At 44.7% G+C, this 130,586-nt stretch overlaps 5 protein-coding genes across 8 annotated transcripts; 3 read left to right on the top strand and 2 right to left on the bottom strand.

Annotated features, from left to right (window-relative positions):
- Nucleotides 1-21,910: 21,910 nt before the first annotated feature.
- TENT5C (terminal nucleotidyltransferase 5C) lies at nt 21,911-30,351 on the bottom strand. Its single transcript, XM_059466164.1, has 2 exons — nt 30,338-30,351; nt 21,911-27,824 (listed from the first exon to the last, which is right to left on the bottom strand). The coding sequence occupies exon 2, from the start codon at nt 27,796-27,798 to the stop codon at nt 26,623-26,625; it is 1,176 nt and encodes a 391-aa protein (XP_059322147.1). The 5' UTR covers nt 27,799-27,824; nt 30,338-30,351; the 3' UTR covers nt 21,911-26,622.
- An 8,170-nt stretch (nt 30,352-38,521) lies between these two features.
- DUSP12 (dual specificity phosphatase 12) lies at nt 38,522-41,932 on the top strand. Its single transcript, XM_059493425.1, has 6 exons — nt 38,522-38,790; nt 38,870-38,983; nt 39,065-39,183; nt 40,098-40,194; nt 40,582-40,768; nt 41,237-41,932. The coding sequence occupies exons 1-6, from the start codon at nt 38,522-38,524 to the stop codon at nt 41,396-41,398; spliced, it is 948 nt and encodes a 315-aa protein (XP_059349408.1). The 3' UTR covers nt 41,399-41,932.
- Nucleotides 41,933-42,074: 142 nt separating this feature from the next.
- ATP6V1A (ATPase H+ transporting V1 subunit A) lies at nt 42,075-73,649 on the bottom strand. Of its 2 annotated transcripts, none has more exons than XM_059493424.1 (15): nt 73,562-73,649; nt 61,175-61,269; nt 59,383-59,511; nt 57,720-57,934; nt 56,895-57,032; nt 56,248-56,399; nt 55,272-55,434; nt 53,984-54,092; nt 52,416-52,538; nt 52,213-52,327; nt 50,484-50,547; nt 49,563-49,766; nt 47,536-47,630; nt 46,223-46,394; nt 42,075-44,333 (listed from the first exon to the last, which is right to left on the bottom strand). In XM_059493424.1, exons 2-15 carry the CDS (start codon nt 61,254-61,256, stop codon nt 44,241-44,243), a joined length of 1,854 nt encoding a protein of 617 aa, XP_059349407.1. In that variant the 5' UTR covers nt 61,257-61,269; nt 73,562-73,649; the 3' UTR covers nt 42,075-44,240. The 2 variants fall into 2 exon arrangements, with proteins under 2 accessions (XP_059349407.1, XP_059349406.1); XM_059493423.1 differs by lacking the exon at nt 73,562-73,649 and adding an exon at nt 64,611-64,744.
- Nucleotides 73,650-73,963: 314 nt separating this feature from the next.
- On the top strand, nt 73,964-94,801 carry NAA50 (N-alpha-acetyltransferase 50, NatE catalytic subunit). Of its 3 annotated transcripts, none has more exons than XM_059493332.1 (5): nt 73,964-74,162; nt 86,564-86,700; nt 87,154-87,273; nt 88,235-88,301; nt 90,816-94,801. In XM_059493332.1, exons 1-5 carry the CDS (start codon nt 74,155-74,157, stop codon nt 90,994-90,996), a joined length of 513 nt encoding a protein of 170 aa, XP_059349315.1. In that variant the 5' UTR covers nt 73,964-74,154; the 3' UTR covers nt 90,997-94,801. The 3 variants fall into 3 exon arrangements, with proteins under 3 accessions (XP_059349315.1, XP_059349316.1, XP_059349314.1); XM_059493333.1 differs by having other exon boundaries at nt 73,990-74,162; nt 86,567-86,700; XM_059493331.1 differs by lacking the exon at nt 73,964-74,162 and having other exon boundaries at nt 86,529-86,700.
- A 3,631-nt stretch (nt 94,802-98,432) lies between these two features.
- USF3 (upstream transcription factor family member 3) lies at nt 98,433-126,970 on the top strand. Its single transcript, XM_059466625.1, has 6 exons — nt 98,433-98,527; nt 113,245-113,309; nt 115,273-115,301; nt 117,585-117,667; nt 118,702-118,798; nt 119,881-126,970. The coding sequence occupies exons 1-6, from the start codon at nt 98,483-98,485 to the stop codon at nt 126,342-126,344; spliced, it is 6,783 nt and encodes a 2,260-aa protein (XP_059322608.1). The 5' UTR covers nt 98,433-98,482; the 3' UTR covers nt 126,345-126,970.
- The last annotated feature ends 3,616 nt before the right edge of the window (nt 126,971-130,586 follow it).

Below are 130,586 nucleotides of genomic sequence, written 5' to 3'. Positions count from 1 at the left end.
GTCATTTTCAGAAATTATTTGGCTCGGTGAAGTGTGAATGTGCCTCCAGAGCACTTGCAGAGCAGAAAGGAGATTTTGGCACTGTGCATCTTATTGTGTATATTTTTCCCTTGAAAGACTTTGCTTTAAATCTTATTTTTTTTTTGCCCAAGTCTTGCAAATCTCAGTGGCAAGACAGACCTGCATTGTGCTGAAAAGATCCTGCGTTTTCCAGTGAGTCTGGAGCTGACAATTTACCAGTTTTATGTTTTTAATGGAGACATTTGAAAAAGTAATGTGACAGTGAAGAAACCCGAATCATTGAAATGCTCAGGATATTCACTGCTATTAAAATGTTTCATTGCTTAATTCTGAGATGCAAAAAACTGCATTAAACCAGCTGAGCTGCATTTGTTCTAGGCAGTGATAAACATTGGTCTGCCCTAGTTAAGGGTGGACACAATGTTTTCCTCTGGAAGGTGGCCAGGGAGGCAGTCTGTTCATTTTATCATCCCTACCCACTGCAGAATTCAAAGTTCTGATGAGGGGTTTATTGTCTTGCTTAAAGCCATCTTACACCATCTGCAGGCTCAGAAAGGGGACTCTCTTCAGAGAAGTGTATTGGTGTAATTGTGAGGGTCATTATTCACCTCAGTGTGGCCCAGGGTGTTACAGTGGTAGAGTGGCAGCACTGCTGTCAGTAAAACTGAGCTGTGGTGCTCAGGCCCTCCTTGGCCACCCTGTTCTGACAGATCTGTGTTCTCTCAGTGGCACTGCCATCAGATGTCCTAAGCCTGACCATGCACAGGTGACTCAGTGTCTGGGCTTACCTGTTCTCATTTGCCCAGGCTGAGTTTGTGGCACTTGCCAAGGCAGTGACAGATGAATTACCTGGTAGCTGCTGCTCTTGTTGAGTGTCGTGCTGGTTTCTCAGCTGGATGCTGTTGGGGAGTGGCAAGAACTCATGGGTGAAGTCAGAATGTCTACAGGCCTTTGAGCCAGGATGAATTTAGAGAGTCACAGAATGGTTTGGGTTGGAAGGGACCTAGTCATCAAGGTCATCTAGTTCCATCTCCCCTGCCAGGGGCAAGGACACATTTCACTAGACCAGGTTGTTCAAAGCCCCATCCAACCTGGCCTTGAACACTTCCAGGGATGGGGCATCCACAGATTCTCTGCACAACCTGTTCTTGTGCCTTGTTTGCCATGTACACTTCAGCCTGAACTGTTCTTTTTTCCTGTGCTCTCCTGCTCACAAAACCTGAGGATGAAAAGAGACCTGCTGAGTTTCCTGGACATCTCTTCCCCAGTGGTTGCCTGAACCCATTTTTCCTACTGCAGCTGCCTCTGTTGCCTCAGCTTTGCAGTGAAGGAGGCCTTGTCCTCACTCCTGTGGCTGCAGGGCTGCACGGGATTAGCATCCTGCTGCTGAGAGCAGACACTCCATGTGAAATCAATTTAGATGGTTCTGCTATTCAGCAAGCTGATACCAGCCCTTCTCCCCTGTCAAAGTGAAAAACAAGAGCAAAAGGAGTTATCCCCTTTCCTTGGCCTCTCTGGGATGAATCTCCTGTTACATTTGTGACCAAGCAACCAGCTAGTCCTGGTCTGAAACTTGTTTGCACCTCTAAGGGTAATACAGGAATTCCTGACTATGTTGATTCTGGCTAAATAGGAACTGATCCCAGTGGCTTCTGTTAGCAAGTGCAGTCTTGGGAGAGTAAGGGAATCGTTTCAGCTGTATTTGGGGAAGAGGGAAAGAAGAAAAGTACCTGGAACAATTCAATTTGTGATCCTCCAGTGCCAGGCAGGACTCACACCAATGCATAGCCAGTTCGCCTACAGCAAATGGCCTCCTGGATTATCTTCAGCCTCCCTAGGGAAGTAATAATCCCCAAATTAGAGGGATGAACAACTGAGTACAGAGACTGGCAGTGTGCAGTGTCCAGTCTCTGTGCTAGGCCAGGGTGGGGATGGGGGTGAGCTAAAGCAGCCCTGAGCCATACTGGACATACTGGAGCAGGTAGAGGCAAGCAAACCTGCTGCAAGGTGCTGTGCCCTTCCAAAGTGAAATGAGAGGAAGATGTTTCATGCCTCAGTATGAGATACAGAGCCTTCTTTGCTCATGTGCTTAAAATTAAAGCAGTGAGGTGTGGTGGTGAGGTGGTGGGGAGGGTGTTCCTCTCTGGTTCCAGAGCTGATACAGCTCCCTCCTCCAGGAGAAGGGGGAGAGTGCTGTGTAAAGGTTAAGGACTGCAGGGATTAAAATGCTGCAGCCCTGAACCCTCTGCAGTATGGCCTCTGCCTCTGTGAGTACCAGGTGGATTTCTGATAAGCAGTCTATTGCTTGGTTCTACAGTCCCCCTGAAATATTTTAAATGGCAAAACCATTCTAAATGTGTATAACTGAAAAAATGCCAAGATTCCTAATGCAATTTAGACATAGCTGTGGAGGAGGTGGCTTTGCTTGGAAGGACATTATGTACAGAAACGAGGGGAAGGGGATTGTATCAGATGATCCACAGCAGCCTGTCTGCCAGCACAGCATCTGTTTTTAATCGGTCCATCAGATCCTGTTTGAAGCCTTTCTCAGCTGTGCTTCCCTTGAAAACCAGATTCCTCATCCAGATGTGGCAGGACTGCTTTCCATTACAGTGTGGTTAGCACAAGAGCAGCAAAACTCCGAATGTTACTGCGTGCTCAACACTTTCACCAAGCTGTTATGAAAGGTCCTTGCTCCAGGGAAGATGTAGGTACCAGTGCCTCTACTCCTTCATTCCTCCCATCTACCACAGTTTATTCCTCTCCTATTTTTGAGGGAGGTAGCAAGGAAGGTTGTTAAATTCCCACCCTTGTGCTGTGGCAGGTGTCACAAACAGAGCAGTGTCCTCTAATACCAATGCTTCCAAGAGGAACTGGTTTTGGGAGCAGGATGTGGCTTTGTATCCAGGTAACCAGTAATGCAGGAGTACCCTGAGCCTGCAGGTCCTGCAGAAATGCTCAGGATAGGCTGTTCCTGGACTAGAACCAGTTCTGCGCTGTGTCAGTCACTGTGGTCCTGACACATCTCTGCCTGGTACCCCCAGCTCATTTGCTGCCTGCACATGTGAGTTTCAGATCCATCCACTAAGGAAGCTGTGGGCAAGTGTGGTGGGCTTAATCTCAGTCCAGTGGGAAGTTCCTGTAACTCACTGAGAACTGACATGAGTGATAAACAGAGGGAAGGCTCAGCCTGGTGATTTGTTCTTGTTGCATGTTGTTATTTTTCAGAAAACAAAAGCAATTTTTAAGTAGTTGATAAGAAAAATTATTCAATTGTTAACGCTTTAATGAAGCTCTGGAGTAGTGTACTCAACACCTCTGCTGGGATCAACTGTGTGGCCTGTCACAGAGCAATAAGGGTCCTGTGTTGTCCATCTTTTTCCAAAAATCTCCCTTGTGCCTGGTACTTTTAGGAAACAGGATTCTGGCTATGACTGAGGAATGCTTTGTGTGAGAGGGTCTTCATGATTGCCACAAACCTGAGCTGCAGTCCTGGCCTGGCACATGGACACTGGGTGCTCAGTGCCACTGGGCTGTAACCTGGCCTTCTGCTTGAAGAGAGGGCTGCAGAGCAAGTTTCAAATGTGGCTGTAGAGCTGCTTTATCAACAGGAGCATTCACAACTGAGTCTTGTTTGTAGGTTTGGTGTCTAGCATGACACTTAACAAACTGACATCTACCATAAAGCAGTGATGCACAGGAGCAGACAGAAACACTGGTACATGTGCCCTACCCTGGGGGTAGGTGTTTGTCCCACAGAACAGGCCCAGTGTCTTCAATCAGTTCATTGTGCTTGCTTCAGTGAAGGAGATGTTTGCAAACCCTGATTCTCATTCTCACCAGAACATTTGTGCAGCAAGGAGCTTGCTGTGGTTTAAAGGTTCAGAGGTTTAATAGCAGCATCTGGCTGCCATCACAGCTTGGACACACTTAGCCATTGCTAATGGTTTGGCTGGAAAAGCTGTTTTTACATCATCTGAACAGGTTTATTTATTTGCAACAAGATGTTACCCTGTCTGCCCAGAAAGGACATTTCATTGTGTATTGAAGACTAACACTAATGAACATCTCCACAAGAACAGGGAAGGTGGAAAATGGCCCCTTGACTGAATTAATAGGGGCAGTAAGGGAAGGCCTGGCTGGGGTTCATTATCTCTGCTGGTTCTCTGGCCCATTGATCCATTGGCACCCTCTTCATGGGATGCAAAGTGTGCAGTTTGGGGCAGGTGAGCCCACAGCACCTGGAACCTGTTCTCTGCAGTAGCAGCCAGCAGCAATAACGAATGAAGCATAATGTAACTGCCCTCAGAGGAGTGTACCTCCTATGTGGATTCAGGAGCTCCTAAAAGCTTTTGGGCCACCTCCTCAGCAAGCTGCAAGGTCCCAGAGGTGAGCTAGTAATGGGAGATCCCAAAAGAGAGTCAATAACCCAGCCTGAACACAGACAAGTGGAGAAAGAAAGAGCAGATCCTGAGGTCACTGAACCTGCCGCTGTCAGCAGGTAAAGCCTCATCAATCCAGCCCATCCAACCCTTGGAGTCTGCCAGAGAGGGGAAAACTGAGAGAAAACTGCTGGGAATAGCTAAAACTCTCCCTGACAGTGCTCTGCATTGCAGGCCAGGAGCAATCCCACTCTTCTGGTCCCCGTGGACTTCAGAGGGCTCTTCCAAAGGTGCTGAACAGTACATTTCAGCAACATGAGCCTCTCTGATTTGTTATGAAAACACATGCAGGAGCTTGCACACAATGTCAGTAGGAAATCTGAACTTGGTAAGAGGATACTGAGCATTCACCAGCTAATGGTCAACATCATGGTCTGAATGATGACACTGAACAAGAATTTTTCTAAGGCCAGAGCCATCAATGAGAGAGCACTAAGCAGAAGAGCTGCTCTTTATGAGACCAGACAAGAGCATCTGAAAAATGCAAACATATTTTATGGTAATGCTAGGATACCTTCTTTTGGCAGATCCCAGTGAAGTAGTTACATTGGAGGGACACGCTCCATGTCCTGTTGTGGTGCCTTTTTTTGCCCTTGAGCATCTCTTTGAACTGGACTCTGTTACAGCCATACACCAAAACATTTTTGAGGAGCTGATCCAAGAATTTAGAAAATAATAATAAGAATAAAATGTTAAACCCCAAGAGCTGACAACCATGAAGAAGGAGATGCAGAAATGTTCTGCAGCCTGGCTGGTGCAGTAACAGCCATCAGTGGCTGCTGCTGATGTGCCAGCTCAGGACAGCAGGGCCCAGGGGTGTGGGATGAGTGCTTTGTCCACCAGAGCATACTGAGGCCCAAAGAAAGTGCTGGAGCAGGTGGAGTTCCTGCAGATGGAGTGGCCATAAATAAAGATGCCCTTTTAGACATTTTTAGAGCCACTGATGCAGTTAGGCAAATTCTCTTCTGCTGCATCACATCTAAATGTCTCACTCTGTGCATTGTGATCATTACTGCTACCATGAGCCAGCAAAACTGGTTACACAGTCATTACAGAAGCCACAGCACAGAAATAATTCACAATCAGCAATGAACTTTCAAAGTGAGTTACTAAAAGTAGACGTTGGGGCTGCCCCCCTGCAAAACCCATTGCTCCCTCCTGCCCCATCTTCCTTGGCCCTTTTCCAAGGGGCTCAAAATGCAACACCTTTTCAGCACCTGCTTTGGAAAGGCCTGTCACTGTTGGCTGATGGATGTAAGTTATTTTATTGATTCAGAGCAGCAGCAAGTCGTACAACCAGAAATTGTCCTTACATCTGTGGGAAACACACTGCAGCCAGCAGCAAGGTTCTCTGATGCAGGGCTGCTTCCTTAGGCTGGCCTAGCAATGCTCCTCAGGCAGCCTGAGGGATTCACCACAACCCTGGAGCAGCCAGCAAGGATGACAGGGGCAGCGAGCAGTTCCTGTGTGAACAGCTCACTGCAGTTTTAAACCTTCAATGTTGAACCAAACACGCTGACTCCAGACACTTCTTGAGGGGCTTTCAGCTGAGGCTTTTGGGATGAGGAAGAGCAAAGCTGTTTAGGAGCCCCCTGGATGCTCCAGTTGCTCTTTGATGCACCACAGCACCTGTGACAGGAGCGATGCCTGCACCTTGGCCCTGCTGGGGAGGTCAGTGCATGGCCCTGCTGCTCTGCACAGCTGGGAGCTCACGCTGCTCCCAGCCCTCATCTCCAGCTGCCAGCATCCCCTGCAGCCTGAACAGCACAGAGTTTGCTGTGTCTGAAAAATCCCAAGAGCAGAGCAGCTGCAGCCACTCCAGGACAGCAGTGAAGGGACGTGCTCATGAATCCAGAGAGAATTCTTCTTTTCTCCTGGCACCAGAGCAAGCCCTAACGAGAAGCAGCCGTCACGAGCTTTTGAAGAATGAACTCACCAGGAGACTCCTCTGCTCTGATCGGCCTCCAACCCTCTCATCTGCTCAGGAGGAATAACAAACTGGGACATCCAAGCTATTTTCATATGCACAGTGGAGTAGCCTCACACGGGGAGGACCGGCAGGGAGGACAGGGCAGGGTTGGAGCTGCTCTCCCAGGGATCAGGCAATGCAACAGGGAGCCAGCACAGCCCACAGAAGTCTCTCAGTCCCTTTGGCAAGATGCAGGAGAGGGTCAGGGCAATGAGGTGCTCTGCTTCTCAAGACCAAAAAAGCTGCTGTTCTTTAACCTGGGCTCAGTTCTGGTTCATGCAGGCTGATTGCCCCAGGACAGACACACAGCCTGGCCAGGCACATCACAGGTCCTGGGCATCTCGTGATGGTCCAGAAAATGAGACAGAAATAAGAGGGTTGTCTTTAAACAAAGAATAAACTTTGAGGATATTGTTTGATGGTCCAAACTGTGTTATTAATGGGTATTTCCTTTTCTTTTTTTTTTTAATTTAAATATTTCACCTTTTTAAACCTAACTTTTTTTTCTTTTAGCATTTACTTTCCTGCTGGCAGACAATTTTTTAAGAGGTTACACCCATTTAACTTCCATACATCCTACTCTTATTACTTTCCAAACCACATAAGGAGTAATTAACTTTTTATCCAGGAAAACAAAATTCTAAATAAAATTACAGGGGCAGCCCAGCTGCACACAATTGCAATTTCCTCTTTTTTCCAAGACCAAGAGCAGCAATGCAGCTGTCTCCCTTTTTCCCATAAAGTTTTAACAACTAAATCTCCATTCACGTTTTGCAAAAGCTCCTCAGCTGGACAAAGCCAGTGATCCAACTGGCACAAGGTTTTCCAAAGAAAATTTCAGTCCTTCCCAAGAGACAATCCATGCCAGCTAAGCTGAATTGTCCTACCCAGGTAGAAAAAGGGCTCTTCCTGTGCAGAGAGTCAGCCCTTTGCAATATTGCTAGCACAGACAGAGTCAAGGGGTGACAATCTCTTGTGATTTCCAAAAGGTCACAGGCAATTTGTGGTTCTGCTGAGTTTCAGGTGTTGTGGATCTTTTGTTTTTTGGTAATGTAAAACCCCCACAGTAGATGAAAAGGGACTGGGGTTTGGGATTTTTTCTTAAATAGAGATTTTAAAAATATATATTTGTTGTTTAATCCTGAATTGAGTTCTCCTTGCACAATCTGCTTACCCCAAGGTCTCCTGTCTCACTCCTGTTTCCCTCAGGAAGATGACCAGGTAAAGATAAGCAGAGATGGAAACCTTGTCCATTGCTGGCTGAAGCTGTGACCACTCTCTGAATTTTCACATAAAGTACTTCTTGTGACCACTTGCCAGACATCTGGAGACAAACAGCTGCTAAAAGGAACCAACATAAAACATAGATGTTTTGAATTGTTTGTTTGACTAAAATATTTTTGAGCCTCTTGGTTGTTCTTGGTTGTTCTTGGTTTTTTCCCCTTGCTTGAATTGTGCCAAAAGTCTTCCAGGAAAATGAGAACAATCAAGATTTAATTTCCTAAATAAAATAAAATTTCAAAAAAAAAGAACCTCAACTCTGCCAAAGTTGCAGGTATTTGTGTCTGCTTTTGAAGAAACAAACAGCCAAACCATCCCCCAAACACAGAAACTGTCCATCCTCGTCCTCTCGCAGAATGGGCTAGAACTTCAACCCTCTTTTCTGGTTTAATGCCACTTTTCCAAGAGAAAAAATGTTTTCAAGTTGGAGACAGAATTAAATGGGTCAATTTATGCCAGCAATTTGTGCTGAGACTTCCAAAAGCTTGCCCACCAACTTACAGCACTGTAGAACCATAAACCCCTACCTGGCAAATCTCCAAAGGCAAAAATAAAGGATAAGCAAAGACACATTTAGAAAATTCATAAACCCACTGACTGCAGCCTGGAACACCTGCTGCAGAGCAAATGCCATCATCTCACAAACTCAACAGAATGGTCAACTGAGTCAGCCAAAAAGTGACTAAAAAAAACCCCAAAAATTGATTTGAACTTTTGGAGGCTTTTAACAAAGTATTTTCTAAGGCTATCTGCAGACACAAGGTATGGCTATAGGCTTGTAGGTTGGTTTTTTTTCTTTCTATCCATTATGCCTCGTGGTATTTAGCTTAAAGGTTATTAAAAGAGCTATTAGAACCTTCCTTGCTAGTGCCAGGCCATATGGACTTGTTGGTTCCTGTGCTGTAAGGAGGAGTAAAGACTGGAGAGTTGTGCCTGCTGTGGTAAAAGGGGAGAAGTTCTGCCATGGAAACCAGGCAAAGGGGTAGAAATTGACAGGAATATTTGATCAGGTTTCCAGGACAGTGACTGAGATTAGTGAGCCTAAAAGATGAGGTTGATTTGGGTTGATTTGGCAATGAGTGTGGCAGGAGAGACACTTCTGTGAAAGCACCACACACAGTTTCTCTCGGACACCACAGAGTGTCCTGTGCTTTCACAACTGCACTAACCCCTTCCTGCCTGGGAACAGCAAACAGCAGCTCAGCAAACCCCATCCTTCATTATCTTTAACTGATGGCCCCAAATGTGAGGGTGAGCAGGAGCTGCCCCAGCAGGCCCTGCCACAGGAGCGATGCCCACAGTTCCAGCAGGGCCAGGCCCCATCCCGAGAAGGGCAGGCACAGCTTGGGATGCCAGCCCAGGACAGGGGTTAGAGCCATCCCTGCCTCCTTGGGACACAGCCTCTGCAGCACCCCAAAACATGATGTGCTTCTGGAGCTGCAGCAGAACCTTAGGGATTTTTCCCTTTTCTGGGATAAATGCCCAAGTCCCACAAGCCTGGGGATGCACGTGGGGACAGCGAGCACTGCAAGCAGCTGGGACCTCCCAGCCAGGGCCTCTCCAGAAGGGCTGGGGCAAGGATCCCATCCTGGCATGCAGCCTCACCTCACTGCTTCGTCAAGGCCTTTTCAGGATCTTTTCCTCCAGGACAAGATGTCAACAAGCTGGCACAGAGCTGATGTTTAGTCTGACCTCACTGTGGTGTCTCCAGCGTGCTGCTGCCTCGCAGGGATCGCTGGCTCTCAGGAATTTTGCACTGCAGATCTCTCAGAGAACAACTGAGCTGCTCCTCAGCACCAGGGCTGGCTCCCCTGCACAGCTGAGAGGCGGCTCCTGGGGTCCCAAGTGCTGGTCCAGCCAGGAACACCGGGGTACTGGCACCCAAGATGCGAAAGAGCATCCAAGAGGCTCAGCCAGCACTGTGAACTCCATCAGATGCACCATGTCTGACATCCACAGCTGCCAAACTCCATGAGAAGCTCTGACTTCCCTTCAAAGAGTCCTTTCCTCTTGCAAAACACAGGTGTTGGCCAAGGAACAAGTTATTCATTCCATCCCTTGTGCTCTGGCACTCAGACATGGGAGTACAAACCCTCCTGGCATGACAGGGACATTTTGGTAGGATCACCCATTGGGCTATTCCACATTCCCAAAGGATCAAGCCCCTCTGGGGACCACAGATTTTCAGATCAGTTACTGAGATGCTCTGTGAACAGCTCAGAACCTTCTTAAGCAGGTTCACCTACAAATTGCTCCTCCAGGGTGGATGGGCACATCCCAACCCTGACAGCCAGCAGCCCCAGGCTGCCCAGGATGGGATGGGGATGAGCACAAGCAGCTCGTGCTGTGGGTGGCACTGGGCACTCACAGGCCTGGGAAACAGCACAGGAGGGCTGTGCATGGAGCAGGTGAGCCACAGACCCCATTGCAGGACACCTCTCCAGTGGCAGGTGCTCAGCTGGTGCTGGGATCCTGATCCATCACTGGGCTGGGCCAGGGAAACAGCAGCACACACAGGATTTTGCTGGTGTGTGGCATTTGGCTTGCAAGTCACCTCCCAGCTTCCCCAGGATCTGGGGGTTTGAAGGCACCATACAACAGCTCTGCTCAGAGACCCTCACCCAGCCCAGCCAGGCTGCCTGGTGTGTCTGTGTCAAACCCTGCAGGTCACCACCCTTACAGAGATGGATGGAGCTGGAGCAGAGCCCTCTGCCATGGGCTCCATGCTGGCCATGGCCTCCACCTACCTACCTCTACCTGCTGGTGCTCAGGCCAGAGCACAAAAGCAGGGCAGGAGAGTTTCTGTGGGGTGTAGGAGTGCTGGAAAGCAAGGGGAAAAATTCCTTTCCTCAGGTACAGAGAGGAAGCTTCAGTTGCCATGCTGTCTACTGGCAAGAGGGGAGAAGAGGAGGAAGATGGGGATCAAAGCATCTTGCAGAAAGGGGGTATCCCAGGGCCCACTCACGCACACACCCAGGAAAAACCTGCTTTAGGTGCTTGGCTGGAAGTCCAAGTGCGTGGGCAGGAGGATGCAGCAGGCTTCTCTCTCCTTTTGTTATCACTATCAGCACCTGGGACACTGTGAAATCTTTCATGCTGCACCTGGCCCTCCAACCTCATCCCATTTTAGCTGCTGTTCTCTCACAAAGCTGCTGTTTTGAGTCAGAAAAGGCTGTTGAGAGAGCAGCTGTTTGCAGCCACAAGCCCTGCTGTGCCTCCCCCAGGTGAAAGCCGCCAGCCCGGCCGATGGATGCAGGGAGAGGGATGTGCTGCATGGGATGCTGACAGCCCCCAGGTGTCCTGGCTTTGCTGTGACCGGGAGGCTCCTGTTCCCAAACGTTTTTCCCTTGTGGCTCCAACTCCTCAGGAAGCCTGGCCTCTCCTCCAGGGCAACGGGATGGCCACAGTGGCCACGGGACCTGCCACCCACTCTGCTGTTGTGACAGCAGGAGACCAAACACGTGCAATCTCTTCAACAGAAAGGGTCTTCTCCTGGGACTGCTGATGTTCTGGTGGTCCCTACCTGAGGCACAAGCCAGTTTCTGCCTAGATCCAGCCCTAGGAAAGCTCCAACCCTGGCCCTGGGTTTTCCCTTTCCATTTTCTCAGGCCACATCTGACACACAGATAACTCTGCCCAAGCCATGCCCAAGCCTACAGAGAGCTGCAGGTGGCTCAGAGCCATGTCTGGGACAGCCCAGGAGCGTGAGCCATCTCTCCCAGCCCATCTCTTTGTTGCTCAGAAAGGCAACAATTTATCAGTGGGAAACACAAGCTCATGTTAACTCAGAAAGCCAAACCCCACCTGGAGGGGATTCATTTCTCCATTTTTCCATAGTGCAGGTTTTCTCCTCAGGGAGAGGAGAAGCACACGCTGCTGGGCAGTGGCAACCTTCCCCATAACATCTTCCAGAGACTGAGAGAGACTGAAGCCACCCTGGCCCATGTCATGCCTCACCAGCCCAGTCTTTCCCCCACGTGTAAGCTGTGCCCAGAGCTGTCAGAGAGGCCAAGAGGGCTACAGCCCCGAGCTCTTGGTTCCTGAGCCAGCTACAAGGCTGCTCCAATCTGCCAGCTGGGATCAGGCTTGGCTGCTTTTGAGGCAGCAGCAGAGGCAGCAATGGAGATGGGGAGGAGGTGGGGAACCTGCCAGAGGTGAGGGACCCGCATGGCTCTGGACATGTCAGCACACAGGGCACAATAAGGCTCCTGCCCTGCACAGCAACAAGGCTGCCTGTGACAGGCTGGTTTGCTGTCTCAAGTCTAAATTTGGCCCTGGGGCCAGCACCAGCCTCACTGCTGAGAAGCCAAGGTAAGGGGAAGTGAAAGCCACAGGCACCTGCTCTGCCTCTCTGTTTCACTTGTGTCACTCCCAGGAGACCTTGAGTTGCTATATTTGAGCACTGATTACGTCCTAGCTCTGCTCTTATCCTTGTTTGTGGAGTTCGACTGAGTTCACACACTCTTGTGTACACAACGTGCCACCCTCCGGCTGCCAAGGAGCGCTCACAGCTGCTGGGGCTCCCCCTCCACCACAGGGACTCGGGCTCCTGGGAGGATGGAAATACTTCCTGGGAGGATGGAAATGCTGTCCCCAGGCATTCTGCACCCCCAGCAGCCCAGAGCACACAGGAGACCAGAGAGGAGCTGCTGAAAGCCCAGGCTGGCTGGAGGCCTGGAACTTGAGCCCCCATGGCAAGAGTGCCCAGAGATGGAGGGTACTGGCCCTTGTCCTCTGGGAAAGCCAGGAGAGCTGCCATGGACACGGGGGTCTGCCTTTAAAGAGGGAGAGGATGGGGATGAAAGCAGCACAGCTGCAGAGCAGCCCTGGCAGAGGGATGGGAAAGGAAGGCTAGCAGGGAGCAAGTGGAGAGGGGAGCAAGCAGGGGATGTGAGGGTTGGGGTCTGTGGGAGAGGAGAGAGAATAAAGGATGGTTCCTAAGCTCCAGGCCATCCTGGGTGGGTGGGGTTGCCCACCATCAGCAGCACCTTTTTATTCCTGAGGGTGAGGATAATGATTCTTCCACTCTAGGAGAGCTGCCAGCCTGGGTCACATTGTTCCACAGCATGACCCCTCTTCCCTTCAATCCCATCCCAGCTTTTCCTCTCCATCTCTTTCTACTGTGGAAGGGACTTTCATTCTCCTGGGAGACAAAAACCACTCCAAACAACTCAGGCTTTCAAGCCAACCCCCAAAACTCTTCACCCTTCTTCTCCCCAGAAGAAGGCAGAGGGGCTGCACTGGAAGGAGGCAGCTGAGCCCTCTGTGACTGGGGGCACCAGCACAGCACATACCCCAGCCAGAGCTTTCACAGGCACACCAAGAAAAGTCATCAGTGTATTCCAGCTCCTTTCTTCCACTGGCAGAAGAAAGTTCCACTTCTTTCTTTCCCTGGTCAGGCTGATCCAGTCATGACCTCCCTGTCCTTAGTTACACACTCTCCTCCTGATATTTTGTTTCACACACTGGCATCACACTCCTCCATGCAAACATCTACAGAGGAACCCACACAGCATGGCCTACCCATTTATTTTCTGCCACATGTCAAGGGCCTCAGAAGATCCAAGTGAAAATACTGCCCAAACTGTGCTGCAAGATTCATGATGTGGCCTCAGGCCCCAGAGCAAACAGTCTGAAACAAGGTGAGGAGCTCACACTGTAACACAGAAGGAGAAGGGGGAATTTGCAGTTCAAAACCAACTCCAGGTAAGCTCTGCCTTTTGAGGGGTCTCAGCTGGCTGGAAACATGTCCCTCATGGGTTTTGATCAGCATCCACTGAGTGTAAGGTGAGAGCTGAGGTGGGAAAGCTCTTCTCACATTTGTTCTATTATAGTCCTAGACCTGAGTTATCCCTTCTGTGCAGCTGCCTGCTAAAGAGGATTTGCCTGGAGACTGCTTGTTGGTGTTTTTTTGAGGAAGAAGCAAAAAAAGCCTTGTGAGCCCAGGCTGCAAGAAAAACTGCTTCATGGGAAATGTAGAGGTGACCCTGAATGGACACAGAACAGCAAGATCAAAAAAAAAAAAGGGACTTTCCTGTGTGATGATTTCCATTTTCTTCTCTTTCCTTCTCTTTTCAGGTCTCTGTGAAATAAAACTAGGGTTAAAATACTTTCTCCTCTCATTCTAAAAGGCAGATTAATTGGTCCTTATGAGACTCTCAGAGTGAAAGGATTAAATAAAATGGTATTAACCATTTGTGGCTATGGAACTGCTACACATTTGCCACAGCTGTGAGCATCACAGAATATCCGGAGTTGTTGGGAATCCACCAGGATCATTGATAGCTGGATGCACAGTGTTTGGACAGGTGACAGGTACAAGAAGAGCCGTGAGAAGGCTGGGCATGAGGCTTCATCTGGAGCTGAAGAGAGAGACTGGTGGGAATATCTCCTGGGAAACAGGCTCTCCCTCTAGAGCCTTCCATTCCGCATCCCTCCCCATCTCCCTGCTGCTTAACCACGCAGCGCCTCCGCCTCATTTTTTGGAAATTCCTCCACCAAATGAGAGAGCTCTTGAAAGCGTTAGTGAGCCCTCTGGATTAAAGGATGTGTGCGGCGCCCAAACGTCCCACGCCCACACCCGAGCGTGCCTCCCAGCCGGGCGGCTCCGGGCGCTGTCCGCGGTGCTGAGCGCTCCGCGGGGCTGCGGGGACGCGCCGGCTGCTCGGGGAAAGCTGGCCGGCAGGGAGAAAACCCAAACAGCCAACAAGAAGGGGGGGGGGGGGGGGGGGGGAGGGAAAAACCCACCAAAAAAACCACTAAAAACCAAAACAAACCACAAAGAAAAAAAAAAAAAAAAAAACCCAAAAAAAACCCGTCCTCAACCAAAAATAAACCACCTAAAAATCTGAACTGGACTTAAACATTGGAAAATGGGTTAAATGGGTTTGATGCATGTCTGTCTTTTTCCACCTCCTGCCAGCTCAGGGGTGTCAACACCTTCCAATCTCATTGAGCTCATTGTAGTGGCTTTTAGCTGAAGCTGCCATGTCTCTTGCATACACAGCTCTTTGTCTAACTAATATAGCCCTTCTAAGGAACTTTTCCTGTTTGAAAATGTATTTCTTATCCACAAATTTTTTTCCTATCCATCTTCCGCAGAATTTCCTCCTTTTGAGATATAAGGCTTTTAGAGACACATCACAATATACCAAACCACTGGCAGGAATATTCTGTTTCATGTCCTAAAGGTTCTCATTTGGATACTCCAAAACCAGTTTCCAGACCCCTGCATGCCCCCTGGCTGAACCAGTCTCAGGTGTGTGGTCACCAGCACAGACTCTGTACTAACTGGTTTTCTAATTCTGGCTCCTAAATGGTTTGGAGTCATTTCCATTTGGAAATGAGGGAGAATCCTTGAAGTTCGTGGGGCTGACAGTGACTTTAGCCAACCAAAGATAACTGGAGAAAAATGGTTGAGAGCATGGACTGGATGTGCTTTAAAGATGTGGTTTGTTCTGTGATAAAGCTCTGGCCTCTGAGCCAGACTCTTCCCTGAGCCTCTGCTCCTGTGTGGCAGCAGCACTTCCTGCCACATTCAGGCACGGAGAAAAACAAAAGCCAGGACATGTGGGTCACAGCTTCATGTGAGAGGGCAAGGCAGGAGACTCCAAGACTCCTTATCCCTGCAGGAGATGTCTTCACCCTGACCCCTGCAGACTCTGGCTGAAAAAGTCACTGACACCCAGCCTGACACAGAGCAGAGAGGGCTCCAGCAGCCTGCAAGGGCACACCCATGCTGTTATCACAGAGCCACCAGAAAGGGTGACATATCTCCCCCGGGCTTTAAAGAAAATTCCTGGTATTTTTGTCATATTTCTAGCAGTTTGGGATAAGAAGCAATGCTGTAAAGGTTAAGCAGAGGCTGAGCTGAGGTCCCAGATAACCCCAAGCCAAAGCGCCAAGGAGCAGAAAAGCCCCAGACAGGTTTTGCAGCCAGGCACTGACACCAGGGGCTGCCTCAACTCCCAGTAACCCTGGGCACAGGACACAGCACTCTCTGAAATGCATAAGCAGCTTATTTTGGGTGGCTGTATGTCAGGAACCCTCAGCCAAAATAAACCCCTTGGCCTGCTTCAATGCATCTTTTTAAAGAAAAGAATTTATATAAATACTCTTTTGTGAAAGAAAAATATTGTTGTGAGTCTGTGCAATATTTCACCAGATTTTTTTTCTTTTTTTTAAATTACTTTCCCTTTGGAGCACAGGAAGTAAAACATTAGCCTGAACAACAGTCATGCCTACATTTTGCTGTTCTTATCACCTGTGACAGGAATCTCCAGGTGATACCTGGGACTCAGGTTACAACCAGCACCTACCTGAAGAAAAATGAAACTGGCAACTATTTAATGCAAGTGATATTTTATCTCTTTAAAGATATAATAAGTGTATAACAAAAAAAATAAAATAAGTAATAAAGGTCCTCTATACATTAAAACCCACTCTTTAAATATTTGTTTACAACATTTATAGAGCAGTTACACCTTGTTTACTCAGTGCTTGTGTTCTCTGCTCGCTCAATACTGCAAGAATAAAGATTTGGTTAAAGTCTAGGTAAACTGCCAGCACTGTGGCATGTCTGGATTCTCAAGAATCCATTGCTACGGAAATAAAAAGGAAATTAAACCACTGGAAAAATTAAAAAAGTATGTTAGGTTTCTATGGAGCCTGATCAAATTTGGAGGCAAGGTTTAACTTGCCACCTAACTCACACCACTTGGAGGTCAGGTTTAATTGATACTTGCTTCACATCAAAATGCAGTGACTGTGGCAGGCACTGAAGGGCCCTGTGCTGCTGCTCAGTGCTCAGCAAGTGCTCAGCAGCACCCCAGGCCCTCTCTAAAATGACCCATGCACAGAAATGCTCTCCTCCAGAGGCAGAGTGGGCACCACTGCCTTTCAGACAGCTCTGGCCACATGAACCTTAAACACCTTCCTGCAATTTCTCAGCCCTCTGATACAATTCTGAAAAGTAGTGTCAGTTCAATGGATGTACAATTCAGCCACTTAGGCTGTCACACTGTTCAAGTAGTGCCAGGAGCCAGTGCTAGGACACTGCAGCCTGTTTGTCATGTATTACACTGCAATATGCCCAGAAATGAACCTCCTCCTCCTCTGAGATGGATGGTCCCTCTCACACAGGAACATGGCTTGCAATCTATCAAGCATGCCTGCAACAGCCCGAAGAACACTCATCATCAAAAAAACATCAACAAAACCAAAAACAAACAAACAAAACCCCAAAACCAAAACATGTTTAAACTGTTTTTTTCCTGCAGTTTTTCTCTTATCCAAGTCTAGACCACAGCAGTGCAGTGTAACAGTACTTTTCCATGAGGTCTGGGATCTGGACCTTCTGGCTGCAGTGGACAAAACTCTCTGATGATGACCTGGTATTGTAGTAGTGCAAATCAGTCAAATGATCCCTGAGGTGAGCTAGAGACCCTTTCAGTATTCATCTACTCCTTATCAGCAGTAAGTAAAACGAGCAATCAGGCAGCAAGCACCTTCAAAGTAAAAGCTGCTGTTTTGGAATCAAAAGTCATAACTTCACAAGCAGTTTTTCAGTAAGACACTTTTGACAATATCACATTGCTAGTAAATGAACTCTTATTCATGAAAGAAATTTCCTTTTTTTAAAATTTTTAACCAGCTGTTCTCACCAAGTACTTCAATTAAAACAAAAATTCAAGTCGTGGTCAACTGAAACTCATAACTGTAGTTGCAATTCTACCCATACAGAAATCTTTTATTTAGTTTAACCAGTCGACAAAAATCTGTCTGAGCGTTCTGAAGGCCACAGTTCACACCATAAGTGCTGAGGAGAGCCACGTGTAGCACTTGATAACAGTAGAGCACATTGGCCACAATTCATATTGCAATTGACTGTTGCAAAAGTTACACATTCTACTTGTAGAGCGTCCTAAGCATGGGCATAACACAGCCCCAGGCAAGTTCTGCTGGCATGCTGCTGCACTTTGAAGTCAGACCTGCTTGTAAGAAGGTGAAACATCTCTGTCAGTTTCCTGGGTCATCTGTGTGGGTTTTTAAAAACCTGAAGCCTTCTATTTGATTTCTGAAATGCCCCAATACCATCCAGCCTCCCTTTCCCTTCCTACTCCTTCAACAGGCAGGGCTTCCAAAATATCCCCTCCTGGCCCTGCTGGCAGGCCCCTCTGTTACCAAAATGTGCTTTTTCCTCTCCTCAGGGCCCATGGGCTGGGAAATGGTAACAAACAGGAATCCTCCTTCTACCAGAGAAGTGCTGCAAGGAGGGAGGCTAACCACCAATTTGAAGCATGCACATCTTTAGCTGGAATATTACTCCACATTCAAATTTTCCTCTGCTCCAAAACAGATGCTGGGGGTATTTTTCCCGTGAGCAGCATTTCTCTGGAGTAACTCCATGAATTTGATGCCGGAGGCTGAGCTCCATCTGCACACTCTGCTCCCACTGATCAAGCAGGGCTGGGGAAACACATTCCAGGAGAGCTGGGCAGCAGGACAGCTGTAGCACGGGAGCCCATGGCACTCAGGTCTGCCAGGCTGCCAGCAAATCCCTCCCAGCACTGCACACACTCCCACTGCTGTCACAGGGAGCTTGGACTGTGCCCATGGCAGGCTCTCATCCCCAAAATAACTCCCTTTGTCCCAAACTCAGGAAAAGCTGCCTAGGAGGACAAAGTGGAAGGGAACTCATGTGCATCTAGAGATTTAAATCAGTCCTGGCTGATTTAAGTTTAAATTAGCCAGGGCTGTGCAGCATTTGGGGAGCCCCACAGGAGCAGCAAGACAGGCAGCTGACTGTGATGAGTTACAGGTGTGATGGCAAGAGCAGAAACATGGAGCTCTCCACTTCAGTTGTGCCAAACCAAAGATCCTTTAACCACTCATCTATTCCTTATAAACAGCAAATAAAATCAGTAATTAGGCAGTAAGCCCCAAGGACATTTTTAACAGCAGAGTTTTAAATGTGGAGGTGCAGAGGAAAGGACTGGGGAGTTGCTGTTAAGCACTGACAGAATATAAGGTTTCTTTGCTGTCTCTGCTCTGTATTTGCAGAGCAAATAAAAACTCCCAAAATAACCTGGGTCCAGTACCTCTGTGGACTTTGTGCTGACACTGGTTTTAAGCCACCTGCAGGTTTCAAAGTGCCCACAGCCACGTCACATATCCTTCAGTGTGCAAGAACAATGCAAAACTGAGAGAACTATGCAACACTGAAGACAGCATGGTAGAAAAACAATGAAGATGAGTTACTCTGTCCATCCACCTTGTGAGTATTTGCCCACAGAATTCAGACAAAGTGCTTTTCTAATACCCTCAAGTGCAAAATACCACATCTGGAAACCAGGAGCACAGATGTTGAGAGCAGATAGTAGAGGCTGCCTCAGAAAGCAGCAGATGGAATTTGAAATCACTGTGGATAACCAACTCTGCACAAGCACTTGGCATGCCATGGTAGCAGTGGCAGGCAGAGTTGGTGGACACAAACATCAAGAACTTGCTGCTCAAAATCTGAGCACCATTTTTTGGGAGCATGTAGAGCACTAGGCTAACAGCTGGTGCTGGGTCACAAGAAACAGGAACAAGGAAGTTACAGAAGAAAATGTTTCCAGATTCTGAATCAAATGTATACAACATAAAAATGCCCACTTTCTGCAGTTCATCCAAGAACTGAAGAGGTTAGTGGATAGCAGGAAACTGGGACTTCTCAGTCTTTTTGCTAAGGATGCAGCAATCCACAGGCTGAAGATGCAGTCAAAGCCCAGTGTGAAAATGCAATTGAAATTCTCGGTAATGACCACAGTCAAATATTAGAACAGGTTCTCCCAGTACAGAATGCATTGCCACTATCTTTAGGGTAAGCTCAGGGCACTAATTTCCAGGGAGGAACATTCAGATATAGCTTCCAGAGTAAGTTTCTCAGATAAGCACCAGGGAGGGGGTGGGGAAGGGAACTGTTGCAGGTGGACAGTCAGCTCTGAAGCAAGAAGGGCACCCACAAAGGGAGCAGTCTGTGGGACTGTAATTCACATTCCACATATCTGGCACTCTCAGATTTGCCTTGCTGCATGGGGGCAGTGACTAAATTAGAATTCTCACACCTTAACCCTTCTCTTGCAAGGGAGGACAATTTTCCCTTTGCTTGAGGTGCAGTCAAGCCTTGGGAGTCTCCTGAAGTATGCAGGAGTTTCTACAGAGGTTTTTCAGTGACAAAAGGTTATTGGCACAGACTAGACCAGCCACTCCTCTGTGTTGGCCAGGCATCTCTCAGAGTTTGCACTACTCCATTCCCCAAGCATTGGTGATATGGATTGTCCTCTAATCTACTCACAAGTGACAGAAACAGCCCAGCATTTTGCAGCACAGCCTAGGGAACTCATTCCTGCTGGTTAATTAAACCACTTAGCCAAGGGTCAATGGGATAACACTAACAAATGTATAGGATTCCTTTATCCTATACACAAACTACCAGCATAGACTCTAGCAGCTGCTTTGCACACAGTTTTTGTCAAGACTCACTTTTTTCCAGCATGATAACTCAACCCTTTCCTCGGAGGAAAATCATGAAGGTTTGGCAGGCTGAATAGTCCCTTGGCTGGGCAGTCCTGCCTATAGGATGTGGAACTCATTGAGATGAAGCAGAACAGAGCACAGCACTACTACTGCAGCAAAACACAACTGCCATGTTTTATACCCATATTCAAGTGGTATGTGCTGAATAAATAAAAGTTATTTTATTGCTGAAAATACCAGCTGCAGGTATTGAATGTATTGATGAACTAAATATATTAATGTGTAATAAGTAATATTAAAGAAGCAGGAATGCACAGATTTATTTCTCTCTCTTTCACAGGATCTACTCTGTCTCTGTAAGGGCACTTTGAGCACTCTGATTTCAAAAATATTAAGTGTTCCATCACAGAAGGAAGGAGAGAATAAGTACACCTGGCAGAATAATGACAATAATATAAATTACCGTGTATCTAATGCCTCACAGCCCATGACAAGACTGAGCTCATCTTGCACAGCACAGAGATGGTAGAGTTCTAGCAGATACCCCAGAACAGGATATTTATTTTCACTAACAGTACAACTGCAATAGAGCAAAATCATCTTTCTTTAGTGCCTCTGAATGTCTACCATTATATAGGCTCTATATGGAACACACAGTATCTGGCAGCACTTGCCTAGGCACAGCTATTTTGTTGTTACACTATCTGACCCTGCAAAGCTGAGCTTGGTTTTCCAGAAACATAAGGGTGGTGCCCAAAATAACTCCAAAGCTTTTGTGGTGTGACAAGCAGGAGTTCAGGTAAGAGAGTTTTAGGTGACAGCAGATGGTTTGTGTTGCCCAGCTGCTTTATTAGTTTTTATTTAAGTTCATAGGGAAGCAATTAGATCTGGAAAAGGGACTACACGAGGTTCATGATTGCTTCCATGGGATCACACTGCCTCTAAATTCCACAGACCTTTCCACTGCACGTGTTACAAGGTCCTGGAGGCTGGAATTTCTCCAGCAATACTTAACTGAGGCTGGAGTTTGTCTGAGCTCTGGAGGGGATTAGAAGCAAGCACACTTTTTAAGAGCATTTATTCTTTATTCTAGAGAAAGAGCAGCAGGACTGCCACACATTTCTAGCTTGTACTTAGCTTTGATCTGCTTAACTCCCACTGACCATTGTTAATAGCGCCATCAGTGTTTAGGACAGCATGAAAGCAAAGGCTTTCAATCTGTAAATAACCTGGAAAACAATTGCTGACTTTGTTTCTCACCCCCCTGGGTCATGAGCTGAAGTTTGCAGTAGCAGAGTGCTGCTCCATAAAGTGGAGTGTGTCACAGAACAGACTGGCAGGCTCCAGCTCAGACCAGACCCTGCCTAACAGGTCTGGGGCTGTGTCTCACCATGTCTTAAAGTTGAGACCAGATGATGGTCAGACAGGGAAAAATGGTTCTCTAGAAGCTGTCTCTGTAATGAAAGTGAAAGATTAATCATGTCTCACTTGACTGACTAATCTTCAATAAGTTGAGGCAGATATAAAACATGTACCTCAAATAACATCTAAAGCAAGCATTACTGTGTACCCCACACTGTTACTCACCTCACAAGTGCACCTGCACACCCACTGGTCAATGAACTCTACAGATACTTTGTCAGCATTTTTTAGATGCAAAAATAGCTTGAGGCAAGAGTGGTTTAGCATATGTTTATTTGCACAAGAATTTCAGCATCATTAAGGTCCAAACCCCAATTTCCAAGGATGACAAGTGAACACCACAGTGCAGAACAGTAGACAAAGTTACTGTGACCAATCTCACATTTGGGCTCATCACAAATCCAAATATTTCTAGTACCCTGTTTTGCCAGCTAAAAGAGGGAGGGGGAGAAAGAAAAAAAAAACCAAAAAACACAACTCACTTCTTCCAAAGAGATGAGAGACAGGTTTTCCAAGAGCTGACTTCTTTTAAAAGCAAAAAATAATAAGAAACATAGGAAAAAGGAGAAGTGAAGTTTTATTCAGAGAGACAAGCCCAATCCAGACATGTAAGTGAGAAAAACCAGAGTGCTCCAACCTTTCCCTCCAAAGTTTCTACTACAGACCAGCATCCCACTCTATATCTGGCTTCACCGAAAATAAAGAACATATATGAAATACATTTAACTGTACTCAAGGAACAATTGAGCAAGACTTAGCTGTGAGGGCTGGAAGTTTTATTATTCATTTGGCTCTCCCAATGCCCAAATTAGACCAAGCTGCTGGTGGCTGTGGTCAATTACTGCTCATTCCTGTGCCTAACAACTACAGAATCCTGACTGAGCTGAGTGAGAGGAACGGGAAACAAGTATCATCAATTAACTGACAGTTTAGGATTAAGGCAATTTGTCCAGGTTCTCTTCTAAGAGGTCTTTTCCCAACTACTCATATAGTGACAAGGGGAGGTCACTACTAACATCAGTGGTTATTCTAGGAATTGGGAACCACAAAGCCTAGGCACATACTAAGTGCTTAACCCCAGAACTCGAGTCCAAAATATGGACCTTTAAGTTTCAATAAAAAGCTTTAGGTATTTGGACTAGATTTAAATACTACCTACTGCTTTGTAGAGGAGATGGTTAAGTGAAAGCATGAAGATATTTTGAAAAATGGCTGTTCAGAAGCAAGCAGTAGTCTTAAACTCCCAACTTCATGATTGATTGACTGAGCTGAGGACAAACACAGCAATAATTAAATCTTTAGCAGAGTAAGCACAAACTATGCTTTAGCTTACAACTTGTCACAGTGACCATGGATCGGCACAGGGATTTTTTTACCAAAGTGACTAAAACAAAGTCTTCTACCAGGTCTCTTTAGTAGCATCTCTATCAAATAAAAAAAAGTCTATCTTACAGTGAGGAAGATAAACAATAAACTGCAAGTCAAAGGGAACTTGGCAATAAATGTTGTCAACAGGTGCTTAACCCCAGACTGGCTTTGTCCAGCAGTGCTTACAAGCTACACAAAGAGAACAGCTATTTTACACCACAGCCTAGTTAGTAGAAGCCTGATCCTGAGGAATGATGCACTGAGTGTCACTGCAGCTTTGTTTTAATGCCACTCTCAGAGGGAATGTATCAGGTAACAGTCTGAGGCACAGCAGGCTCTCTCTAAGCTCCACATGACACACAAGAGGTTAGAAGAGATTTATAGAGCAGAGGCATCACTAGTGCCGAGGGGTGACTGAACCAAGCAGGCATCCTAGACTTGGCCCAGGATCATCACTTTTACCTTTTAGTGCTCATTCTCAAATTACCCCTTGCAAGAGGGCTCCCCATAAACCTGACCTCAAACCAGCCAACCCACAGCAAACTGAGCCACTGCCATTGACCATCAAGCTGCCAGCACCACCAGAACAGAAAGGGGAGCACCTGCAGCACAGTGATGAGAAGCTATCCAGTACACCAGCTTTTCCTGCCAGGCCTGGATTACTTGGAAGGCAACGGGATGAGCAGTGCCCCGGCAACCCCTGGCACTCCAGAGTCAATGCAGCAGGCAGTGTGCAGCTTCAGGATACAATTTAACCACTTAAGGGTTTAGTATCTAAGAGCCAGGTTACAAAGCATCAGTATTTCCCACATGCCAGAGCATCCTAACAACCAGACAGGGAACACAAGAGTCCTGCAAAGCTCAAGCCCAGGCACTCACTCAGCTGTTCTGAGAGCAGCATTTCAATGTGGAGCTTCCTCAGAGGCCTCAGCATCAAGTTACATCAGCAAAAGCACAATAGTTATGGCATGAAACTTAACTTCTCCATAGCTCTACCTCACTAGGAATCCAACTCAGGCTTTTTTCATTCTCTAGCATTTCCTTTTCCAGGAGATGCACCTGGCCTGATGTCCAGCAGGCATTAAAGACTAATAAAACAAGCCTATGTTTCCAGCTTGTGAGGACTCCTCCCAAGCATCTCACCATTTCTTCCACATGAGCCAATGGACAAAACCAGTTCCTACAGATCTGCCATGACATCACAGAGAAGGCAGACACCTGAGTCTGAGCCCCTCTAGGCGCCTGTTCACTTCTGCAATGGCTATAGCATAGGCTGGCTTCAAAAACATCTATGCAAGAGAGGACAGCAATTACAAACCCTCAAGTCTTCTTTATAGTGACACTCTATACTTGGCCAAGTATTGCTTTCCATGCAGGAGTTATTCTTGCCTAGGATTGCATTCCAGCAGTAAGCTTGCACTAAGTTTAACACACATGACAACACTGGCATCATGTTAGTTTTTAAAAAGTCAAAGTCTTGGATGACAGATGTCTTGTCTGTAAACCACACCAGGTCCAAGCCACAGTTAATGAAAAAGGCTGGGTTTGCTTTCAAGTTTAGCTACTTTGGCTGACTAATCAGGAAGCCTTCAATGAAAAAAACATACACTATAATCCACCAAATTATTTGTATTTTTGCTACCAGAGTTGCTATCAAAACTGTTCAGGAAATTAAGCTAAAGTCTGCTTAGCTACATACAGTCCACTTGGTAGATTGCATCCCTCCCTGCCTTCCTAAGCTAAATTAAGTGTGAACAGAGAAGTAACCTCACTGCTCTGCTGAGACAGTCCTTATGAAGTAGTTATGAAAAATGGAAAGAACGTCTTGGTCTGATGAGGAGCAGGCCATTTTTACCACCATTTAAGTACAGCACTGCTGCTGTTTTCCCACTTGAATGGCAACTAAACATTGGTGCTCCATCTGCTTTCTGCTCTACCTTCTAAGCCTTAATCATTTGTTGGATCAGGCACTTTGGTCTTACAAGCTTGCAGAAACAGTAATAAATAGTTACAGAAGTAATAAAAAAGATTCAGTGAACAAGCATTCTTGCACATTGCACCAGCACATAATAAATAGCTCTAAGATTTGCCTTTCTAGTCTACATCTCTGGTTAAACAAAAGAAACTCAAGATCATTGCTATATACATTTTACTATTGTAACTCAGTGAAAATCATCCTGTTAATAACACCACTACATAAATAACTGAGGAGTTTTTAACCTTCCTTATAAAGCCCAGGAGTTTCAAAGCAGCAAATTCAGCACGCATCCTTAAGGAAGATCAGCCCTCTGTACCTCCAAGGGAGTGCACACTCTTCCAGAGACTATTCTGAACTCAGGCCCAGACTTTCAACACATAGAACTTCTGTGGAGAGCTCTGCTCAGGGTTTGTACACCTCCTCAAGTGAGGGTTAAGAGCAGTAAAAAGGAAGAATTTTACCCTAACTACTCGACATGCTGTCTCGTGCAGTGACCAGGTGATAGTGATAACTCAGTGGTGACAGAAAGGCAAACCTCCAGGACCAGCCTGAAGTCATACAATAAGAAATTCATTTTAGGAGGCACTTTCAGAATTCATGCTGTGGCAGGAGTGCACATAATCCTGCAATTTATAGTGACTTGGGATTTTTCTTCAGGGTTTTTGTTGGCTTTGCTGCAGACCTGTGAGGAAGAAAATCTGGTTGAATCCCCAAAGTAAGAGCTGTGCTACTTTCCAACTGTGCCAAAATTGTTTTGAAAGATAGACAGAAAAGCTTTAGCTTCGTGCTGGACTCAAGAATATTTTTCCAAGTTAATGTTCAAACTGCGGCTCCAATTCTATTTCAAGCTTAAATTACTCATTTCAAGGACTTTTTACATTACCAAGTTTTAGATTATGTTTTGGTGTGTTTTTAGAAATGCCACCTTCCAAGTTTTTGTAGTCAAGAAAAATTCAACCAGCTTATGCTTTGTGAATAGACTTACTAAACTATCTTCAACTTCCAAGAAATTAATCTTGAACTCAAGGCAGGACCACATAGTCATAGGCACTACAGGAAACAACATTCATGTCCTCTACAAGACAGACATAATCCATACTGCTACCAGCTCACACAGACACAAAGTGAAAGCAACCCAAGCAAAACATGAGCCCAGTCTTGGCACAATTAGTTCAAGAGAAATTTGGCCAGAACTTGGACTGAGGAAGAGTAATGAGGTTAGGAAATAGAAAGCAGAGTTCTGCTGCTACTCCAGGAGCAGCTTCTGCTTAAGGCATTTTACAGTCAATTAACCAACCAGTTTACTGAATACTCCACTTAGATCCCATGTTTACAGCCACTTCCAGAGCTAGTAAAAAGTTTCTTAATTGCTCCTCTTAACGTCCAGCTGCTGGTTTTCTTCTCCCCACGAAGAGGTAATAAGGCTTTTTGGCATTTGTAGAGATACTCTTAAAGATTCATAGCAGGTCACCTGGCTGCATAATCCCACTGCACACCAGGAAATGGACAGTCTGATACAGCCACGTTTCCATTAGAGAACATCCAACTGACACTTACTGCTTGTCTATATTTACACTCCTGGCTTTCAGCAGTCTCCAGCCAGGAGCCCTCGAGGGGAGAGATCAATTGCAAGGCAACCAGGTGGGGTAGGACTGGCTGTACAGCACAGGGGCACTTGCCAGGTAGTAGTTGCTGAAGTTTGCGTCGCTGACATAAGGTGCTGGCTGGTAGTAACAGGTCACATTAGTGGCATTAGGGATGACATTCTGTTCTGCCAGCACCTTGAGTGCCAGCAGAGAAATCAAATTGAGAGTCTGCCTGCGCTCGTGCCCCATGAGGCAGACAGTGCTCTCATTCACCACCCGGCGCAGAATCATGAGGTAGTCGTACTTGCTCCTCTCTTCTTTGGAGAAGTGGTTCTGGAGGTAGGTCTCCAGCTTGCGCTGCTGATCCAGGATGTCTGGGAAGTCTATGAAGAACCGGGAGCACATGTAGCGCTCCAGCGTTTTGATCTCGTCCTTATCCATGGGCCTGAAGTCTCGTACCAAGAGGTTGCTGTACTTGAGCAGCCCACCGCCTCGGATCTCCTCGGGGTTTTTGGTAGCTATCAGCTTGTTCTGCAGGTGATCAAAAGCTGCTTCAAAGTCTCCATACATGCTCACCCCAATCACAGTCGGGTGGAAGTGCTCCGACATGGGGGTTTCTGAGTAGTTATAGTAAAAGAGCAGGGAGTCCAGAATGATCTGGAACGAGTCCACGCTGAACTCAAACTGCCGCCGAATGCAGTCCACAAACTTAAGCTCCACGTTTTTGCCATGCTTGTTGGAAAGCGATATCAAGCTCCAGCGGTCAGTCTCCGTGCACACTTTGACCAGCTTCTGGATGTAGGCTTCCTTCAGTGTCACGGGACTGATTTTCAGCTTGCTCACCCCTTCCGGCAGGAAATTCAACAGGGATCGCAAGACCACATCTCGGACTAACTGAAACTCTGCCTCACTTGGAAGAGAAACTTGAAAAATGAGATCCAGGTCTTTGCATCCCAGCCCATTATCCTTGACCAGGACGTGACCAGCCGCAGAGCCGTTCAATCGGACGTCGTGGACCACGATGCCCGCCTCGCTCAGGCGGCTCCGAACCGTCTGGACAATGTCCTTCAGCGTTATCTGCAGCGTCGGGAAGTTCCCCCGGCCGTGGATGGGAACCACCTCGGTGAGAACCTCATGCAGACGGCTGACCTGCTCCCAGTTCAGGACACTGCAGGACATGGAGTCTGCTCCGCTGCTTCCTTTGCCTGCCATCTTAGGGCTTTTCTTCTCCAAAGAAACTGGAGATCAGATATGAAAAGAAAAAGACAAGTCAGAGCTTCTGCTTCCTAGATCTTTTCCTAGGCTCTGTTTTTCTGTCCATTCACACAGACACAAACGAGACAGAAATAACCATGTATTAATGATTATCTGCAATCCTTTCACCTGAAATGAGACAAATGAGACATAGCTTTTCTATTGGTGCAGGCAAAAAAGTTATTAGTTGCCAATTTTTTTTTTTTTTTTTTTGGTGAGGTAGAGTTACTTCAGGAAAGTAGTTTGTGTCAAATAGAAATTACCAAAGATGACACAAGCTAAGGCTAAAGTCATCAGCAGCACCAGCAGAAGTGAGATGAGCTGCAAAGGACTTCTGAGAGTCAGGCTTTGAAGTTGTTTCATGATGCATATACAGCTCAAACTGCTGTCTCCAACTAACACAACTGTAGAACAGCCTCAGGTGTTAGTTTCAGGGCTTAGACATCCAGTCCACTGACAACTCTTAAATTATGTCAGAGATACAAGATTTCTTCCTCTACATAGAAAGCTTTCCTTTCTAAATGATCCAGCATCTATCACCCGCAGGATAAAGGCCAAGTACATCTTGCTCCTGCAAAAAGCTACAGCTCTTCAACATCCTGGACAGAATTCCAGCTGCAAACTCAGGTAACAGCATTCAATGGGCACTCCAGTCTTTGTAAGCAACTCTTTGCCCTTCTTCAGAGACACTACTGAACCAAAGTACCTTTCTGGAAATGTTCATACTTGCCCCAAGTTCTGCTCATTTGTGAATGCCAAACAAGCTTGTAAGATCTGGGACAAATTCAGATGATGCATACCAAGCTCATATTACTCTTTTAACACCCAGAATCTCACCAACCAGACTTGGTCACAACCTTGTCTGAACATTTTAAGCATAAGAGAATGATGTGATTAGCTGTGACAAGTGATAAGTCACTTGCCTTTTGTAGCATGGAGATACTTTCAGATATTCTATAGTCACGCAACTCAAACTGGTGTTAATACCCTTTTCTTTTTTTAAGTGTTCCGAGTTTCTGTGTAGCCAGGTGCTTCCTGACAGCTACAGACTAATTCAGGCCTCACCTCCTTCTGCCCCAAGTACTCCTGAAGACTGCAGCTGCCAAGGTCAGACTAGTCAAATTGAACCTAATTAACTCTTGCCTACCAAGAAGGAAAACCCAAACCCTATAGTTTCATAGCACACAATATCACAGTGCATGGATCATTTTTAAGCAAGTTTCACAGAACAGCTATTGTCATCTCAGACCTGCCCTTTTTCAGCTTTTCATTTTTGAGTAACTCATTTCACCAGCCACCTGTTTGGATGAAGAGAGTCAAACCTAGAGCAAGCACACAGCGAGGTTAAAATGCTTCTGTCCTTGAGAATGAGCTGCCGCATTACAAACTGTGCTGCCATGGAACACATCAGCACCAGCAGGCACAAAACAAACCTTTGATTAGCAAGATGATTAATCTAGGACAAATCAAGAGGTTCTTCAAGCTTGATCTTTAATGCTCCAACACAGCATAAGCACAAAAGCATCGAGCCTGCCAGCAGTTGCTCTCATGCAGTTCAAGCACATTAAAGTACATTTCCTCAGTTAACTCACTGTATTCCCATTAAATACTTCAGCTCACTAAGGAACACAGGAGTCTTCCCACGACTTCTAACTGAAGCTGCAAGTGCTTTCAGCTACGGCCTCTGAAACTATTCCCTCTCCTTCTTCCCATTTGTAGCCATCTCTGCAGCCAAGACAACACACACAGCTCATTCACCAGTGACCAGAAAGGATTTGGACCAGTGCTTCCAACCCCACCGCACACACTTGGTTCTGCTTGGTGACCCTCAGCTAGGAGAATAATGCACATTGCTGCCCCTGGGGGGAGGAAGATGAAGTATTTAATTTCCAGATCAGTGGAGGGTTTAATTCTCAGGCTATCAACCTCCAAAGCCTCCCACCCCCAAATCACCAGTGTTTGCCTACTCGGTAAGCTTTATGTTACTGACAACAGACTCCTAGCGACTCCGGTGTATTTGGGATGCTAACATCTCCCAAGCCCCTTGCTTCACTGCCAGCCATTCCCTTCACAAGGTCTGACAGCTGAAGATACGCACTCCTTGGGGAGAAAACCACGACGGAGGCAGGAGACACTAGCGATCTTTAATACATAACTATCTTTAATACCGAGTGCAAAGAGTATTGAATACAACACTCAAAACCAGAAGCAAAAAAGAGCGAGGACTACACACCTTCACCTTGGTCACGACGAGGTGCGTTACCCTGCAGCAGCAACTTTCTCCTATAAGACATACAATTTGACACAACACCCAAAGAAGTCCGCGGGCCTGTCCCGCAGAGCCCAGCGGCGCTGGGGACGGCAGGTCCGGCTCCCTGCGCCTCACGCCGCCCCCAGCGCCCACAGCCACGGCAGGAGCGCTGCCGAGCTCCCGCTCCCGGCACAGCCCGCCCGCCCCGCCCGGAGAGGGGAGAGGAGCCCCGGCCCCGCCGCTCACCTCGGCCCCGCCGCTCACCCCGAGCAAGCACGCCGGCCCCACCGCCGCCCGCACCGCCTTTATGGCCCCGCACCGCCGCCCCGCCCCGCCCCGCCCGGCCCCGCCCGGCCCGGCCCGGCCCGGCCCTCCCGCCGCGGCGGGGGCGGCTCTGGCCCCGCTCCGGCCCCGCTCCGGGCGCTCCGCCCGGGCAGCCCCGCCTCGCTCGGGCCGGGGGCGGCCCCCGAGCCCCGGAGCCCTCGGCCCCACCTCGGAGGCTCGCCCCGCCAACTCCGCTCACAGCGCCCAGCTACCCTCTCCCACGTAAATACAAACTTGTATATGAAGTTTGTGTATAAAAATACAAACTTGTCAAAGGGCCCCTCCGTTCAGGAAGGACATTGCGGGGCTGGAGCGCCTCCGAAGAAGAGCAACGAAATTGGTGAAGGATCTGGAGCACAAGTCCCATGATGAAAGGCTGAAGGAGGTGAGGTCACTTAGCCTGGAGAAAAGGAGGTTCAAGGGAGACCTTACTGCTCTCTACAACTGCCTGATAGGAGGATGTAGCCACGTGGTGATCAGTCTCTTTACCAGGCAACAAGTGACAGGGGACAGCACTGGAGACAGTCTTAAGCTGTGGCAGGTTCAGGTTGGACATTAGGAAGAAATTCTTCACTGAAAGGGAGATTAGACATTGGAATGGACTGCCTAGGGAGATGATGGAATCACCATCTCTGGAGTTGTTTAAAGGAAGACTGGATGTGGCACTCAGTGCCATTATCTAGTTGACATGGTGGTGTTTGGTCACAGGTTGGACTCGATGAGCTCAGAGGTCTTTTCCAACCTAACTGGTTCTGTGATTGTGTGAATCTGTGGGCTTGCTGAAATAAAACAGGGCTTCCCCGAAGGCACCTTGTCCCAGACAGAGCAGCTGTCAGCAGAGATCCCAGACATCCAGCTTTGCCAAGGAGTTCTCTGTGGTGCTCGATTTGGAACAGCCAACGCAGGCGCTCATCCAGAACCTACAAGGATGGGCTCACAAGGATGTTTGAGCAGGGCTGGAACAGCAGCTACTGGAAACTGTGGCTGATGGGCTGTGGGAGGATCTGCGCACACGGACAGGGATGATGGAATCACTGGACAGGAATCAACTTGGAGATGCAGTGTCATTAAAAATCAGCCGATGGTTAAGAGTGCTGGGTGCGAGATCGTGCATTCTGGGGGCAAAAGTCACAATTCCTGCTGAGAACACAATGTTTCATCAATTATTCTGTTAGGATAATCAGGACTCAATAGAAGCGGGGGGGGAAAATCAACACAACCTAGGGCAGGCCAGCTGACATAATCCTAGTAGAAGTAAAAAAAGTACTTACAAAGCATTGGAAAAGAAAAATCACCACTACATCTGTTATACTGTGTGGCCATACACAGTCAAGAAAGATGAATTAAAACCTGCACACATATGGAGTAGAGCTGGCCTTGAATGAGGAAAGTGGAAAGCTCCTTTTTGCCTAGCAAACGCAACAGACCTGCCTTGTTTCACCAACAAAGCCGGAGCTGAGCAGGAATAGGGATGGGTTAGATAATTATTTATTTTACTCCAATATTGCCCCACTGGGATAAATAACAGGAAACAAAATTACCTATTTAAATTAAAGGATAACATTGGCACAAGGATCAGATTTGAGGCAAACTGCCATCTTGTTGTCCAATGAGATAAATCATGAGATTTCAGAGTCTTGCAGGAGGGAAGGGAATAAAACTAGGTTTAAGGTGAAGCTAGAAAAGAAAATATGTAAGATGATTGCCTGTGATGGTATGGAGCTGGACATGAGGATCCAGATGTCTCTCAACACTTTTCCCCTATGTTTCTAAAATTAGAAAGAGGAATAGGGAACTCAATGAGAAGCAGTAGCACACATGAGAGAAGCATAACCACTTCTAAGGAAATGTCTCACTTGGAGATTAAAACAGTGAATGATCTCACCTCTTAAGCATATTTCTCCAACAAGATTTCTGCCTCAAATAATATTGACTTTTGACAATAACTGATGATTTTGGGCAGCATAGTTTCTGTTGCCATAAGAGGAACAATTAAAATACTTATTAAGAAATATTTTGCATTGGGAATATTTATTAGATATCAATATAGAGAAAGACAAACTGCAGCACATACTGCTACATTAAAGTATTACGGATGTTAAAGTATTAATCAAAGGAAGAAATGTGAACTCCATACTTCAAAATTCATACTTTACATTATTTGTTTAAAAGTTCTTGTTTCACAGAAACATTTGTAAACACAAAGAGGTTTCTCAACCCTATTTCAGGGTGTTTTCTTTATCCTCTGACTAGCAGAGCTTGAGTGTTTGTCAGGGGAACAGTACACTGCATAGTACTGTCTGCAGTGAACTTAGACCTCCTGACAATAAACTTGTTCTTTTTAATTCCTTTTTACAGGTGCCACACAAAGGGTCCTTGGGATGGGAATTGGAAATGTCATGAAAGCTGGCTGGACCAGGCTCCTAAGCACATTGCAGGAATAATGAGGAATGCATCTTTGAGGAATGAACAAGCCCATTTACCCCTGAGGAGAAGCTTCCTTCTGCTACCCATCCACCTGTGTCTGTGCAGTGGATTATGGTGCCATGCGGATAGAAAATATGGAAATATGCAGCCCACTGCTGAGACAAGAGATTCCAAATTGTGGGCTACTGCTCAGGTGCTGTGGCTGCTAAGGGGGCAGACACAGCTCCAGGGTACCACCTTAATGCTTACCAGTTATTTAGGACTTTGCTGCTGCCAGCTCTAATTCTAAGTCTAGGGAGAAGTAATGGGTGATCCCAAACTTGGAAATACTTACTTTCTCCAAGAGTGACTGGGATACAGATAAAATCCTGCCACAAGACAGTGAGTGCTGGCAGTCACCATGCTCCTCTGCTCTTGGAAAATTGTCATCTCCCCCTTCTCCCATAGCTGCTCCATCCCTCAACTCTGCCTGTTGTTCCAGTATTTCCTCCCAGCTTCCTCCCTCCTCCCCTCTCTTGGGGTGTACCCTTCTTCAGGATACACAGCACTGGATGTGTTTCAAAGGGTTTTCAGACAGAGGATGGGGAATGAAGAAGGATCAACTGGCTCCTGGGAAGGCAGTGTGACAAAGGGAAAAGAGTCTGTGAGCTGCCAAAACCGAGGCAAGTACGGAGTTATATTAAAACAGTGCAAGTTGTTCATTTTTATCCAGTAAATAGGGCAGCAAATCTGGCAGAAGAAACTCACTTAAAAGCCTGTAAGTGAGCTCAGTGACCTGGCACTGTCAGATTAGTTTCCTTATGTGATGCATTGCTGAACGTAATGTGTCATCATAAATCTTGGTCGCTACAGCTGTTAAAGCCATAAAGTGAAGCAGAGTTATTAATACCCAGTAGTAGTAGCTGTCAGGCTCCATTCTGTAATTGAGCATCAGATCTGCAGTTGGAAAACTCTTCTTTTTTGTCTGACATGTGGAGTAACTGCATATCTGCAGATGCCAAGAGAGGGGAGACAGGTAGGAACACCCCACCCACGCAGGGCTGTGATGAAATCCTCCTGCAGAGCATCAAGAGTGAGCTTCTTTCTCTGGTGTTCCTCTAGCTGCCTCTGCAAGTCTGGGGTTTCCTGCTGGGAGATGAAGCAATTCTTCCTCCTGATACATGGATAAAGGTAAACACGTGAATATAGACACACAGAGTGTAGTTATACAGGGAACAGCAGCCTTTCAAAAATCACAAGATAAATTTGCTGCTAGAAGCATTGTGACTGCTGGAAAGTCCCTGTCCTAAGGGATGTGATGCAGCCATGGAGAACTTCCCAGCTCCCACAGAGTTCTGAGCTCAGCAAAACACCCTTTGTCCAAGAGGCAAGAAATGGTACCAGGCCCCTTCACCAGCAGGACCCATGCAAAGTAAATTCCTGCTGCATTTAGATGTGAGGAAGACACAGAAATCCAGAGCTGCTGTCTCTCATGTATGGCTTTTTGAAGATGTCCCCACTACTTTGCTGTGTGCCACCCTGGGCCGTGGGCTGCAGACTCTTCTCACAAATCCTCTGATGTACAGACCCCAAACTACCCAAAAGCCAGAAGGAACAGAGTGCAATGAAAGATGCAGACAAATTCTTCTAGGAGGGAAGAGGGTGCTATGCCTCTGCCCAGGCTGCAGGAAAATCAGTTTTGCTGGATGCTGATAGTGCTGTGAGGATCCAGAGTGGGCAGCCCAGAGAAGGCTGGCATTTTCCTTTCCCTTAGGAAGCAGCAGGGCAGACACACGCAGAGATGGAATGTGCTTGCTGGAGCGAGTGGGCAGCAGCCCATCATCTGACCGGCTTTTTCTTTGCACCTGAGCTGCCCCCAACTGCTTAATCAGTCACACGGTTTCCTGGAACCTGGGGGAGAGCATCACAATTTTCGGTGGTAGAGGAGAAGATGATGGGGGGAGGCGGAGGTGGGGGGAGAACAAGCATTTGCAAATCAGACTGAAAAGAAATATTTACTCTAATTTGGGAGTCATGAACAAGTTCAGGACACATGGCCTCAGGCTGCAGGTGGCAAACGCAGCGAAGGGGGTGTGCAGAGAAACAGTGAGGTTTAGGGAGTGCAGTTTTGGTCATGTGAAGCCATTAGGTACTGAGCTGTCTGTGGGCTCTGCCCCAAGGATTTTATACTTACCTCCACTACAGCTTTTCGGTTTGAAATCACATCTTTTTCACATTCCCTCATTGTCCATGGCTTCAGAAAGCAGCGTGGAGGACTGCAGTGCTAACACTACCACTGGGCCAGTCTCTTGGGATCCTGCATCAAGCCCTGCCTGGTTTTAGTTGCAGACAGTACTGTTTGCCCCTGCACATTCACAGATTTGAAGGTTAACAGAGATTATTAACCACCCCTTAGTAGTCACATAATACCTGGATAATATAACCCTGCTGTAAAACCCATAGCCCCTTCAGTAACTTGCAGTTGTCTGCAGACTTTTTTTCAGATCACTCAAGAAATTAATAATCTGGTTTTTCCCCATGGTACTTTGCTACAACTGTTATCTGCTTTCACAAGTAAAGGTCCATACACAGTTTTATCTGGTTTTAATTTCCACCTGCCTTTCTTTTCAGTATGTATGCTTTTTTTCCCCTGCTGTTACTGGAAAAAGCATTTTAAAAAGCATTTTTAAATGCTTTTTTCAGTAAACCTTTCGTTTCTCACTGGTGGCAATGGCAACTGAAAGAGGACATTTCGCACATTTATGTAGCTTAAAATAATGTTAATGAGAGGCGTCAGAGACTCCCCTTACTCGAGACACAGGCACACCCTCTGGGTCACATTTCTGTGATTTAGAACTGATCCATCCAAAGAGGGGATCTGCCTTTCCCTGGAGCAGCTTCCCAGCTGGACTGCTGCACAATCCCACAATCCCACAGGCACTAGGGCAGGCATGGGAGGTGAGGCAGGATGGCAGCAAACTTCAAGCAGTGTCCTTGTACCCTGGGAAACTTTGGGGCCAATCTCAACTACAAAGAGTCGTCTCAGTCTGCTCAGAGGGCCACCAGCAGCACACGGAAACTCCACAGCTCTGGAAGCTGCTGTCCCACTGCCCCTCTCCCAATGAGACTGGCAACTGGTGCACGCTGTCTGCTGGCACTGGTGAGGAAATGTCTCGTGGGCAGCATCCTCACAGCATCCCTGTGGTGGCCCATCCCTCCTGCAGCATGGCAGCTGCTCCGTGGTACCCCAGCTCCATCTGCCTCTCCTGAGGGAAAGGGATAACAATCTCCCTTCTCTGGTTTCAGCCTCACCTTATCAGGTCTGAGGTGACTGCCAGTGTCACCTCCTCCATGGCTGGTCAGCATCCTGCAAGGATCCCAGAGGCCCTGGCAGATGCTTTTGCAAGTTTTGCCTCCAGCTGTCTTGCACGGAGCCGCACTAGAACAATTCCCCAGTGATGGGAATTAGGGACTGTAGGCTCTTCTATCCCATATAGTGGAGACAGGGTAAGGTTCTGTGTCCCAGCCATGGAGAGAGCGTAGCACAGGTCTTTATAACAAAATTTTGCATTTTGCCATAGTGAAAAGTGGATGGAGTCAGGTTCTTCTCACTGGTGCCAGCCACTAGGGCACAGGCAGAAACTGATGCACAAGAAGTTCCTCCTGACCATGAGGAAGACCTTTACTCTGTGTGTGTGATCATGCACTGGAACAAGTTGTCCAGAGAGGTGTGGAGTGAGACAGAAAACAGCTGGCAAACAAACTTTCTAACACAATTTAAAGTATTAGAAAACAGAGATTCTTTATTATGAGTGTGCTGGATTTCCAGAACATATCTTCCCTAATATAGCTGTGTCCAGAGTAAAATTCCATCATAACCATACATGCTCATTGCAGTGTACTTCCTATACAGAAACATCACTTTTCCTAGAACTAATTTGCATGGATCCACCTCGGAAGTCCTTTATGGTCCTAGAGGGTCATCTAAAGGGGTGTCTGAAGGTCATACTCACTGAGTGCCCCTGAGAGGAAAGCTAATGTCTTCACAAACAGTTTGATGGGTAAAGGTATGGGTGTTAAAGTCTTTGACATGGGTCTTAATGTCTCTGCCAACTTTGGGCAGCAAGTTTGTTGCAGAGCCCAAAGAGCTTGGTTCCTGAAACAGACAAGGGTCTGCACAAGCCTGAACTTCTGAATTTTGGGGTAAAACAGTAGGTTCAAGGTGGGAATGTGTGGCAGGCAGCTCAGGAAGGCTGTACCTGCCAAGTACCTCAGCAATGGGGAAAGGAAGAGAGCAACACACGGCCCCAAGTTTAGGATAAAAGGCTGCTGTGCCCTCCAAAACTCCAAGAAAGAAAACCCTGCGGGTGTGCACCCCAGTGAATTCTCCCTTTATTCAAATAAAGTTGCAGGACACATCTGTCTCCTTTTTAGACATAAACCTCTGGTGTTTTTGGATTTTCCTGACACCCCTAATGACCTTGACTTGATGTAGATGACATTGGCTGGAACTTCTTTTAGGGCATGCGCTGTCGCTTCTTGTTACATGGTGTGAAAAATGCGTATTTTATGATTGGCTTTTCACAAATATTAAAATGAATATTATATGTGTTGTGTCAGAAAGTAATGCAGTATTAATTCTCTTAAGTAGTGTGTTGTATTTAGTTTTAGGCTATAACAAAATGTTAAAATAGAAACTATGCTATGTAGGATACTTTTTTTCTAAAGAAAGGACTCACACCAAGATAGCAGCCACAGGACACCTAAATCTTTCAGAGAAAGAGAATTTATTGCTCCATTGTCAGGAGAAATGAACTTCTTCCCTCCTCGCTTGGACAAGATGACGCCGTTAAGATTAAGAGGAAGAAGTTGAGGATGACCAGACGTAATCTTGTATTTGAATGGAATTTATGCATCGTGTATGAGATATATGAATATGCAACAGGTTATTGTTTTTAAGGGTTAATCCTCTGTTAATGTGTGTCCTTTTTCAGGCTTGCGCTGCCCAGAAAAAGGTACCTGGGCATCCGTAACTCTTTGTCTCTATTGTCTCATATTGTCCTAATTTAAATTGTCCAAATTATTATTACTTTAATTATATTGCTATTTTTATAACCATTTTATTACTATTAAACTTTTTAAAATTTTAAAAATAAGTGATTGGCGTTTTTCACACATGGCTTTGCCACAAAAGCCACTATATTCCTAATTATCTCTTCATCCATTGGTTCCAGTTATATTTAGCATCCTGTGTGTCTACTTTCATAGTCTTTTATCTATTTTGCTAGTTAGTATTTAAGTTCTATTTAGCAGCCTCAAGGGGAAATGAATATTTCCATTCTCTGTGTTGTCTGTCAGGAGTCTCCCTCACTGGAGATACTCCAGAACCGCCTGGACACAATCCTCTACCATGTACTCTTGCACGACCCTGCTTGAGCAGGGAGGTTGGACCACTGTGGTCCCTTGCAACCTGACCGCTCCTGTGACACATATTTGTTTTCTGAGCATTTGTAAGGAGACAGAGGGGTGGGGGGGGACAAAAGACGAGTTAAGACAGACACATACACGCGGCGAGGAGATAACCCATAGGCACCGATAGCTGCACGACGATTGCTACGGAAATTAAACCTTCCACACTGCAAGGGAAGCGGAAAGCGGTGCCGCGCCGGGGGCGGCGCTTCCCTCCCGGCTCCCGCAGCCATGGCGGCTCCCGGCGGGATGGTGCCGGTGCTGGCGGGGCTCTACGTGGGCGGCGCGGACTGCTGCTCGTCCCCGGCGGCGCTGTCGGCGGCGGGGGTGGTGGCGGTGCTGACGGTGGACGCGGAGGAGCCGCCGGCCGTGCCGGGGCTGCGGGCCATGCACGTCCGGGCGCGGGACGAGCCCGGCGCGGACCTGCTGAGCCGCCTGGACGAGTGCGCCGCGTTCCTGGGCGCGGCCCGGGCGGGCGGCGGCGCCGCGCTCGTCCGCTGGTGAGCCCGGGGCCGCGGCGGGGCCCGGCGCTGCCCGCGGCCGCGGCGCTGCCGCTGACGGGCCGCGCTTGCCTTGCAGCCACGCCGGGGTGAGCCGCAGCGTGGCCGTGGTCGCCGCCTACCTGATGAAGACGCAGGGGCTGGGCTGGCAGGAGGCGCTCGCCGCCGTGAGGGCCGCCAAGCCGGACGCGCAGTGAGTGCCCGCCCGCACCCCGCGCCCCCCGCGCCCGGCCAGCGCACCCCTCACGCCGCTCTGCTCTCGGCCCCGCCGCAGGGTGAACCCGGGCTTCCAGGCGCAGCTGAAGCTCTACGAGGCCATGGGGTGCGCCGTGGACACCAGCAGCGCCCTCTACAAGCGGTACCGGCTGGAGATGCTCAGCCAGAGGCTCTCCGGTGAGTGGGAGCAGCGCGGGTGCGCGGAGCGGGCTCCCAGCAGGGGAACGGGCTGGAACAGGCTGTCCCGGAGTGAGCCCTGTCACAGGGGCTGGACTTCGAGTGTGGCCCTCAAAGGAGCCGAGCCTGCACTTGGCCAGGGCAAGCATTCACGTTACACCAGCCCTAGAGAATCCCAGCTCATCAGTAGAGGGAAAATGTGCCTTTGGGAGATGCGTGGGAAATAAGATCTGTAAGGAGCAAAGTGCAAAAAATGGTTAAGGTCAGTTTGATATATTTCGTGATTTTACATCCCTGGCAAGGCAAACAGCATCCTCAGAAAATATGTCAATGTGATGAAAAAAAAATGCAAAACTTGAGGTAAAGGTGAAATGCAGGTAATGAAGTAAATTTTCATACTTTAATTTGCAAGAGATACATGTGCATCGGTGTAATTTTATAATAAAATAATAATCTGTAGCTTTTCTTGCAAGATCTGAGTGTTGCATCACAGTACTGTTGCCCTTTATGTATCATTGTCCTTAGCAGTTTGCAAGCTGACATTGTCAAATTGTAAGTGACTTTCTGTATTTTGGGCACTCAACAGTGGCACAACTACTCAGATACCTCCTCTACCTTAACTTTCACAAAATTGAAGTAAGAACATAAAGCAAAATGTCATTATTTTACCATGGTTGAGGCCATAGTCTAGATCCCAGTTCCTTGCATTGAGCAAATCCCAGTCTTAGGCATGGTGGGATGAGGCTCTTTTGTTTTTAGCTTAATCTATTGGAATTTGTGACAGAGCAAATGAAAGGAAAGAAGGTGGCTCCTACAGGCTGTGACTGGGGCAGAGGCACACTCCTGTCTCATTCCCAGGAATGCAGCGTGGCTGAGCTGACCTGATTCTCAACATGGTCCTGACCCCTCTGCAGAACCTCAAGACTTGCCCCGAGAAGTCTTTGCAGTTGATCCTACCACTACATGTCAAACATTGAACACAGAGGTTCTCTACAGATGCAGGAAATGCAGGTACTTTATATATTGAAAAAACATGTATTTTTATATATTTATAAAATACTTTCTATTTCTCCTTAAAACGTCATTGTGAAATCTACTCAAGGGTAGAATAACCAGTGTGAATCAATGGGCATGTCATTGTTGTCAGGTCATGGATGAGCTGATGCCTAAGTTTCCATGCTGTGTTTGCAAAAAAAAAAAAAATCGAAAGTACAAAATTTTTGTTCCCTGGAGTGGTGCTTGTGAACCTTCCAGACTAATAAGAAAATGTCGGATTTGTACTCCTGTTTAAATATTCAGAGTCAGGAGGCCCATATCCTTATTTTCTGTTGTCTGTAGATTTGCCCAGTTAAAAAACCCGTTTGTTTTACTTCTTTTTTCTCATGTCCCGGAGGGCAGACGCGCTCTGTTCCGTAGCTCCAGCATTTTGTCCCACACGGAAGGAGTGGGACCGACAGCCTTTGCCCACAAGAGGCTAACAGAGTCTGCACGGCTTTCTGGGAACGGCCAGGAAAAGTGCACCTCCTACTTCATCGAGCCCGTGCAGTGGATGGAGCCGGCATTGCTCGGAGTAATGGAAGGACAGGTGAAATGGAGCATGTGCTTTTTAGTCTTTGCATTTTTGGTTTGGAGTTTTTTTTTTTTCAAAGGCAGAATTGTGTTTCTTCCCCAAAAGGAAAACCCCCACACAAGGTCCTAGGCCTCCCCAGCCTTTTTGATGTAAATTTTGCAGCTTATGGGCAGATGCTTAAATGTAAAATACTCTTTCACAAGGAAACTGCTGACAATGGCAGCCAGGACCTTGGAGAGGGTTTATCTTCTGTTTGTTTCTATTATGAGAAAGATTTGTGGCACTTCAGAATCCTGTTGTGGTCTCAGGCTGACCGAGTCCTTTGGACCCTGGTAAAACTGTCTTGGAATCCCACCAGGTCCCAGCACAGCTGCCTGCTACACCCTAGGGCTAAAGAGCCCTTCCGGTTTGGCTTTTTGGCCTGTTTCTAACTAGGTCCACATCAACACATGTCTTAGACTGAGTCCTGGGTTTTTCTTGCAGCTTCTGTGTCCCAAATGCTCATCAAAGCTGGGCTCCTTCAGCTGGAGGGGGGACCAGTGTTCCTGCGGCCGCTGGGTGACACCGGCCTTCCAGATCCACAAAAGTCGAGTGGATGAAGTGAGGACATTGCCTGTTGGTAACTTCCAGACTGCCAAAACCTGAACTCATTGCTTCACTTCGTGGATTTCGTAACATCTACTGAGAACTATTAGTCCATGGTTGCCAGGAAATGAGTTTATGACTTCCAACCCTTTGTGAGGTGGCGGAATTACTTCAACATCTTCAGCTTGATGTGTCTCTGAATATATTCTATGAAAAACCAGAACACTTTCTTCAAAGAGGTGTTACAGAGTGGTCAAATCTAAAAAATGGGCCAAATGTGATGTTTTTAGTGTATTCTTCATTTATGTGTTGCTGTTTACAGAAGGTCTCAACTCCTTATTCAAAAGGAGTTGCTGTGGGCAGTAGTGCTGCTCAGCTTCTGATCCAAAGTGCCCTCAAATGGTACAATTACAGGTGTTTGCATGCATGGCAGCAAAAGGCAAACTTAGTTACACTTTTATTCTGTTAAAGTAATGCTAAAAATACCTGCCCCAAGAATATTTACTACTTGTAACTCTTTCATGTAACGTGTGAGGAGATTGTGCAAGCTGTAATGGAATGGGAGAACTGAAGTAAAGAGTCCATGCCAAATAACTGCTTGCAGTTTTGAAGAAATCCTGAAAGTGATGAAGTAATTTTTTCTAAGCAAGCTGTCACCTTTTGTGATGGGCTGCTGTGTACACCACTGTTTAGCATAGGTTTGGTTTGACATAAAAAAATTAGGACAGATAAAACCTAATTTAAATCAATTTTATTTTCATCGACTTGAACAATTTTTTTAATTTATTTTTTTACACAATTTCCAGCAACATACATTATGAAATATACAAGATAAAGTAGGTGGTGGGGTTCTGCCCATGTTGTAATTCCTCCCACAGCTGTGGAAGGAATATTTGCAGGACACAGTGAACATCAGAATCTCAACACTGAAAACAGACACAAAACAAAAAGGACAAAAATATATATGAAACTTTGAACTGGTCACACTTCAGGGCCAGGTACAGCACAATAAATATTAGAACTGCATTATCTTAGACATCTTCTGTAAAGTTTATAACATCCTCTATTTAAAGAGATAAGAACATCTGGTTTCTAGCATGAAATGCTACATTGTACAGTGGTGAAGGGTACAAAGATGAGCCCAGCAAGGGCTTGGATGGTGACTACTCATTCACACATGCTCATTGATAAAATAAGCAGCATACACCAAAAGTTTAGTGAGCTGTAAACTTAAGCGTTCACTACCAGAATATCAGCCGCAGGAGCAGTTTCTTTTCGGGAGAACCAAAAATAGTCAATCCCTTTAAGCTTCAGCTGGCCTCTCCCCTGACAAACAGTGGGTTGATACCATAATGGAAGTGGCAGCATTTGGTCCGTAGCACAAGATCCCTTTGCATCACTACTGTTCAAAGCTGGCGCCGGTGGAAATACTTCAGTGAAGAGTTAACGCTCACGCAGTCATGGTGTCACCAACAGCAGGTGCTGTCTCAGGACTAACAAAGCAGTAGGTGGCAGCTGGAACCCAACTGGGCACGGCATGCCACCTGACACAATCGAGAGGGAGAGACTGGAGAGGATGCCAGCATCTCTCTCTCTCGCACTCTGGAGCAATGGGATGAGTGCTGGGCTCGGGGAGTTTGACAGAAAGGCTGCGCTCTGCTCATTCCTCATCTCAGTCTAGTTTTACCAATACAAAAAGCCCAAGAGACAGCAGTTTCAGCTGCTTGACAGAGTGCTTCCAGAGCACAGAGCAGAAGACCAGAGCCACTGGTTTCTCTTGCATCGTAATCAACAAGGCAGGAGTAAATACATTTTGTACTTGTCAACCTTCCCCCGTTCATCCCCTGCCCCCAGCTGAGCATCATACATTCCTCTTACACAAGAGCTGGGGACCCTCTGTGCCACCACCCAACAGGCCAGGTGAGCACAGGTGGAGGAAGAAGGCTAAGCACGTGCTTTCCTTTCCTTGGCATAACCTGGGCATTGCACTGGGGGCAACTGCACTGGCAGAGCACCACCAAGGAAGGACCACGCTGTGGTCAGCACGTGTGGCATCACTGTACCTTGCCAACCATGCCCTGCAGTACATGGCAGCTTCACAAGCTTCACAAAGTAAAGCAGCTGAGTGTCAGGAAATTTACGGGATGAACAGGAGCCAGAAGGTAAAATTCTGCTGGAAGCTGAGCACCTGTGGCTGTGATTTTAGCTGATGCTGAGTCCAACAGTCCTATCTGTATTAAGCAGGAAGATAAAATTGTATTTCTCCAGTGTACAAAATTATACCAGTCGCTTGCATATGCTTATCTTCTAGTTAGTCCCTTCTTGAAGAGGACCAGAACTACCACATTTCAGTACCAAAAGACTCAGCTGAGAGACTCAGAAATGATAGAGTAGTGAAGAATTTTTGGTTGTGTCAACATGTCATCAGAATACGGTCAGAAATTTTGTTTGAGAACAGAGAGTTCTATGTCTGATAGTCACTTAGCAAAGTGGCAGGTGTAAATGCCCTTCCCACTGCCAGCTCGCAATGTACTGCATGACTGCATGAAGACCTACACCTCCTCTGCCAGTGCAGCTCAACTGGTTACACCCCGAGGTGAAAGACTGGTTACCAGGAGAGCTGGGAGAGGAAAGGTGACATTTTTCCCACCCTAGAAGTGTACAACAGCATTTCCTCACTCAGCCAGGCCCATTCACACATCACTCACCAGACACACAAAGCAATGCCAAATACAAACTAAGAGGAATGTTTCTTGTAAAGACACTCTCTGAGTATGAACAGGGGAAACACAGGGTTATTTATCAACTCAAGTACTGTTGCATCATTCTTGTAAGGTAGGGAAGCAGAGGAGCTGAGATGAGGAACTGAGAGGACAAACTGGAGTGGTCACAGAGGTCGAGTCTACTCTTCCAGATTTCGAAACGCATTCTGCATATCCTCAAACAGCTGAGCATAGTCCGCCTTGATTTTTGTTTCACCATCTTTGACAGGGTCCTGAAAGAACACAGCAAGTAAACAGATCCATCAGGAAAAGCCCATGGTAATTAAGTCAGCCCTGGTTTGCCACTGCTGCAACCTCTTGACTCGGGATCAACACTTGCCAACTGCAGAGCAGGCACTGTAGCTCTGTCTTTGCATCCTCTCTGTCTCACCAACAGCCACAGGGTTTAAATCTCTTTCTCTTCCCACATTAGTGAGCAGGCAGAATGGGTACTGGAAAGAGATTTTTTTCTCATGAGCAGTGGTTACTGCACTGTAAAGCAATTGATTTGGAAAGCTATCAAAACCACTGAGGGTCTTGGTTAATGCTGTGTGATTTGAGAGCTGCAGTGATTAATACCAGCTCCTATGCCCACACCAAATGCAGTGCATCCCCAGTAAGTGGAAGAGTTACTCTGCAATTACTTAGAGGTTGTTTGGTTCAAATTAAAACGTATTGTGTAACCATGAAAATCCCAAAAGTAGCTTTGTACAGCTTCATTTTCTCAGAATATTTTTCATGAAAAAAAAAGGCAAAAAATTTATCAGCTTTGCTCTGAGGCTGCAAGGCTTTCTCTGCAAGAAGCATCATTAACTGTCAGGCTGTGAAATCTGTTCAATGTCTTCACCATGCTCCTCTGAGTGCTAAGATCCTCTGGATCAGTGCAACTCTTGGTAAACACAGAGGCCTTACACGTGTGGATGCACTGTTTCTTACATTGTGTCTCCAAAGTACCCAAACCACAGGATGCAGGACATCTGAATCCTCACACCTGTCAGACTGTGACCTGGGGAATACAATTTTCCTTCAATAACTATTAGAGGTCCAGCTCCACTTAACATATATTCACTCTCTGGATTCCCATTTTCAGCCATGCTGTCCACTGCTCTGCTGTACTATGGGTGCCTGTTGGTGGGCCAGGGTTTGTAGGGAGTGTTTTAATTATTCTATCTACATCAGCAGCTCTCAAAGACGCTCATGTCCCCAAGGGCATCTTGTTATTTTCTTGATGCTTTGAGAATATATACCAGGAACCCATGTACTGCAGAAAAAAGCCAGTACCCTGCAGGATCAGAATACATTGGCATGGCAGAATATTTAATTCTACACGTATTTAATCCACTGCTACTTGTTCTCCAAAGATTTGCAGTATTGACTTACATGAGTTTTAACAGAGTAAGGATTTCATTTCATAGAGATCAGTCAGTATCACAGGTTACCACTGTCCTACCAGTAACTGCTACACCAGCATGCTCTGGAGGAGTTTTAGTAAAGCAGTACCCTAAAATGACAGCTACTGAAGTTACCCAGAGCAGGTGCTCCAATTCACTTGTTTTGTCTTAAGCCTGTGCTAAAGTTTCTCCTCCCTTCCTCTCCTCACTTTGAGCGGTCTCCTTTAGATTAAAGGCAGATATAAGCAGCCTTAAGTTTAAATCCAGGAGAAACTGAATGATAGAAATATTAACTGAGCTATTGCAAATAGAAGTTAAGGAAAGAAACACTCCTGCAATAACATATGACATGTCCCATGTTTGGCTTCAGGCTGCTTCTCTCTGATAATAGTCTCCTTAGAACATGTTATAATATTTTTACAGAATTTTATCACAAAACCTCCAAAGCAAACTGGAAAAGATGCTTGTACTGTTACCATGACTATATGTAACATAAAAGAGAGTGCTGAAGGTGGGGTTGCCAAGTCTGTGTGCAGTCAGTATCAGCTGACAGGTTTTCTGCACTGACCTCTGCTCACAAAACAATTCTTTACTATCTTCAAAGTGTTGGCAAAGAGTCTCTGTTCACAGACCTTTATCAAAGCTCTTTGGTGTGTTTACCACTTAGTCAGTCTTCCAGAGGCCCTGAAAGCTCACAGAAAGCAGGACAACCCAGCTCCTTACAAGCATACCTTGAACTTCATGGAGGTAAGTCTGTAGAGGATTTCGCTCATGTTCTCTCGGATGATGGACCACGTGATCTTATTGTCACTCTGAGCTGTGGTTTCTACAGCACGGCGTGCCATGTCATAGAATGCAATCATGTTGGAAAGCATTCCCACTGTTTTATAGAAAGGGCAGAACCTGATGGAATAGAAGAGGACCTGTCAGGCGTCTTGGAACAGTTTTCAGCATCCTTCCCTGACAGAAAGAGTGCCAGCCTGCTTTACTCCAGGGATTTTTAATGGATACTGCCAAAGGAGAGGGGCTGCCTCAAATACATCCCACATTTTTAAATGGTCAAATTGCAGGCCAAGATAATCATCCTGAAGCTGACTGAAGTTGAGGTTTCTGAAGCAGTACCCAAACATTCAGGCAAAACAGGAGTGAACAGGAACTGCTGCTCTACAAGTCTCACATTTCAATCTGTGCCAATGCTAACAAGTAAAGGAAAACAATGAGCAGCCAACAGAATTCCTCCTTCCTGTTTTGTCCATCAAGGAAGCAGGCTTCCTCCTAACAGGCTGGGATGACAGCTCTGCAAGTTTCTTTGCTCACAGGAAAAGGAGTTTGTCTATGACAGGAGCACTTCATGCAGTTCCATTTTTAATGGGTAGGTGAGTGCCATAAAAGGCACCTCATTATTATTTATGTGCTACTTCCTGTGCTTCCTATAGCATACATACATAGCTGTCCTAGTAACCTGATCAAAGGCACTCACTGTTACAAAATGATGGATGTTGACATTTCTAGTGATGAACTACTCAAGACTTCCTGATCTACCTGGGCTGGGGAGTGAGATGAAGAACAAAAACGTCCCTTGTCAGGCTGTTAAAACACAAGGATAGCATGGAAAGAAGAAAAGTTCACTAGGGAGAGAGTAAGGGTTTTTTTTGATGGATCAAACTTACTCAAGAATTATGCAACAGTAACTGAAAGCAGATTCTTGCAGTCCCTGCGTATTGATGGAATAAACAGGAAGACTTTGGATGTTGTCTATGAAAATAAAGCAGTCCTGTCCTTCTCCTCACATGTTGTACTGCAGAAACATTGGCTAACAGAACAATAGAGGAGGACCTGGGAACCCCAAAGGGATCTGCTTTCAGAAGGGGTCTGCATGCCAATCTGACAATGTGAATGCACTGCTGAATGAGTTACCTAAGCACAGTTCTTCAAATTCTTTACAGACAGTAACATGAATTTCTGCACTGGTCAGCTTCCATGTGAAATAACTGTATCAATCCAGACTGCACAGGACTAAAAGGCCAGAGCAGTCAGATCTCACCTGTCATAAGGCGTGTAACCATTCTGCTGCAAGAAGTCATCTTTGATCAGCTTGGCAACCTCCAAGGTAATTTTATCTGTTTCTGCCAAGGAAGCCTAGAAAAGTAAAGTAAACAGCTAGTTTAGTACTCAAGTTCATGAAGGCACAGAATGTCCTGGCCAAGAACAGCTGTCTTTCAGTACCTGTGTTCCCACCCTCCTAAGACAGGATTAAGCAGAACTGTCTTTTGGGTATTTCTCACTCCCTGCTATAGAACAGCCAATTTAACTGATTGCCACATTAAGATGGGCCAAACAGTCAGTAAGTCTGCTTTAGGTCTATCTGATGATAAAGGGAACTTCCTTCCCACTGTTTAAAACCATGGAAAAGCCACCAGACGCTGAAAATGCACATGGCTTTGTTATGAGATACATTGAAACATCATCCTCCTACATAAAGAGAAATTCATTTTTACCTTCCTCAACTCTTATAGAAGAAAGGCTAGCTCTCAGCATGCTAGATAAAGAAGCAAGCTAAAGAATTTGGTACTAGTCTGCACTGTTACCAATGTCCTTTTCCCACCTGGCATTCAAGAAAAGAAAAGGATTTGATGAAAATGCCTCTCAGACTCCACAGGAAAGCCACAACTGCTGCATACTACTGCTCTTGGTACCACTTGGCTCTTGGTTGCTCTTCTCTACCTTCATCATCCTTTTGCTAAAGAGGTCTGATTAAGCTTTAAGTAGCCCATCTTGCTTTCTAGACTGAAAGTTTTGGATCTTCTTTCATGAGGAGACTGACAGAATTCAGAATTCATTTCTAAAAAGAAAAAACTACACTGACTGTACTTCCACAATTCCCCCTTTCTAAAGGTTTGTTGCAGTTGTTAGCCAAGCCCTGACAGAAAGGAACTGTCAAAGATAACATCTCTGAGAAAAAAATCACCAGTTCCAGTAATTCTATGGTGAGAACAATGCCTAGTCACAAGTACTGGCTTATGAATATCTCTTCCACACCAAGGACCCAATCCTGCCCTGCTTTGCAAACCACTCTTCTAGAAGATGGTTTTGTAAATAGAGAACTGCAGAAAGTCCTATGACCCCACTTCCTTTTCTTCAAAGACACATCAAGAGAAGAGAGCTCTACTAGGCAAGATGTGATGAAAGGTCTCATCTTGGTGGGACTAGAACGTCAGTGAAGAGACAGAGCACCATGAGCAAACTTCCTCCATGCAACTGTATTTAATACATGTTACTACACACTACTACAGCTCTGTAAATCATAATAGCTCATCTGAACATCACAGAATTAAAGTACTGTCAAATACGTGCCAGGAACCTGCCAATTATCATATTTACAGTGCTAAGCTGAAACACAGTTTTCACTGGGTCCTTTCTGAGAGCTTTCAATGGAAATTTTCCTATCCAAGTTTAGCTTTTCTTCAAAACATTGAAGTGAAAAAAGGATATTAAAGCTTGCCTGCAAAATGGAGCCATATGTCACAGGTTTCCAAAAGAAAAAACAGATAATCACAAGTTCTTTAAAAAGCAGACTTCACATTGCTTCTAAAGGCCAACTTGTAAACGCCAACACCCCTGTCCTGCAGCTGGCAACATGGTTTCTAATAAACTGTAACCCTTCAGATGACTTCAACAGTAAAGATGGGTTTGCATAATTTTTCTACAAACACTGCTTCCAGTGGAATAGTACTTTAAGTTGCAGCAAAGGGCATTTCAGCAATAGAACTGAATAGAATAGAACACTACAGCAAGTGAACTTTAAAGCAAGCAGTAGATGTCTCAATATCATTTACATGAGAAAAGCAGCGCCAAGCCAAGGTTTAGCAAATCTGAAAAACTATTTGTCTTTAGAAGTCAAACAATATGTAGGAAAGTTGGAATAAAACACAGTTTGAGGTGAGAGAGTCTGACATCTCCCAGTGATCTTCTGTGTGAAATGCAGTATCCATCAGGTCAGCTCTAAGATATGGTCAAAAGCCTGCACTACTCATAAGGAAATGGAGGATGACACCATATCTGATCACTCACCTTGCCAACAAGCTGCACAATCTCTGCAAGGTCCTCTTCCTCCTGCAGGATCTCTTTGGCCTTTGTCCTGAGAGGGACAAATTCTGTGAAATGTTTGTCATAGTACTCGTCCAGGGCTCGCGTGTATTTGCTGTAGCTGATCAGCCAGTTCACAGATGGGAAGTGCTTGCGCTGGGCCAGCTTCTTATCCAGGCCCCAGAAAACCTGCCAGGAGCCACAAAGGTCAATCAGCTCTCCAAATCAAAAGTGAATTAAAATAATTAAAGGCAATTAAAAAAAATAAAGAGAGGAAGTCAAGCAAGTTGGAGTTAATGCAGCATAGCAAAGGCTTCACAAATGGAAGCCTGGGAGCCTGGTAACTATAGCAGTGACATTCAAACAACACTTCTCAAAAAATGACAACTTCTAAGCTGAGTTCAGATTTATTCAGCTTGAGACTGCTCATGAGGGGGCACTAAGCCACAGCAATGTCAGTATTGGAGTCTATGTAAAGCAGAGACCAAACAGATTTTAACTGCTTTTCCCAAAACTGCAAACAGTTGCAAGACACTCCCAGTCAGCTCCTCTGAGGATTTTTTGTGGTTTCAAAGCACCTATATTAAGAGTGGTCTGCTCTCCATCTCAGCTGGAACAGATACATTTGCAGTGCAGCTCAATGGGTAGCACTTAGAAAGCACACAGACATCCCTGAGCAGGCAGTGTTGGAAGGAATTGCTGCCTTCCAAAGGGATCTCAAACACATCAGTTTGAGACCATCTCACAAGGTGGCCTTTCACAGTGTTACAACATTTTCCAAAACACCCTACAATGCTGCCTGTGTCAAATCAAAGCTCACCCCAGCCACTGGCACAAATGTGCTGAAGTACAACCATTTGGAGTCTAACAAAGTGGACAGAAGAGCTGCAACATTGTGAGACGTACCTGAACAATGCCCAGGGTAGCAGATGTGACAGGATCAGAGAAGTCACCGCCTGGGGGAGAGACACTGAGCAGGAAGAGATAGGGAAAGGTTATCAGAGTGGCTTTCACAGTTCAAACTGAAGTACTGAACATATGACTGACTGCACAGCTCAGTGCAGAGAAACCAGAAAACTCAACATGATTTCAAGTAAATAACAGATTGCAATGTGTTTGCACAAAGTGCTTGATGCATACCCACACAGGGGTAATATCAAGCATACCATGAAATAGTTACATCAGTGACAGATTGACAGTATTAAGGTGTAATTTCAGTCATGTTAGCTGCAGGTAGTAACTCCAACTTGGATCATCAAACCTGTCTCAACTAGAACAGATTCAGTAAGAGTGCTGATAAAACATAATGAATACATAGTGCAGTGATTTTACAGAAAACAGTATGCTAATTTGAAATTATTTTTGATATTCACCTATACAGTAACTACTTAATTTGTGCTTGACACTCCAATACATGCATTCCCAGAGATTTAAAAAAAAAAAAGTCTTCCAATCTCAAAAGCAGAAAGCCCTTACGTATGTGTGCTGTGAACAGAACTAAGCAGAGCAAAAAATCAGCTCTAGGTGTTCTTGCAGATGCCAGGGGCCCTCCTGAAAACACAGGGAATCCACTTTGCCCAGGGTGTGATACACAAACCAGTATCACCTAGGAGAATGCCTGCGGACAACATGCTCCTCACATCACATCACAGCCTGAGATACACTGCTCCATGGAATTCTACTCTATTTGAGCATGACAGTTGTGATTCATTATGCCCCCAAGTGCACACACTGCTGCTCTAACTGCCCCTTCATTCCTGCTCTGAGCATGGTTTGACATACTTTTCAGAGAGCCCTAATGACATTCTCCCCTGAGCCACTTGATCCGACTGCTGTGCCTGTGATCCCACAGAGCTACCTGTCTGCATTCATTCCTTCTGCCCCCACGCACAATTTAGCAGCAGTTCTGGGTGAACAGAGACTAAGCATCTACCTACTCACTCCCATATTTTTAACTTCTGCAGCTGCACAGAGCAACGAGACCTTTTTGTCTGGAAAAAAAGGTACTGTGTCATGTTGCAGTGTGATGTCATGGTTTGCCTCAGTTTCCCAGTCCTTCCCCAGGTGCCAATCACCACTCCTTTCCCTTGCCCCCTGCTGAATGCTGTCTGTCAATCCTGGCATTCCAGAAGGGCATTGGGTGATTGGCAGAGTTCAAAAGATGCCTCTCAGCCCTGGGGGACATTGGGCCATCCAGGTGTCATTTGTCTCCTGAGATTTCCCCCCCTTACCTGGTTGGTGGGATCCCTACCCCTTCCCTCCCCCTCTCCCCGGGGTTAAAAGACACGGCAACCACGTGGTTCAAGTTCTGTTAGGGCTGTTGCTGGATTCAGAGGCCTGAGGGCCGGGAATAAAGTTCTGGATCAGACCCTCTAGCAGAACCTGACTCCTTTCCTTAAAGCTTCTCCGCCAGAGGTAAACCTGAGCTCCTGCATGCCTGGACTTGTTCCAAGCGCCCAGCTGCAGCACACAGCCAGGCAAAGGTGTCTCTGAGGTGAAACCACCACAGCTGCTGCCTTTGGTCAAGCAGTAAGGGCCAGGACAAGCCCAGGCACGTTCCATCCAACTATATCGGTATTTAATTCCAATAGTGTCATACAAAACAGGTGCAGAGGCAAAGCAAAGCAACACTCACGCTCCAACAATGCTGACGCTGCCTTCCCTCTCAGGGTTCCCCAGACACTTCACTCTCCCGGCTCGCTCGTAGAAAGAGGCCAGCCGGGCACCAAGGTAGGCTGGATAACCACTGTCTGCAAACACCAACACACAGAGGTTCAGTCAGAGGTTCCCGGTTTGAAGGGCTGCACATACAAGCCTAAACTGAGGAAGACTACTCACCAGCTGGCATTTCAGCCAGTCGCCCTGAGATCTCCCTGAGGGCCTCAGCCCATCGGGAAGTGGAGTCTGCCATCATGCTGACATGGTAGCCCATATCTCGGAAATACTCGGACAGGGTGATGCCTGTGACAAAGACAACAGCCTGCTGCAGGATACAGTGCAGAAAGGAATTCTATGCTTATATGTCATCATAAATATGTAAATAAACCAAAGTATTTGATTTACATTTTGATGGAAACAGACAATGGAAGTTACTCTTTCTTCCCACTTATGTCCCTGCTGTCTTTTTTTTTGCTGTTGCTGTTCATTTCTTCTCACTCTCCTCATTTTTGTTTACGAACCACTCAGATTCAACTTGCATTCATGTGTATTTCTTTGAAGAGACACTGCAATGTCACTGATGCTACTCTTTCCTCTCAGAGTCTCTAGCTGGTCAGAGTGACCCCAAGATACAATAGAAAGTCTCTTTTCCCAGCCCAGCAGTCAAAGAAGGAGTCAGGGCTCCTCAGTTCTCAGTCTCAAGGTTGTTTATTGTACCTTATCTATAAAATTCTTTCTCCACTTGCCAAGGTCAGCTCAGCAAGACAGTCAGAGGCACTTTGCCCCCTCAGAGGTGGTGTTATCTTTTTATACCAAAAACTATGTGTACAATATTTACAGTAACTTTCCAATACCTATCACCTATGTTAGACAGTGAGCTTCTTCTCTAAACCAATCTAAAAGTGCCAACATCACAGCAGAGGATGGAGGCCAAGAAGAAGAAGAAGGAGAAAGGCTGGACATGCCCAGATTCCTCCATCTTGCCCCCTGAACCCCCATTCTAAAAACTCCAAAAATCTATTTTTCACCCTGTGATAAATTCACTATCATTCTACTTAAACTTTCATGGCTTGTAATTCTACATGTAAGGTTGGTAATTGTTTTTTCCAAGGGCTAAATCAAAGGCACAGGGGTCTTGGGCTCTGTGCCAAGGTCTCTGAGCCTCCTGGGCAGGGGCTCGAGTCCTCCAGGGCAGCCAGAGGAATTTCCTGGGTTCCGACACTTTTCCTCACTAAAATCATGAACAAAGACTCTTCTAACTGTAAAATGTCTCCTTCCCTTTCAAACCACCAGAGTACAAGAGTGAGAAAAGGTCGTGTTTTATCTGAATTATCTGACAACTATTCATAACAAAGAACTTTAAAGAAGTCTTTAAGAGGCTGCAAAGGAAATAGTAGTCAACCAGCTCAGAGAATACTATCCCTGTCCATTAAGCAGCTGTACTTGTCAGCAAAAAGCTAGTCGAAACCTAAAGCTTACAGAATTAACACATGCAAAAAACCCACTCGAGTCCTGGCAGAGTAAATTCACCTTATAAACAAAATTTACTCAATATTCAGAAATGGCAATTATATGCAAGCAAGCCAGATTCAATTAAGATATTAAGACTTGATGCAGGCAAAGTCTGAAAAGGTTTACTTCTGAAACTAAACTGGCTTCTTAACATGATCATCTCAGGAAATGAATATACTAGAGCACGATGGCTTGCTTTATACACACAACTTTCTCTATTCTCTTGCAAATCTTACCAGTATAGATGGAGGCTTCTCTGGCAGCCACGGGCATGTTGGAAGTATTTGCTACTAGAGCTGTTCTCTTCATGATGCTTTCTACCTTGCCATCAACTTCCATTGTTAACTAAAATGCAAGAAAAGGAAAAACACCCAAACTGTAACAGTAGCAAGATTTTTTTTGTTAATTTTTTGCTGCTTGGTTTTTTTTTTACTGTTTTACTTGCCTTGTATCAGGATACTCCCCTCAGCTACTCTACCAAGAGCAGAGATGAGATTCAAAATTCTAGGATATGTTGGTTTGTCTTTCAGACTGCACAAAGCTTAATATTTTAATGTACATGCTTCAGCCTCACCTCATGTTCTGCAACTGCCAAATCCCTGTTGATTCCATTCAAGTAAGTAACAACAAACCCACTGCACTAGGAAGCACATGGTCCTCTCTCAGATTTCCAGGCTGAAAGAACTAAAAATTCTTAGCCTGCTGTCATAAGTCCATTAGGAACTAGAGAGCTTTTTCCTTCCATCTACAAGAAGCCGAGTTTGTATTTGACAACTGGACATAAAACCACATTTTTAACCTCAGTGGAGCCTTACAAGCACCTGAATAACAGAATGCACACCCTGATATTTGTGTAGAATTCCATTTATGAATACACTGAGATTTGCCTTCCTCAGGGCTACCTCAGCTTGACTTTCCCACTTTGTCACCAATCAACACACCCAAGCCTTTTAGCCCCTATTTCTGACATTAAAGTTTCTACCTGACAGTTCATACTAGCTGACCCTGTCACAACAACCTCAACAAAACATAGTAACAGATACAAGGATTGCTAAATCTGTTGCTTGGTTGTTTTTGTGGGTTTTTTATTAACAAGGTATTTTCTACTTCATTCAAAAGGTATTTCAAAGCTTAACATGTCAAACTAATACCTGGGAACTGTATCACCACCCTGCAACTTATAAACGGATGCTGCATTTTCTATGCATGGTGAAGTTAGAGATATGACCAGCAACAGGTGAGATGCTTACAACTGTGCTAAACTCTTCTCTGACATTCATTTTGGCTTTATTAACTTGTTATAACAACTTAGAAGGTACACCCAAAAACTAGTCCAGATGTTTATAGAGGGGCCACTGAAATAATTCTTTAACAAGCCAAAAGGGATTTTTGTCAGAGCTTCAAGGCAGACAAGATGATCTTTTCAAGTCACTCTACCAACATGATATTTTACTTGGTTACAGTTCCAGTATGATATCAAGGCTTCCCAGGAAGGTTTACTCTCCATGAAATCTCCATACTAACCTCAGGGAAATCTCTCAGTACTTCAGACATTTCATTTCCTCGTTCTCCACAGCCTACATAAATGATGACATCACTGTTGGAGTACTTTGAAAGAGACTGTGAGATCACAGTCTTTCCACAACCAAATGCCCCAGGAATCGCTGTTGTACCCCCTTGTACACACCTGAGTAAAGAAAAAGGACTCTGATTTGCAAGGAACTAAAAAACAGCTCTTTCCCATCTTAGAATATATTTTTCACTATAACTCCCTCATCAAAAGCAGAATGGCAGGAGTCACATTCAATGTTCTGGGTGAGAAACATGGAGGTAATTTCATTAAACCAAAAAATTGAGGGATTAAACCATCCTTTTCTTCTCCTGTCCTTGAAGTATATGACTTATGCTGATACAACAGCATGACTTTTGGGCTTGAGACATAGCAATTTTCACAGCTGGAAGCAGCGATGGAATGGAAATTCTATGAAAAGAATAACTACTTAGCTGTGCCTTATAGAATAAGGAGCACAGTATTTCAGGACCAAAATAACTGAATTCAGTGTCTTAGAAGTTAGCTGCTTAAATGAGCAGTTTGCGTTACAGTTAAGTGCAACAGTTTTCCTAAGTGGCAACCTCAAAATCAGTGGAAACTACGCATCCTCAGGACCATGGAAAGATATCCTACTCATGCATTCAAATTAAGATAGCAAGCTTGAGAGTTCTAGCCTTTCTGCAGATGTGGCATGGTTATGTTAAGTTTATGCATGTCCAGTTTTTTCTAGATTAATGCATTAGAACAGTTTTGTAAACTTCCTTTTTCCACCAGTGGGTTCACCTGCCAAATAAATATAAGAAGTTCAGCTAAATATTTTTTAAGATTATACTGTGACACATGGTGAAAGCTTACCCTTAAAAAATCTAATGCTCTAAGGCCTCTTGCTTCTGCTTCCCCCTGAGGGAGAGATTTCTTACACAGTACAAAATAAAAGGAAGCACTTACGGGAAGAGGGCATCCAGGACTCGTTGGCCAGTTAACAAAGGATGGTTGGCTGGTAACTTCTCGGTGACAGGACGGACCTGGCGTACAGGCCACACCTGCACCATGGTGAACTTCTCCTTCACACCTTCAAACTCCAGCTCTAACACAACATCCTAACACAAACACATGGGAATTAAGCAAACAGCTGCACGCTGGACCAGCACATAAATTCTCATTTTAACTACTCTGCAGAGGGCTTTGGTAACACCACAGAGCTCTCAGAACCTCAACATGCAATCATCACTGCCCGAGGGAAGGCTCTTCCCATATTTACAAGGCCTCTGGAGGAAAACAGAGCAAGATGCACCATACATTAAAAATAGGCTTTTGAAGAGAAAGTGAATTTTACCTATTCATAAGATATTGTAGATCCCCACAGAGGTCATCAAACATGGCACAGTGAAATGCCATTGGGAAGCCATAAACATAGAAAATAGCTGCACAAAATAATAATGCAACCCCTTCAGGCAGGGTAGCAGAAGTGATCATTAACTCAGACACCTTGTTGTATGAAACACTTTAGCTGGCCTCATGCAGAACAGAAAGAGTACATCAACCTTATAAAAGAGACATGGAATACACCAGCAACTGCTGTTTGGGAGACTTACTGAAGTGTCATAGTTTCCTGGAGGAGCAATATATGTAACTGTACCCCTGTTTCGTGGGGGCAGCATGATTTTGTGTTTGATCAGGGAGTTTTCATTTACCACACCATAAATATCTCCACCAGTGATGTGGCTGCCAACCTAAAATCAGAACAGGTCTATTAGTCATAACTTTTAAAAAAGAACCTTGACAAACAGTAAAAAATACTACAGCTATTAAGTCTAGCACTGTGATTACCCCTTTTAAAAATTCCTTCTTACAGCACAGTAGCTCATTTACATAACTCATTACTCCAACAGCATTGCTAGCAACGCTACTTGTGCTCAAGTGCCTTTCAAGGCTCAGACAGGAGCAATTACTAACAGACAAAAGAAATTTTCCTTGTTTCTTTTCCGCCTCTCAACCTAATGTGCTAAGAAGAGAAAGAATAGCATATGCTAACTGCAGGGTTGGAAAAAAAGATGCTGCAAAGGGCTAAAGCCATGACATTTTCCAGCTCTAAGGCTACCTTCACCATTTGTAAAATGTGTGCTGCAGTCATTCTTTTTGCTCAGGGAGCACCTGCTCCTGCTAATACTTACTGCAATTGCACGAGTTTCTCTGTGGTTTGGTAAATACATCAAAACTAAGTCATATCAAGTAAGTTTTGGTGATCCCCATCCAGTCTCATACACCACTACCACTTCCTAGCACTTCTTCTTGCAGACTTCAATAAATGCAGCATTAAGGTCCACAGGTCCCAGCAGTCACAGCCTTAGCACACTGCTCCAGGCCCAAGCTCTGGGGGTAGAGGAGCAAGGGGGGAACACAGGATTGTCAGAACCTACCCGCAGATTTTTGGAAGGTGTGAAGTCCCATTTGACATCTCGGCTCAAAGCTGACACGTTGACACCTCTAGGGATATAGATACTTTTGGTCAGGGTGCTGATGTCTGAGAGAGGTCTCTGGATACCATCAAAAATAGCTCCCATAATGCCAGGCCCCAGCTCCACTGACAGGGGCTTCCCAGTACGGAGCACAGGATCTCCTACAGAGACACCAGCTGCAGATTTGCTGAGGAAAAGTTCATCCAGAACAAGGGAAAGAAACCAGGCAGAAGTCATCAGGTTCACATCATACTCTAAAACTCCTTTTCTGACTTTAAGGTAATACTATTCCTATGTTACATATCAGCACTTGAGAAGCATGTAGGCCTTATAGTAAATTCTGAATTTGCTCAAACAGCAAAGTTCACCATCCTCTAGAGAGGCAGAGTAGTGGCAAATAGTCTGCTTTACAATCATTTGTTCAAGTCAACTGTTGTTGGCAACTAATGTCAACCAGTATGGATGAGTTCACTGGAGTGCAGGCAGTGGGATGACAAAACATCACACATTTCTTACATCTTCAAACCTAGGAAACACATTAGGCTGTTTAAGTCAGATAATGTTATGAAATATGGAATTTTTCACTTCAGAATTTGCTTAGAGAGCACAATTATTTTGATCTTGAGCCTTGCACAGCTTTTTTCAACAGCAGCCTAATTTTAAAATGACTTTGTCTAAGACCAGCACTATTGTCCTCCTGTCTTGTATCAAGTTGTCAGGTCTGTGCACTACCTAAGCTCCAAAGATGCTCAATGGACTTTTCTCTGCAAAGGGCCAGCACCTTGGCAGAAGGGCCTGCTAGAATACAAAAGAAACCTCCAAAACTTACCCCAACTCAATAGATTCAATATGAGTTGACTTCAGAGAGGCCTATGACCAAGTTTCCTCTCAAACAGGAGATTGAAAGTAAACTATACTCAAACTTATTCCATGAACTGATGGAAAGCTATTCGATACTGCAACAATGATGCCATCCCAAATGATAAATTATTAGGCAGAGACAGGATCTAGTCAGCAGCTTGCCAGCAAGCTCCTCAGAACAAAGTTTTGGGAGCCAGCACAGCCTTTTTCTGAGGCTCTACAAATACACACAGCCCCCTTGGGATAGGGAAAGAGGCCTGCCTTCAAGTTTTATGACTTCTTTTTTGACATTTTCTCATATATATATGCAATAAAAATTACATTTTACGTTGCCTAGCTTTTAGAATATATGCTGCATCATAGCTGGACCAAGATACTGTAAGCCTACTGCAGCAGAAAAAGTGTAATCTGTTATGCTTGGCAAAATACTCTGTCCAGAAGAAGGCATCCTGCCCACTTCACATTTCTTATTTAAGCATTATACAAGCACAGTTATCAAAAGGAAAGACAAAGATGCAACAAATATTGCTTAGGTTTGTCATTTATGGTTGACACTTGTCAACTGCCTAACAAAGAGGCATTAAAATGCACTTGAATTATAAGGTACACTTTGATTCCCAGTCAAAAAAAGTCTCCTTGCTACACAGCCACACAAGGTAAGATTCACCTCAAACACATCAAAATTTACAAAACACATGCAGAACAGATGTCCTGCCAGACCCCAGAGTATCTGGCAGCAGAGAGGGAGCAGTGAAAAGGATACAAGTTTCCTCATACACCTGGACAGTTGCCAGATCCCCCTCCAGCCGGATGATCTCCCCCACCAGCTCACTGTGTCCCACTCGCACCAGCTCGTACATGGCAGCTCCTGCCATGTTGCAGGCTGTGACCACTGCAAAAGACAAGCACAGAGGTGAGGTATTATCCCTGCAGCTCAGGAAATCTACCCTTCACAAGTCTGTAAGAACTGCACAGCACAAACCTGGTACTCACCCATATCAGACACACACTCTTGACTTCACAAAAGGATGTCACAACGCCTGATATTTCTAGTTTAAAAGTCAAAAGAATAAGTTTTCCTACAGTTTGCACTCTGTCCTTTATCCAGAAGAAGAGGACACTATGAGAATGCAGTCATTCACAGGACAATTCAGGCCATAATTTCTCTTATCTGTCCTGACAGATTGCAAACGTTGAGGGTGTGAGATGCTGTGAACTTTGACAAACAAGTTCTATAGAAACTTCTCCCTTGCATGAGCTGGGCCACATTCTCATCTGACTAAATTAAAACACACAAGAAAATGGCAAAACTCACTCGGATGCCTGGTAGTTACATAAACCTGTGGTTGGGGGCCAGCATTTTCAAGTGATTAAACTTCTGTTTACCTTGGTAGCATCTGGATGCTGGCATAAACATGGAGAGATCCAGCCAAGGCACCTGGTAAATACCCTTGCATCTAAAGTGATGCCTAGAAAGCTTTTAAAAAAATACTAATTCTGTAGAAAAGTGTTGTGTCTATCTCAGGGCACTTAAATTAACTTTCAACACATGAAAATTGTTGTGCAGCATGTTTTGGGCCTGAAACTTCCTGCTGCTTTGAGTTAGATTTTAGCAGGTCATACACGGAGTCCTGGCTGCTTTGCAACAAAATTTATTATGTCTTGCATATTATGATCACAGCAATGCACACAAGAGTCACATATTTACACAAAAATACATTTTCCACTTCTTGGGAAAGAAAGTTGTGTCACTTTAAAATTGTTTCTAGGTACCAACTCTGCAGTTACAGAATTTGCAGTCAAAAAACTTGTGCCTATTTAGGTAGGGAATTTCTTATTCATCAAATACGTTGCATTAACAAAAAAACTTGCTAATCTTCTGTTCTCACATTCCCATCCTTCCCTTCAAGTCTTCAAGAGAATGCAGGAAGGAGGAGAAAAGCCAGTAGAGTCTGCATGCATTCAAAAGCTGTTCCTAGCAGAGCTTAAGCTATTTCAGCTGATAAAGATGGAGAAAGAGTTCTCCTTCTCCCAGCTGCACTATCACCACATTCTATCACCTTCCCTGACTCGTGTGGCTCCTTGCTGAGCTCCCCCAGCCCATGGTGCAGTAAACAGAGCAGCTTGACACTGACAGGGACTGAGGAGATCAGAAAGCACAGGGACAAACTTTCAGTGAGAACAGACTATTTATTTCATGTCCTTTTAGTGAAGCTTAGCACACTGGGCCCTGCAGATTTCCAACCGAGGGATTTTTTCTCATACAGAAAGCTTACCTTTTGTTATTATTATTATTGTTATCTTTATTCAACTGCCTGCTTCTGTTCATTATATTTTTAAACAAAGGTTAATTAATAGTAACATCCTGTTAGCAGTTTTTTTAATAGTTTGTCAGACTATAAGCCAGTAATTCTTCTTCAAGTCCCCTACCCAAAAAAAAAAAAAGATGAAAAGCACCACCCAGAGCTCTTTTACACTCCTCTGCTTTCAAGTGAAGATTAACAAGATCCTAGATAAAACAAAATTTATTACTTCCTTTACAAAATAATACCTACCAGGTCCTGAGACTCCATAAACATAGCCAACAAAAGCCTCTCTGTCCTCATCACGTATTTTGGGGAGCTTGGAGAAATCCATTTTGCCTGTTCAACTGAACAAAAGAAAAAAATAAGAGTCAGTCCTGAAGAACACACACACACATAGTAACTTCCTCCTTTTCCCCCTGCTCTCTTCTTATTTTCAGTTAAAAAGAACTCTGAACTCATAGCCAGAAGCACCTTAGCCTTAAGCACTTCTAACTCATTTTAAAGCTGTAAAAAGTTAAAAAGTAACTGATTTAAACAAACAAAATACCTGAGATTCCTTACTGCAGAAACATAGGGGTAGAACATCACCCCATAATGTGCTCTACAGAATGCTACTGAATGAAAAAGATGCAGTGCAACAATGCCCTAACACTGTTTCACTGTTTTTTAAGCTTGGTAATAGGATATTTAAATGACAGAAAATCTCTTTTGTATTCCACATCTCATTACCCTCCTTCAAAATATGGAGGTTTCCATGATTCTGAGTGAGCAAGAGAATGTTCTGGGTCTGCTTTACTGCCACCAGTCTCTAAAATGCAATACTACAAATATTAATTGTGAAAATTCAATTTTTGCTATCTTAAGGTGGTGAATCACAGTATTTAGAGGAAGAAACACATTTTCAGAAGCACCAGCACACAAACATGTGAATCCTTTCTATGTGTCTCACAGCTACAAACTATGCAGTCTTTGCTCTCAGTGAAACCCATGGAGCATCACAGAAGAATTGTGCTGAATAACAGGCAAACCCCCCAATCTGCAACAGTTAAACAATAGGCTGTCATCTCATGTCAGTAACTGTTTAACAAATCTAAACAACTGGCACTGGAAAAGCTGTTTTATCAAGAGACTTCCTCCATGCATGTGTGTCCTGTGGCTGGCAGCTGGGCTGTCCTGCTTCCAGTGCGGATCAGAGGATTTAGTGGTTTTGCTTTGTGAGCCCTTACCATGCTGTGTGTTACCTTGGAAACTGATGGGTGCTGGAGAACTGCAAGGCCACACTCTTCCCATTTCCCCTGTACAGACACCCTTAGGACACAGCACTGGTGCAAGCTGCAGCCCCAGCCCAGAAGGCCCCTGCGCTAACCAGCAGCAAGGCCCTGGGTTGGTGACATGAACTGGGAGCCATCTGCTGATACACTCAAGTCTTTGAGAGCAGCTTAATCTAACCCAGCATCTTCCACAAGGCAGCAAACACAAAGGCATACTCAGGCTTAAAAACCTGCCCTGATATAATAACCAAGACAACAACTCCATTGCCACCCTTTCCAGCACAATCATAGGATACGTTTTTGCCTATTCTTTGGGAGCAGTAGCTGACTTGTGCTATTCTTGAAACCCTACAACTGTTTTCCAGTTTTTTAATACAACAATACAAGTCCTCTGCCCCTCAGCCTCTGTACTGATCTATACATTTCAAATTGGTGGCACTGCCCTTTAAGAAAAAGATCTCCCACGATTCCAAGCCCCTGCTCATCCTGAAGGAATAGCTTCTCCCAGGCCCCATGTGTGGAGCGTACTGTCTGTCATGGCTGCCACTGATTTATCCCACAGCAGCTGATCATGGCTCAGTCACCACCAGACCTGCTAATGGGTCTTGAGCCCAAAGACTAAGCCAGATACCCATTAGATCCCTCTACCCTCCAAGCCAGAGGTTATCTTTCACACTTCCTGGTGTTTAGACCAGGAGACAATTTTAATTTCACTGCTTTTCCTAAAATGCCTCCTCTGACAAATGGCAGAGGGGAGGTCCTCACAAAGCAATCTGCAGTTCCTGAGCAGCTGGTATGAGCTGGCTCTGATCTGACTAACACAACAATCTCATCTTTTTTACTTTTAACAACTAAAACATGCTTGCTTTTAACAACTAAAACTCAAGGACAATTGCTGTTCATACTGAAAGAAGCAGTTGTTCTTATAAATTCAAATTAAACATTTACTTCAATTTACAATAGAGAAAATGTCCAGTATCGTACTACCAACATCTCTAAAAGCAAAGTAGAGAGTCAAACCACATTCTCATAACTGAATTAGTGACACAGCTTGGCAATTAGACAACATCCCATATGAAAGAGTCAAATTACAAAGGCAAGGAAAAGCAGGAACACCAGGCCAGTTTCAATTTAAATTAACTTTTCATAATCAAAACCTGCTTGAAGTGACTGTTTACCTTTTAGGGAGGCAAGAGAGAACCTCAGAAGAGCCATTCTGCAGTTAAATGGCAACAGCCTGACAGCCAGCACCTACCTCTCCTGCTCCTGCTCTGCTCCCTCCCTCTTCCTACAGCCACTTTTCCAAATTACTGCCCAAGCCAAGAAGAGCAGGGGATTCCTCCACTAGACTACCTAGCAACACACTAATAAACCCTGTCTTTACCATGATCTCCAGCATCTGCACCAACAGCTTTGAAACACATACCCATTAACTATTTCAAGTGTAAAAGATGTGAATTCCTTCTCACCTCTGTTTTACCTCTGCTATACCTCCAAAGTACAGTGCCCACCCAGCCAGGCTGACCTCTTTCTTAAGGGGCTACACATCTCTTAACACTGAATACAGATTAGGGGGGAAAAAAAAGCTGTTATTTATCTCTGCATCATTTTCTTGTGCTTGTGTACTAGCATTACAGATTTTCAATTTATATGGAAAGTCCTTGAGGACCAAAATGCTGCCTTACCTTCCTACCTTGTTAGATGTTTTCACTGCCAGTACCCAAAGAAAATGAAATTCCAGAAAGCATTTATGTACCCTAGGAGCCATGGTAGCTGACCATTTTAGAAAACTACAGAGCCCCTGAGGCCTTTGAAAGGCCTCTTGCCAACACAAGATATTAGGCACTATATGCAATTCCCTCCTACAAAAGTCCACTAGCACACCTACATAGGATATCAGCATAATTTTAACTCTCTTATGAGTAAAGATGCATCTTGCATCCTTTACAATTTATATCTTTCTTATCTAAAACAGTTCATCAATTGATTTCAAACATGCTCTTAAGCTCTGGCAGTCATATTCTGATCAATAGTACCAGAAATCAAAGTATTGCTTGCAGCAGAACCTTCTCTGACTAAAAGGTGATTTATTACACTGATTTTAAAGAACTAATTAAACATGAAAGAGCCCATAACCTGAGCTTTCTATCTCGGTTCCTCCCCAGCACAGTAATCTGGTTACACAGTAGCCTAAAAAATGTAACTGCCTTGCTCTCAATGTTGGAGAAACCCATTTTGCTTCACTGTTCCTGGGTTTTGCATCTAACATTTGATTAGACACAGAATTTACATTACAAACTGCCTTAATACAAAGATTATTTTCAGAATTCAGACTCCAGTGAGATTTTTAGGAGCCTTCTTGCAGCAAGGAAGAAAATCTACAACAATTTTATCACATAAACCCAGCTCCTTACCTTATTTTGCAGAAGCAGGGAGCACCAAAAACCCAGAGGCCCAATTCAAAAGCTAGAATTCAGCAGTGAAGCATCACCGCTTGCGAAATAATCGTCCTTCCAGTGCCCCTCCACAGAGGGATGAGAAAGCTGCTGCAGAGGGGAACGAAATTTCTGACACACAGCAGAGGCACAACCACCTGACTTGATGAGTCATCAGTCTCTCTCTGCCTCTCTCTCCCACCAGCACCGAGGAATGCCGCAATAGCAATTCCAGCCACCTCGAGCCCAGCTGAACTCCCATCTGTGCTCTCCCGACTGCACGGGGCCCAGCAGGAGAAATTCAAAGGCTTCAGGGTTTGCATTAAGGCCTCCTATAAAGCTGGGAATTCCAATATCCCGAATGATACATACAACCATACAAATACCCTTGAAAGAGGTGCATGTTTTCTGCTGGGATCTGTTCACCTGCCAGCCCTCCGGCGTAACGCAGCCATGTCAGTGTGTGCTGTGCTCTGGAAGAGCTGAACAGAACAACTGTTTTAACAACAGGCTGCCTTAACAGGGAGGCGCTGAGCACACTGCAATACCAATTGCTTGAGCACGCTGAACAGTATTGATTGCTTTCAGGAGCCTGGTGGGGCTTCCTCACGCTCAGAAGCCCTTCCCCTGGCCGGCAGAAGCACCAAGGCAATTGCACAACATCCAGCACCCCAACAAAGCAGAGAGCTTGTGCCACCTTGAGTGACAGCTGCTGGAATCTTCTCAGAGATCGACAGGCGCTGCCCCACACGCTGAACAGAGCAGGGGCAGCTGTGTCATCCCTCCCTAAGAACCTGCATGAAGCCAGAGTTCCCTGCAGTCTTCACAACTTCTCAAGTCTATCTTTGCAAGTTCTAGGATTACCAACACTTCAAATTGCCACAAAAGCCTAGACACTAACCACAACTCATCAGTAATTTGGAAGCAGCAGCATTACATCAGTATGTCATCAATGGTAGGAATCATTCTGCTGAAATAACTTTGAACTTGAAGGTCATACATTTTAGTACATCTGAAACAGACTAATGTGGTTTGATTTCCATGGGTAGAAAAATAGAGTCAGAATATAAGCTCTTACATTTGATATCCAGGAAAGCTTAATAGGCCTAAACAGTAAAATATAGCCAAAGAGTTTTCCAAAGAAAATAATACCTTCTCCTCTTCTTAGTAAAAACCTAGACATTACAGGATAGTAAAGATCACCACCCACACTGGACAATCAGCTTAGTGTCACACTGGAGATGCTTCAGGTCCAAGGCTGCTGCCATTCACTGTGCTCACCTGAGCAGACTGGCACAGTGCATAAATCCCATTGTCCAGCTGCATGAAGATCTGAGCAAGGGCCTCATAAATAACCAGATAATCACTGCCACAGATTTCCCGTAACTAGGACAGTTCAAACTTCCCCTTCTAACAGATGATATCTTTAAGAGGAAGTATTTAAAAAAATACAGCGCTTGAATTACTAGACAAATGCAGAAGTCTGTCAGCATTTTCATATCTAGAATTTGGGATACTGTCCCACAAGAAACAACACGCCCAGAGCTCTAACACAGGTCACTGGGAAAGGAAGCCCAATAGTATTCTCAGGAAACCTGCTCCTTCACACTATGCAGAGTTGTAATTTTACTCTAAGAGTGCAGGGGAAATTACTCCAGATTTCTCAGTCACCAAACAACTGAATTACTGAGGTTCAGGGGCACCTCAAGCAATCATGTACTTCCAACCCCCAGCTCCAAGCAAGCTGATGTGGGCTGCTCAGGGCCACATCCAAATGTGTTTTGATTACCTCCAAGGATGAAGCTACCACAACTCTCTGGGCAACCTGTTCCAGTGTTTAGACACCCCTGCAGTGTTTTCCTATGTTTAAAGGGACTTCTCTGTATTTCAGATGGTGTCCATTGTGTCATGTTACTTCAGCAGGTACCACTGAGAAGAGTCTGGCACCATCCTCTTTGCTCCCTCCCATCAGGTGTTTATATACTTTATAATAAGATTCTCAGAACCTTTTCTTCCTGAGACTATGCAATCCCAGCTCTCTCATCTGCTTTTCCTACTTCCAAATGCCTAACAGTCTCTGTGGCCCTTTTCTGGATGCACACCTCTAAGCCACGTCTTTCTTCTACCAGAGAACCCAGAACCAGACACAGCCCTCTGGATGTGCTTTCCATCAAGTTTAACCAAGGTGAAAAACCACTTCCCTGAACCTCTTGGTGGGATTCTTCCAAACACAGCCCAGGATAGTGCTGGCTGCCTTTGCCACAAAGGCACACTGTCAGCTGATGTGCAGCTTGGGGACCCCAAGGTCTTTTCAGCACTCAGCCAGCTCTCAGCCCATAGCAGGATATGTGGTTATTCTGCCCCAGGTGCAGGACTTGGCACATCTCTTTGTCAAACTTCATGGGATTCCTGTCAGCCAATTCTTCCAGTCCAGGTCCCTGTGTATGGCAGCACAAGCCTCTGCTACACCAAACTCCTTCCAACCTGTCACCTGCACTCCAATGGAACCAGGCAGGAGTCACGTCCTGTGCCCAACACAAGCACGAGGCTCAGTCTTCTCATGACACAGACATTGTGAAGTGAACAGCACCAACCTTCCTGGCACAAGCTCTGAGCTAGAAAGAATATTTCTTATACTCAACAATACAGACATTTTCCCACTTAGTTATTCATTCATACAATTTCAGTTGTCACAGAGCACTTTGAGGCCACCTCTGCTCTAGATAAATCCAGAACCTGCTTGAGTGATGCTCAGCTACATACTGTGGACCAATCTGCAACCCTACAAGACCATTTATCTTTTACATAACTTGTTCCTTGGGTTCTTATAAGCCCCCTCCTCTCACGTGAGGCTAGTTTTGCTCAGCACATGTACACATAAATCCATATGAAAGAGAATTATGCTGCCACTGTCATTGCAGCACATGATTACACACTCACTACAAAGTGAGACCATGCAACACTGAATTCATGAAGTTCACCACAAGCTCCTACTGTTCTCTTCCTAAAAACACATGGGGACTTAGCTATGGGCATGCCAATACATGTAAGTTTTACACTTGAAATAAACATCATGCCTTGCAAACAAGCTAAAGATTTAACAATATATTTATACTTGATACATACATACAACATGAAGTATATATTCCTAAAGCAAGGGTGTGAAGTCTGTCCATGCAAGATGTACCACCACTACAAGCTGTAACTCAAGTACCCAAGCATTTATTCAGCAGCTTGGGAAATTCCTTCAGCTGGCCCAGAACAATACTAGAACAAAGCTGTTTGAACATGACTAAGAAGTCAGCAGCTAAAATAAAACTAGACAGAAAGGCTGGCAAGGTGTTCATTGCATAAGTACTTTGACCCACTGAAGATCTGATCAGCTCAGTAGATAAGCTGCCTTCAAACATCAAACACAGCTATCATGCTATATCTAGAATTGATAAAGACCCTAGCTAAACTCCTGTTACTAGAGAAAACCACATTGTCCATGTGAGAAAATGTTCATCAGCTGACTCACATGCTACAGTTTTCCATAATAGGGTTTTCTATACCAATGTTTTCCTCTCAGCTGAGGCTTCTCCAGAGGAGGAAATTGATGAGACTCTCCTTAGTTCTTACTTGCTACACTGCTTCACAATTTTATTACTGTGAAAAATTTGACATTCCTTTCAGCCTGCTACACATTCTGCCCTTTGGCTTGATAGACTTTCACACAAAAGAAAGATCTAATGCACCTGAAATCCAAACCATACTACAGAACACTAATACAAAATTCATCTCTGTGTTCTACAGTGACCTTCTTTTCTTATCCTGATCCTGTCATCTAGCTGCTAGGGCTGAAAAGTTCTGCAGCCATCTGCTCAGTGCAATGCTCAGTCATTCCCTCTAGATGAACAGTTTTCATTAACCTCCATAACATTACCGCTGAACTAAAATCTACCCCAGCTTTCATTAAGCAAAAGTCACTTGATTTTCAAGTGTATTTGGCACTGTTACTTGAAATACTTTCTGTTGCTCTAACCTTTAAGATGACAAATATTAAAATGAAATTAATATGCAGCTGTTAGCAACTATATGAGCAAACTTTACTACAGTTCAGCAGAGTGACTTCTGAAGAGTTGAAGATCTTACATCAACAGACAAAAGGTGTGCAATTTGACAAAACCACAGTACCTAGACTTTTAAGTCAGGCTCAGTTTTACACACAGAATCACGAGTTGTTTGGGCTCATTAAAATACATTGTCTCCTCTATAAGCCTCACTACTGCCTAACCCTTCTCTCCAGATGAAATGGCTAAAATACTGAGTATGAGTTTGGAATAAGCATTTCCTCATTACACCTAAGTTTCAGATTACCTTTAAAGTAAGGATATTATAGAATCTTGAGTTTATTATGCAAGGTATTTCATAGCTAGTTTGAAGAGCTGAACCAGGACTGAGTCTGCATGAAAGTCTTTGAGAAAGATCCAACATCCCTAGCAGCAGATAGAAGTACTCTTTTATAGCACCTTCGGTATAATGAAACACCTGGTTGGAATCACAGCACACCTATCGGCACTGGATTCCAGTAAAAGGAAATTAAGTTGAGGTTGACTTTTCCTGCAATGAAAAACTGCATCTTTATGTTTTAAAGCAAGCTAGGCTATGTTTGGAAATCTTATGTTCAAATAAAATAATACCTGAAGTATTTACAGCTTTTCCAGAACAGCCAGAGGCTTTCCAACATATTAGATTTTACCATTGTTTAAACTACTTATTGTGGTGGTTGTCTGAATATCTACCAGCCTCATGCAAATTTATCCCACGATAACTAAAATCTTTAAAATTTTAAGGATGTATAGGCAGTTCACATAATAGAATTGCTTATTTAGCCATCTTTACCAATACAGTCTGCAGTTAGTCTGAAACACCATCTTAGAGTTTTTCTGAAGAGCTGCTTTTTAAGCTCTTGCCTTCAGAGTGGGAAATAAAGTAATGATACAGTGTAGCAAGAACAGGGCCAAACATTTGCACCACGAACTGAAATTCTGGGAAGATTCAGTTTCTTTGCTTGGATATTAAAAAATTGTCAAGTCATTCTTCAGGCCCTTACACAAAACTTGCACAGCTGAAAGCTTTTGTCCAGCTAGAATAAGTTATTCCCAAAAAGGCACAGCTGTCTCTCTATGAAGTCCATGGCTTTTCCCACATCCTTTCTGTATCTCCTGACGCCCAACCATCCCAACCACAACAGGACTGCTCTCCATGCTTAGGGCACAGAACACAGATCAGCACCACAGACATCCAAACCACCTCTCTTTTACATGAACCACCACAAACCACTTCAGTAAGCAAGCACAGCTTACAGCAGCCTAAAGATGGGACACAGCACCTTCACAGCACACATTCTGGCATTTTTCAGGGCATGCTGTGTGGCAGAAACACAGCTGGGCAGACTGGTCAGCTGAAACTCACCAAAGCACCAACATTTCAACTTGGCTATGAGAACCCTTACAACACGAGCACTTTTCAATTGTTTAGGAAGGACAAGGATTAGGCTTTTATATTACAGAGACCCTCTGGAACACCACATCTCTCAAGCATTTGTACCTGCAATGGGTCTATTTCCAGCAGGTTTTCTAGCTCATTTATCTGTTCAGCACAATGAGTCTGGGTTAACTGGGCCAGCTTCCCATACTAGCTTTGGTCCTTGCTGATTACTTTTGATTTGAACATAACAGACTCCCCAAAATGTAAACTATGACAAAATTAAAAGAGAGGCAACTGTCAGACAAATTATTTCTGAACAGAGTGAGAAGCGACTGGATTTTACCATTACACAAGCTCAGAGAAATAATCAAGCTGATAAAGCAAGCAAATAAATTTAGCAGCTGAAACAGGTCTTCATCTGCCATTTCATTAAGTGGTAGTAGCAAGGTCTGTTAGACTTTCAGGTTTTATCCATATACATCTTACTGGTTTTCACAGCAAGTGTATCATTTCACTAAAGCCAGGCCTTGGAAGGCAAAGTCTGTCAGAAGAGCCATATCATGTATGGACACCTAAAAAGCTGGCAGCAAATGGTCAATGCTTCTGAGACATGGGAGTGCTGAACTTGAGAGCTTGACAAACACAGGAGAAGTAAACACTTGGATGAAATAAAGCAACCAAACAAAAAATATTTATGAGTGCAGAACTTAATGCCATGAGAGATGACCAAACCCAAGAATTTGGTATAAGCTTCGCTGTCCACTCCCAAAGGGAAGAATGGAGAGAGCACATCAAAGACAAGCAAAATGTTTTTTATACCATAAAAGAAGATCCAGTCAAAACTGGTTCTGCATGCTGGACGTTTAGGTGATTATTGGCTTATTCTGTAGAGGAAAAAAAAAGGCTGAAAAGTTTAAATTAATTTTGGTTCCTCTGCTGGAGTAGGACCCTGTTTCTCTCTGCCCAGCTGGAAGACTAAAGGAGTCACATGTTTTAAGATGTCGAGTAAGAATGAATGAGCATGACATTCCAGTTGACTACATGGTCTGTTTTCATTGGCAAAATTCCAGCCTAAAAAAAAAAAGTCACATGGATACCCTTGTTCAACAATGCCTCAATATTTCCAAGTCTGAAATCCCCCACTTTTTAACCGATGAAACAAGCATGGAGAAAAGAATATATTTCAGGCAATGTAGCATTGGGTTGTTGCATGGTTTGTGTTTTGTAGGGTTTTCTTAAAAAGACAGGGAAAAAAAAAAAACAACAGGGATTACTACTTGGTCAGCAGTAGCAGTCAACATTTTATGGCCAACATCAAAGGAACCAAAGACCCCAACTAGGTTATCCTGTAATCCTTTTTCTAAAGGAGTAATTAGGAATGCAGCCATAGTCACAAACATGCAATTTAAAAGCACAAGGGAAACCCATCAGTAGGAACTTTCAGGGCTTGAGAACCCAAAGACATCCATTATGGCACCAAAACACAAGGGGAATGCACAGTGCCTCTAAAAGGGGTATCATGCAGGGGAATCTCTGGTAACCTGCTGGATTACAGCAGCTTTGGATGACAATGTGTAACAGAAGCACCCATGCAAGTCTGGAAGATAAATGCATGAAATCATCCTGGGGAAAAAAAAATTAGATAAGAGAAGGACACTTAAGGCCCACAGCCTTTGTAAAGGGGGGCCAATGAGGGCCAATGAGTATAAAACTGTTAATATACACTAAGACCAAAACAAAAGCTAAATTTAAGCTAATGCTCTATAAAAATGAAGCAACACTAATCACTCATGGCTCAACCCTATTACCACTACCTGTAGAAAAGAATTCTTGATTTGGAAAATGACAAGGCAGCATTTACAGGAAACAGAGATCTTGTGTTACTATTGCAACACAAGACTGCAACCCCCCTTTGAACAGTCAGCTGATGCCAGCAGCCATTTTCCACTGTTGCCTTAATTTCTCCTTCCCTGTTCTCTCAAGCTGATGTCCATGGTGATTTAGTATTTCTGAACATCAGACTTCACCACCTGATCACAAAATTAAGACTAATTTTTTCCCCACATAAAAGAATAAAGCTTTCCCACAGGACTTTGCATTACAGACTAACAGGCACAGCAAAAATAATCTGCAGTATTTTTTGGTAATACAAAGACCTGTAGATTGTGATCCCACTTCACATATTCTTACATAGAAAATAATAAAATGTAGGTATTATTACATATTTATATTTGCTGGTCATTGAAAAGGCCTTTGAAAGTACCACACAGAGAAGCCAAACATTCAGCTGCTGAAGATCTGCACAGTGCAGAAATCAGCACAAATACACCACAACTCGCAGATCCGCCTCAGTTACTCAAACTTCCACTTGCAAATGCCAGTTTGTATTTGACATGTTCTTGCTAATAAATCACTTCGTGCAGTCTGTCAGCAGGTTTTCCTATTTTCCCACCCCCTCTCCACTTCAGCAAGCAGAATTAGCATTTGAAATACCATGCTAGATCAAATAGCCAGTGTACTTTGCTGAAGTATTGCATTACAATGAATAAAACTATCACCAAATTGCTTTAATGCCCAACAGGAGTGCAAATCCTCTGAGGGAAGACAGTAAAATCTTAGGAAGACAGACTTTACTTTCTTCCTAAGACAGCAAATCACTTTGGGCAGCTGCACGGAATGGATGGATCTTGACACATATGTGCCACATATTCCGATGTCACATCTACCTGTGACATTGGAAAATCATCCAGAATCCAGTCATGCAAGATTTCTCTCCTGCCTCTAAGTGAATGCCAAGGGTGATGCTTGGAACACCTCATCCAAGGCAGAGTTTTGTCACTGGCCGCAGGAACAGGAGGCACATTTGATGTGCCACCAGGATATTCAAATGCAGAACGACAGGGTCGGGCTGCAGTGCGGGGCCCGCAGCACCGTTCCCTTCCAGAGCCGCGCTGCTCGCTCTCTGCCGGGCTGCTCAGGCACCCAGAGACTCACATCCACCCACTCAAGATGGTGGGATGACCTCGCACTGGAAGCCAGCCGCTACCACCGCGTTCCTCTCCTGTACGGAATTCTGGCACAACCCTAAAGCACCTCACTGGGCGCCTTCTGAGGTTTTTCATTCAGGGCCGCTTGGCTGTCCAGCTCTCCGCTCCCGGTGCAGCGGGGCGGGGAAGCGCATGGCCGCCTCCCGCGGGCTGTGCTGCCGGACACGGCTCCCTGAAGGTCGGCTACCCGGGCCCCGGCGACACCCGCTCCGCAGAGCCGGGGCCGCGCTCCCCCTGCGAGCGGCTCCGCGGGGAGCCCGCGTCCTTCCCGGGCAGAGTCCGAGCGCGGCGGGGAGCGACGAGAGCCGACCCCTCCCGCCTTCACCGCAGCGGAGGGCAAGCCCCGGGCGCAGCTGGGGAGCGGCGGAGGCAGCGGCGCGGGGCAGGGACCGAGAGGCCCGAGCGTCTCACCTGGGCCGGCCCGGCGCGCCCGAATCCGCCCGAGTCGCTCTGGCGGCGGCGGCGGCGGCAAAGGAGGCGCTGGATCAGCTGACGCCGGGCCCCGCGCGCATGCGCCGCGCCGCTCACCGGAAGCGCCGGGCGCGAGCCGTGCCCGACTCCGGGCGGAGCTTCGCCCGCCCAGCCCGGGCCGCTTCCGCGCAGGGGTGCGCCGGGCCCAGTGGGGCGCGCTGATTGGTCGGTCTGCGTCACGTGATGGCACACACGCCCCGCCCCGGAGACGCGCGGGGCCTCCCCATCCTCCCCCGCCCCGCGCGGCGCGGCGCGTGCGCGGCGGGGGCGCGCGGGAGGGGCGGGGCGGGGAGGGGCGGGCGGGTCATGGCGGGCGGGGCGGGGGCGCGCGCGCGGCGTGAGGTGAGGGGTCACGGGGCGGGGCGGGCGGAGGAGGCCCATGTGGAGCGGGAGCGGGATCAAGATCGGGACCAGGAGCGGGATCAGGAGGAGACTGAGCTGCCCGCGCTGAGCACGGGGAGGCCGGAGCCACACCCGCACCGCCGGGCCCCGGACGCAGGCAGTGCGGACGGCGGGCAGGCCGCGGACGCGCCATGAAGGGGTGAGTGCGGGGCTCGGGCCGGGCCGGGCCCGCCCGGGAGGGGAGCTGCGAGCGGGGCGGGCCTGGGCGGCGCGGCGGGCGGGAGGCGGAGGGGGCCGAGCGGCGCCGCCGCCTCTGGGCTCGAGCGGTGTTGCTGGGACGGGGCCCGCGGCGGGGAGCCCCTCTGGGCGAGAGCAGCCGGCGGTGCCGCTGCTGGCGCCCTTCGGGCTGAGCTGGAGCTGCCCGCGGCGCTCCCGCGCCGTCACCACCGCGGCGCCGCCGGAGCGCGGAGTCTCCGCACGGAACCCCGCGCTGGAGCGGGCGGGACGCGGCGGCTCCTCGTGCTCGGGGGATCCCGCCCTGCGGGGTCCGGCGGGCTGCACGGCGGGCGGGGATGCTGCCGGCCCTGCCTGGTCCTCGTCTGGCGGCAGCGAAGAAGCGCCGCTCACTGTGTGCGTAAAAGCTGCCAGCCGCGGATATGTGTGGTTTTGCAGTGCTATTGTGTGCAACATCCTCTTAGCAGTTTTGTTGGTTTTTTAAGTCTTTAATTGCTACGTGGAGGCTGTACAGCGTGGATGGATGACAAATGAGCTGTGCTCTGTGTCATGTTTCTGTAAGCACGCCCGCTGCTCTGGGTCTGGCGTCGCTTTTCCCTCCCAGATTTGAAAACTAGAGATTTCAAATCTGTTTGGCTGAAAACACTGATTTCCCTCTCAGTGGGGGCACCGAGGTGCCGTTTTTGTACAGGAGACTGGAGGCCTTTACACTCTCAGTCGTGCTTTGGTGTCAGATGACCTGCCTGACCTTGTCCAGGTCACTTTGGGACAGGTTTTTCAATGTTGGCTAAACCACGTAATGTTTATTAATTTCAGCATCACTTGTGCTCCACAAAACGTGCTTGTTCCAGTTCTGTGCCTCAGTTTCTTCACAGGCACAGGGGAAGCTTTGCCCAGCTGATTCTCAAAAGAGCATTAAACCAGTCCCCTTGGAACCGGTGTTATGCAATGATGGGTATTATTATTCCAGTTTGGCAGCTTAAGGCAGGGTGAATGGAAGCTGAATCACTTAAGCTTTTACTAAGAAATGGTACGGGGTTTAGCTTATTAGCAAGAGGGGTGAGGTCATACAAGACTGCTTGATAACACACTCTTAGCTGGTTCTTACAGCTTGTAAGCAGCTTCAGGCATCCTGAGGGGCTGGCGGGTGTCTGTAGAAAGAGGTTCAGGGACGATTGCAAATAAACAAACTCTCAGCTGACGTAAGATAGGCGTGTTTGGGACATTGGACAACCCTTTATCCACCTGCTGTACCCTACATGCAATGGGACACCGCCACTCTTGGTCCCGGTGTACCGAGGACGGCGGGGTGTGCGGGAGGAGCCGCAGCAGGGATCAGCCGGGATGAGGTGGCACGATCGTTGTTCCACAGCGCTCCCGACAGAACTGGGTTTCCTTTTATCCTCTGTTGACCGCTGTGCTGTTTGCTGCAGCTCAGCCGGGCTTTGGTGGTGTGTCAGTGGTGGGACGGGTTACTGGGGCCGGGATGAGTGAGGGGGAGAGCGGCCCAGGCGCGCCCGGCTGGTGCTGTGGGGATGGCCTGGCCGGGCACGGCCGGAGCTCTGCCGTGCTCAGTGCTCCAGGGAAACTGAGCCTGGCTCTGCTGCCACTGAGCAGGAGTTCTCATTTCATGGGCTTTTTTACTTCTTGTGACTTTCTTTTAGACTAAAAGGCTATGGAGAAAAAACCTGCGTACCATTGTTCTGCTTCCAGAGCACCAAACTTCATTTCTGTCACTTTAATTTTACTTACAGGCAGCTTTATTTCTGGTTCAACTTCAGGGCTTACTGCTTTGGGTTCTGTACTTGGTATTTCTGCTCTTCTGGTACTCTTTCATCTCTTTGAAGAGCAGCATATTCCTGTCTTGCCAAAACACTGTTAGCACCACACAGCAAGTTCTGGTGCAGAATAAATTCATATTCCTGTGCAGATTCTCATATTGAATCCAGGTGTTCTCTCAAAATTCAGATGGAGGCAAATATGCCAGCAGAGCTCAAATTGAAAAATAACCCCATTTAAATGCAATGAGACTCAAAGGACTAGAGAATAGTTCAAAAGGAATGTATAAATTACACAGGGGTACTTGGGAACAAATCCAAATTGTTTTTTAAGTTACAAAGATCGGTGAAGATCCCTAAAGTACAAGTACTGTCAAAGGATAGGTCAAAAAATAGATCTAAAGCTTCAGCTCCCAGCATACAGAAATTGATAGGCTTGAAGGGATCTGGTCTGTCTTCAGTATTGAATCCAAAATTGTGGGCAAGTCCTTCTGAACAAAGTGACTCCATCTGACTGTTTTTTCTGGGAATGTGTGCACTGCATTGTAACCCACACCACAAAATGCAGAGATGATTTTGGAAGCATGTGGAGCAGCTGATGTTTAATCAGCTGTCATTATGAAGAGTCTACTTTGGCAGAGAAAGAATTATAAAAGAAACTATCCAGTTCGTTGGCATGAAATTTCACATCTAAAAGTCTGTATAGTCAATGTATGTGTTGCAGCCTTCTTTCTTAGCTCTCTGAATTTGAAATAGCACATAGATGTGTGTTAATAATGCATAGCAGGTTGTAGTGTCTCTGTCATCAGGGTGTTTGAGATTGGGTGACCTACCTGGGCCCTACCTGCTTTCAGAAATAGCTGAGGATTTTTGTGCTTTCTCAGCTGCTTACAATTTTGTGGATTTTCTCTTATTTGATGAATTAAACACCATCTTCTCAACTGGGAACTGCTATTGGCTTTCACCTGGTTTTGTGAGACTTGGCTTTATATTCACTCTATTCTCACCTTCTGAATAATTTTAATAGAGTCATTATGTTTCCCTTTTTTTCTTAAGTGTGACTTGAAAAACTGAGGTAATTCATTGTTCTGTTAGTGAACCTTGTGATTCTCTAGAGATCAATGCATGTTCTTATTTATTATATGTAATTATTGTTAGTTCTTGAATTTGAAAATTTATTTTAGAACTGTGTTTTCATGAGGAAAAATAACAGAGGAAGAGACTTAGGTTCCACTGTCTGTAGTAATCTGGCTGTTTTTATAGGTTCCACTGTCTGTAGTAATCTGGCTGTTTTTATAACAGATGTAAATAATACTCCCTGCACTTTGCTGTTTTCATGGTGTTGATTAAATTGTTGCTCAGTGGTTTTGTGTTTTCATTGCAGTTGTTATGCTGCTGGTTTTCAGGAGAGAAAACTGAAAGTCTTGCGTTGATTCTTGAGCATTTGCTGATTGCTGTTTGTGACATTTGATGTCTTAAAGTAAGGGTGCATTTCTGACTTGTTTCAGTTCAGATGAAACCTATGAAAGTAAGGCATCCAGCCTTTCCCTGATGGCCTTCCCTAAAAATCACATTGCACGAGGCTATTGCAGGACCTGCGGCTCCATTGCGTGCATGTACCTGCTCTGTGACCAGCATTGTCACATACAAGGGGCCAGTGGGGCGTGTTACAAGCAGGGCCCAGTGCCTGTCACCCCGTGCATGTGTTATTTTTTCACATGAACCAAATCCCTCTCCAGTTTTGATGGGAAACATCTGGGAGATTGTCATGCAGCAGCACATCTTGAGCCATGTGGTGGAAAACTGAAACAGGGAGTAAGTAGAGTGCTGTGTGTTAAACCAGCCTTAGAAAGAAGTGTGCACTAACTACTTTTGGGTAAGAAACTCCTAGGAGATTGGCTCTCAGTTTTGTTGTGTTTGCAGCTAAGTCTCAGGTTTTGGAGTTCCTCAGGGTCTCCTGACTTGCTGTGGAAGAGTCCTACAGGCTGCATCCTACGGAACAGGGACCTGCTGCCTCAGAGAACTTCCCAACCCTGAGACTCTGCAGCTTGTGCTGCTCTGGCTGCCTTTGTAGGACATCACAGCTGGGGAGTGTTAAACATAACAGAAAAATAACTATATTGTGTCTGAAATGTGGGGAGCCATTATGGTAAGCACTGATACCTCTGCTTGTTTTGCCTGGATTCAAGGAGCAAACCTTTCAAGGTTCTGAAGATGATCATGTTTCCGAGGAGAACAGGGAGAGATTTTTCTCTCCTGAGTTAGTATGACAGAGTTTGTGCATAGCTGCTGAATTGTTTCCGTTTGCTCGGCACACTGCTAAGCTTAACATATATGGGAGGAAGTTCCAAGTTTATGAGAAAACTGCTGAATGGTCATATGCACTGGAGTCAGGACAAAAAAGGTAATTGAGCTTGAAAATCACTTTATTTTTAGGCTTTTTCTGAACCTAGAAATGTCCAAGTATGAGCTAAAGTCTGCATTTATTTTCATGGACAGTAAATTTAGACCTTGCCTATATGCAAGCTTACAAATGGCTTAACAGCTTCTAAATGAGTTTATAAAAAACTCAGTGCAGTTTATTATAGGTACTTTAACCTGATTTATAACTCTGACCACTTTGAGTTTAATTCCTTAACCAGAGTAAGACATTCCACGAAGTAGGAAGGATTGGGAGGGTAGGAAGGTAGCAGAGGAGTTGTAGCCGTTTTACTGAAACACTTCAGAACCCAGTCTTGTGTTTTGAGTACTGTTGGACCATTTGGTTCTTTCTGCATGTAGATGTAGCTTGGTAGTTTGGGACAGTTCTATGAAAAATGTGGTAACATTAGTTAATCACCAAATGCCTCAGACTCTGCTGCCATCTCCTGAGGACAAGAAATGATGCATCCTCCTTTACTGCACTAAATCTCTTAAAATGGGGAATAATGGGTGGTGGTTGAGCCAGAAAAATACTTAAATCCAAGTGGAAATCATTCAGAACTTGAAGAGTCTGCCCATTTGGCAAGCATTAGAAATGTTCAGACCAACAATCTGAGAAGGCGGTAGATATTTTTATCCAGAAGAGGAAAGAACATGAAAAGTTGGAGCTTTATATTTGTTTGGGAATTGATAAGAGAGAAGTGCAGTACTTCCTTGCATCACTCCTGCTCTAAGTGAGGCAGGCAATGCCAGGATTACTTTCTGCTCCAGTCTGGAAAAGAGAAAGGGAAGAAGTGACCCGTGTGGGAGGAGTTGTAACGCAGCAGAAGTTTGTCAGGAGGGAGTTTGAGGCAGGGAAGCCAGGGTAAGAGAGAGTCTGTGCACAGAAGAGAACCTGGTTATTTGGAGACTCTTGGCCTTGAGGACCTGAGAGCAGAGAAGCACAGCACTGAAATGGGGTAACTGTGTATTTGTGTCAAAGCATATTGAATGAATTCATTATAAAAAGGAAATTACACCTTAGGCTTTATTGAAAATAGAGCCAAAGCCATTTCCACAACACTGTCACCAGGTGACTTAGATTAAGATATTTGAATTTTCCTGGGGGCAGAGTATTTCTATCTTTAATTAATTGAAAATACTGTGCTTCATAGTGAGATCTTCATGCATTAAGTACTTCCTGAGCTCCCTTGGCCTTCCTTCTCCCTGTTCCTTTCCAGGCTCCATGTGATTTTTGGCTCATAGCAGACTAGAATCTAACCCTGAAAAAAATTCTGATTTCTACCATCTGAACATTGTATTTATGTTCTGTTGAGAGTATGGGATGAGACCCGGGCAGCAGCTGAAGGCTTGTGAAAGTTTTCTCTACGTGGCACTTGGAACTGTTGGCAAAAATCACAAATTAAGTTGAAGATTGCAGTTAAAGGAGATTTATTTGTTTTTTGATCTTTGGCACAAAATTTTATTTGAGAACAATTCATTCTTAGTGAAAATTAGGAAAAGGATGGGGGGAGGGAAATGATTGTTGCCTTAGAAGTGTTTTTAAGGTAGGCACATGAAACTGAGAGCACTTTCAGTTAATTTTTCACAGTATGTTATTAATACAATGTGTGATTTGAGCACCTTGCAAAACGCAACTCTGGGACTGAAATCCAAAGTATAGGTAGGAAAGCCATAATGAACTCACTTTTTTTCCCCCCACTGTTCTAATGGACAAAGGCATTTGTAAAGAAATGGATTTTCAGTGACCTACAGAAATAGTCTGTGTGAAGCAGAAAAATTATTTTGTCCTGGTATGTCAATTAGGAGTTTGTTACCTGTGTATGTACAAGAAGTGCCCTCAAGATGTATTTATGTAAATAAGGTACTTTGTAAGCATCACTTCTATTTTGAATTTGAAGGTAAGCCTCTGTTCTTACCTGATGATCATCAGATACTTCATGAACACTAATTAGCAAAGGCTCATGATCTTCTGGGAGGCAAGTAAGGTTATAATTGTTAGATCTGGGGACACTGAGGGTGTGGAAAGGGGCAGAAATCTATAAGGTGTCTCAGGATATAGTTAGTGGAGGCACAAAACTAATTTTGAGGGAAGCTATTTCAAAATAGTGAAGTACTTCTGTTTAACAGTCATGGATAAAAATCAGTGTTCTTTGTGAGCTTGAAAGAGCAGCAATGAAGAGCTGGGGTTTGTGGCAGCCCTTTATCTGCTGTATGATGGCAGACAAGTTGTTTCCTCTTTCACCTGATATTGATGTACCTGGGATAGACTGAATCGATATTTTGGCCTTAGCCTTGTGAGATGCAGAATTTTATGGACAGGTAAGCAGTGGATGTGTGTCTGCTTTTCTGTTCTAGACCAGCTACATTTATTTTTGCCCATTTTAGAGTTTGAAAATTCTGTCAGCTGGGCATAGTGATTCATGCTCTTTGTATCCATCTACAGAATAGCTTATAATTTTCTTGGGACAGTTTATTTTTCACTTGAAGATTTGAGACCTAGGTAGGACATGTTTCAGATGGAAAAACTGTGAGGCTATTATAGCATAACTTTGTTTCTTGTATGTGAAGACTGGCCAATCTTTTGTATGTGGTCAGGTTTTCTAGGTTGAAGCAGAGTAAATTATGCAATATCCAGATATAATGAAGAAACTTGGCTATAATGTGCTGTGTATTTTTTTGCCTTAATGCTAAAGGGAGAGGCAGCAAGGGTCTGATGTATGTCTTGGGGAATTGTGATGCATGAAGCCTGTTCACAGTGACATCCAGTAGTCTTGCAAGTCTTGAATGAAGTCTTCTGTTAATTCTGATTCTAAAATTGCTTTGTGTTCTTCTGTACATCATTGTGCTCTTCTGCAGGCCAGAACTGGGGGTAACATCCAGCAGGGTATCAGGTGTCATGCAACACATGTTTGCAGTAGTAAGCAGGACTAAAGAAGATCAGGGGTCTCAGAGCAAATTGGTCAGGCTTTCTGCATGCTAGGTTTGTACTTATCCTTCTGGTTTTCTGACAAGCAAAGCAGAGTAGATATGCAGCCCACAGATCTTTGAGATAATTGAAAACATACTGGTCTGCCCACAAGAACTAGACTAACTTGTGTGTGTGTAGCGAGACAGCTCATCCATTAAAAAAAATCCTAAGCCAAAATAAAGCAAACAAAAATCCCCATAAAATTCCCAACGATCCCAGAACATTAGAAGAGGTTCTTTTGGCCTTGGAGTAGAATCTAAGCAGAGCCTTCAGGTCTATAGCCTTCACAGTTCTGGTTTGCTTTGATTTTATGAGCGGATTATCCTGTCTAGACTCCTGCTTTGACTTGGATGCCAAAATAGAAGCAATAAAGCTAGCTGGCCTCTTAGCAGGTGACAAACCTTCTCTGAAGTCCTCTTAATTTGTTAGGGCCCATTTCTCAGTGCTGCCTCTCCTGACTTACTCCTCAGTAAGTTTTGCAAGTTTCAGATGCAGCTGTGCTAAATTTAGCCTGCCAGATGCCTTCAATAAGCTGGAGCCCAGCTATCAGTTACACGGAGATCTGTTTCAGTCAGGCACAGCCCTCTGGGGAGAGACTTGCACTATTTAAAGTTGAATGAGACTGAGATTCTTACAGCATTAAGAAACTCGAAATTCGCCGTTTCTCCCTGATGTTGGTTCTAAACTAGCGCTGGGCACTTGTTATTCCCAGGGAGTGAATTTGTGTTTCCTGTTGAACTGTAGCTGGAAATTGCCTGCCTCTTGAGCTGTCATTCTGTATAGCAGTTCTCCTTTGGTATCTGTTGAGCAGCAAAAGGCAGTCTGAATGTTAGTAACACTAATGTCTCATGTGGCCTGTGTTCTTTCCAGCAGTATCAATGTAAGGCATTGTAGGAAAAATAGACTGTTCAAATCACAGCACTGTAAGCTGCAGGCAGAGCAATGCAACTGCAGCAGGACTAACTGGATTGCATTTGGTCCTACAAAATGTGTGAGGCTTTTTCTGGCCAGAGCCTGGAGGATCTTAGGACACTGGCATGCAAGAGCAGGAGTGATAATGCCAATGTTCTGGGCATGCATCCAGTTTCAGGAAGTGGTGCCTGTCACCTCTCTAAAGTCACACTTGTGTTCAGATTTGGTGGATCCCTCTTCACTTCCGCTCTCACATTGCTGGGCAGTGTTGCTGTGCACTTTTAGCAGACAGCAGCCTATGCACCAGCAGCTCATTCCCTTCACTAGTGAATTCTCCACGTGGTTTTTCCCCCAGTGACCAAGTCACAGAATTAGCAGTTGTGAAAAACCCTGAATGTTTCTCATGAAAATGTAGTCCTAGGACATGTCAGGAGAATGCTTCCAGTAGTGGCAGGAAAAACTTGGTGCCAGTGGACAGGACAATAGTGTTTGGGCTGCTGTAATTGGTTTTGGTTAGCCATGTTTAAAGAAAATCAACTTTAATCAGAAGGAATGTAAGGAAGAGCTAGTATGACGATACTAGGAATTAAGAGCCAGCTTTACAGGAGAACTCCAGGAGCTTGGCTTTAGTTAGAAGAAAGGTATGAAGAGATCATGATAACTCTCTGAAAAGGCCTGTACAATGGTCCCCATAATCTCCAGGCAGCAGAGAGGTACATTTGAGTTCACTGGAATAACTAACTGAGAATAATGCTAGCGTGGGAGCAGCCTTACAGTGGAAGATGTTTAAGTGGTTTCAGAAGGCTGGTGTTTCATTGAGGAGAGTATGGATTTGTAGAACACTGCAGTAGTAAGAGGCCTGACCTGATAAGCCAGGAATGCCTCATTCCTCCGTGGTAAAAACAATTTCTTGGAATGGGGTGACTGGCTGGTCCCAGAGGCTTTGACATCTAAGACGGAGTACAGTTGACTATTGCATCTTCCATGGGATGCCACTAGTAAGTGTGGATCTTCTTAGGAATATTAGTGGCATTATAGAGTTGAATAATTTGTTATGGGAGGGCATGTCCCTTCTGGGCACATCAGGTTCTTTACACATCTTTATGTTCTCTCATATGATAATTTGACCTGATAATTTAATTTTTTTCTTTGCAACAGTAGAGGACAAGAAGGTACACCTTCTACTAAGGTGGCATCACAGGACTAGCCTAGTCAGACCTTAGCTGACACAGTGAACTTGCTTGAGTTACTGATTTGGCTGAGACTGCACGTGAAGAACCAGGTCTAGTTGTAAACTGCTGTTTAAAACAAACAACAACAAAAAAGAGCCCACAAAGATACTTGCTTTACTTTGGTGAAAATAAGGGAGTGATAATTTTGAGTCTTTTATTACAGGTGCTTTGTCTTGGCTATTTGGAGTAGTTTTTCAAAGTACATGTTGTTCTGTGGATGGATGAAGTGTAGCACATTATCTGTAGACTATTTCACAGAGGTACTGGATAATCTGCATCCCTGTGCTCCTCTTGCACAGTACTTCCAGTTTAAACTGAGGTGGGCTGGTACTTCTGCTCAAGAACCAATTAGTTCTGCCTATGGAAACTTTTTTTCTCCTCTTTATTCTGGCAGAGGACTTGTGTGATGAACACAGGGGACTGGTGTGGGTTAAAATCAAACTTTCCTTTTTTTGTCCAGGTTAGTTTTGATTGGTGTTGGTTCACTACATTGATGCACAAACATTTGTGCCAGCAAGAGGATGGAAATGAGTGGCTTGGGGACTGCTGCTTTTGGCAGCCGTGCCAGCTTTCCCATGATTTTACTCAAGGCCCCAGTGCCACTTTGGCCACACTGTGCTTAGGCAAAATGATGAATTCTCATAATGTGGGTCTTCCTTTCCATGGTCTTACTTAATTTACGTATTAAATGGTTTTGTGCATAATAGATGTGCTGCTGATTTAATCAGCTAGTGTTATACATTAAAGTAATTTATAGTTTGTATACATAGATATGTTTAGGGTATTGATTTATGCTTCCTGCAGTGTTTCTCAAACCTCTTTCATATTATTCTCCAGGGTAAGATACTGTCCCTGGTGCAGTTCTTGCAAGGACAAACCAGATAGTGACAGAGCATAGGAGACAAGCAGTGGGAGATGGCAGGAGGAAGCATGGAATGTGGCAAGTGGTGAGAGATAGAGGGGGGAGTCCAGGGGCTTGAGGAAATGCGTCAGCAAGTGCCTTTTAGCCATCTACTAACAGAGCTCATTTCTCTGGCCTGATGCCAGCCTCAGAGGTGATGTCTTGGCTCAGCAGCTGCCAGCCTTAGACTCTGCTTTTGCATTTATTTACTTATTTATTTGTTCTCTGTCTAAAACCTTCTTGGTGAAGATCCATTTTCTGGCCATGTTTCCTTTCTTAGCCATCTTGTCCTGGCTGCCTGTGGTAATATATTTTTGTCCTGTTGCATTGTTGTCATAAATATTTCATAGTGGCTGTCTTCTAATGCGTGGTTTGTTTGATTAGTAACTAATGATTCTTTCAATAATATTAGAAAACACTACTTTATGATGGTCTGTGTCAGGGATTTTTGCTCTGAAGGAGACCTGGTGTATAGCAGCTTTTTTGTGGGTTTATCATGCTAGCATTGCTGATCTACTGAAGCTTGGAACTACTGATACTTTTTTGTATCACCAAGGTTAATATTGTGTTATTTGGAGAAGCAGTCTCGGCTTTCAGTAACTGAGTGTGAATGTGAGGTTTGTCTCCTCCCTTACTGACCTCCTGCAGCTCATCTGACCTAGCTGGGTACTTGAGACCTGCTCCCTTTGGTTTCTGCTCTCATGCAGACTGCAGCAAAAGGGACTCTTCAGGCTTCTTTCCCCTTCTGGTAGGAGATTACTCTTACTCCAGCAAAACTCTCTCACGGACACAAAGATACCCAGGATCCCATGTGCCACAGTTTTACTCCCACTCTTTGTGAGGAAAAGGCAGCAGCACTGCTGGCTGGGGTCACAACTTGCCTCCTGTGAGCCTGAAGAAGCCCTGCTGTGCTAGGCTGGGCAGTTGTGCCAAGCTGGCATAAAACAAGTGCTACAGTTTCTCCACCATCTCATAACTTTGATTGCATGCTTGTTTACCCTGGGAGTACTTCTGTAGTGTGAGAACATCATCCTTATTAGCTCGACACTTGCACTGTGTTGGAATATAATTCTCAAAGGGACTTGTGCAACTGGCCATACATGAAGAAAGGAATCTTGAGAGCAAGCAGTGTCTTTACTGCTATTTGGGCAGAAAACAATCTGGCTGCCCATATCTATTCAGTAAAACAGGGCTGATATGAACCTAGAATTGTGTGCTTTTCTAATTCCATGTGCAATGGCTTTCTGTATATTCTGGTGATCATTTGGGAAAAGATTTTTATTATCTTGGTATTTTTATTTTTCATTCTTGCAGTCATTGTTAAAACTGCTTGCCCTCACCCAAGGGTAACTAATCTCTTTCTTTTTAAATTTATTTTTTCTTTTTTTTAATGTTATTTTCTTCTGTGTGTACAATTTTTCTGTCAGGAAGTTAGTCTTAGGAAAGAGAGAAGCTTGGTCTGTTTCTTCTCAGTATAATTCAGTGTATTTTAAGGTTGTGGTTCTGCTCTCAGTAGGAAGAAAGATTTCAGTGATGATCAAAGTAGATGTAGATATCACCTTGAGAAGAGCACAGTTGCATATTAACAGGCTTCATATATTTGTTGCACACAATACTGTTGGTTTTTAGAGAAAGATGTCTAGTAATGACTTTGTCTAAGCACAGACTTTATATTGACAGGTGGTAAAATTGAGGTTGTCTTTGAAGCATGGATAAGGACTTCATTTCCTTGGTCTCTGTTCTAGCTTCCTGTTCCTCCCATATTTGTACTGGGGTTTTAATTTTTTTTTTTTTTGTGATCTTGATGATCAGAAGGGAAATGAGTGGGATAATGTTAAAGCTAATACTTCTGTATAGATCCATGTTCTCCTGTCTCCCAGCCAGTAAAACCACATATATACTACAGTACATTGGTATTTAGTATGGCCTGAGAAACTTCTGACTGTATAGAACTGACTGAAACTAGATTTGGGACTTAAATCAGCCACCAGCATAAGACTTGATTGCATGGGTTGGATGTGGCAGTTCAAATATGTATTGAGCTGACTGTTAGGTGGAACAATTCTCTAAGGATAAGCAAAGTGATTGATCTTGGTGTCCTTAAAAATGTTACAGTATGTCAGATGTTAAGCATGTTTTGATTTGTTCCAGTAGCCGGATCGAGCTGGGAGATGTGACGCCACACAACATTAAGCAGCTGAAGAGGCTAAACCAGGTCATTTTTCCTGTCAGCTACAATGACAAGTTCTACAAGGATGTACTGGAGGTTGGCGAACTTGCCAAACTAGGTACAAATGTTCTTGCCAGTAATTGTGGGCTGTGGTGGCAGAAGTGGTCATCATTGCTGTCCATAATGGTTTTAAATAGCAGCTCCTTCTATTTAGTTGTTTTACATCATGAAAAATAGCTGTTTAAGAGCCTCAGAGAAGCCACAGAGGGTCTGTGTTCTGACTAGATTACATCCACTGGGAATAGGCATGTTTTCTGTTCCAGAGGACAGCAGTTTTGCATTGCAGCTTACCTTGATGCCATTGCTGGTTGGTGTGAACAGTGATGAGCAACCACTGTGTCACAACAGCACTAGTTACTTCATTCCAAGTGTGAATCCACAATGTATGTTATTTTATCTGAATAGGAGAATTAACGAGAGGGGAGGGAGGAAGATCCAGGGTGTATGTGAAGGAGCTGTATGTGTAGTTTGAGCCTTGTTTCTGATAATCCTTTGTTTCCCTCCCTGGCAGCCTATTTCAATGATATTGCAGTGGGAGCAGTGTGCTGTAGGGTGGATCACTCCCAGAACCAGAAGAGACTGTACATCATGACACTTGGATGCCTGGCACCCTACCGAAGGCTAGGAATAGGTAAAGAGGGGTCTTCTTTTGTATCTGAGGCATCAAAGAAACCAGGTTGCTGCCCAGCTTTTTAAATGCTCTTTCAGACCTTTAACCAAGTTAGTGCACTTTAGACTGCTGATTTCTTTGGAAGGGACTTGGGGGAAAGAGTATGATTTATCATGTGTTCATTCTTCCCTGCCTTTCAGAAATGAACCTTTTGTAGAAATTTTTAATTCAGGATTTCAGATTACTTTAATCTTAATCATATCATCATACTGTGATGTAAATACTCTGCTTCTATGGATGTGAAAATTGTTGCAGAGAGAGATTAAATAATTTGTCAGAGATATGTAGCCAGTATGCAAGTCATACGTAAGTAGAACACGACATTCCTTCACTGGCTTCTCTCTTCTAAATTCACTCTTCTAAATATAGGAGCATTATATTTATTTTGTCTTTGTCACTACTGATTATTTCTGCTCAGGGGTAGCACCTACTTTTTGTCTATATTGCATTTAGTTCTTTGTTCCACATTGCAAACCCATAGGACAGCTTAATTAAGACCTATAGTAACTCTTTGCCCTGACAAACTGGAATAAAAAGATAACTTTATTTAAAATTATTTTACTAGGTGTTTAGTAGAAAAGCTTACCAGTGCCCTCACTGCTTTATACAGTATTTTGGCTGTATTTTGAGCTGAGTTTGAGACCTTGAAACTGGTATTAAAATAAGCTGATTGATACATATGCTTCTGGTTTGTTGTGATTTTTATTTCCTCTTCAAAGAACTAATGAATTAAGGTTTATGAGCAATCAGAGACAGAAGGAAATATTTACACATCATGTTTTATTTACCTTTCCTAGTTTTCACACTTTATCATTTTAGTCTACCTACAGTTAACCTGCCTCTCCTCAAGGAAGCACCTAGCTAAGTACAGACTAAATTATGCCCTTCTAGTTTTCCTAAGTATCTCTTTATCTTTTGGCAGGAACTAAAATGTTGAATCATGTCTTAAACATCTGTGAAAAAGATGGCACTTTTGACAACATCTATCTGTAAGTAAATGAGTTATACTCGTGCGTTTTTTGAGAGATGACAAAGATATGGGAGCAAAGGGATGGAGATCAAGTGTGGGTTTAGTGTGTATTTTTGTGGGGTCATGGAACATAGCAAGAAAGTCAGGGGTCATGTCCTGGGTTTGTTGTGTAATGCTGAGAAAACCAAAAGCTGCTTGATTTAGAAAGGGTTCTGCAAAATTGCTGAATTTGAAAGTAGTTTAGTTACAAAATTATGTTCTAGAGCAAAATTACACTGTAAGACCAAAAAAAATTTTATAAAGGATTTTACTTTTATTATACAAGGTCATCTTCAGAATGGAAAATACTGCAAGTCTTGAATACAGTTTTGATGCATTTGCTTTCTGTCTTTTATGACAGCACTCTGTGGTGCAGCACTCTGGAATATTAGAGATGTTTGCAAGCACTGAAAGTTTACTACATTCAGTAGTAAGGCCCAACTGCTATTCCCATTCTTGCACACTGCCAGGTCAGCTCTTTGTGCAGCAACACAATAAACTAGATCAGTGCCCTGACCCAACTGGGGAAACTGTTTTCTGGGTGTTGTTTTTTTTTTTTGTTCTAGTGTGGTTTTGGGGGTGGTTTTCTTGTGCTTAGTTTTGGTTATTTTTAAAATCTGTGTAAGCATGTCTGTGTATGCACTTGGCGTGATGCAGGCAAGAGAACAAGCACTGGGGTAGACAGCAGTACCAGCAGTCCCCCTGGAAAGAGAGTCTGAAATCCAGGCATGCCAAAACAGTGGTTTTTCTTTGCTGCTGGTTTCACACTTGTGCTTTTTGCTGTGCATTGGTGTCTGTATGGTGACCAAGTGAGTTTGGTTTGATGGCAGTTCTTGGCCTGATGCTTCTCTGAGCCAACTCCTCCTTGGCCGTCACACCAGTGCAAGCACCATGCACTGCTGGGGACAGGCCCACAGCAGGTACAGCCTGGATGGACTTACACTGCCACAGAACTACACCCTGGATACTTGCCAGGCCTGTGGAAGATGCTTTGTGAGGAGTGTTTCATGCACTGATATCACTGTAAATGGAGTGACTTTCCCCTCACACTCAGTCCACTTCTGCCATGGAGGTCTGGACTCTTCCACACCCTCTGCCGCTGTTGCTTTGTGTCATCTCTGTAAGAGGAACATGCTTCAAGGAGGTATCTGAGTAAAGTTGCCTTTGGCTCATATTCCCTCCTGCTCTCCTGCCTCAGGAGAAGTGGTAAAGCTTTTGAGGTGCATGCATAATGGGACAGGGGCTGTCCTTTTTGCTTTTATAGTGAAGGAACTGTTTGCTGGTTTTAATACAAAAAAAACCCCAAATCCTTCATAATCCTTCTTTGTAGTTCCTAGACCGGGGATTCTGGCATGACAATAAATAGCCCCCAAAATTGGACTAAAGTTCTTTTAGTGGCCCATTGATTTTATTACTATGTCTATTGCTTGTGCATTTTCTATTTGAACATATTATGCAGTTTAGCACCAAATTTGATATCACTGCCTAAATTTGTCATTATGATAACGTTCCCTTTTAGCTTTTTGGTGCTTATTTGGCTTAACACTAAGATCTTTTGTTTTGTTCTGTCGTTGCTTCCACAGTTACTTTGGTTCTATGATTATACAGTGTGTTGTCATGACAAAGTGATTCATGAAGTTGTGCAGTGTCCACTGAATTTTGGAAGTGTTTAATGATAGAAACATTTTTTTTCTTTCTTATCTTTTTTTTTTGATTTTTTTTTTTCTTTTTGGTTTTTTCAGGTTTTTTGTTTTTGTTTTTTTGTGGGTTTTTTTGTTTTGGTTTGGTATTTTTGGGGTTTTTTGTTTGTTTGGGTTTTTTTGTTTTTTTTTTTTTTTAATGAAACTTGTGCAAATTTATGTCCTAATCACTCAGGGTAAAGAGCTGATGGCTGTTTGTTTTGGAGGCCTTGAAACACGCTAGCAAAATATGTAAAACTCTAGGGGAAGTAAATACAAAGGAAAAGGACTTTGTAAATCCATAGGACTTCTTTGTATTACAGCTTTTTGTGAGGAGAGAGGAGTGTTTAGAGTGTTAAAATGGTATCAAACACCATTGCCAGTTGTATGTTACAGTGTGTTGGGATAATCTCTGAGAAGACTCCTCTGATCATCTGCAAAGTGTTACTACAGGAGGTTAAAGTTGGCTTTATAGTGAATCTCTGTTACATATTTCCACTGAATGTCTGCCATATTGCTTTAATAAGATGAAGAAAAATTGAAATTACTGAAGTAATAATGCTTCAGAGTCTCTCTGCTATTTTGTGTTCCTTCAAAGAGCTTTACTGAGGGGAAACCTTTACTACTGTTGACAACCATGGGCCATCCAGGAGCTGAGTGTTAGCCCAGAATTGAATTGGGAAGATGAACATTTCCAGTCTTGGATTTACACCACTGTTCCTGTCTCTATCCATCTAGCTGCTTTTCTTGTCTTTGAGTGTCTTCTGAGTATGGAGGCAGATTACTGACCCTCATCTCTCTGTGTTCTGTCCCAGGCATGTGCAGATCAGCAACGAGTCTGCAATTGACTTCTACAGAAAGTTTGGCTTTGAGATCATTGAGACGAAGAAGAACTACTACAAGAGGATAGAGCCAGCAGATGCGCACGTGCTGCAGAAAAACCTCAAAGCCCCTTGCCTTGGCCAGAATGCAGATGTGCAAAAGAACGACAACTGAACAAAACCCCAGCGGACACTTTCTTGCACTTGCTTGTCGCCAAATAAGGAAAGAGAGGCCTCTTTTTTTTTTCTTTTTTTTATTTTTGATTGGTTGGTTGGTTTTTTGTTTTGTTATGTTTTTGTTTTTTTTTTAACTCCACCCCTTCATCTTAATTTTTTTTTCCTTGACCTCTCTCCAACAAAATGTAATGCTTCTTCCAAGGATTGTCCAATCATGTTTGGGGTTGGGTTTTGGTTGGTTTTGGATTTTTTTTTTTTGAGCTCTCCTTTCTGGTGTTTTTTGTTTTTTTGAGGGCAGGGGGCTGATTTTTTTTGTTTTTGTTTTTTGTTGGGGTGGGAAAAGGTGTGCAGATCTCTTTTAAGTTTGAAGTGTGGAGGGCTTGAGCAGGTTATCCTGATGACAAGTTTCCTTCAGAATTATTCTTTCAGTAAGCAGAATGTAAACCCAATGGGGGGGGAAAAGGCAAAGCAATATCTTGTCCTTTGACTCCTACATTATTGTGTTTTTTATAACCTACAGGGTACTTTACTCTCCCCCAACCTTTGAATGTTACTTCAGTACTTCTCACTCTTCCTTTTAATTCCCCCACCTCAAAAAAGTATATTTAGTTCTTCCCAATATTTTTGAGTATGGCTTTTTCCTCCATCTTTTGCTGAGAAGGGTGGGCTACTTTTCCGTACCTTTTCACTCTGCCTGGGCTGATCTTTTTGGATGCTTTTTTTAAAATACTCCTCACCCAAGCTGGTGCTACACTTCTTAACTGACTGAGAGGAGGATTTAGAGTGGTCTTTGTTTTTCCTTATTTTCATTTACCCAATTCCCAGCAGACTTTTGCCAGAGCAAGAGCTAGATCTGGTGTTGGTAAGAATAACCTTGTAAAAATACAAATCCTGAGGCAACACCCTTGCTTTTAAAATGGGTGAAATTCTGCAGGGCTCATTGAGAGTGAGTTTATCTGTGTTGTTGGGATGGAAAAAGTGACTGTGACCACCTTACCAGCTTTGATGACATAAAGCAAGCACCTGTCTCCAGATGACTTTGTTACAGCTACTGAATCTGTGGTGACAGATGTAAGGGTTGAGGAAACCAGGCAGCAAGGCTAAGAAGGCAGACATGAATCTGACCCTAATCACATAGCTTTGCAGGGTCTCCTGGATTTGCTTGGGATTGGCTTGACTTGCTGTGTTTATGAGCTCCTTTGGGAGGAGGTGGTGAAGAACTGCGTGGTTTTGCTCCTTTGAAGATTATTTTCCCCTTCCCCATTGAGTAGTAATAATGCAGTTCTCCTCTGGTGAGAGGGAGTTGGTGGAGCACCGGAGAAAGCAGCGTATATTAGAGCATTTTATGGGTTTGGAAAATAGTCTGGCTGGCTTCTTCCTAGTACTGTAACTTTGAGGCTACAGTAAACTGTACTAAGCTCTGCTTTGCATCCTTTCATGCTTTGTTTGCGTGAATACCAGTGCTCCTTTCTAGGCACTGTTGCCAGCAATTTTATGTATGCCAATATAAATACCAACTTGAGCTTGGACTCTTCTCCAAGCATCTGGGAAAGTGCACTGAGCTGAGACAACACCAACCTGCCCCATCCCCCGTGTAGATGCTGAACTGTGTTCTTTTCCTGTTTGTTTTTTCAAGTTTAGATCTGCATCTTGAATTCTTCCGCTCTGAAAGCCTCCAACCTGTAGTGTGCATTGCAGCATACATCTGGTTAGTAGGTGCTGTCCGGTCATTAGAGGGTGACTTGGAAACCAAGGATTCCAAAACGGGAATTGTGGTGAGGCAAGGGATGGCACCCCTCGCTGCACATCGGGTGGTCTTTGGTACCCCAGGGATGACTATACCAGCTGCTACACAGTTACTCCTTCTTTGACAGAGGTGTGCAGCATTTGTTGGAGTGCATCTTGACAGACCTGTGCTGGAAAACGGCTGCTTATTTTGCTGAGTTTGCACTAATGGAGTCGTGGAGATGGGCGGGTGGCCAACGCCAGCCCGTCTGCATGGCCCGAGCACCTGCGTTTGCAACACGTGGTGGCAGACTCTGGCTAGAGAGATGCAAACGGTTCCCGTGGCCAGAGGCAGCCTAGTTCTGACAAAAGCTCATTTTCAGTGCAGCTAGGACCTGCTCGTGGTGGTTATGTTGGCAGCCCGGCATCTTTCTAGAAGGGGATGTATCGAAGCACAATTGGCTTGTCATATGCCAACATGGTTTCCCTGGCCATCGGTAGACCAAACCAAGAGAAGTATGTGGAGGGAGAGAGAGATAGTATTGTATTTGAAGGTGTTGGTGCAGCACAGCTGTAACTCAGACCATAGCTGCCTCTGGTGCCAAGCAAAGTGCTCTTCATTCTTCTAGAACTAAGTGGTAAGTGTTTGGGTTGGGTAGATGGGTGTGGGGATATGAACTCTTAGGATTTGCTGTTGTCGTAGGCTTCCACAAATCAGTGTGTTTCACAGACAGTTATTCTTCAGGTTTAAAAGTACAAGTCTGATGTCTGAACTTACTTGGATTAACCTTTGTTTCTGTCTCTTTTTGCTTTGGGCTGCCATCATTCTATGAATGTATCCATGAGAACAATTCTTAAAGCTCCTATTCCACAGCAGACCTGCCTCATTGTAACTTCTAACAAAACGTTTTGTAGGAGGTGGAAGAGAGAATAAATCTAAGACTCCTTTTTCCCAGGCTATTAATCCTGGAAAACAGTTGTTGAATCTTGAATACAAGGTTTAATCTGAATCTTAAGAAAACTGTGTTCCCTGTACATGGGTAAGGGCAAGTGAAGGTCAGTAGTTCTGGATGACAAACAGTTGTATTTTATTAGTCTACCAGTTGTGTTGAGTGAGGGAGGAGAGTGCTGTATCTTAGTGCTGTTACCTAGAGACACTGAAATTGTGGGAAGTATGGGCTCACTGCAGAGAACTTCAGTTACTTTGGTTGTTGCTGCAGGAGGACATCCTTCTAGTTTGAAAATAACAGCTTGTGAACAACTAAATTTTTGCAAAGTTGGGAGTTTCAGTGGGGGAAAAAAGCCACCAGCACCTCCTGTTCTGGATGAAGATCTAGCAAGAAAAAGTATGCAACTAAGAGCTTTAGAGTGTAAATTGTGTACATACAAGTTACTCCTGAATCTCTGCAACTGGCTTTGTCACACATCGGTTCAAGTATGAAGATATTACCTACAAAAAGACTCCTACTTGAGGAAACCATGGTACAGGAGAAAAAGAATCATCCAGAAGAGAGATCCCTCATTTTTGGGAGGGGTAAGGGGGAAGAATGTATTTAGTGTATACAGAAACTGGCTGACTTTACATGATGCAGCTAATGGTTAAACCTGCCAACTAAATATGACATACTGTTACAATTGAAACAAACTTACATGCTATTTAGTTGAATCTTGATGGTGCCCTGTGTCTAGTAGAAATTTGATCCTCCAAATTGTTTTATTCTCCCCCATGTTGTAATCCAGGGTCAGCTGCTATGCACAATGTCTGTGTTTTGTAAAGTGTTTGCTGACTTGGATGTTTCTTTTGAATCTGCAACTGCTTCCTGATTAATTTGGCTAAGACCACCCCTGCTCTCTTGAGTTAAGATTTAGTGAAAGGTATGCTGTATGCAGTTTACAGATGCATTCTCAATGTTACAAGTTAAGTTGCAGGGGGAGCAAATTCTTTACAATAAGATGGTCCATTTTTAATCTATATCATTGCCCTTGTTGTACATCAGGAGCATGTTTTTGTTTTTCTCAAACTCTTTAGAAATACCGTTCAGAATAAACGTGCACTATTTGAGTTATGTCATTTACAACTTGTCGTGTGCGTTTTTTTGCTGTCCAGCTGTTTCCTTCAGAAATCAGATAGAGACTATTCCTCAGATGTTTCATAAACTATGTAACTCAGAAGATTTCTAACATGAACTGTGTGTTGGGCTGCTGGGATGAATGCCAAGGGTGTCTGACAACTGTGCAGAGTGAGGTCTGTTTGTTTTCCCTGAAGTTATGAGCCTTTCCTCAGAAGTCCTGTCTTGTGGGGTAGGAGGGAGGAGAGGAAGAACAACTGTTCTGGAGTATTTTTGATTGATTAGTGAGCAGTTTGGAAACAAACAGACCAGGTGTCAAGAACTCTGGTTTGGGCTTTATAGGTTAAAAAGTTTAAAGTATTCAAATTAGCTGCTAGTCATTGCAAATCTTGACCACAGCCTTTGAAAAACTATGGTCCATATTTGTAAAAGTGACTGGTCTTAACATCCAGCACTGACTTTGCTCAGAAAGGTATTTAAGTAAAACTCATCTCTCTTCTTAACAATTCCAGTCTCTTCTGTTAAAGCCATTTTTTGTCTGTAATTTCAGTGTGCTCCTATTCTGCTTTGAAGTGCCATTAATGAAGTGATGAAGTTGCACTCTGGCCCAGGTTCGGAGGAAAATAAGAGTTTCTCTAAATTTGTACATTGTATTCTATTCACTTATTTAAATTCCTCTGGAAACTGCTTTATCAACAGATGGAGTTGCTGCATTCATTGGAATAACAATGCAAAAGCAAAGCTCAGGCTCTGAAACTTGTCTGTAATCTTGAGTGGCTGCTTCCAGCTGTCTTCCCCGACCTCTGCTGGAGGGCCTGGAAGGCACAGCTGGAAGTGAACTGCTACCAGAAGTGCAGCCTTCATCACTCCAGCCTCACCAGCAGCTGCAGAGGCTGGAAAACCTTTGCTGTACTTAAACTGCTGCAGCTGTTCTCCAAACCATCTGGCTTTTATTGTTTTGTGTTTCTTCTTCTTCCTCATCCATCTGTTCAACACCAGATAACTGAGTTGTCCTTTACAGGGAAACTAACAGGTACTCCTGATCATTTGTGTTGTGCTTTCCCAAAGCTGTGCTGGTTCTACAGGCACTCCCATTCCCCTCACTGCATTCAGAACTTGGGTATTTATGGCACCTCTGTAATCACTCAGATGTGCTGTTGTCTCTAATTTGTTACTGGTACAACTACTTCAAGAACAGTTACCACACCAGGATCGAGTGAGTGAGTGGTCAGTCATTCACTTCATGTGGAACACGGATTGGTCTGTCTTTTTATCAGTTCTCTGTTCCTGTGAGGACATTATCTTCTAATCCTGCAGTATCTTGGATTACTTTAAAAAATCCCTGTCCAAAACCTCTTATGTGAAGTCCTTTTGAGAATCTACCGAACCAATCTTGTCAGATGATCATTGTCATCAGTTTCTGGCAGTGTTGCTTTCCTTTCCATAGGGGTTCTCTAAATCTATTCAGTGCGTCTAATCCAGATGCTTTGTAAGGGACAAATGTCCTGCCTTGTGTTCTTTTCTCTTGCCCCTAGAGAGGCATCAATTCAAACAGATAATGGAATGGTTACTCTATCCCTCTCTTTTCATTCTGCCTCCTTCCCTCCTCCTCAGTGCTTTAACACTGTAAAAGCATTCAGCTTTGCTGCCATTCTGCCCGAAGGCATTGTGGCACCACCAGCTGAAGCTCTCTAAACTGCTGAGTTGCCAGCTTTCTTTCACTCCCTTGAATGTACATGACCCATAGTCCAAGAAACTCCTGCACTGGGAAAGATGCACTGACCTGTGTTCTGATTGCCTCTCAGCTGCTGGATCACATCATACAGACTTAGGCCAGTACTGCTCACTAATTATTGAACCCAAACCTGCACTACAGCCAAGAATTTAAATAATTTAAAAAAAGTTTAAAAAAATTGCAAAGTTCTTGATTAAGACTATCTCAAAGCTGCAAAAACTTCTTGACTTGTCAAAAGAATGTCAAATTATCTATCCAATGTAAAGCTTTCCTTGCAAGCTCTTCATTTTTTTTAACCATCTTGCCATAAAATTGTAAATTTATATTCTCCAAGAGAAACAGGTAGGTTCTTGTTGTGTGTGATATTCACCTGTGGATTTTTGCCTGCTGCTGGATTCTTGCCACAGTATTTCAGATATTTAACCCTGTACTGGTATTGACCGCTTATGAACTCAGACACTGTAGATCACAACCTTCTTGTGTCAGAAGGTAAGCTTGGTTTTGCTGCTTTGTGTGGGGGTGTCTATTTAGTGAAAATCTTCACCAAAAAAGCACACTACCCTTTAGAAGAAAAATCTCCCCCCTCAGTTTATATTGGAATAAATTGATGGAGCTGTGGCATTTCAGATTTCACTTGTCTTCCAGTTTGGCTCTGTCATATCAGAACCAAAGATGATGAAAAGCAAAAAAGTGCATTTACATTCTGGCTTTGCACTTTCAAGCTGGTATTTATAGTAATGTTAGAATTCCTCTGCAAAAACAGCTTGGGCCTCAATTTTCTTCACAGCTCGCAAATGGGCTTTTCACTTAATGTCAGCTGCGAGGTTATTTTGCAAGTGGCAGCTATTCAAAACAAAAGGCTTTGGGTTATTGAACATCTGATTGCTGCTATGACTCATTTCAGCAGCAGCAGAGTTCTTGGACACTGCTTTAGAAACTTGCCCTGCTCTATTATGTTGTACGAAGGCATATGGATACAAGATGCTTTCTCAGGGAAGCAGTTGAGCTGGAACTGGGAAGCTGCCTTATCATGGATGATCACTGAATTTAGGTATTAGCAGGAAGCAAAAAGTGAGGTCGTGGGGAGTTGTTAATGACCCACAGTCCCTCATTTCCTAAACTCTGATTTAACTCATGAGGAAGATGGATGGAGCGCCTTCTTCCCAGAGCTAAACATGAGCAGTGCATGTGACAAAGTCAAGAAAAAATGTCCATTAAAGCATCACTCATGGCACAGAACAGCCACAGGACGTGGTTGGCTCCTAGTGGACAGCTCCATGTAGTAAACCTTTAGCCAGCCTTATCTCTTCTGGCCGCTCCGTCCCGGATCGCTGAGTGCAGATGGCGCGGGGCAGCAGCTCGGGGCGCGAACGCTGCTCAGGGCTCTCACAGCCCGCGGCTGCGCTCGGCCAAGGGCAGCGCTCGGGTCACTCACCCTGGCAGGACGGGATTGTTTCATCTGACAGCAACACGCACAAAATAACGCGCGGCGCTTTCTCACACGCGGTCCTTTCCCGGTGCCGGTGATGCCGCTCAGCACCGACCGAACGCCGCAACCTTTCCTTTCCCGTCCCCGCGCGGGCGCGGCCCCTTTAAGCGCTGCCGCCCGCCCCTCCGCGCGCCTCTTCCCGCTGCGCTCATTGGCCGCCCGGGACGCCGCTCCCCGCCAGTTCCTGTTTCGGCCACCTTACCTTGTTGACGCCAGTCTCTGCCTCCCTGCCCTCTGATTGGCCCGCGCCGCCAATGTTTGTGGCGCCCATTGGCCCGCGCCCGCTCCGCCCCGCCCAGTTGAGGGCGAGCGACGCCCCCTCCGGCCCTGCGCTTGTTGATTGGCCGCGAGAGCTGGCCCCGCGCGCGGTGATTGGCTGCGGCGCGAGCAGCAGGGTGGGCTGCGCGGGCGGGCAGCGGCGCGGAGGCGGCGGCGGGGCTGGCGCGGGGTGTCCGCCCGCCGGAGGATGGTCCCGGCGCTGGGGCCGCCGCGCAGCGCGCCCGGCCCGACCGTGAGTGCCGACCGGGGACGGGAGCGGCAGCGGGAGGAGAGGGGCCCGGAGCGGCCGCGGCAGCGGGGCCGGGACGCCGCGCTGGGCCGGGGCCGCGCTCGCCCGGGATGCCGGTGGGGCCGGTGCCCCTTTGTCCGGCCCCGGTGTGCCCGGCCCGGCCCGGGCAGCGGCTGCGGGGCTGGGACGGGCCGGGGCGCAGCTGCAGAGCGCGGGCGGCCCGTGGCGGTGCGGCCCCGGCGGGCGCGGCGCGGTGGCGGTGCCCGGGCTCTGCTGCCCGGAGTGGAGCGGCTGCGGGCCGGGGCTGGGCTGGGGGAAAGTCGGGGGAACAGCGGCGAGGGCTTGGGGAGCGGCGAGGGCTTGGGGAGCGGCGTGGTTCCATCGCTTTGCGGTCTGGGCGCTGCGAGACAATCGAGCGTGAGCCGCCGACCGCGGAGTTCGCTCGGCAGGCAGCGAGAGGCGGGCGCTGCGCCGCAGCCCGGCACCTTCCCGCATCCCGGCACCTTCCCTTAGCCCGGGCCCCTTCCCGCATCCCGGCCCCTTCCCGCATCCCGGCCCCTTCCCGCATCCCGGCCCCTTCCCGCATCCCGGGCCCCTTCCCGCATCCCGGCCCCTTCCCGCTCCGTGCATGGCGGCAGGGTGCTCGTGTCGAGTGCCACCCCCACGGGATGGGATCCCCACGGGCTCAGGGCATGCTGTGCCTCCAGGGACAGCTTTCTTGCTTAGAATTCGGTCACTCGTGGCTAACGTTTCCCGTGTAGTAAGCTTGGTCTCCGAAGGAAGGAAGTCTGATGGATGTGTCTGTCTATTCCTTCTCTGCCTGCTAATTTTAGCTCTCCGGCCGATTTCGGTCGAATTTGCCAGCAGCAGGGGCTTTAAAGAGTTGGAAGGCTTCAGTTTCACGGGCATCAACATTGACAGGCACAGAAGTGTTTGTAGCTCACAGGTACTGCTCGCATTAACGGCAGGACAGCTCAAATGCAGCTCCCTGTGACAGCTCAAATGAGCTGAGTCCATTGATGTAGCTGTAGCTGGATACAGCTGTGGCACATGGTGCCCCTTGTCCATAGGAGTCTGTAGGGAAAAATTGGAAGTAAGGCAAAGAAAAAGGGAGCAGTGATGTGTTGAGTTTCTGCCCATAAGTACAAAAATCACAAAACTGTGTTTTTGCTTTTCACATAAAAGCTTGGACTTCTATTAGACTTCACCTAGACATGCAATTATTAAGCACTTCTAGCAGAGATAATGATGGCACAGTTAAGCATCCTGAAGTCAGGTGATGTAGGAGCTTGTTTTAGAGGCATGATTTTCGCTTTACTTTTAATATACAAGTCATTGGGACCATCTTATTTATGTGACTGTGTTATGTAGCACTTCAAACAACTGCAGAGCCTTGTTCATTGCTCGTGAACTGTGTGCAGTAATCGGAGAAATGAGAAAGAAGAAACTTCCTATGAAACTTCCTTTTTATTAGAAAGATCTTGAACCTTTAATTTTTGATTTTCAATTAGTGCCATAACAATAACTCGGAGGTACATTTTGGGATGAAATACATTTGACAACTGAAAATAAGTTTGCCACTGAATGGGAAATAAGCTTAGAAAATGCTCGTGTTGTGAGCATGATTTTTAAGGTGCTTGTATTCAAAATATCACATCAAGTATGTGAAACAGTGCAAGAACATTGCAGATTTTGAAGTGTTTGGAAATTACTTATTCCCTTAGGTTGTGGATACATGGGAAGATTTTAACGGAGTAGATGAGAAAAGGTGGTGGATCCTGGAGGAGTCTGGCAGCTGCACAGAGATAATTAGGATGTAAGTTTTTGGTAGTGGCTCAGCTGCTTTGATGGCTGGTGTTTGAAGCAGCGTGCTGAGGAGCTGGCCAGGGACACGCTAAGGGACTGTCCCTGGAGTGGCCCTGTGACACGGCTGGCCCAGCTGCTGTGTGCATGGTGGGCTCCTGTTTGTAGCTGAAGTTCAGCTGTGCTCTGAAATGTCAGAGACACCTTGGGAGCAGGAGGGCAAAGATTCTGTGAATGTGTTCTGCTGGCTGAGCTACTCCAGCTGTTCTTCACCTCTGCTCTTCTTAGTGAATGTGCGGGATGCTCCTGACTCTTTTTAGGCAGAGGAGTTACAGAGGAGCTTTTTTGAGCAGTGTTTGGTTGTTGATGGTTTCTCCCCATGTGCTGAAGTTGTAAGAACACCTCAGGCTTCCACATATTGAAGTATAATGAATTAGGCTGCAGAGAGATTTGGGATGGTGCATTCCAAGTATTTAAGCACGCTTTTAATTTGCAAAGTGTGTGACACTGTAACCAAGCATGTCCCCCTTGGATCTGAATTAATACAATGTATGAGTTGAAGCTGGGTGCTGTAGAAAGAAATAGACATGCGAGGAAGTGAAGGGCTGGGACATGCTGAATTTGACAAGAGTCATTCTGTGGTTTAATTTTTGTGCAGTAGTGCTTTTTAAGGTCTTGAAAATAACTTTGTAAGTGCCACCTGGCTGGGGGGAGGTATAAGAAGCATAGCATTTGATACAAAGGGTTTCCCAATGAATCATGGTTGGTTGTGTCACAAGAACTTGTGAAAAGTGCCACAAAGTCTGTGCCACTTTGAAGGACAGTGACACCTTTCAAAATAGGAAAACATGTTCCTGAGGGATTTCATTTGATTAAAGGAATCACAGACACAACTAAGATGAAGAATTATAAAATGACTGGCAATACTGTGGGTGGACAGTCCATCAGGAGGCAAGTACACTTCTTCAGAGCCCTGAGATTTATAACTGGAGTTGTTACAAAAAGATTAGAAACACTAAAGCTGTTAGATTGTATGTATGCACACATTTACACATCCATTTTCATTTAAAAACCCGGGTTGTATACACAGCTTCACTGACATTTCCATCAGGGACATGGCTCAGTAGTGTTATTTAATTGAAAACTGTCTCATCTGGAACTCTGCACTGTGATATGTATTCAATTTTAGTAACTCAAGCAGTGTTTGAGTTATTTCAGATTACAGCAAAACACGTAAAGGTCTCAACTCCTTGATTAGGAAATGTTGTGCAGTTTATGTAATGCTGACCTAACTTGGTGTTTAAAATGCAATTCCAGCCTTTATGGGTGGATATAATGTATCCAAGTGTACTTTGGTTTGCTACCTTACCAGTGTAGTACCGTTGTCATGCTTGGAGTAAGCACAGAGGAGGTTCTGCTGTGTGCACAAGATTGCCAAATTGTGTGTAAACTGGGCTTGTTTCCTGTGTGAAAAGCCATGGCTTTAGTCCTCCAAGGTGAATGAGTTCCTTTTGCAGCCATGACCTGCGATAGCAATCTCTTACATCCATTGTAAGAGATGCCATTGTGGCTCAGATAAGAAGAAAACACTGGGCTGCTGAAAATGTTCCATGCTTCCTGGTAACCAGTGCCTTTCTCACTCAGTTCCCTGAGCTTCTGTCAGGTTAACTGACCAGCGTGAAAACCATGAATTGAAGTCAGCTCCATCTGAAAGCACATCTCAGTCATGCCGGTATTCTGGTACCTGAATGGGTTCTTTGGGTCCATCTCTAGTGAGGCTGGAATGATCCAAGTATGGAGCTATTAGCTTTTAGGTCTCAATCCAGGTTCCTCAGAAACTATGATCCATTTTTCCAGCTTCTGGTATGGTGGGCAATGCCATGAAAATATTATAGAAAATATTGCCCATTAGCCTGCTGACACAGTTAATAGAAGTGTAAGGGTTTTATGGGGAGAGGAGAGCTTAAAGATTTGTTTATTCTTCAAGTAACTGAAGTTCAGGTGAAAATAATACTGTCCATTTGGGGTGTCTGTCTACATCTGTAGTCTGTAATGTGGGACTCCAGGGACAATTCATTCCAGCCCTCCACCTTTGAAGTTGGACTCTGCTTTGCTTTCATGCATCAGTGAAGCTGTTAGCTAGAAATTGAACAGAGTTCTTGTACAAAGCTTCATGCTGCAGCTCTTCTTGCTCATCTACTCCAGTAGTAAAATGGAGCTCCAAATCAGGAACATATTTTTTCCACTATTGGAGCATCCCTAATATCCAGAGATGGTTTAATTCAGGAATGTTTAAATATTGTGCATCAATAGGTTAAATCCCTCCTGATTCCATGTAAGTCTCTCACCTGCTGGAAATTTTGGGACTTCTTGTGTAATTGGAGAAGCTTAGCTAGTTTTGGCATCATCTTGGGTCATAGTTTCACAAGTATTAAGCCAGCACTGTCACCATGAGAAGCAGACTTGTTGTTTCAGTGTACTTATTGGGATTGTGGGGTGTCTCTGTGATCCTTTTGCAAAGTCAGTTTTAAGCTGCAGTGGTGTTCTCATCTGGCCTGCTGGGTTAGGAGTGCCAGTGAGCCAGGGGAGAGGCTGCATCTCTCAGCATTACTTTGAAGGAGTTGGGGCAGCAGGGGAAGATAATCATCACAGGTACTTTCCCATTATTGCTTGGAGAAATGGGCTGATAGGAGTTTCATGCAGCTCAACAAGAGCAAAATCCTGCACTTGGGGAAGGACAGATCAGTCCACCAATATGCAGTGGGGGCCATGCAGCTGGAAAGCACCTTGGCAGAAAAGGACCTGGTGGACACCAAGCTGAACCTGACCCCACAAAGTCTCCTTGTGGCACAGGTGCTGAATGGGCTCCATTTGATACAGGAGTGTCAGCTTAGGGAGGTGATCCTTCCTCTGCTCTTGGCACTGGTGGGGCCACACCTGGCATCTGGTGTTGTTTTAGGTTCCCCAGTAGAAGAAAGACTTGGATGTACCACAGAGAGTCCATTGAGAGGCCACAAGGACAATTAAGGTACAGGAGCATCTCTTGTCTTGGGAGGCCAAGGGAGCTGTGATTGTTCAGCCTGGAGCAGAGAAGGCTGAGGGAGAATCCCACCTGTGGATTGTCTCAGGAGGATTTACAGTCCATCACACTTTGTGGTTTTTCTGTTTTATTCTGGGCAGAATGGGAAGACCTTGTGTTTCCCAGCTTGGAAATATTAAGTGTATGAGCTATCCCTTGCTAAGGAATGCAATGGAGTTCTCCCACTCCTAGTTTCACTTTAAGGTACTTTTGCCAAGTCAGTCTTAGGTGGCAACAGGGAGGTGATTTCATACAGTTATAGAAGAAGACAGAGTAGAGGTAAGGCATTTTCATTTTATGGAATGATTTTTTAATGAAGTAAAACTTGCAGGATCATGGTCTGTCCCCTTTATCCATTCCTTTCAGACCTGTGCAAAGTAGTAACTTGGAAATCTGGTTTTAGTTTCTTCTCCATTGTCAGTGCTAAATTTCTATTGTAGTCTTATTTGCTTTTCCTAGTGCTTTCAGAACTGCTTATTCACCCCAGATAGTTCAGGTACAGTAATTCTCCTAAGCTAAATAAGTAGTTCCTAAAGTGGTAGAATTATTGAATTCAGGTTTTCTATGGATTTGCACCTAGTAGTTGCATTTTCTTGTGTCTAACATGCAATGATTTTTATTTTAAATTTCCTCTTTGAAAGTGTTATGAAAGTGTGCTTTCTTTCTCTGCTCATCTGGGCTCAGATAACTTTAGTTTGGACCTCTCTGTTAAATATAATTAAAATAATGTGCAGCTTTATCCCTGCCAATATAATTCAAAACTGTCAAACATCCAGATTGCAAGATGAGTCCTTTATTCCTGGAACTGAAGTAATTGCCCAGTACACCCACTTCATGAGTCCAAGGAAAAAAAAACTCTGAAAAGCAAAGGTGTGATTGCATTGAGGTTATGAAGGAGAGTGAGACTTCAGTCCACTAAAACCTCTTGTGAGTAGTCTGCCTATAAAATGTACATTGCAAAGTTGTGGAGATTTAGTTTGGTTTTTTTGGGTTTGGGGCAGAATGTGTGTGTGCTTGTTTTTAAAAGCTCATTGAAGTGTAAGTAGTGAGGTTCTTTCAAAAGCTTATACATAAAAATTGAAATTCTGGGTTTTGGTACCTTCTACCTCAGCCATTTTTGCCTTTGGCCCCGTTAAGATTCATAGGGAAATCCCTTAACTCTGGAAGGGCAGTGTTTGTAGCAGAATCTCAGGATTGATCTCTCCTGCATATTGTAGAGGAACTTTGTAGTGCAGGCCCATAGAATATTGCTTCCTATATCATGAAGCCTTGATGTGTTCTTGGTTTGTGTCAGATTTCTCAAACCCCAAGCCCATAAAATATTTAAAAACTTGACTGTATAATCCTTTGTACTGAATGACTCATATCTGAAAAGATTAATTAAAAATTTTGACACATAAACTCTGTGGATGCCCTGAACATTTTGGTTCTAGGATGTTTTGCACTGCTTGTTAGTCAGGGTCCTCAGGAGAGAGCAGCAAGGCAGTTTAGCACATGTCAGAAAATACCTTTATACCTCCTTGGGACCTTGTGTGCTTTTATAAACAGACTCTGTGAGGATCCTTTGTAGCTGCAGAACAAAAAGAGCTCAGCTTAAAACCAAAGCAGTGAAGCAAAGAATACTGCTCTGGCTAAATCATTGTAGCCAAAATGAATGTTTTTGTGTTGTAATTCTAAACTGGTTGTCAGGCTCTGTGACGAGGTCCTGCTCTTTGGATGGAGATTTCATTTGGAGACAAGGTCACATGAGAAGGCAGAATTGGAGTGGCTCTGACAGGAGCAGGTTGGGCAGGGAAGCTGCAGATGCCCCATCCCTGGAAGTGTTCAAGGCCAGCCTGGATGAGGTTCTCAGCAACCTGGTCTGGTGGAAGGTGTCCCTGCCCATAGCAGGGGGGTGGAATGAGACAATTTTTAAGGTTCTGTGAGAGACAACTGCTCACTTTGAAAATTTAAAGGGGTTTATTAAACCTTAACAAAAATACATCAAAGGACTACATAAGGAAAAATCTGCAATGTGGGAAACTGTCCCTCATGCATACCACATGGCTGGTTCACCTTCAGGATGGATGCTCGGTCTTTTGTACCCCTGGGGGTTGCATCTGCCAGCCCTGGCCCCTCCCAAAGTCTCAGTCAGCTCTTCTTTGCCATTTACCAGTGGAGACTGCTTTCCTGTGACTTGATTGGAGGTCAGGTGTTGCCATGCTCCACCCCCTAAGCACCAAGCTCTTCCATTCCCAGCTGCTCCATGCAAGGGGCACATGGCACAGCTTCTGTCCTAGACAGCTCTGGCTGTCTGATGGCAACAATACAGGGGGGAAAGGGGACTATGGGGAGAACAGAGGACATCTAAACCACAGTAACATAACTATACATCTCTGAGGCTTTTCTTAATATTCACACAGTAGTTATCTTTTAATTGTGAGAGCCAATCATCTCATTATCCATCTATAACAGTTCCTTCCAACCCAAACCATTTTGTGATTCTATGACTTACAGCTTCTACATTTTTCCACTCAAGTCTGGAAAAGTCTTCAATGTTTCAAGTACAATTTTTATGTATGGATGGATTCTTGAGTTATAAATAACCATCTTGGTCACAGTATTTGGAGACCAGGATGAGTTGTATGTTTCAGCTGTTTTCAGGAAAATTATTCCTTGTTCTTTAGGCAGCAAGGTGGGGCTCAGCAGCAGCTGCTCTTGCTCAGAGCGCTCTCAGCCTCAGCCTGGTGCAGGCAGCCCTTGCCATCTGATCCAGGTAACCTCACCCTAACCCACACAGAGGTGATGACCTCTGTTAGGAGGAACTTGCCTGCAATTAATTCACTTTGTATCCACCATCAAAACACACTCGTGGCTCCTTTGTCAAGCACAGCATAATTGGATGTCTGTCTTCTCTTTTCAAAGTAGTTTGGTTTTGAGGTGTACCACGGATCATTGGAAGCCAGGGAGATGAGCACTGCCTTGCAACATAGAGACAGTTCACACGCTTTCTCACTCCCTTAGTGAAATTGGTATGTGGTAACTTGTGAATTTCAGCACAAGACATGGGATCAGGAGGATTTCCCTGGTCATTCCTTGATTTCCTAAAGAAAAGAGTGATGTTCCCCTTATTTTGATCTAAAGTAGCTGAAGGCTTTAGGTGAGAGCTCTGGTCTTTGTGATTGTGGTTTGTGCACTGGTTCCATAATTACAGCTTTTCAGCTCCCAAATTCCTGCTTCCCTGTAACAATTGCTCCAGCCCACAGGAGATGGTTCCTGTAGGCATCTTCCTTTACTTGCTGTTGTTTGCAGTGCCAAGATCATATGCACAATGTGAGAGTGGCAGCTGCTCTCATCTGGGTGCAAAATGTGCAGAGATACTTCTCCTTAAATATTTTCCAGACCATAAACAGTGAGTGAGGTACTTAATTCTGGGGATATGAGCTCTATCTCTGCCCCTTCTGTAAGGTTTTAAAAGAAATGATGTTTTACTTAGGAAGACTTGGGAAGGAACAACAGTAGACGAAGAAGAATAAATATGAGAGGTGGATCTTCAGGTGATTAGATCAGGAAGTTTCTTTTTATTTTTTTGTTTGGGTTTTTGTTTTTGGGTTTTTTTTTTTTGTTGGTTTCTTGGGTTTTTGTTTGTTGTGAGGTTTTTTTTTGTTGTTGTTGTTGTGTTTTTTTGTTTTGGTTTTTTTGGGTTTTTTTTGTTTTCTTCTTATGAAGTTTTCTTAAGCAGATCTGGTCAGGATTTGTCAGAATGACCCTATACCTATGCTGTCCTAAAACTGCTTGTTACTGAATGGCCAGTGCAATTGCCATTGATATTTTGAAAATTACAAATGAAAGCAAAACCAATGTAGATATGAGGGAGTATCACTTGAGTAATTACCTTTTCTCTTCTTCCAATGCTATTACAAAAAAAAAAAAAAAAAACCCTAAACATTTTCTTTCTAGTTCTCTTGCATGTTCTTATACAAGAGCCTTACTAAAACTTAATTGCTTTAAGTCAGCAGGAGGAAAGATACTAATGTATTTGAGTTTAGATAATACAAACAAAAGAGACAGAATAAAAATATCTAAAAGCAGTGAAGTTTTCTTTCTATGTATCATTTGCAAGCACCTTAAAAAAAAAAAGTTGCCGCATGTAACAAGTTTGAGCTTCTTGGCTTTAGTTTTCTTTTTAGTTTTCTTTTCTTACCTTTTGCAGAAGCTCTGGGAGCAGTTTGGTTGGCCTGGGAAGATCTCAGCTGGTTTGCATCAGGAATATGTTCCTCAGCACAAGGTGGCAGTGCCCCCTGAGCTGGTCACTGCCCCAGCTGTGTCCATGCCTCACCTGACCCCATCCTCCTCCTCTGCTCACTCCCAGGCTTTTGTGAACATCTGGGAACTTCATCTCTTTGAGGGGTTGCAGTTAAATCAGTCAGTGGGCCCAGCTGTGGTGAGGGAGTGCATTAAGGGTCACAGTAACAGGGAAATCCTGATTTCTTCCTGTCAGGAAAAATAGCCTTTTTCATTTTCTTCTCTGATAGTCTTCCCAGGTTGCTTTGATAGGCCACAGTAGTTAATACACACAGGTAACAATCACAAAGGTTGGCTTTGAGTTACCTTTCCTGCAGCCATTTTATTAGGTAAATACAAAATTAGAATAGAGCCATTCCAAGGGGGAATAAAGAAAGGGCAGTAAATTTTGTCTCTTGATCTCAAGGGCACCTTGCTTGTCATTAAAAGCTTGGACTAAGTCCCTGATTAAAGCTAGCCTTGTTCTAAAACATGCACGGAAGACTGGAGAAGTGAGCTGCAGCAGTTGCTTGGATGAAGAAGACACTGTGTCAGGAAAAAAGCATTTGAGTGGTTCCTGTCTGTGCCTTGGAACTGACCTTAGCTTTACACTAAGAGGAGTACATAACATTACATTGCATTACTAACTACACAAGGTATACAAAACCTGTAAGAACTGAGACTGAAGCAGTGTCACAGCACGAGCTTGCTGAAGGAGATTCAGAGGAGGAAAGATTTGGACTGCTGGTAGGTTTGCAGAATATGTGTAGTTGCATATAAACATGATTCTTTCTGCCTGATGCAGAAGAATGGAATGGCTATACTATTGAGGGAGATTGTTTTGTACAGCCAAAGATAACAGATTGGAATAATTATTTTCTTTTTAAAAATTAATGTTAAGTTTGGAAACAATTCCTAAATAAGGAGTGAAAAAATAGTGCAAAAAAAAAATCTAATAACTTTTTCTTGTATTTGCTGAATGCATGTTTTGAAGAAGAGATTTCATAAAATTTGCTAAATACTACCTGGAAAGATGGGTAGTATACAAGAAGATGTTTAAATAAATTGGTTTTCAGGTTTTATACCCTATGTTTCAGAACTATAGAAGAGATTAAATTATGTTAAATTTAAATCTTCAGAACATAAAGCATCCTTTAATTTCTGAGGATGACATTGCATTAAATTAAAATCAATATTTTAGGTTGATGTTGTGAAAGCTGTTAACTACATAAAGCTTAAGGGAAGCTTGGTACTAAATAAATACAAATGATGAGTTACTGCTTCTTCATCTGTTTTCAGAATTTGGATTTTGCTATATTTTCTCTGCAGATGGCATTCAGCTGAGTTAAGTGAGCATATTTCATGAGTGAACTTAAAATACATTTGTCTCTGAGCTTTTGAGGCAAGTACATGTCTTCTGCTTTAGAGAATCCATGAAGGGATCTTGATGAAGAAGCAATACTTGATGTGGAAGAATTAAAGGGAAACCCTCTGTCAAAACTCTGGTCATACAACACCTGAGGGGGAGAAATAGAGGCCATGTAAACATTCATCAGCCCTCAGAAATCTCCACCTAGGCACTATTTTTAATTTTTTAATTCACAAAACCCATATTTTCAGCAGCCCTTGAGAAAACCTCCTCCCTGGTATTGCCAGCTTCAGCTGTTCTCTGGAATACCAGATAAAATGCAAAGGTTTCTGTCCTTACGGAATAAGAATGGGAAAAACCAGCTTCAGTTCAGATATTTCTCATAGGTACAATCATTTCTCTTAGGTACAATCTATCAGTAGAAAGCCCAGAGTTTTATACAAGTGTTGTTTAACAAATTTAACCACCTCTTTTCAGTGGAGCTCACAATAAACTAATTTGTTCATTAGATAATGTGTACAGCCTTGCTTTTGCTGTCAGGACCACAAAAGTGAGAGCATTGATTGAGTGGTGAACTGAAAACCTTCACCTGCAGTAAATCCACAGTAAAGTGAAATTAGGGTAACAGTCATGGCATTCCTGTGCCGTGTTTTCTATATGAAATGGGCTGCAGATCCCAGTGGAAATGAAACATATAAAATGCAGACTTTAAGTTTACATTTGTGAGGCTTATACACTCAGTGTGGCAGCAAATGGCTTGAAATACGCAGGGAGCAGCATCACTTGGAAGAAGTTTACTGATATAATTTAAGAGAGAAAGGGCAGAGGAGGAAGAAAGAAGTAAGGTCTTTGACATATAATAAAGATTTTCTATTCTTTTTCAGGATCAAAAAATGGTTAGAAACTGTATTAATAAATAACAGCACAAATTTTCACTAGGGCCTTGTCTATCTTCCAGAATGCTACATATAATGAATTGCTGAATCATTTTGGCATCTGCTCAGCATGAAGAAATAAGGCAATTGGAATATTGTGTGTATCATGACTTTGGGAGATACGGATGGCTGCTGTTAAGAAGAAGAACTTTGCTGAGAGGACACAGAAGAAGCCAAAATATAGGAGTAAGGAGAACTCATGTCAGGAAGGAGAAAGGGGTGCTCTGACTTAGGGCAGGGGGAGGATTGGGGTTGTGAATGTGTTCTGGACTGTGCAGCTGGAGTCAGAACAGCCATGTCTGTTCTGGGGAAGGGTATTTGTGGCTGGGTGCTTCTTTATGCCCTTACGTTCACACAGCTGTGCTTCATCTGTAGCCCTGCATGGTAGCTAGCCATCTAAATCCACATTAATGCTTTCTGTGTTAAATGCACTGCAATACAGAAATAGTCCTTTGGTTCTCAAGCTGTATGCATTTGCACAATTTTAAAAATACCTTGCTTGGTGAATACATTAGTCTTTCAAAAATGCAAAGTCCACCAAAACTAAGGCCTCTTTTATCTGTTTGCTCTGATTTCCAGTATATTTGCAGTGGTTTCATAATGCCCAACAACAGACACATCAGCTCTGGCTTTATAGGTGGTGCAGAAATCAAGAAACAGGGTATGTGACTGCCACATGATACAATCCAGCATCATCCTTTTCCTCAGCTTGTTTGAGAGCTTTGCTTTACCAGAGCTGTGTCCATGTGCTCACATCCTCACTAAACAGAAACAGTACTGGACACAGTAAATTAAATTACCCCTTTGCTCCTTGAGTAGTTATTTCACCTGCTGCACAAGGTGCTGCCTCGGTGATGGATACATGAGTGCAGTGTCACCAGGCAGCTGCTCTGCTTCTCCTGTCCCTGCTGGAAGCCTTGATGGATTCAGGTTCTGCTGGGCTGCCTTGATGGATTCAGGTTCTGCTGGGCTTCCTTGATGGATTCAGGTTCTGCTGGGCTGCCTTGATGGATTCAGGTTCTGCTGGGCTTCCTTGATGGATTCAGGTTCTGCTGGGCTGCCTTGATGGATTCAGGTTCTGCTGGGCTGCTTTGGCACACTGGAGCTGCTGAAAGGAGCTGTGCTGGCCCCAGTCACTCCCTGTACACCTGAACATCTCTCTGGTTGCCAACAGCATCCACGATGGCTGGGCTCTAACCAGGTTTTGGTTTTTTATTATAATCAAAGTCACTCACCTGCTAAGGTCTCCCAGTTAACCCTTTCCTCATCAGTGAATGCAGGTAGAATCAGTAAGTACTACTGACCATCACCAGCTGTACCCAGGAGGGATAAGTTAGAGATGCCTTGGGTGGGAAACTGCCTCTCCTGGCTTTCAGAGTTGTGTTTACTGACTTGGACAACATGGCATAACAACTGGATTACTCTTACTACATATAAACTCAAATAAATTTGTTAGTGAAGTAAGCTAATTGGGTTTAAAGGAGAAGAAATCTTGTTTTTAAGATGAGGTAACACGATTTATAAGAGTGTACTGAAGTTGCACCACTGCTTTCTCCCACAATAAAAGACTGTTAACTCTGTCAGGTGTTTTTGTAATTTATGCAGGGGGTGGTCAGGTGAGCACAGAGGAAGCAAAGTCCATGGAGGGATATAAACAGAAAGTGATGTATTCCCATTGCTGGGCTGGAGAGGTTTGTGTTTAAGTAGGCTGTGTGTAACACCCAGTGGGGCAATGGAATGCTGTAATTCATCTCAGAGAGGATTGTGTCCAGTCTTGTGGTGGTGTGAACACTGTCGTGTAGGTGGAGTTGAATTATGTTCCTGAAATCTTCAGGCACTTTGAGTTCCGTGAGTTGGATCTATTAATAGGTTGTTTCCTGTTTGCTTTATTTTATGGTTTGCCAACATCTCCCAAGTCTTCCCTGGAACACAGAAAGAAAGTATTTCAAGATTAGAGTGGTAACCAGCATCAGCCCTAATGTTTATCCTCCTCTAATTTTTACTGAATGCACAACATTCAATTAACTTCTAGAGTATAAAGGCTGGAAAGCAGTATCTGAATTCAGTTCTGGTGCAATACAGATGATTTCTGTTAGTTTGACACACACAGGTGTGTGCACAGAGCACTTTGTGAAGCGTGTGCTTCAGTGCTTTGGGAGCTCCATAGGTGTCTGGCTTTCTGGTTTGCAAGGATATTATTTTGGGGGTTTGTTTTTGATGTCAGTGCCAGTAGTGGTAGGCTCAGTTTACATTAAGAACTGCTTGGTGTTTAAAGTTATATTAAAAACCACCTCCACTTCCTTGCAGTTCAAACAGACAGACAAAAAATACCCTAAAGATATGAAGCCAGTGAGCTTTTCAGGAGGAGCCAGAGAAAGGGGAAGCCACAAGGAGTTTGAGGGCCCATGGGAAGAGTTGCAATAACAGGTTGGTTGGTGAGAGACTGGAAGGAGCTGTGAAAGTGAATACAGAGCTCAGACACATCAAAAACAAGATCTATTTTTTCCTGTTGTCATCTACAGTATACTTATGTTACTTGCTCTCTAAAATTCATTTCTCTGGTAGATATCTGTTCAACCATCATTAACTTAATCTCATATTTTGTGTATTTTTTAAAATTTGTTTGTCTAAATACAGGCTACCAGTCTGTTCAAGATGAGGACAAGTTAGATGCAATTCATTAGGCTGGTATACATAATTTTAATTTTAGCTGAATTATACATATCTGAGAGCTTAGAAGTGTCATTTTTGGTTGTTTTAAGGTGTACAGTAATTTAATAGCAAGTAAGTTTTGTAATCTGCTACATTAAGAGCACTCTAAATTTGTAGTTAATGAAATGTCCTCATTGTAGCTTGTTTTTTGCTTAACATTCATACCCTGTTTTGAACTGGGAATTGAATTCATATTCAGTGAGGAAGGGCTGATAAGAGGGAGTTCAGCTATTCCTCCTCCCATTTGAAAAGCAGTCATATTCTTAACTATTCTTCTTGTTTGCTGAAAGTGGTTGGGATTATAATAGTTTTTATATTTAAAGTAATTGAGGAAATGGAAACCAGTTCATCACAGACAGCTTTTGCGAAACATCTCGATAGGTAACGTGCTTAATTTTTAATGTCATAAAATCAGCTGCTCTGAGTCAAGGGCATGCACTTGTGCCTACACTGTAACAGGGCCCTGTCCTTGTGGTCCTTGCAAAGCCATGTGAATGTCCTGGGCTGAGGATTCAGGAAAGTGCAGAAGTTGTTAATTCCTTCCATGATGTTTCCTCAGGCTCTCTTCTCCGAAACCATGCCAGAGATGACAGAGAATGAGACACCTACTAAGAAGCAGCATCGGTGAGTTCCTGTGGGAAAGGGACTATTTCCTAGGCCTGTAGTCTGCAGTCATGTTGCACTTACAAAGTTTCTAGCTAAAAGTTTGGCAATAAGGGTATGGACAGGAAGTTCTGTGTGCTCATCAGGGTTGATCCAAAAGTTTCTCTCTTGCCCTGTCTATGCCAAACTATTTGTTAAAGATACATCTACCTGGGTCACTTAGGCAAAACAGATTCTTTAATTATTTCACTGACTATTCTGACGTGTGTAAAGTTGTGTTGCTGCCTCAGAGCACAGTCTGTATTTTTGTGGAGGCTCCTTTAGATATCAGGAGGTAACTACTAATTTTGACACGGTCATTTAGATCTCTCCTTTAACTCCCAGTGGAATCTGGATCTTACATCTTAAATCTCTGCAGGAGCACAAACTATGCCTTGAGGTTGTACAGCAACGCTATGACCAAACTTTGTAACAAAGTCACTCAGCACTCATTAGAACTGTTCCAGGGTTTTGTTCCTTTGTATTAACATGGGTCATCTGATACCTGATTGGTAAGGGGATTCTTCAGTCCTTGGTTAAATGCAGCATTCATCTTACACTGGTTAACCATGTAGGATATTATTTATGATCAGGAAAAGCTCAGAGAGAACACTGATTTGTCCCACAGAAGGTTTTTCAGTCTTTGCAGATTTCGCAACTCTTTCTTACCTGACTAACGGAGTATTTTGTGTTCTGTAATGGTAATGTCAACCAAAGGACAGCTGGTCTGTCCAGTCCTTATGTTCTTGTGCATATTTAGTATTAATGATCATCTTTAAGCATTGTTTCTTAGCAGATGTCTCTGGGTCTGACCTGTAGCAGTAACATTACAGTCTCATAGTCCTTGTCTAAGTTACTGTAGGTGCACGCTATCTTTAGTGAGCTACCAGAAATCAGAATCAACTCAAAGCACAAAGGATAGATACACTGTGCCTCACAGTAATCACACATAACTGCCACATGTATCATGCATTCTTACCTCAGATTCCTTGTCACATCTGGACTGTTCTGTAACAGTCTAAAAGGACAGCAGAAGATGCTACTCTGCTTTTTGCATACCCTAGGAAACATCTAAACTGAGAATGTGCTGCAGGACAGAAGCTTTCTGAAATTGTTTTTTTCTGGAATTTTGCTTTTTCCAAAAAAACATGTACTTTTCTTTACTGTACATCCTGGAAGTATTTGTCTTAGTGCATGTGTATAGTACATCTTATTTATATATGTAGACTTTGAAGATTTGAAATATATATATTTGAAATTTATTGACTGCCAATAAAGCAATTTGGGGCATTGCACATTGATTGTTGTCATCAGTCCAATAGTCCAGGTGAACGTATGAAACCAAACACAATCCTCACTTGCTGAAATCAAACCTATTCAGAATTTTGAGACATTAAAGAACAGCAGCTGCAGAGGAGCAGTAGTTTTGGTTTCTCTCACAAAGGAAGCCTCTTTGATACCAGAAGTTACGATGTTTGAAGGCAGTGTGGCTGGAAAATCAACTTGCATGGTAAAATTTTCTCCTATTTCAGTGACCCAGTAAATGTAAAAGCAACATTTCAGACAAATACTTTACTGTCTTGTTCCTCACAAACAAAACTATTTTAAAAAAATCTTTGGCTTTTTCAAACACTGCATAGTGTAACAGGAACATAAAAACCCAGCTCTCCACTATAAATATGTACCAGTAATCAAGTGGAATATTGCACTGTGACTTGTTGTAGTGCAATTAATTTAAGACTGAACATGAACAAATTTTTATTAGAAGCTGTTTAATACCAATGTCTAAGAACATCTGATTGTGACTTCTGCTGCTCTAGTTCGCAGAGAAGACTGTGATAATTAGTAATTTTAGCTGTAATAGAAATAATATAAGAAATATTTGTTTGTATGCACATCTTTAACCTTGAGTTTCACATGAATCTTTTCCCTTTATGTTTCACAGAAAGAAAAACCGGGAGACACATAATGCAGGTGGGAACATCATGCTCTGCTGTTCGGTCTGGAAATAAGCACAGATGCTTTGGAGCAGTAAAACATAGTTTACATGGAGAAGGCTCCCACACAGGAGTTTAGTACACTGAAAAAGCCTCACCCTACCAAACACCTTTCTGTGTCCTTGCATAAACTAACTTTGCAGATTGTTTCTGGTTTGCTGGTTTCCACAGTACAAAGTTAAAGTATGAAGGAGCACCTGCCTTTCCAAAGCTAGTAAATTAAGAAGTTAACAATTTCAGCTGTGTTCAATTCCAAAGGAAAAAAACTGCACAGGCATTCACATGCAACCAATATCCACCTCTGTCATAACAGAGACAGGTGTCCTACCTGAGAGCTTTAGGCTCCCTGGATTGGAAGTATTCCTCTAACCTATTCCTAAGGCACCCATTTGGATGTTAACACCCCAGAAATTCTGTGCAAATGTTGGCTGGATGTTGCAGGAGTCACATCCCTTGGGCAGCACCCAGTCAGTTCTAGTGCCAGTGGCATCTTCTACAAGTAGGAACAGAAAGATGGACTGGGGAGGAGTCTGGCAGGCTTTGGGCTGGTTATCCAAAGAAATTGATTGCAGGGTTTTTTTCTGAACAGCAGTATCATGTGATCTTCACAAACTCAGCTGGAAAAAGCACTGAGCAGTTTCCATGTGAAACGTGTGCAGGGCTGTGCTTGCTGAGTGTGCTCAGGGTGTGGCCAGTTTCTTAAGAATTAAGAAGAATCAGGAAACAGTCTTATCAGGTTTACTTCTAAAATGGTTGGCCTCATTGGAATTCCCAGTTCCTGTTTCACTTGTTGATAGCTTTCCAAAATCTTTATCACCTGGGCTGAACTCTGCAGTATATGGGGTCCAGCTCCTTCCAAACCTATACTTTCTTAGCCATTAATATATGGAAAAGCTGAGGAGAGTGTTGCAAATATTACCAAAACAAAAGAGTAGCACTTCACAAACACTGTGATATCTGTATGTATTAGTAAGCTAGATAAAGATTAAATCCCAAGTGTCCTGTGTTTTAATTTTGAGAGAGGTCCTCTAATTTATATGGTAAATTTCTTGCATAAGAAACTTTGTCTTGCTGTGTTTAGTGTATTTAGGCCTATTTCTGTCAATGCCAGCAGTCTCTCCTGAAATACAAAAAAAAATTGAGAAAGGTAAATTGAAGTGACAGGCTACTGAAATGAGACTATTTAAATTAAATTAATGAGTCTTTTGTAACTGAGCCAAATGAAATACACTCACCTGAAGGTCACAGTTTGTTTCTGTGTGCCACCAAAAGCAGAACAACTGCACAAACCAAAAGGTTCATTCAGCATCATGAACAACACAATGGTTTGAGTCCTGACAAAGCCACGAGAGAACTTTTTCCTTTTTTTTTTAAAAAAAGACATCTAATAGTTTTAAGTTTGCATAGAACATGAAAATATTTCAGTAAAAACAATAGCTACATGAGAGTTAACTGTATTTAAAAGAGGCTGACTGTGGTGGATGGAAAACAGAGATACTGTCTGTAAAAACCACTCCTAGACTTAGAGCGTAGACCCTTTCTGCCAATATTCAGACCTGTTGAGGAGGTAAATGGTATCACTAGAAGATTATAAATGAAACATTTTCTGACATTTTCTGACCTGCTCCAAAATAGGTAGTTCACTGGAACTATTCTCCATTCAGTATTTTCATTCTCCCAGCCAGTTAGACCTTATGGAACAGTTAAACTTTTGGACATAGAAAAGAGTATCTGATAGTCCATATACCTGGAGCTTCAGCTATGTTCAGTGTTGGCTGGCTACTCTGTTAATATAAATTTAAAATTTCTCTTTTGGTGCTAAATTTGACATTAGAATTTAAGAGGCATTGGTTTGCTTCCCAAATCTGAAACTGATTTTTTCCATAATCTTTGTTCATTTACTTTCTGTATGCGTAAATTTAATCAATTTCAAATTTAATCTAACTTATGAAGAGAGTGTCATAAAACTGTTAGAAGGCAGTTTCAAAACCTGAATTTTGAGTTGTAGGAACGTTACTTTTTCATGAAGGGGTCCAAAATATCCCCACCTTTTAAAGGCTATTTAAGTTATGGCTCTTTGATTCTAGTATTAATTTTATAACTTTGAGGTTTAATTTAGAAGAACATTTTTCCTCGCTTGAGGAAAAATGTTACACAGGTTCCAATGTATAATGAAATAATGTATTTCTGAGCCCTTACATTATCCTAGTTGTGCTGCCTTGCCCAACCAGATGAGACAGTACATATTGTTTTTGCTTAGTGGAGAGACATCGAAAAAAGAAGATTAATGCTGGGATAAACAGAATTGGAGAGCTCATTCCCTGCTCCCCAGCACTTAAACAGGTGAGTGTCCATCCAAGGTGCATACAAGTTTCCTGTCAAATGTCCAAATGTTTCTCTGTCTGTAAAGTCTAAATACCTATTTTAGTATTTGTATTAGCAAGAAGGCAAACTGTCTGAATTAATATACTCAAAAGTATTACTAGTTATTAGTATTTTAAAAACTACTTGTAATAGAAGTCCTACTTGGAAGTGCAGGGTCACATGAATGTAGTTACACGGATTTTGAGCATTTTATCTGAAAGTGTTGCATATGACTGCTTATTTTTGTCATCCTTCATATAATGGCTTGAAAGCAATTCAGAAACTGAAATTATAATAATGGTGATTTAAGACACTCTCCTTGCAAAAGATGAAGCAAGACAAATGCTTCTAGGCTGATGCACAGAAGCATCTTTTTCAAGATAGAGGAATCCCTAGCAGAGATTGTTCTTACTGAACAGTAGAAGAAATTAAGAAGTGAACAAAGGTTTTGCAGACAGAATAAGCATAGCTTAATAAAAAGATGATTGTGGATGGGTCATTTTCCCTTCCCATATTCCCTTGTATACTATTTTCAAAATTATGCATATATCTCCCTGGATAGTTGTTCCATGTTTCTTGCTTTTCTAATAAAATATTTACAAGGCAGTATCCTGGAAATCTCATGTGATGTGTGTGTTTATTAGTGAACATGAATTTTGGGCTGATCAGTGAGAAAGGATGCTGCCTGTTCAGGATCTGTGGCCTTAGTATCTTCCTCTGGGCATCAGAAGGTGTCAGCTCCAGCACTGAAAATGTTGATCTGTAAAATCTCAAGGCATTTTAGGGTCAGCATCACTCACAAAAGCCTGTAGTTTCATCTTACAAAAGCAACCAAACCAAAAAACAACATCTAAAAAACCCAACCCAAACCAGTAGAAAACCAGCTCTACCCAGTGATATTCGGAGCATATTTTTAAAGTAAAAACCTCTTGGAGTAAGTGCAGCCTCATCACTAATTGATTTACAAGTTCTAGACATTTCTCCTAATTTTATATGTGTGTTTTCTTTTACAGAGCAAGAACATGATCCTGGATCAGGCCTTTAAGTACATAACAGAAATGAAAAGACAGAATGATGAACTTCTGTTAAATGGAGGGAACAATGAGCAGGGTAAGTACAGGTGCTGCTGGGGGCTCTAGAATTTCTGTCCCTCATTTCTGCTGTGTCTCTGTACTGACTGACAGCAAAGCCTGGAACCACACATGGGAATCCCAAGAAATTATGCACATGCAGGAAAAATACAGCTGCTTAGAATATCTTGAAACAAAAAGCTGACAGAATGCCCAAGTGAGTGTTCTGGCTCATAGCTATCAGATAATGAAGCAATTCCATTGTGATGTAATTACGGAGCTTATAAGGTGGTGTGCCATCATCTGGTAAATTCTGCACCAGTTTATTCTACTATAGTGACCAGAATGATTTCTGACAAACTTCAGTTAGATTTTTGTTCATTGAAAAGATGAAGTTTTCTTCATTCATGAAGCTTTTTTTTTTAATTTGAAAGTCTGTAAGAGTTATAACAGCTTATTTTATAGAAATCTAAAGCATCATATAAAATTTACTTGAATAGATGTATAAAAGTACAGTGATGGAGGTGTGACAGAAATAATCTCAGGGCTAATGTTGTGATTTGTGATTTTTATTTCTGCTTTATTGTGATTTTCCCAGTTTGGTGAGCTATCTCCCAAGTGCATTGCCAGCTTTTGTGGCTTTACACGAGTGCTCTGTATTTCATTTTGTCTGTAATTTTTAGATGTAATTAAACTTAATTCTTCTGGAAAGCTGTAAGCTTATCAATTAAAAGAGTTTTGGTGTTTGCAAAAGAACAGGGAAAAGAAATATATTAATGTGCTTGTCTTTCCTTCAGGAATTAAACAATTTTGATTAGCATTTAGTTTCATCTGGGTTAGTCCTAATGTTTTTTCCTAAGTAATTGAATATATCCTGCTATTGGTAATGGAATAGTCTGTGAAATTCATTCACTTTCCCATTCAGCAGAGAGACTTAGCAGGATAAGAGCACTTAGGTTGTGCCAACCATTTGCAAAGAGCATACGTTATTAACAATTTATTCAATTTATTTCTACAAATTATTGCAATACCACACAGTGTTTACTCTCTAAATCATGTGGTAACATTATTTCATTATTTGCTCTGGTGCTGATGTAATGGAGTGCTCTCACTGTTTTGTAGCTGAAGAGATAAAAAAACTCCGGAAACAGTTGGATGAACTGCAAAAGGAAAACGGGAGATACATCGAGCTACTGAAAGCAAATGATATTTGCTTATATGATGACCCTACAATCCACTGGAAAGGAAACCTCAAAAATGCCAAGGTCTCAGTTGTTATTCCCAGTGATCAGGTTCAAAAGAACATCATTGTTTATTCAAATGGGACTCAGCCCAATGGAAATAACCAGGGAGCATCTGTGCAGGGAATAACGTTTAATGTCGGTCATAATTTACAAAAGCAAACAGCCAACGTTGTGCCAGTTCAGAGAACTTGCAACCTAGTGACTCCTGTGACAATTGCTGGTATTTATCCCACAGAAAATAAACCATGGTCACAACCTACAGTTGCTCCACTGGCGTCTGCCCAGACAGCTCCAGCAGGGAATGTTCTTGAGCTCTCCACCCCGGAGAATGAGCGAGGTGTGCCCAGCGCTGCTCCTGCCAGCTCACAGGGCACACCTCAGCCTGCAGCAGAGCAGGAACTACAGTGTTCTTCAAATAACGCACCACAGAATGAGCAAAATCCCCCCAAAAGTAAAAGTGATGAGGAGGGCACTAAATCAACAAAGAAAACGCTCCCACAAGGAACCAGCCTTCCTTCCAGTGCCTCCGTGGAAGCCTCCCAAGGTCAGCAGGTGAATGCAGCTTGCTCAAACACACACAATTCCAGGAGTGACCTCCAGGAGAGCTGCACCGCTTCAACCACGGACACAGCTCGTGTGCCACCTGTGAGACCTGCAGAGAGCTGCTCTTCTGCAAATGTCCCCAAAAGTACGGACGTGGTCAGCAGTGCTGGCACGCCGGCGACATCTGCAGCAGAAGGAGTTAAGGCTGTGACAGCAATAAGCACTCTGGCTGCCAGTCCCCTGGAGAACTGCTGGTCTTTCTCAGGCTCTTCAGGTGTTGGCACTTCAGACTTGAAAAACATGAGTAGCCTTACCCGGATGCCTTCAGCTGGGAACACACAGACCACGTGGACGACCTTGCAGCTGGCAGGAAACACGGTTCAGCCGCTGAGCCAGACGCCATCCGGGATCATGACTGCCCTCCTCAACGAGCCAGTCAATGCTGCTGGCACTGTGTCTTCTGCCCACAGCAGGCCTTTGACTACAAGCATCAGTTTGCATGCTTCTCTGCCTGGGGATGGCCAGGCAGCTGAACAGATTGTAGTTACCTTGCCCTCCTGCCCACCTGTACCTATACAGCCTTTAATCAGCCAGCCACAGGTTAAAGCTCAGGCTGCAGGAAACATCCTTCCATTAAACTCAGCTATGCAGGTGATTCAGATGGCTCAGCCAGTCGCCTCAGCTGTGACAGGAGCACCAGCTAACCAGAATGTCATCATTCTCCAGCCTCCAAACCCTGCTCCGTGCCCACCCATTGTGAGAGCGGAAGTTCCCAGCCAAAATGTTAGTCAGCAAATTGTAATTATACAAGCTGCAAATCAGAATCCTCTTCCCCTCCTCTCAGCTCAGCCTTCTGCTTCTGTAAGAGTTCCCGTGAATGGGCCAACTGCAGTCGCCAACTCCAGTGGCACCATGCAAAATGCCTCTCTTCCACAGACTTTTGGAGGGAAACACCTTGTCCATATACTACCAAGGCCATCCTCTTTGCCATCTTCTAGCTCTACGCAGACATTCTCAGTGACAATGTCCAACCAACAGCACCCTCAGACTATCTCATTAAATGGGCAGCTTTTTGCATTGCAGCCTGTGATGTCTTCATCTGGAGCTTCAAACCAAGCCCCTATGCAAATTATTCAGCCCACCACCAGCGAAGATCCAAATACCAATGTTGCCCTCAACACATTTGGTGCTTTAGCTAACCTCAATCAAAGCATATCGCAAATGGCTGGGCAGAGCTGCTTGCACTTGTCTCTCAGCCACCCCGCCAATCCCGCAACTGTCAATAACCAGATTGCCACAGTCAACTGTGTGTCATTGCCAACTTCTGTGGCATCTTCAGTGCCTGCAGAGGTTTCAGTATTAACCAGTGTATCTAATTCCATAAACACTTCCCCACAAAAAGCGGCTGCTGGCTTGCCATCCAGTGCAAAATCAAAAAGGACAAACAAAAAGCCAAGCACAAAGAAACACCTAACAGTCAATAATAAAGTGTCTTGCCCAGCAGCTCCTTGCAAAGATGCAGGGAAGGTGGACTGTGCTCCTGTGGAAGCGGTGGCAAAGCCCTCAAGTGGCAAAGGGCCGCCAGAAAGCGCCCCAGCAGCGTCACAGGCTGTAACCACAGCGCAGGCGGGCGGCGCGGCTGCAGCGAGCAACATCAGCATCTCTGACTCTCCTTCCAAAGAGGCTGCAAGCTCTGAGCAGGCAGTGAAAACCCCCTGTGCCCCAGAGCTGAGCTCAGCAGAGGTGCCTGCTTCCTCACCACTGGAGTCTGTAGTGTCAGAGCAGCTGCTGCTCGCTCCCCCGCCGGCCAAAGATGCTGCTCCTCGCCAGCAGGCACAGGGATCTCAGAGCCACCCACCACCTGCCTCAGTCCCATCAGAGTCCCCCAAACCCTGCACACCCCCCAGCACCTTAACACCCTCTGGTAAAGAAGCACAGGTTACACACTTGCAGGTTGCAAATGGGACTTCAGCAGCACAGAGCAGCACAGCAGATCATACTTCCAAGGCAGGAATGATTTCGGAGTCCTGCAACGTTGCGCAGGATTCCTCAGTGGTAATGCAAGATGCGGACTTGTTAGAAGGACAGGGTCTAAGCAAAATGCTGTCTGATCTCACAAAAGAAAGAACAGCTGTGGAAAAAACCTCTTCATTTACTGTTCAGGGGGAGCATTCTAATTTTCCTATGGAAAGCTCTAAATCAGCAGAATCAAATGCTGATTTGCCTGAGAAGCAGGAACTCTTGCTGATGAACACAGAAAGTGACACTCTCTCCCAGCCTCACTCCTGCATCTCTGATCAGGAAGTAGTAAGTGCTTCCCTTATTACTAGCAGGCAGGCAGACTCCCCCATGTCAACCAGCTCTGGCAGCAGTCGGGGCTTCTCAGTTGCATCTATGTTGCCAGATACCACCAGAGAAGATGTCACCAGCAGCACCTCTACCAGTACCTGTAACAGCTGCACATTTTCAGAACAGACCGACATTGTAGCTCTTGCAGCGAGAGCTATTTTTGACCAGGAAAGCCTTGAGAAAGGTGGAGGGGGAATACAGGTTAACACGAGGGATGTCATCTCTAAGAATGAGGTTGCACCTTTGGAGAGAGAGCAACAGCCTTTTAAACCTCAGTCAGTGAAAGAAAACAACGCAGGGCCGCTAGAAGCGGCACCGAACAAATTCAGTGCTCATGATACAGTACAGACAAATGTTGATAGGCAGGTTGAGAAGCCAAGCTGCTCTGTAGGAAGTGTGGAAACATCAAACACTCCTTTGCAGATTTCCACTTCCCAGACACCCAGCATAACCAGTCTAAGCGTGAATAATCTGATACACCAGAGCCGCATTGTCCATCCCCTGGTGAGTTGCTCGGGTTTATCCCAGTCTTCAGAGCCTGCAAGCATCCCTGCAACCATGAGCCTCTCCCTTCCATCTAGCACATACATCAATCCGTCTCCAGGACCTGCTCTGATGAGTGAATATGCTCAGGAACAACTGAATGCTATCAGGGCAAGCAGCATGCAGGCTCCCCAGCTGCAGGAATCCCACTTAAAGCAGCAAACCCATGAAGGTCGCAAAGACTCTGCCAAGAGGGCCGTTCAGGATGACCTGCTGCTCTCTACAGCCAAGAGGCAGAAGCAGTGCCAGACAGCACCCATAAGGCTGGAGGGGATGGCGCTGATGAACCGCACCCCAGAGGGTATTGCTGATCAAACACAGATGCTGGTTACTCAGATTCCTCCTAATTCATCCAACTCAGTGGCACCAGTGAGCAATCAAGTACACACTGATGGCCTCAATAGGTTATTCCCACCCAACAGCAATTTCGTAACGCCGGCTTTGAGACAAACTGAAGTTCAGTGCAGTTCTCAGCCACCGCTCTCAGAGCAGCCAGGCCAGGCAGGGCAGCACTTGCAGCCCATCCAACATGTCCCTGCCCAAGGCATCTCTCACCTTCACAGCAATCACCCCTACTTGAAGCAGCAGCAGGCTGGGCAGTTAAGAGAGAGGCACCACTTGTACCAGCTGCAGCACCACGTCACTCATGGGGAAAATTCAGTCCACTCTCAGCCCCACGGCGTCCACCAGCAGCGGACAATACAGCAGGAGGTGCAGATGCAAAAGAAACGGAATCTCATCCAGGGAACACAAGCCACACAGCTTTCTCTACAGCAAAAACACCATGGAAGTGATCAAACACGGCAGAAGGGTGGTCAGCCCCATCCTCACCACCAACAAATGCAGCAGCAGATGCAGCAGCACTTTGGAGCATCCCAGCCTGAAAAGAACTGTGAAAATCCTGCAACAAGCAGAAACCACCACAACCACCCTCAGAGCCATATCAATCAGGATATTATGCATCAACAGCAACAGGATGTTGGCAGCAGACAACAAGGTTCCACTTCAGAACACGTGTCAGGGCACAATCAGATGCAAAGACTTATGACCTCGAGGGGCTTAGAGCAGCAGATGGTGTCCCAGGCCAGTATCGTTTCCAGACCATCAGATATGACATGCACCCCTCACAGGCAGGAAAGAAACAGAGTTTCCAGCTACTCTGCTGAGGCTCTCATTGGGAAGACGCCTTCTAATTCCGAGCAGAGAATAGGAATATCTCTTCAAGGCCCTAGGGTTTCTGACCAGCTTGAAATGAGAAGCTATCTTGATGTTTCTAGAAGCAAAGGGTTGGCGATTCACAATATGCAGGGCCGCTTGTCAGTCGATCACACTGTTGGCTCGGATGTGCAGCGTCTTTCTGACTGCCAGACATTTAAGCCCTCTGCGCCCAATCAACAACCAACGGGCAATTTTGACGTACAGGCTTCAAGAAACAGTGAAATTGGCAATTCTGTGTCCTCCCTTCGGGGCATGCAGTCACAAGCGTTCCGAATTGGTCAGAATGCTGCGCCATCCATAGAGAGGCAGAAGAGACTGCCCTACCCCCCAGTGCAGGGTATTCCAACGGGGAATACCCTGCCATCGAGGGAAAATGAAAACACGTGCCACCAAAGTTTCATGCAGAGTTTGCTTGCCCCTCACCTTGGAGATCAAGTCAGTGGAAGCCAAAGATCAATCCCAGAACATCAAAGGAACACGCAGTGCGGTGCCTCCTCCACAATCGAGTACAACTGTCCCCCAGCACGGGAGAGCGTCCACATCCGAAGGGATGGTGATGGCCAGAGCAGAGAAAGCTGTGACATGTCCATTGGGGCAATTAACACAAGGAACAGTTCATTGACTATTCCCTTTTCGAGTTCTTCTTCCTCAGGGGACATTCAGGGCCGCAATACCAGCCCAAACATCTCTGTGCAGAAGTCCAACCCCATGAGAATGACGGACAGTCATGGAACTAAGAACCACATGAATACACCCGTGTCCAGCAATATGCATGGAGTTGTGAGGCCAGCTCACCCTCACCCTGCAGTTTCTCATGGAAATGGCGAGCAAGGGCAGCCTTCTGTTCGTCAGCCAAATTCTTCGGTCACTCAGCGCTCCAGGCATCCTCTGCAAGACAATGGGGGCTCTAAAATACGTCAGCCCGAAAGGAATCGATCCGGAAATCAGAGACATGGAAATGTCTTTGATCCCAGTCTTCCCCATCTTCCTCTGTCCACCAGTGGCAGCATGATCCTCGGGCGCCAACAGTCCACCATAGAAAAAAGGGGAAGCATTGTCCGATTTATGTCTGATGGCCCTCAAGTGTCCAACGATAATGCGGCCCCTGACCAACATACGCTCTCCCAGAATTTTGGATTCCCTTTTATTCCAGAGGGTGGCATGAATCCACCAATAAACGCTAACGCTTCTTTCATCCCACCGGTCACCCAGCCTAGTGCCACTCGGACACCAGCTCTAATCCCAGTTGATCCTCAGAACACACTGCCCTCCTTCTATCCACCCTACTCTCCTGCCCATCCCACCCTCTCCAATGACATTTCCATCCCTTACTTTCCCAATCAAATGTTTCCCAACCCAAGCACGGAGAAGCCGAGCAGTGGAGGTTTAAACAATCGATTTGGATCCATTTTGTCTCCTCCCAGGCCTGTTGGTTTTGCTCAGCCAAGTTTTCCTTTGCTTCCAGATATGCCACCAATGCACATGACCAACACATCGCACTTATCCAATTTTAACTTGACTTCTTTGTTTCCAGAAATAGCCACAGCTCTTCCTCCAGATGGCTCAGCGATGTCACCTTTGCTTTCCATTGCAAACACATCTGCTTCAGATTCTTCCAAGCAGCCCTCAAACCGCCCTGCCCACAATATAAGCCATATTTTAGGTCATGACTGCAGCTCAGCTGTATGAAAACTGGCAGACTGACTTCTGGTCTGATTTGTTGTTTATATATTTAAGAAGAAGGAAGCAGATCTTAGCATCACCCCTGGAGAGACCATTCATAGCATCACTGTTTATTTGCCTCAATGTATGTCTCTGGTACTTTCCATATTCCGCTGTGTTTCCACCCACCTTACTGACTCTAAAGCACCAGTGCCTATAGCAATGCTTACTTACTAGGAAACGGTAAGGATGCAGCATTGAGAGCTGTGCAAATGCTGGTTGTTGATTTTCCAACAATCAGGTTTGATGTCTGGTTGTCCCAAGGTAAGGGCCACCCTCAGTAATACATGGAGTGAGAGCATCTGTATGGAGATAGGAAACAAGTGCTACAGGTGTCAGTTTGTTACTGATGTGTTTACCTGAAACTGCAGAGGAGCTAGGAATGGGTTTCTCTTTTTCCTTTGTACAATATCTTCAGGAGTTTCAACACAAGTCAAGTCTGTGTTAACCCAGTGCTAATTGGAAGAGGCATTTGTTGTGCAGCTTTTGTCTGTCTCAAGCTTGTCACCTACATTTAACCTAAGGCTGACTTTACCTGGTGAAAATTACTGTGTGCTCCCATGGTCAGCAATTAAAAATACTGTTTTAGAAAATTTAGATTTCTTTAACCCATGACTTTCTAAGAATCTTGTTTGGATCTGTTTCAGCAGTGGCTTCAGTTACTGCTGAACTCAGTCCCTGTTTCATTGTAGCTCACAGTTCCTGGTGCAGTCAGCAGAGTCAGCAGCCTTGTGTGTTGCCATTTCATTGTTGACTGCTGCAAGTTACCTCAGGGTGGGTTTTGTACCTTGTTTAGCACCATCTCAAAGTCTTTTTTTTTTTTTCCCTCTCTACTTTTCTTTGGCCCATGCTCTAACACCAGCTTTCTGCTTTCTGTGAGTGACAGCCCTTTGTTGTAGCAGGCATCACATGGAAGGAGGACTGAGCCTGTCACATCCCACAAAATGAGTGGAGATTCCTGGGGGCACGGTTTTTACTTGATATTGCTGATAGGATTGAGCCTGAGTTAATATCAGTACTCTGCACTTGAATGCACCTTTTATCTAAACCTGTGTGATTGTGGCTGAAAGAGGAACATGGATGTGCTGAGAGTGAAACACACAGGAAGACATTGGGATTTGAGGAAGGGTGATGTGTTTGTAGATGCATGAGAGATGGAGTGAATGTGTGTGCTGGCTGAGTCTCCAGTACTTTCACAAATTTTGGTCCTAATTCTTTTAAAGGAAAGGGAAGAATTAGGTAAATTTTATTTATTTAATGTCGCTGCAGTGTGCTTTTTCTTCTAATGGGGCAGAAATACTTGTCTTTTTTGTGTTTGGAAGTACCATTCTGGGTTTGATTCTTCAAACAACATAGTAACTTGAGGTTCCCTGGCATGCAGTCATCCTCTGCTTTTGTGTGGCTCACCAGTGCATCATCTTGCTGCTCCTGGCACCTGACAAAGCTCCTGGTGAGGGCATGGGCAGGAGCAGGCTCCCTGGGATTCTTTGTTTTGTTTTGTTTTGTTTCTTTTTCTTTGAAAGGTGGAAAGGAAGATATTTCTCCATGTCAAAGAACAAGACCCACAAAGAGGGTCCTAGAACAGTTTTCCACAGCTTGACTGCCCAGACTTTGGTTTTGCTAAGCCCTTTTACACTGATCCAGGAAAGTAAGGCGGCTTTACCATGAAAAATAATTGGGCTGTGTCTGTAGTCTGTCCTGACTACATCTCTGCTCTTGTAACCTGCAGTCTGCTGTTTTCCTGCAAGGTGAAGTAAAACAGTTCTGATCCTGGGTAGGAATCACGGAATCACAGAATGAACTAGATTGGAAAAAACCTTTGAGATCATCAAGCCCAACCTATGACCTAACCTAACACCTCCTCATCAACTAAACCATGGCACCGAGTGCCACGTCCAGTCTTTTTTAAACATGTCTGGGGATGGTGACTGCACCACCTCTCTGGGCAGTTCCATTGCCCCATCAATCTTTCAGTGAATAGTTTTTTTCTGATGTCTAACCTGAACTTCCCCTGGCACAGCTTAAGCCTGTCCTCTCATTCTGTCAGCTGCTGCCTGGACAAAGAGACCAACCCCATCTGATTACACCCACCTTTCAGGGAGTTGTAGAGAGTGATAAAGTCACCCCTGACTCTCCTTCAGGCTAAACACCCCCAGCTCCCTCAGTCGTTCTTCACAGGGTTTGTGTTCTCAGCCCTTCACCAGCCTTGTTGCCTCCTCTGGATGTGCTCGAGTGTCTCAAGGTCCTCCCCAAACTGAGGGTTCAGAACTGGTCACAGCACTCGAGGTGTGGCCTCGCCAGTGCTGAGTACAGGGAAAGGATGGCCTCCCTGCTCCTGCTGGCCACACCATTCCTGACACAGGCCAGGATGCCACTGGCCTTCTTGGCCACCAGGGCACACTGCTGGCTCATGTTCAGTCAGGTGTCAACCAGTACCCCCAGTCCCTTTCTGCCTGGAATCATGAGTTAATTCAGGTTGAGCTTATCTTAAGTGGTGCATCAGTTCTCTGTTTCTCATAAGTAATTGAGTATTTCAGTTCACAGCAAGGCAGTTTCTCTGTGCCACAGTGCAGTCACCAAGTGGCAGCCACTGGCCTGTGCGGGGGTTAGGAATGAGTCAGTTCTCAGCCTCAAACCAGCCCAGCCAGCTGCAGGTCTGGGTGTGCCCTGGTGAGACTCTTGACCAAAGGGGTGTCTGTGGGGCAGGAAGTCTCAAAGGCTCTGCCTCAGAGGTGAGGTGAGCTCTCACAGGGGCTGTTCCATGGGTTCTGGATGGTAGGGATGGGGATTGGAGCAGCAGCCATTCTGTGGTCACACACACTTGTCTGGCCTTTGAGGAGGGAAGCAAACATGCCCATTCTAGCTCTCTTTAAAAGGAATTGTGTGTGCAGCAATGGGTTTGGCTTTCAAGACAAACTAGTGAAAAATTAAGCCTTGGCTTCTAGGACTTTATATAAAGATTCTAATCTTGCTCATCATTCCAGACATTCACAGAAAACCATTTTTTTTTGGTCTCCTCTGCTGGAAAAACTACCCTACTTTATCATGTCTATTAAAACTGGAGAGAGCTTATAAACTTAAACCTGTTGCAATGCTTGAATGTCCACAGATCCACTTGTCCAGACAGGATGCATCCCAGAGTACTGAAGTAGCAAGCAGGACATACAGCAGGACCCCACTTGATCATCTACAGAAGATCTGGGAGTCTGGACAGGTCCCTGCTGACAGGAAGGTAGCCAGTGTTATTGCAATCTGCAGAAGGGGCATGAGGGAAGAACACAGGCAACTACAGACTGTGAGAGTCTGGGCTCCTGGAAAAATTATGAATATTATAAATTAAGGAATATAAATTGTGAATATTATCCTGAGTACTGTTGAAAGGAGTTTTAAGGAATAATGCAGCCATCAGGCACAGGCAACCTGAGTTCACAAAGTTGAAGTCCTGTCTAGCTAATTTGACACTTTTCTGTGATAAGGTCACTCACCTAGTGGGTAAAAGGAAGGCAGTAGCTGTAGTTTTTCTCCATTTTAGTAATGCTATGGATACTGTCCCTCACAGCATCCATCTGGACAGGGTGTTCAGCTATGGAATTGACAGGTTGATGGTGTGCTGGGTGAAGAGCTGGCTGAAGGGTGGAGCTCAAAGGTATTACAGTGAATCGGGCCGTGTCTGGCTGGCACCTGGTCACCAGCAGTGTTGTCTGGGGCTCAGTTCCAGGGCCAGTTCTGTCCCATGTATTTATCACTTATCTGGACACAGGAGCTGAACACACCATTGGCAAGTTTGCTGATGATACCAAACTCAGAGATGCTGTTGGCAGATGCTCTGGACAGGGATTCTGGATAGACAGTGAACCTCCTGCTCTCCGCAGCTCCCTGACAGGGGAAGTGCAGAGGGAGGTGCTGATCTCTTCTCCCTGGGATCCACTAACAAAACACATGGAAATGGCTCAAAGGGGCACTAAGGGAAGTTCAGATTGGACATTGGGAAGCATTTCTTTACCAGGAGGGTGGTCAGACACTGGAACAGGCTTGCTGGAAAGGTGGTTGAGGCCTCAAGCATGTTTAAGAGGCATTTGGACAACATGCTCAGTCCTGAAGTGGATGGAGACACTCCAGGCAGTTGGAGTGGATGATCACTATAGGTTCCTTTCAACTAAAATATCTCTTCTATTTTCTTATTCCTCATACTTACTGCTGTTGTCTCAA

This window comes from Ammospiza nelsoni, chromosome 2, assembly GCF_027579445.1.
Source record: "Ammospiza nelsoni isolate bAmmNel1 chromosome 2, bAmmNel1.pri, whole genome shotgun sequence".
NCBI classification, from domain to species: domain Eukaryota; kingdom Metazoa; phylum Chordata; class Aves; order Passeriformes; family Passerellidae; genus Ammospiza; species Ammospiza nelsoni.
This window is presented reverse-complemented; position numbering and strand designations above follow the sequence as displayed.

Bases quoted from the DNA above. Each gene is read 5' to 3' on its own strand.
- USF3 (XM_059466625.1), top strand. From the start codon at position 98,483: ATGGTCCCGGCGCTGGGGCCGCCGCGCAGCGCGCCCGGCCCGACC. The intron at 98,528-113,244 runs GTGAGTGCCGAC...ATGTTTCCTCAG, and splicing joins GCAGCGCGCCCGGCCCGACC to GCTCTCTTCTCCGAAACCAT. The intron at 117,668-118,701 runs GTGAGTGTCCAT...TTTCTTTTACAG, and splicing joins GCTCCCCAGCACTTAAACAG to AGCAAGAACATGATCCTGGA.
- NAA50 (XM_059493331.1), top strand. From the start codon at position 86,529: ATGTCAGATGTTAAGCATGTTTTGATTTGTTCCAGTAGCCGGATCGAG. The intron at 86,701-87,153 runs GTACAAATGTTC...CCTCCCTGGCAG, and splicing joins TGGCGAACTTGCCAAACTAG to CCTATTTCAATGATATTGCA. The intron at 87,274-88,234 runs GTAAAGAGGGGT...ATCTTTTGGCAG, and splicing joins CTACCGAAGGCTAGGAATAG to GAACTAAAATGTTGAATCAT.
- ATP6V1A (XM_059493424.1), bottom strand. From the start codon at position 61,256: ATGGATTTCTCCAAGCTCCCCAAAATACGTGATGAGGACAGAGAGGCT. The intron at 57,033-57,719 runs GTAGGTTCTGAC...TTCTGATTTTAG, and splicing joins CACCTTCCAAAAATCTGCGG to GTTGGCAGCCACATCACTGG. The intron at 54,093-55,271 runs GTTAGTATGGAG...CTTGCATTTTAG, and splicing joins TACTGAGAGATTTCCCTGAG to TTAACAATGGAAGTTGATGG.
- TENT5C (XM_059466164.1), bottom strand. From the start codon at position 27,798: ATGGCAGGCAAAGGAAGCAGCGGAGCAGACTCCATGTCCTGCAGTGTC.
- DUSP12 (XM_059493425.1), top strand. From the start codon at position 38,522: ATGGCGGCTCCCGGCGGGATGGTGCCGGTGCTGGCGGGGCTCTACGTG. The intron at 38,984-39,064 runs GTGAGTGCCCGC...GCCCCGCCGCAG, and splicing joins GCCGCCAAGCCGGACGCGCA to GGTGAACCCGGGCTTCCAGG. The intron at 39,184-40,097 runs GTGAGTGGGAGC...ACCCCTCTGCAG, and splicing joins GCTCAGCCAGAGGCTCTCCG to AACCTCAAGACTTGCCCCGA.